Raw genomic sequence first — 128,560 nt, forward strand, 5'->3', positions numbered from 1 at the left:
GGTCACCTGCTCACTGTATACACTGCTCTTACAGTAGTGATCCCTCACCCCGGTCACCTGCTCACTGTATACACTGCTCTTACAGGAGAGATCCCTCACCCCGGTCACCTGCTCACTGTATACACTGCTCTTACAGGAGAGATCCCCCACCCCGGTCACCTGCTCACTGTATACACTGCTCTTACAGGAGAGATCCCCCACCCGGTCACCTGCTCACTGTATACACTGCTCTTACAGTAGTGATCCCTCACCCCGGTCACCTGCTCACTGTATACACTGCTCTTACAGGAGAGATCCCCCACCCCGGTCACCTGCTCACTGTATCCACTGCTCTTACAGGAGAGATCCCCCACCCCGGTCACCTGCTCACTGTATACACTGCTCTTACAGGAGAGATCCCTCACCCCGGTCACCTGCTCACTGTATACACTGCTCTTACAGGAGAGATCCCCCACCCCGGTCACCTGCTTACTGTATACACTGCTCTTACAGGAGAGATCCCCCACCCCGGTCACCTGCTCACTGTATACACTGCTCTTACAGTAGTGATCCCTCACCCCGGTCACCTGCTCACTGTATACACTGCTCTTACAGGAGAGATCCCCCACCCCGGTCACCTGCTCACTGTATCCACTGCTCTTACAGTAGTGATCCCTCACCCCGGTCACCTGCTCACTGTATACACTGCTCTTACAGGAGAGATCCCTCACCCCGGTCACCTGCTCACTGTATACACTGCTCTTACAGGAGAGATCCCCCACCCCGGTCACCTGCTCACTGTATACACTGCTCTTACAGGAGAGATCCCCCACCCCGGTCACCTGCTCACTGTATACACTGCTCTTACAGTAGTGATCCCTCATCCCGGTCACCTGCTCACTGTATACACTGCTCTTACAGGAGAGATCCCCCACCCCGGTCACCTGCTCACTGTATCCACTGCTCTTACAGGAGAGATCCCCCACCCCGGTCACCTGCTCACTGTATACACTGCTCTTACAGGAGAGATCCCTCACCCCGGTCACCTGCTCACTGTATACACTGCTCTTACCAGAGAGATCCCTCACCCCGGTCACCTGCTCACTGTATACACTGCTCTTACAGGAGAGATCCCTCACCCCGGTCACCTGGTCACTGTAAACACTGCTCTTACAGTAGTGATCCCTCACCCCGGTCACCTGCTCACTGTATACACTGCTCTTAATGGAGAGATCCCCCACCCCGGTCACCTGCCCACTGTATACACTGCTCTTACAGGAGAGATCCCTCACCAAGGTCACCTGCTCACTGTATACACTGCTCTTACCAGAGAGATCCCTCACCCCGGTCACCTGCACACTGTATACACTGCTCTTACAGGAGAGATCCCCCACCCCGGTCACCTGCTCACTGTATACACTGCTCTTACAGGAGAGATCCCTCACCCCGGTCACCTGCTCACTGTATACACTGCTCTTACAGGAGAGATCCCCCACCCCGGTCACCTGCTCACTGTATACACTGCTCTTACAGGAGAGATCCCCCACCCCGGTCACCTGCTCACTGTATACACTGCTCTTAAAGGAGAGATCCCCCACCCCGGTCACCTGCTCACTGTATACACTGCTCTTACAGGAGAGATCCCTCACCCCGGTCACCTGCTCACTGTATACACTGCTCTTACAGGAGAGATCCCCCACCCCGGTCACCTGTTCACTGTATCCACTGCTCTTACAGGAGAGATTCCCCACCCCGGTCACCTGCTCACTGTATCCACTGCTCTTACAGGAGAGATTCCCCACCCCGGTCACCTGCTCACTGTATCCACTGCTCTTACAGGAGAGATCCCTCACCCCGGTCTCCTGCTCACTGTATACACTGCTCTTACAGGATAGATCCCCCACCCCGGTCATCACTGTATACACTGCTCTTACAGGAGAGATCCTCCACCCCGGTCACCTGCTCACTGTATACACTGCTCTTACAGGAGAGATCCCCCACCCCGGTCACCTGCTCACTATATACACTGCTCTTACAGGAGAGATCCCCCACCCCGGTCACCTGCTCCCTGTATACACTGCTCTTACAGGAGAGATCCCTCACCCCGGTCACCTGCTCACTGTATACACTGCTCTTACAGGAGAGATCCCCCACTCCGGTCACCTACTCACTGTATACACTGCTCTTACAGGAGAGATCCCTCACCCCGGTCACCTGCTCACTGTCTACACTGCTCTTACCAGAGAGATCCCTCACCCCGGTCACCTGCTCACTGTATACACTGCTCTTACAGGAGAGATCCCCCACCCCGGTCACCTGCTCACTGTATACACTGCTCTTACAGGAGAGATCCCTCACCCCGGTCACCTGCTCACTGTATACACTGCTCTTACAGGAGAGATCCCCTCACCCCGGTCATCACTGTATACACTGCTCTTACAGGAGAGATCCCCCACCCCGGTCACCTGCTCACTGTATACACTGCTCTTACAGGAGAGATCCCCCACTCCGGTCACCTACTCACTGTATACACTGCTCTTACAGGAGAGATCCCCCTCCCCGGTCACCTGCTCACTGTATACACTGCTCTTACAGGAGAGATCCCTCACCCCGGTCACCTGCTCACTGTATACACTGCTCGTACAGGAGAGATTCCCCACCCCGGTCACCTGCTCACTGTATACACTGCTCTTACCAGAGAGATCCCTCACCCCGATCACCTGCTCACTATATACACTGCTCTTACAGGAGAGATCCCTCACCCCGGTCACCTGCTCACTGTATACACTGCTCTTACAGGAGAGATCCCCCACCCCGGTCACCTGCTTACTGTATACACTGCTCTTACAGGAGAGATCCCTCACCCCGGTCACCTGCTCACTGTATACACTGCTCTTACAGGAGAGATCCCCCACCCCGGTCACCACTGTATATACTGCTCTTACAGGAGAGATCCCTCACCCCGGTCACCTGCTCACTGTATACACTGCTCTTACAGGAGAGATTCCCCACCCCGGTCACCTGCTCACTGTATACACTGCTCTTACAGGAGAGATCCCCCACCCCGGTCACCTGCTCACTGTATACACTGCTCTTACAGGAGAGATTCCCCACCCCGGTCACCTGCTCACTGTATACACTTCTCTTACAGGAGAGATCCCCCACCCCGGTCACCTGCTCACTGTATACACTGCTCTTACAGGAGAGATTCCCCACCCCGGTTACCTGCTCACTGTATACACTGCTCTTTCCGGAGAGATCCCCCACCCCGGTCACCTGCTCACTGTATACACTGCTCTTAGAGGGGAGATCCCCCACCCCGGTCACCTTCTCACTGTATACACTGCTCTTACAGGAGAGATCCCTCTTCCGGTCATCACTGTATACACTGCTCTTACAGGAGAGATCCCTCACCCCGGTCACCTGCTCACTGTATACACTGCTCTTACAGGAGAGATCCCTCACCCCGGTCACCTGCTCACTGTATACACTGCTCTTACCAGAGAGATCCCTCACCCCGGTCACCTGCTCACTGTATACACTGCTCTTACAGGAGAGATCCCCCACCCCGGTCACCTGCTCACTGTATACACTGCTCTTACAGGAGAGATCCCTCACCCCGGTCACCTGCTCACTGTATACACTGCTCTTACAGGAGAGATCCCTCACCCCGGTCACCACTGTATACACTGCTCTTACAGGAGAGATCCCCCACCCCGGTCACCTGCTCACTGTATACACTGCTCTTTCAGGAGAGATCCCCCACCCCGGTCACCTGCTCACTGTATACACTGCTCTTACAGGAGAGATCCTTCACCCCGGTCACCTGCTCACTGTATACACTGCTCTTACAGGACAGATCCCCCACCCCGGTCACCTGCTCACTATATACACTGCTCTTACCAGAGAGATCCCTCACCCCGGTCACCTGTTCACTATATACACTGCTCTTACAGGACAGATCCCTCACCCCGGTCACCTGCTCACTGTATACACTGCTCTTACAGGAGAGATCCTTCACCCCGGTCATCTGCTCACTGTATACACTGCTCTTACAGGAGAGATCCCTCACCCCGGTCACCTGCTCACTGTATACACTGCTCATACAGGAGAGATTCCCCACCCCGGTCACCTGCTCACTGTATACACTGCTCTTACAGGAGAGATCCCTCACCCCGGTCACCTGCTCACTGTATACACTGCTCTTACAGGAGAGATCCCTCACCCCGGTCACCTGCTCACTGTATACACTGCTCTTACAGGAGAGATCCCCCACCCCGGTCACCTGCTCACTGTATACACTGCTCTTACAGGAGAGATCCCTCACCCCGATCACCTGGTCACTGTATACACTGCTCTTACATGAGAGATCCCCCACCCCGGTCACCTGCTCACTGTATACACTGCTCTTACAGGAGAGATCCCTCACCTCGGTCACCTGCTCACTGTATACACTGCTCTTACAGGAGAGATCCCTCACCCCGGTCACCTGCTCCCTGTATACACTGCTCTTACAGGAGTGATCCCTCACCCCGGTCACCTGCTCCCTGTATACACTGCTCTTACAGGAGAGATCCCCCACCCCGGTCACCTGCTCACTGTATACACTGCTCTTACAGGAGAGATCCCCTTCCCCGGTCACCTGCTCACTGTATACACTGCTCTTACAGAAGAGATCCCCCACCCCGGTCACCACTGTATACACTGCTTTTACAGGAGAGATCCCCCACCCCGGTCACCTGCTCACTGTATACACTGCTCTTACAGGAGAGATCCCTCACCCCGGTCACCTGCTCACTGTATACACTGCTCTTACAGGAGAGATCCCTCACCCCGGTCACCACTGTATACACTGCTTTTACAGGAGGGATCCCCCACCCCGGTCACCACTGTATACACTGCTCTTACAGGAGAGATCCCCCACCCCGGTCACCTGCTCACTATATACACTGCTCTTATAGGACAGATCCCCCACCCCGGTCACCTGCTCACTATATACATTGCTCTTCCAGGAGAGATCCCTCACCCCGGTCACCTGCTCACTGTATACACTGCTCTTACTGGAGAGATCCCCCACCCCGGTCACCTGGTCACTGTATACACTGCTCTTACAGGAGAGATCCCTCACCTAGGTCACCTGCTCACTGTATACACTGCTCTTACAGTAGAGATCCCTCACCCCGGTCACCTGCTCACTGTATACACTGCTCTTACAGGAGAGATCCCTCACCCCGGTCACCTGCTCACTGTATACACTGCTCTTACAGGAGAGATCCCTCACCCCGGTCACCTGCTCACTGTATACACTGCTCTTACAGGAGAGATCCCTCACCCCGGTCACCTGCTCACTGTATACACTGCTCTTACAGGAGAGATCCCTCACCCCGGTCACCTCCTCACTGTATACACTGCTCTTACAGGAGAGATCCCCCACCCCGGTCACCTGCTCACTGTATACACTGCTCTTACAGGAGAGATCCCCCACCCCGGTCACCTGCTCACTGTATACACTGCTCTTACAGGAGAGATCCCTCACCCCAGTCACCTGCTCACTGTATACACTGCTCTTACAGAAGAGATCCCCCACCCCGGTCACCACTGTATACACTGCTTTTACAGGAGAGATCCCCCACCCCGGTCACCTGCTCACTGTATACACTGCTCTTACAGGAGAGATCCCTCACCCCGGTCACCACTGTATACACTGCTTTTACAGGAGGGATCCCCCACCCCGGTCACCACTGTATACACTGCTCTTACAGGAGAGATTCCCCACCCGGTCACCTGCTCACTGTATACACTGCTCTTACAGGAGAGATCCCCCACCCCGGTCACCTGCTCACTGTATACACTGCTCTTACAGGAGAGATTCCCTACCATGGTCACCTGCTCACTATATACACTGCTCTTACAGGAGAGATCCCTCACCCCGGTCACCTGCTCACTGTATACACTGCTCTTACAGGTGAGATCCCTCACCCCGGTCACCTGCTCACTGTATACACTGCTCTTACAGGAGAGATCCCTCACCCCGGTCACCTGCTCACTGTATACACTGCTCTTACAGGAGAGATCCCCCACCCCGGTCACCTGCTCACTATATACACTGCTCTTACAGGAGAGATCCCTCACCCCGGTCACCTGCTCACTGTATACACTGCTCTTACAGGAGAGATCCCTCACCCCGGTCACCTGCTCACTGTATACACTGCTCTTACAGGAGAGATCCCTCACCCCGGTCACCTGCTCACTGTATACACTGCTCTTACAGGAGAGATCCCCCACCCCGGTCACCTGCTCCCTGTATACACTGCTCTTACAGGAGAGATCCCTCACCCCGGTCACCTGCTCACTGTATACACTGCTCTTACAGGAGAGATCCCTCACCCCGGACACCTGCTCACTGTATACACTGCTCTTACAGGAGAGATCCCCCACCCCGGTCACCTGCTCCCTGTATACACTGCTCTTACAGGAGAGATCCCCCACCCCGGTCACCTGCTCCCTGTATACACTGCTCTTACAGGAGAGATCCCTCACCCCGGTCACCTGCTCACTGTATGCACTGCTTTTACAGGAGAGATCCCCCACCCCGGTCACCTGCTCACTGTATACACTGCTCTTACAGGAGAGATCCCTCACCCCGGTCACCTGCTCACTGTATACACTGCTCTTACCAGAGAGATCCCTCACCCCGGTCACCTGCTCCCTGTATACACTGCTCTTACAGGAGAGATCCCCCACCCCGGTCACCTGCTCCCTGTATACACTGCTCTTACAGGAGAGATCCCCCACCCCGGTCACCTGCTCCCTATATACACTGCTCTTACAGGAGAGATCCCCCTCCCCGGTCACCTGCTCACTATATACACTGCTCTTACAGGAGAGATCCCTCACCCCGGTCACCTGCTCACTGTATACACTTCTCTTACAGGAGAGATCCCTCACCCCGGTCACCTGCTCACTGTATACACTGCTCTTACAGGAGAGATCCCCCACCCCGGTCACCTGCTCACTGTATACACTGCTCTTACAGGAGAGATCCCTCACCCCGGTCACCACTGTATACACTGCTCTTACAGGAGAGATCCCTCACCCCAGTCACCTGCTCACTGTATACACTGCTCTTACAGGAGAGATCCGCCACCCCGGTCACCTGCTCACTGTATATACTGCTCTTACAGGAGAGATCCGCCACCCCGGTCACCTGCTCACTGTATACACTGCTCTTACAGGAGAGATCCCTCACCCCGGTCACCTGCTCACTGTATACACTGCTCTTACAGGAGAGATCCCCCACCCCGGTCACCTGCTCACTATATACACTGCTCTTACAGGAGAGATCCCTCACCCCGGTCACCTGCTCACTGTATACACTGCTCTTACAGGAGAGATCCCTCACCCCGGTCACCTGCTCACTGTATACACTGCTCTTACCAGAGAGATCCCTCACCCCGGTCACCTGCTCACTGTATACACTGCTCTTACAGGAGAGATCCCCCACCCCGGTCACCTGCTCACTGTATACACTGCTCTTACAGGAGAGATCCCTCACCCCGGTCACCTGCTCACTGTATACACTGCTCTTACAGGAGAGATCCCTCACCCCGGTCACCACTGTATACACTGCTTTTACAGGAGGGATCCCCCACCCCGGTCACCTGCTCACTGTATACACTGCTCTTATAGGACAGATCCCCCACCCCGGTCACCTGCTCACTATATACACTGCTCTTACAGAAGAGATCCCTCACCCCGGTCACCTGCTCACTGTATACACTGCTCTTACTGGAGAGATCCCCCACCCCGGTCACCTGGTCACTGTATACACTGCTCTTACAGGAGAGATCCCCCACCCCGGTCACCTGCTCACTGTATACACTGCTCTTACAGGAGAGATCCCCCACCCCGGTCACCTGCTCACTATATACACTGCTCTTACAGGAGAGATCCCCCACCCCGGTCACCTGCTCACTGTATACACTGCTCTTACAGGAGAGATCCCCCACCCCAGTCACCTGCTCAATATATACACTGCTCTTACAGGAGAGATCCCTCATCCCGGTCACCTGCTCACTGTATACACTGCTCTTACAGGAGAGATACCTCACCCCGGTCACCTGCTCACTATATACACTGCTCTTACAGGAGAGATACCCCACCCCGGTCACCTGCTCACTGTATACACTGCTCTTACAGGAGAGATCCCCCACCCCGGTCACCTGCTCACTGTATACACTGCTCTTACAGGAGAGATCCCCCACCCCGGTCACCTGCTCACTGTATACACTGCTCTTACAGGAGAGATCCCTCACCCCGGTCACCTGCTCACTGTATACACTGCTCTTACAGGAGAGTTCCCCCACCCCGGTCACCTGCTCACTGTATACACTGCTCTTACAGGAGAGATCCCTCACCCCGGTCACCTGCTCACTGTATACACTGCTCTTACAGGAGAGATCCCCACCCCGGTCACCTGCTCACTGTGTACACTGCTCTTACAGGACAGATCCCCCACCCCGGTCACCTGCTCACTGTATACACTGCTCTTACCAGAGAGATCCCTCACCCCGGTCACCTGCTCACTGTATACACTGCTCTTACAGGAGAGATCCCTCTCCCCGGTCACCTGCTCACTGTATACACTGCTCTTACAGTAGAGATCCCTCACCCCGGTCACCTGCTCACTGTATACACTGCTCTTACAGGAGAGATCCCTCACCCCGGTCACCACTGTATGCACTGCTTTTACAGGAGAGATCCCCCACCCCGGTCACCTGCTCACTGTATACACTGCTCTTACAGGAGAGATCCCTCACCCCGGTCACCTGCTCACTGTATACACTGCTCTTACAGGAGAGATCCCTCACCCCGGTCACCTGCTCACTGTATACACTGCTCTTACAGGAGAGATCCCTCACCCCGGTCACCTGCTCACTGTATACACTGCTCTTACAGGAGAGATCCCTCACCCCGGTCACCTCCTCACTGTATACACTGCTCTTACAGGAGAGATCCCCCACCCCGGTCACCTGCTCACTGTATACACTGCTCTTACAGGAGAGATCCCGCACCCCGGTCACCTGCTCACTGTATACACTGCTCTTACAGGAGAGATCCCTCACCCCGGTCACCTGCTCACTGTATACACTGCTCTTACAGGAGAGATCCCTCACCCCGGTCACCTGCTCACTGTATACACTGCTCTTACAGGAGAGATCCCCCACCCCGGTCACCTGCTCACTATATACACTGCTCTTACAGGAGAGATCCCCCACCCCGGTCACCTGCTCACTGTATACACTGCTCTTACAGGAGAGATCCCCCACCCCAGTCACCTGCTCAATATATACACTGCTCTTACAGGAGAGATCCCTCATCCCGGTCACCTGCTCACTGTATACACTGCTCTTACAGGAGAGATACCTCACCCCGGTCACCTGCTCACTATATACACTGCTCTTACAGGAGAGATACCCCACCCCGGTCACCTGCTCACTGTATACACTGCTCTTACAGGAGAGATCCCCCACCCCGGTCACCTGCTCACTGTATACACTGCTCTTACAGGAGAGATCCCCCACCCCGGTCACCTGCTCACTGTATACACTGCTCTTACAGGAGAGATCCCTCACCCCGGTCACCTGCTCACTGTATACACTGCTCTTACAGGAGAGTTCCCCCACCCCGGTCACCTGCTCACTGTATACACTGCTCTTACAGGAGAGATCCCCCACCCCGGTCACCTGCTCACTGTATACACTGCTCTTACAGGAGAGATCCCCCACCCCGGTCACCTGCTCACTGTATACACTGCTCTTACAGGAGAGATCCCCCACCCCGGTCACCTGCTCACTGTATACACTGCTCTTACAGGAGAGATCCCTCACCCCGGTCACCTGCTCACTGTATACACTGCTCTTACAGGAGAGATCCCCCACCCCGGTCACCTGCTCACTGTATACACTGCTCTTACAGGAGAGATCCCCCACCCCGGTCACCTGCTCACTGTATACACTGCTCTTACAGGAGAGATCCCTCACCCCGGTCACCTGCTCACTGTATACACTGCTCTTACAGGAGAGATTCCCCACCCCGGTCACCTGCTCACTGTATACACTGCTCTTACAGGAGAGATCCCGCACCCCGGTCACCTGCTCACTGTATACACTGCTCTTACAGGAGAGATCCCCCACCCCGGTCACCTGCTCCCTGTATACACTGCTCTTACAGGAGATATCCCCCACCCCGGTCACCTGCTCACTATATACACTGCTCTTACAGGAGAGATCCCTCACCCCGGTCACCTGCTCACTGTATACACTGCTCTTACAGGAGAGATCCCCCACCCCGGTCATCACTGTATACACTGCTCTTACAGGAGAGATCCCCCACCCCGGTCACCTGCTCACTGTATACACTGCTCTTACCAGAGAGATCCCTCACCCCGGTCACCTGCTCACTGTATACACTGCTCTTACAGGAGAGATCCCTCACCCCGGTCACCTGCTCACTGTATACACTGCTCTTACAGGAGAGATCCCTCACCCCGGTCACCTGCTCACTGTATACACTGCTCTTACAGGAGAGATCCCTCACCCCGGTCACCTGCTCACTGTATACACTGCTCTTATAGGACAGATCCCCCACCCCGGTCACCTGCTCACTATATACACTGCTCTTACAGAAGAGATCCCTCACCCCGGTCACCTGCTCACTGTATACACTGCTCTTACTGGAGAGATCCCCCACCCCGGTCACCTGGTCACTGTATACACTGCTCTTACAGGAGAGATCCCCCACCCCGGTCACCTGCTCACTGTATACACTGCTCTTACAGGAGAGATCCCCCACCCCGGTCACCTGCTCACTATATACACTGCTCTTACAGGAGAGATCCCCCACCCCGGTCACCTGCTCACTGTATACACTGCTCTTACAGGAGAGATCCCCCACCCCAGTCACCTGCTCAATATATACACTGCTCTTACAGGAGAGATCCCTCATCCCGGTCACCTGCTCACTGTATACACTGCTCTTACAGGAGAGATACCTCACCCCGGTCACCTGCTCACTATATACACTGCTCTTACAGGAGAGATACCCCACCCCGGTCACCTGCTCACTGTATACACTGCTCTTACAGGAGAGATCCCCCACCCCGGTCACCTGCTCACTGTATACACTGCTCTTACAGGAGAGATCCCCCACCCCGGTCACCTGCTCACTGTATACACTGCTCTTACAGGAGAGATCCCTCACCCCGGTCACCTGCTCACTGTATACACTGCTCTTACAGGAGAGTTCCCCCACCCCGGTCACCTGCTCACTGTATACACTGCTCTTACAGGAGAGATCCCTCACCCCGGTCACCTGCTCACTGTATACACTGCTCTTACAGGAGAGATCCCCACCCCGGTCACCTGCTCACTGTGTACACTGCTCTTACAGGACAGATCCCCCACCCCGGTCACCTGCTCACTGTATACACTGCTCTTACCAGAGAGATCCCTCACCCCGGTCACCTGCTCACTGTATACACTGCTCTTACAGGAGAGATCCCTCTCCCCGGTCACCTGCTCACTGTATACACTGCTCTTACAGTAGAGATCCCTCACCCCGGTCACCTGCTCACTGTATACACTGCTCTTACAGGAGAGATCCCTCACCCCGGTCACCACTGTATGCACTGCTTTTACAGGAGAGATCCCCCACCCCGGTCACCTGCTCACTGTATACACTGCTCTTACAGGAGAGATCCCTCACCCCGGTCACCTGCTCACTGTATACACTGCTCTTACAGGAGAGATCCCTCACCCCGGTCACCTGCTCACTGTATACACTGCTCTTACAGGAGAGATCCCTCACCCCGGTCACCTGCTCACTGTATACACTGCTCTTACAGGAGAGATCCCTCACCCCGGTCACCTCCTCACTGTATACACTGCTCTTACAGGAGAGATCCCCCACCCCGGTCACCTGCTCACTGTATACACTGCTCTTACAGGAGAGATCCCGCACCCCGGTCACCTGCTCACTGTATACACTGCTCTTACAGGAGAGATCCCTCACCCCGGTCACCTGCTCACTGTATACACTGCTCTTACAGGAGAGATCCCTCACCCCGGTCACCTGCTCACTGTATACACTGCTCTTACAGGAGAGATCCCCCACCCCGGTCACCTGCTCACTATATACACTGCTCTTACAGGAGAGATCCCCCACCCCGGTCACCTGCTCACTGTATACACTGCTCTTACAGGAGAGATCCCCCACCCCAGTCACCTGCTCAATATATACACTGCTCTTACAGGAGAGATCCCTCATCCCGGTCACCTGCTCACTGTATACACTGCTCTTACAGGAGAGATACCTCACCCCGGTCACCTGCTCACTATATACACTGCTCTTACAGGAGAGATACCCCACCCCGGTCACCTGCTCACTGTATACACTGCTCTTACAGGAGAGATCCCCCACCCCGGTCACCTGCTCACTGTATACACTGCTCTTACAGGAGAGATCCCCCACCCCGGTCACCTGCTCACTGTATACACTGCTCTTACAGGAGAGATCCCTCACCCCGGTCACCTGCTCACTGTATACACTGCTCTTACAGGAGAGTTCCCCCACCCCGGTCACCTGCTCACTGTATACACTGCTCTTACAGGAGAGATCCCCCACCCCGGTCACCTGCTCACTGTATACACTGCTCTTACAGGAGAGATCCCCCACCCCGGTCACCTGCTCACTGTATACACTGCTCTTACAGGAGAGATCCCCCACCCCGGTCACCTGCTCACTGTATACACTGCTCTTACAGGAGAGATCCCTCACCCCGGTCACCTGCTCACTGTATACACTGCTCTTACAGGAGAGATCCCCCACCCCGGTCACCTGCTCACTGTATACACTGCTCTTACAGGAGAGATCCCCCACCCCGGTCACCTGCTCACTGTATACACTGCTCTTACAGGAGAGATCCCTCACCCCGGTCACCTGCTCACTGTATACACTGCTCTTACAGGAGAGATTCCCCACCCCGGTCACCTGCTCACTGTATACACTGCTCTTACAGGAGAGATCCCGCACCCCGGTCACCTGCTCACTGTATACACTGCTCTTACAGGAGAGATCCCCCACCCCGGTCACCTGCTCCCTGTATACACTGCTCTTACAGGAGATATCCCCCACCCCGGTCACCTGCTCACTATATACACTGCTCTTACAGGAGAGATCCCTCACCCCGGTCACCTGCTCACTGTATACACTGCTCTTACAGGAGAGATCCCCCACCCCGGTCATCACTGTATACACTGCTCTTACAGGAGAGATCCCCCACCCCGGTCACCTGCTCACTGTATACACTGCTCTTACCAGAGAGATCCCTCACCCCGGTCACCTGCTCACTGTATACACTGCTCTTACAGGAGAGATCCCTCACCCCGGTCACCTGCTCACTGTATACACTGCTCTTACAGGAGAGATCCCTCACCCCGGTCACCTGCTCACTGTATACACTGCTCTTACAGGAGAGATCCCTCACCCCGGTCACCTGCTCACTGTATACACTGCTCTTACAGGAGAGATCCCCCACCCCGGTCACCTGGTCACTGTTTACACTGCTCTTACAGGAGAGATCCCCCACCCCGGTCACCTGCTCACTGTATACACTGCTCTTACAGGAGAGATCCCCCACCCCGGTCACCTGCTCACTGTATACACTGCTCTTACAGGAGATATCACCCATCTTCTTACTGTATACACTGCTTCAAGAGGGGGTGTACTTTTATTTTGGAGAGCAGTGGGCACTGGGCATACAGGACATGTACTCATTTTTGATTAGCACTGTATATACAGGGGGTGTATTCATTTATACTGAGCACTGTATATACAGGGGTGTACTCCTTTATTCTGAGCATTGTATATACAGGGGGTGTTCTTATTTATGCTGGGCACAGTATATATACAGACGGTATACTAATTTATACTGAGCATTGTATATACAGGGGGTGTACTCATTTATGCTGAGCACTGTATATACAGGGGGTGTACTCATTTATGCTGAGCTCTGTATATACAGGGGTGTACTCATTTATACTGAGCACTGTATATACAGGGGTGTACTCATTTATTCTGAGCATTGTATATACAGGGGGTGTTCTTATTTATGCTGGGCACAGTATATATACAGACGGTATACTAATTTATACTGAGCATTGTATATACAGGGGGTGTACTCATTTATGCTGAGCACTGTATATACAGGGGGTGTACTCATTTATACTGAGAAAGTATAAATGAGTACATTACTGATGACATTGGAAGCTGAAACGTACGTCGGGCAGGTGGCATTCCTGGCGGTCTGCTCTCCATATCTCTGGGCTGTATGTATGTTACCTGGTGGGTTACATCTATAGTGACTCACGGACAGTATATACCGTACGCTCAGACGTCGGCTGTAGACCCCATTACAGGGGCTGTATCTGAGCTCAGCACTGCTCGGGTACCTGGTGTACTGATCACTATCCACTCTAATAAATGTGCAATATAGGCTAGTCACCGGGCGTCATATCGGGTGCAGGCGGGGTGTGTACCGTGGTGGCAGTTTTATTTATGTGCTAGATCTTGCGGTAGGGGTTAATCACTAGATGCTCATTATATACAGGTCTGGTGTATACCGTCTGTATTCCATATATTGCATTCTGTCACATGACTCCTCAGTACACGCGGGCAGTGGATAACACATTACACATACATAGGGGGAGGGGTCTGCTCATATATTGGCCGACCGGTACACCAACCTACTAATATGTGCAATATCTGATGATACGATTGGATAGGATCAGTGCAATATTATCTATCATGATTGTTACTATTATAGATTACCTGTGATGCTCGCAATCTGATTGTACAGTGATTGTACAGTGATTGTACAGTGATTGTACAGTGATTGTACAGTGATTGTACAGTGATTGTACAGAAATTGTACAATGTTTGTACAGTAATGGTACAGTATTTATACAGTGTACGGTGATTGTACAGTATACAGTGATTGTATGTACGGTGATTGTACAGAGATTGTACAATGATTGTACAGTAATGGTACAGTATTTATACAGTGTACGGTGATTGTACAGTATACAGTGATTGTATGTACAATGATTGTACAGTGATTGTACAGTGATTGTACAGAAATTGTACAATGTTTGTACAGTAATGGTACAGTATTTATACAGTGTACGGTGATTGTACAGTATACAGTGATTGTATGTACAATGATTGTACAGTGATTGTACAGTGATTGTACAGAAATTGTACAATGTTTGTACAGTAATGGTACAGTATTTATACAGTGTACGGTGATTGTACAGTATACAGTGATTGTATGTACGGTGATTGTACAGAGATTGTACAATGATTGTACAGTAATTGTACGGTGATTGTACAGTGTTTATACAGTGATTGTACGTACGGTGATTGTACAGAAATTGTACAATGATTGTACAGTAATGGTACAGTATTTATACAGTGTACGGTGATTGTACAGTGTTTATACAGTGATTGTACGTACGGTGATTGTACAGAGATTGTACAATGATTGTACAGTAATTGTACGGTGATTGTACAGTATACAGTGATTGTATGTACGATGATTGTACAGTGATTGTACAGTGATTGTACAGAAATTGTACAATGTTTGTACAGCAATGGTACAGTATTTATACAGTGTACGGTGATTGTACAGTATACAGTGATTGTATGTACGGTGATTGTACAGAGATTGTACAATGATTGTACAGTAATTGTACGGTGATTGTACAGTGTTTATACAGTGATTGTACGTACGGTGATTGTACAGTAATTGTACAGTAATTGTACAGTATTTAAACAGTGATTGTACAGTGTTTATGCAGTGATTGAACAGTATTTATACAGTGATTGTACAGTGTTTGTACAGTGATTGTACGGTGATTGTATAGTGTTTCTACAGTGATTGTACGTTGTTTGTATGGTGATTGTACGGTGTTTCTACAGTGATTATATGGTGTTTGTACAGTGATTGTACGGTGATTGTACAGTGTTTCTACAGTGATTATATGGTGATTGTACAGTGATTGTACAGTGATTGTATAGTGTTTCTACAGTGATTATACGCTGTTTTTATGGTGATTGTACAGTGTTTCTACAATGATTATATGGTGTTTGTACAGTGATTGTACATTGATTGTACAGTGTTCATATGGTGATTGTACAGTATTTATAAATTGATTGTACGGTGATTGTACAGTGTTCATACGGTGATTGCACAGTGTTTATGAATTGATTGTACAGTGATTGTACAGTGTTCATACGGTGATTGCACAGTGTTTATGAATTGATTGTACAGTGATTGTACAGTGTTCATACGGTGATTGCACAGTGTTTATGAATTGATTGTACAGTGATTGTACAGTGTTCATACGGTGATTGCACAGTGTTTATGAATTGATTGTACAGTGATTGTACAGTGTTCATACGGTGATTGCACGGTGTTTATGAATTGATTGTACAGTGATTGTATGGTGATTGTACATCTGTCATTGTATTGTTAATTTCGCAGTCACGCCAGGAGCTGCCTCTGTGTTCACTGCTTTGTGTTCCATGTTTACATCACGTGGCATGTTCACGCTTTCATCAATAAATCCACGTTTTCTCCTGCAGTCACCATGCCCGCTCGTTGTGTCACCCTCCTCCTCTTCTCTGTCCCGGTGCTGCTGTGTCACCCTCCTCCTCTTCTCTGTCCCGGTGCTGCTGTGTCACCCTCCTCCTCTTCTCTGTCCCGGTGCTGCTGTGTCACCCTCCTCCTCTTCTCTGTCCCGGTGCTGCTGTGTCACCCTCCTCCTCTTCTCTGTCCCAGTGCTGCTGTGTCACCCTCCTCCTCTTCTCTGTCCCGGTGCTGCTGTGTCACCCTCCTCCTCTTCTCTGTCCCGGGGCTGCTGTGTCACTCTCCTCCTCTTCTCTGTCCCGGTGCTGCTGTGTCACCCTCCTCCTCTTCTCTGTCCCGGTGCCACTGTGTCACCCTCCTCCTCTTCTCTGTCCCGGTGCTGCTGTGTCACTCTCCTCCTCTTCTCTGTCCCGGTGCTGCTGTGTCACCCTCCTCCTCTTCTCTGTCCCGGTGCTGCTGTGTCACCCTCCTCCTCTTCTCTGTCCCGGTGCCACTGTGTCACCCTCCTCCTCTTCTCTGTCCCGGTGCTGCTGTGTCACCCTCCTCCTCTTCTCTGTCCCGGTGCCACTGTGTCACCCTCCTCCTCTTCTCTGTCCCGGTGCTGCTGTGTCACCCTCCTCCTCTTCTCTGTCCCGGTGCCACTGTGTCACCCTCCTCCTCTTCTCTGTCCCGATGCTGCTGTCTCACCCTCCTCCTCTTCTCTGTCCCGGTGCTGTTGTGTCACCCTCCTCTTCTCTGTCCCGGTGCTGCTGTGTCACCCTCCTCCTCTTCTCTGTCCCGGTGCTGCTGTGTCACCCTCCTCCTCTTCTCTGTCCCGGTGCTGCTGTGTCACCCTCCTCTTCTCTGTCCCGGTGCTGCTGTCTCACCCTCCTCTTCTCTGTCCCGGTGCTGCTGTGTCACCCTCCTCTTCTCTGTCCCGGTGCTGCTGTCTCACCCTCCTCTTCTCTGTCCCGGTGCTGCTGTCTCACCCTCCTCTTCTCTGTCCCGGTGCTGCTGTGTCACCCTCCTCTTCTCTGTCCCGGTGCTGCTGTGTCACCCTCCTCCTCTTCTCTGTCCCGGTGCTGCTGTCTCACCCTCCTCTTCTCTGTCCCGGTGCTGCTGTGTCACCCTCCTCCTCTTCTCTGTCCCGGTGCTGCTGTGTCACCCTCCTCCTCTTCTCTGTCCCGGTGCTGTTGTGTCACCCTCCTCCTCTTCTCTGTCCCGGTGCTGCTGTGTCACCCTCCTCCTCTTCTCTGTCCCGGTGCTGCTGTGTCACCCTCCTCCTCTTCTCTGTCCCGGTGCTGCTGTGTCACCCTCCTCCTCTTCTCTGTCCCGGTGCTGCTGTGTCACCCTCCTCCTCTTCTCTGTCCCGGTGCTGCTGTGTCACCCTCCTCTTCTCTGTCCCGGTGCTGCTGTGTCACCCTCCTCTTCTCTGTCCCGGTGCTGCTGTGTCACCCTCCTCCTCTTCTCTGTCCCGGTGCCACTGTGTCACCCTCCTCCTCTTCTCTGTCCCGGTGCTGCTGTCTCACCCTCCTCTTCTCTGTCCCGATGCTGCTGTCTCACCCTCCTCCTCTTCTCTGTCCCGGTGCTGTTGTGTCACCCTCCTCTTCTCTGTCCCGGTGCTGCTGTGTCACCCTCCTCCTCTTCTCTGTCCCGGTGCTGCTGTGTCACCCTCCTCCTCTTCTCTGTCCCGGTGCTGCTGTGTCACCCTCCTCTTCTCTGTCCCGGTGCTGCTGTCTCACCCTCCTCTTCTCTGTCCCGGTGCTGCTGTGTCACCCTCCTCTTCTCTGTCCCGGTGCTGCTGTCTCACCCTCCTCTTCTCTGTCCCGGTGCTGCTGTCTCACCCTCCTCTTCTCTGTCCCGGTGCTGCTGTGTCACCCTCCTCTTCTCTGTCCCGGTGCTGCTGTGTCACCCTCCTCTCTTCTCTGTCCCGGTGCTGCTGTCTCACCCTCCTCTTCTCTGTCCCGGTGCTGCTGTGTCACCCTCCTCCTCTTCTCTGTCCCGGTGCTGCTGTCTCACCCTCCTCCTCTTCTCTGTCCCGGTGCTGCTGTGTCACCCTCCTCCTCTTCTCTGTCCCGGTGCTGCTGTCTCACCCTCCTCTTCTCTGTCCCGGTGCTGTTGTGTCACCCTCCTCTTCTCTGTCCCGGTGCTGCTGTCTCACCCTCCTCTTCTCTGTCCCGGTGCTGCTGTCTCACCCTCCTCTTCTCTGTCCCGGTGCTGCTGTGTCACCCTCCTCTTCTCTGTCCCGGTGCTGCTGTGTCACCCTCCTCTTCTCTGTCCCGGTGCTGCTGTCTCACCCTCCTCTTCTCTGTCCCGGTGCTGCTGTGTCACCCTCCTCCTCTTCTCTGTCCCGGTGCTGCTGTCTCACCCTCCTCCTCTTCTCTGTCCCGGTGCTGCTGTGTCACCCTCCTCCTCTTCTCTGTCCCGGTGCTGCTGTCTCACCCTCCTCTTCTCTGTCCCGGTGCTGCTGTGTCACCCTCCTCCTCTTCTCTGTCCCGGTGCTGCTGTCTCACCCTCCTCCTCTTCTCTGTCCCGGTGCTGCTGTGTCACCCTCCTCCTCTTCTCTGTCCCGGTGCTGCTGTCTCACCCTCCTCTTCTCTGTCCCGGTGCTGTTGTGTCACCCTCCTCTTCTCTGTCCCGGTGCTGCTGTCTCACCCTCCTCTTCTCTGTCCCGGTGCTGCTGTCTCACCCTCCTCTTCTCTGTCCCGGTGCTGCTGTCTCACCCTACTCTTCTTCTCTGTCTTGATGCTTCTGTGTCACCCTCCTCCTCTTCTCTGTCCCGGTGCTGCTGTGTCACCCTCCTCCTCTTCTCTGTCCCGGTACTGCTGTGTCACCCTCCTCGTCTTCTCTGTCCCGATGCTGCTGTTTCACCCTCCTCCTCTTCTCTGTCCCGGTGCTGCTGTGTCACTCTCCTCCTCTTTTCTGTCCCGGTGCTGCTGTCTTACCCTCCTCTTCTTCTCTGTCCCGATGCTGCTGTGTCACCCTCCTCTTCTCTGTCCCGGTGCTGCTGTGTCACCCTCCTCCTCTTCTCTGTCCCGGTGCTGCTGTGTCACCCTCCTCCTCTTCTCTGTCCCGGTGCTGCTGTGTCACTCTCCTCCTCTCTTCTGTCCCGGTGCTGCAGTCTCACCCTCCTCTTCTTCTCTGTCTTGATGCTGCTGTGTTACCCTCCTCCTCTTTTCTGTCCCGGTGCTGCTGTTTCACCCTTCTCCACTTCTCTGTCCCGGTGCTGCTGTGTCACTCTCCTCCTCTTCTCCGTCCCGGTGTTGCTGTGTCACCCTCCTCCTCTTTTCTGTCCCGGTGCTGCTGTGTCACTCTCCTCTTCTCTGTCCCGGTGCTGCTGTCTCACCCTCCTCCTCTTCTCTGTCCCAGTGCTGCTGTCTCACCCCCCTCCTCTTCTCTGTCCCAGTGCTGCTGTCTCACCCTCCTCTTCTTCTCTGTCCTGGTGCTGCTGTGTCACCCTCCTCATCTTCTCTGTCCCGGTGCTGCTGTGTCACCCTCCTCGTCTTCTCTGTCTCGGTGCTGCTGTGTCACTTTCCTCTTCTGTGTCCCAATGCTGCTGTGTCACCCTCCTCTTCTTCTCTGTCCCAATGCTGCTGTGTCACCCTCCTCTTCTTCTCTGTCCCGGTGCTGCTGTGTCACCCTCCTCTTCTTCTCTGTCCCGGTGCTGCTGTGTCACCCTCCTCCTCTTCTCTGTCCCGGTGCTGCTGTCTCACCCTCCTCTTCTTCTCTGTCCCGGTGCTGCTGTGTCACCCTCCTCGTCTTCTCTGTCCCGATGCTGCTGTTTCACCCTCCTCCTCTTCTCTGTCCCGGTGCTGCTGTGTCACTCTCCTCCTCTTCTCTGTCCCGGTGCTGCTGTCTCACCCTCCTCCTCTTCTCTGTCCCAGTGCTGCTGTCTCACCCCCCTCCTCTTCTCTGTCCCAGTGCTGCTGTCTCACCCTCCTCTTCTTCTCTGTCCTGGTGCTGCTGTGTCACCCTCCTCATCTTCTCTGTCCCGGTGCTGCTGTGTCACCCTCCTCGTCTTCTGTCTCGGTGCTGCTGTGTCACTTTCCTCTTCTGTGTCCCAATGCTGCTGTGTCACCCTCCTCTTCTTCTCTGTCCCAATGCTGCTGTGTCACCCTCCTCTTCTTCTCTGTCCCGGTGCTGCTGTGTCACCCTCCTCTTCTTCTCTGTCCCGGTGCTGCTGTGTCACCCTCCTCCTCTTCTCTGTCCCGGTGCTGCTGTCTCACCCTCCTCTTCTTCTCTGTCCCGGTGCTGCTGTGTCACCCTCCTCCTCTTCTCTGTCCCGGTGCTGCTGTGTCACCCTCCTCCTCTTCTCTGTCCCGGTGCTGCTGTGTCACCCTCCTCCTCTTCTCTGTCCCGGTGCTGCTGTGTCACTCTCCTCCTCTTCTCTGTCCCGGTGCTGCTGTGTCACCCTCCTCCTCTTCTCTGTCCCGGTGCTGTTGTGTCACCCTCCTCCTCTTCTCTGTCCCGGTGCTGCTGTCTCACCCTCCTCTTCTCTGTCCCGATGCTGCTTTCTCACCCTCCTCTTCTCTGTCTTGATGCTTCTGTGTCACCCTCCTCCTCTTCTCTGTCCCGGTGCTGCTGTGTCACCCTCCTCCTCTTCTCTGTCCCGGTACTGCTGTGTCACCCTCCTCGTCTTCTCTGTCCCGATGCTGCTGTTTCACCCTCCTCCTCTTCTCTGTCCCGGTGCTGCTGTGTCACTCTCCTCCTCTTCCCTGTCCCGGTGCTGCTGTGTCACTCTCCTCTTCTCTGTCCCGGTGCTGCTGTCTCACCCTCCTCTTCTCTGTCCCGGTGCTGCTGTCTCACCCTCCTCTTCTTCTCTGTCTTGATGCTTCTGTGTCACCCTCCTCCTCTTCTCTGTCCCGGTGCTGCTTTGTCACCCTCCTCCTCTTCTCTGTCCCGATGCTGCTGTGTCACCCTCCTCCTCTTCTCTGTCCCGGTGCTGCTGTGTCACCCTCCTCCTCTTCTCTGTCCCGGTGCTGCTATGTCACCCTCCTCCTCTTCTCTGTCCCGGTGCTGCTGTGTCACCCTCCTCTTCTTCTCTGTCCCGGTGCTGCTGTGTCACCCGCCTCCTCTTCTCTGTCCCGGTGCTGCTGTGTCACCCTCCTCTTCTTCTCTGTCCCGGTGCTGCTGTGTCACCCTCCTCCTCTTCTCTGTCCCGGTGCTGCTGTGTCACCCTCCTCCTCTTCTCTGTCCCGGTGCTGCTGTGTCACCCTCCTCCTCTTCTCTGTCCCGGTGCTGCTGTGTCACCCGCCTCCTCTTCTCTGTCCCGGTGCTGCTGTGTCACCCTCCTCCTCTTCTCTGTCCCGGTGCTGCTGTGTCACCCTCCTCTTCTCTGTCTTGATGCTGCTGTGTTACCCTCCTCCTCTTCTCTGTCCCGGTGCTGCTTTGTCACCCTCCTCCTCTTCTCTGTCCCGGTGCTGCTGTGTCACCCTCCTCCTCTTCTCTGTCCCGGTGCTGCTGTGTCACCCTCCTCCTCTTCTCTGTCCCGGTGCTGCTGTGTCACCCTCCTCCTCTTCTCTGTCCCGGTGCTGCTGTGTCACCCGCCTCCTCTTCTCTGTCCCGGTGCTGCTGTGTCACCCTCCTCCTCTTCTCTGTCCCGGTGCTGCTGTGTCACCCTCCTCCTCTTCTCTGTCCCGGTGCTGCTGTCTCACCCTCCTCTTCTCTGTCTTGATGCTGCTGTGTTACCCTCCTCCTCTTCTCTGTCCCGGTGCTGCTTTGTCACCCTCCTCCTCTTCTCTGTCCCGATGCTGCTGTGTCACCCGCCTCCTCTTCTCTGTCCCGGTGCCACTGTGTCACTCTCCTCCTCTTCTCTGTCCCGGTGCTGCTGTCTCACCCTCCTCTTCTTCTCTGTCTCGGTGCTGCTGTGTTACCCTCCTCCTCTTTTCTGTCCCGGTGCTGCTGTGTCACCCTCCTCTTCTCTGTCCCGGTGCTGCTGTGTCACCCTCCTCCTCTTCTCTGTCCCGGTGCTGCTGTCTCACCCTCCTCTTCTTCTCTGTCCCGGTGCTGCTGTGTCACCCTCCTCTTCTCTGTCCCGGTGCTGCTGTGTCACCCTCCTCCTCTTCTCTGTCCCGGTGCTGCTGTCTCACCCTCCTCTTCTTCTCTGTCCCGGTGCTGCTGTGTTACCCTCCTCCTCTTCTCTGTACCGATGCTGTTGTGTCACCCTCCTCCTCTTCTCTGTCCCGATGCTGCTGTGTCACCCTCCTCCTCTTCTCTGTCCCGGTGCTGCTGTGTCACCCTCCTCCTCTTCTCTGTCCCGGTGCTGCTGTGTCACCCTCCTCCTCTTCTCTGTCCCGGTGCTGCTTTGTCACTCTCCTCCTCTTCTCTATCCCGGTGCTGCTGTTTCACCCTCCTCCTCTTCTCTGTCCCGGTGCTGCTGTCTCACCCTCCTCTTCTTCTCTGTCCCGGTGCTGCTGTGTCACCCTCCTCCTCTTCTCTGTCCCGGTGCTGCTGTGTCACCCTCCTCCTCTTCTGTGTCCCGGTGCTGCTGTGTCACCCTCCTCCTGTTCTCTGTCCCGGTGCTGCTGTTTCACCCTCCGTCTCTTCTCTGTCCCGGTGCTGCTTTGTCACTCTCCTCCTTTTCTCTGTCCCGGTGCTGCTGTGTCACCCTGCTCCTCTTCTCTGTCCCGGTGCTGCTGTGTCACCCTCCTCCTCATCTGTGTCCCGGTGCTGCTGTGTCACCCTCCTCCTGTTCTCTGTCCCGGTGCTGCTGTTTCACCCTCCTCCTCTTCTCTGTCCCGGTGCTGCTGTGTCACTCTCTTCCTCTTCTCTCTCCCGGTGCTGCTGTGTCACCCTCCTCTTCTTCTGTGTCTTGATGCTGCTGTTTCACCCTCCTCCTCTTCTCTGTCCCGGTGCTGCTGTCTCACCCTCCTCTTCTTCTGTGTCTTGATGCTGCTGTGTTACCCTCCTCCTCTTCTCTGTCCCGGTGCTGCTGTCTTACCCTCCTCTTCTTCTCTGTCCCGATGCTGCTGTGTCACTTTCCTCTTCTCTGTCCCGGTGCTGCTGTGTCACCCTCCTCCTCTTCTGTGTCCCGGTGCTGCTGTGTCACCCTCCTCCTCTTCTCTGTTCCGGTGCTGCTGTGTCACCCTCCTCCTCTTCTGTGTCCCGGTGCTGCTGTATCACCCTCCGCCTCTTCTCTGTCCCGATGCTGCTGTGTCACCCTCCTCCTCTTCTCTGTCCCGGCGCTGCTGTGTCACCCTCCTCCTCTTCTCTGTCCCGGTGCTGCTGTGTCACCCTCCTCCTCTTCTCTGTCCCGGTGCTGCTGTGTCACCCTCCTCCTCTTCTCTGTCCCGTTGCTGCTGTGTCACCCTCCTCCTCTTCTGTGTCCCGGTGCTGCTGTGTCACCCTCCTCCTCTTCTCTGTCCCGGTGCTGCTGTCTTACCCTCCTCTTCTTCTCTGTCCCGATGCTGCTGTGTCACCCTCCTCTTCTCTGTCTTGGTGCTGCTGTGTCACCCTCCTCCTCTTCTCTGTCCCGGTGCTGCTGTGTCACCCTCCTCCTCTTCTCTGTCCCGGTGCTGCTGTGTCACTCTCCTCCTCTCTTCTGTCCCGGTGCTGCAGTCTCACCCTCCTCTTCTCTGTCTTGATGCTGCTGTGTTACCCTCCTCCTCTTCTCTGTCCCGGTGCTGCTGTTTCACCCTTCTCCTCTTCTCTGTCCCGGTGCTGCTGTGTCACTCTCCTCCTCTTCTCTGTCCCGGTGCTGCTGTGTCACCCTCCTCTTCTTCTCTGTCCCAATGCTGCTGTGTCACCCTCCTCTTCTTCTCTGTCCCAATGCTGCTGTGTCACCCTCCTCTTCTTCTCTGTCCCGGTGCTGCTGTGTCACCCTCCTCTTCTTCTCTGTCCCGGTGCTGCTGTGTCACCCTCCTCCTCTTCTCTGTCCCGCTGCTGCTGTCTCACCCTCCTCTTCTTCTCTGTCCCGGTGCTGCTGTGTCACCCTCCTCGTCTTCTCTGTCCCGATGCTGCTGTTTCACCCTCCTCCTCTTCTCTGTCCCGGTGCTGCTGTGTCACTCTCCTCCTCTTCTCTGTCCCGGTGCTGCTGTGTCACCCTCCTCCTCTTCTCTGTCCCGGTGCTGTTGTGTCACCCTCCTCCTCTTCTCTGTCCCGGTGCTGCTGTCTCACCCTCCTCTTCTCTGTCCCGGTGCTGCTGTCTCACCCTCCTCTTCTTCTCTGTCTTGATGCTTCTGTGTCACCCTCCTCCTCTTCTCTGTCCCGGTGCTGCTGTGTCACCCTCCTCCTCTTCTCTGTCCCGGTACTGCTGTGTCACCCTCCTCGTCTTCTCTGTCCCGATGCTGCTGTTTCACCCTCCTCCTCTTCTCTGTCCCGGTGCTGCTGTGTCTCTCTCCTCCTCTTCTCTGTCCCGGTGCTGCTGTCTTACCCTCCTCTTCTTCTCTGTCCCGATGCTGCTGTGTCACCCTCCTCTTCTCTGTCCCGGTGCTGCTGTGTCACCCTCCTCCTCTTCTCTGTCCCGGTGCTGCTGTGTCACCCTCCTCCTCTTCTCTGTCCCGGTGCTGCTGTGTCACTCTCCTCCTCTCTTCTGTCCCGGTGCTGCAGTCTCACCCTCCTCTTCTTCTCTGTCTTGATGCTGCTGTGTTACCCTCCTCCTCTTTTCTGTCCCGGTGCTGCTGTTTCACCCTTCTCCTCTTCTCTGTCCCGGTGCTGCTGTGTCACTCTCCTCCTCTTCTCCGTCCCGGTGCTGCTGTGTCACCCTCCTCCTCTTTTCTGTCCCGGTGCTGCTGTGTCACTCTCCTCTTCTCTGTCCCGGTGCTGCTGTCTCACCCTCCTCCTCTTCTCTGTCCCAGTGCTGCTGTCTCACCCTCCTCCTCTTCTCTGTCCCGGTGCTGCTGTCTCACCCTCCTCCTCTTCTCTGTCCCAGTGCTGCTGTCTCACCCCCCTCCTCTTCTCTGTCCCAGTGCTGCTGTCTCACCCTCCTCTTCTTCTCTGTCCTGGTGCTGCTGTGTCACCCTCCTCATCTTCTCTGTCCCGGTGCTGCTGTGTCACCCTCCTCGTCTTCTCTGTCTCGGTGCTGCTGTGTCACTTTCCTCTTCTGTGTCCCAATGCTGCTGTGTCACCCTCCTCTTCTTCTCTGTCCCAATGCTGCTGTGTCACCCTCCTCTTCTTCTCTGTCCCGGTGCTGCTGTGTCACCCTCCTCTTCTTCTCTGTCCCGGTGCTGCTGTGTCACCCTCCTCCTCTTCTCTGTCCCGGTGCTGCTGTCTCACCCTCCTCCTCTTCTCTGTCCCGGTGCTGCTGTGTCACCCTCCTCCTCTTCTCTGTCCCGGTGCTGCTGTCTCACCCTCCTCTTCTTCTCTGTCCCGGTGCTGCTGTGTCACCCTCCTCGTCTTCTCTGTCCCGATGCTGCTGTTTCACCCTCCTCCTCTTCTCTGTCCCGGTGCTGCTGTGTCACTCTCCTCCTCTTCTCTGTCCCGGTGCTGCTGTGTCACCCTCCTCCTCTTCTCTGTCCCGGTGCTGTTGTGTCACCCTCCTCCTCTTCTCTGTCCCGGTGCTGCTGTCTCACCCTCCTCTTCTCTGTCCCGATGCTGCTGTCTCACCCTCCTCTTCTTCTCTGTCTTGATGCTTCTGTGTCACCCTCCTCCTCTTCTCTGTCCCAGTGCTGCTGTGTCACCCTCCTCCTCTTCTCTGTCCCGGTACTGCTGTGTCACCCTCCTCGTCTTCTCTGTCCCGATGCTGCTGTTTCACCCTCCTCCTCTTCTCTGTCCCGGTGCTGCTGTGTCACTCTCCTCCTCTTCCCTGTCCCGGTGCTGCTGTGTCACTCTCCTCTTCTCTGTCCCGGTGCTGCTGTCTCACCCTCCTCTTCTCTGTCCCGGTGCTGCTGTCTCACCCTCCTCTTCTTCTCTGTCTTGATGCTTCTGTGTCACCCTCCTCCTCTTCTCTGTCCCGGTGCTGCTGTGTCACCCTCCTCCTCTTCTCTGTCCCGGTGCTGCTGTGTCACCCTCCTCCTCTTCTCTGTCCCGATGCTGCTGTGTCACTCTCCTCTTCTTCTCTGTCCCAATGCTGCTATGTCACCCTCCTCCTCTTCTCTGTCCCGGTGCTGCTGTGTCACCCTCCTCTTCTTCTCTGTCCCGGTGCTGCTGTGTTACCCTCCTCCTCTTCTCTGTCCCGGTGCTGCTGTGTCACCCTCCTCTTCTTCTCTGTCTTGATGCTGCTGTGTCACCCTCCTCCTCTTCTCTGTCCCGGTGCTGCTGTCTCACCCTCCTCTTCTTCTCTGTCCCGGTGCTGCTGTGTCACCCTCCTCCTCTTCTGTGTCCTGGTGCTGCTGTGTCACTCTCCTCCTCTTCTCTGTCCCGGTGCTGCTGTGTCACCCTCCTCCTCTTCTCTGTCCCGGTGCTGCTGTGTCATCCTCCTCCTCTTCTCTGTCCCGGTGCTGCTGTGTCACCCTCCTCCTCTTCTCTGTCCCGATGCTGCTGTGTCACGTGTCACCCTCCTTTTCTCTGTGCCGGTGCTGCTGTGTCACCCTCCTCCTCTTCTCTGTCCTGGTGCTGCTGTGTCACCCTTCTCCTCTTCTCTGTCCCGGTGCTGCTGTGTCACCCTCCTCGTCTTCTCTGTCCCGGTGCTGCTGTGTCACCCTCCTTTTCTCTGTCCCGGTGCTGCTGTGTCACCCTCCTCCTCTTCTCTGTCCCGGTGCTGCTGTGTCACCCTCCTCCTCTTCTCTGTCCCGGTGCTGCTGTGTCACCCTCCTCCTCTTCTCTGTCCCGGTGCTGCTGTGTCACCCTCCTCTTCTTCTCTGTCTTGATGCTGCTGTGTTACCCTCCTCCTCTTCTCTGTCCCGGTGCTGCTGTTTCACCCTTCTCCTCTTCTCTGTCCCGGTGCTGCTGTGTCACTCTCCTCCTCTTCTCCGTCCCGGTGCTGCTGTCTCACCCTCCTCTTCTTCTCTGTCCCAATGCTGCTGTGTCACCCTCCTCTTCTTCTCTGTCCCAATGCTGCTGTGTCACCCTCCTCTTTTTCTCTGTCCCGGTGCTGCTGTGTCACCCTCCTCTTCTTCTCTGTCCCGGTGCTGCTGTGTCACCCTCCTCCTCTTCTCTGTCCCGGTGCTGCTGTCTCACCCTCCTCTTCTTCTCTGTCCCGGTGCTGCTGTGTCACCCTCCTCGTCTTCTCTGTCCCGATGCTGCTGTTTCACCTTCACCCTCCTCCTCTTCTCTGTCCCGGTGCTGCTGTGTCACTCTCCTCCTCTTCTCTGTCCCGGTGCTGCTGTGTCACCCTCCTCCTCTTCTCTGTCCCGGTGCTGTTGTGTCACCCTCCTCCTCTTCTCTGTCCCGGTGCTGCTGTCTCACCCTCCTCTTCTCTGTCCCGGTGCTGCTGTGTCACCCTCCTCCTCTTCTCTGTCCCGGTACTGCTGTGTCACCCTCCTCGTCTTCTCTGTCCCGATGCTGCTGTTTCACCCTCCTCCTCTTCTCTGTCCCGGTGCTGCTGTGTCACTCTCCTCCTCTTCTCTGTCCCGGTGCTGCTGTCTTACCCTCCTCTTCTTCTCTGTCCCGATGCTGCTGTGTCACCCTCCTCTTCTCTGTCCCGGTGCTGCTGTGTCACCCTCCTCCTCTTCTCTGTCCCGGTGCTGCTGTGTCACCCTCCTCCTCTTCTCTGTCCCGGTGCTGCTGTGTCACTCTCCTCCTCTCTTCTGTCCCGGTGCTGCAGTCTCACCCTCCTCTTCTTCTCTGTCTTGATGCTGCTGTGTTACCCTCCTCCTCTTTTCTGTCCCGGTGCTGCTGTTTCACCCTTCTCCTCTTCTCTGTCCCGGTGCTGCTGTGTCACTCTCCTCCTCTTCTCCGTCCCGGTGCTGCTGTGTCACCCTCCTCCTCTTTTCTGTCCCGGTGCTGCTGTGTCACTCTCCTCTTCTCTGTCCCGGTGCTGCTGTCTCACCCTCCTCCTCTTCTCTGTCCCAGTGCTGCTGTCTCACCCTCCTCCTCTTCTCTGTCCCGGTGCTGCTGTCTCACCCTCCTCCTCTTCTCTGTCCCAGTGCTGCTGTCTCACCCCCCTCCTCTTCTCTGTCCCAGTGCTGCTGTCTCACCCTCCTCTTCTTCTCTGTCCTGGTGCTGCTGTGTCACCCTCCTCATCTTCTCTGTCCCGGTGCTGCTGTGTCACCCTCCTCGTCTTCTCTGTCTCGGTGCTGCTGTGTCACTTTCCTCTTCTGTGTCCCAATGCTGCTGTGTCACCCTCCTCGTCTTCTCTGTCTCGGTGCTGCTGTGTCACTTTCCTCTTCTCTGTCCCGGTGCTGCTGTGTCACCCTCCTCTTCTTCTCTGTCCCAATGCTGCTGTGTCACCCTCCTCTTCTTCTCTGTCCCGGTGCTGCTGTGTCACCCTCCTCTTCTTCTCTGTCCCGGTGCTGCTGTGTCACCCTCCTCCTCTTCTCTGTCCCGGTGCTGCTGTCTCACCCTCCTCTTCTTCTCTGTCCCGCTGCTGCTGTGTCACCCTCCTCGTCTTCTCTGTCCCGATGCTGCTGTTTCACCCTCCTCCTCTTCTCTGTCCCGGTGCTGCTGTGTCACTCTCTTCCTCTTCTCTGTCCCGGTGCTGCTGTGTCACCCTCCTCCTCTTCTCTGTCCCGGTGCTGTTGTGTCACCCTCCTCCTCTTCTCTGTCCCGGTGCTGCTGTCTCACCCTCCTCTTCTCTGTCCCGATGCTGCTGTCTCACCCTCCTCTTCTTCTCTGTCTTGATGCTTCTGTGTCACCCTCCTCCTCTTCTCTGTCCCAGTGCTGCTGTGTCACCCTCCTCCTCTTCTCTGTCCCGGTACTGCTGTGTCACCCTCCTCGTCTTCTCTGTCCCGATGCTGCTGTTTCACCCTCCTCCTCTTCTCTGTCCCGGTGCTGCTGTGTCACTCTCCTCCTCTTCCCTGTCCCGGTGCTGCTGTGTCACTCTCCTCTTCTCTGTCCCGGTGCTGCTGTCTCACCCTCCTCTTCTCTGTCCCGGTGCTGCTGTCTCACCCTCCTCTTCTTCTCTGTCTTGATGCTTCTGTGTCACCCTCCTCCTCTTCTCTGTCCCGGTGCTGCTGTGTCACCCTCCTCCTCTTCTCTGTCCCGGTGCTGCTGTGTCACCCTCCTCCTCTTCTCTGTCCTGGTGCTGCTGTGTCACCTTCCTCCTCTTCTCTGTCCCGGTGCTGCTGTGTCACCCTCCTCTTCTTCTCTGTCCCGGTGCTGCTGTGTTACCCTCCTCCTCTTCTCTGTCCCGGTGCTGCTGTGTCACCCTCCTCTTCTTCTCTGTCTTGATGCTGCTGTGTCACCCTCCTCTTCTTCTCTGTCCCGGTGCTGCTGTGTCACCCTCCTCCTCTTCTGTGTCCTGGTGCTGCTGTGTCACCCTCCTCCTCTTCTGTGTCCTGTTGCTGCTGTGTCACTCTCCTCCTCTTCTCTGTCCCGGTGCTGCTGTGTCACCCTCCTCCTCTTCTCTGTCCCGGTGCTGCTGTGTCACCCTCCTCCTCTTCTCTGTCCCGGTGCTGCTGTGTCACGTGTCACCCTCCTTTTCTCTGTGCCGGTGCTGCTGTGTCACCCTCCTCCTCTTCTCTGTCCTGGTGCTGCTGTGTCACCCTTCTCCTCTTCTCTGTCCCGGTGCTGCTGTGTCACACTCCTCCTCTTCTCTGTCCCGGTGCTGCTGTGTCACCCTCCTCCTCTTCTCTGTCCCGCTGCTGCTGTCTCACCCTCCTCTTCTCTGTCCCGGTGCTGCTGTGTCACCCTCCTCTTCTTCTCTGTCCCGATGCTGCTGTGTCACCCTCCTCCTCTTCTCTGTCCCGGTGCTGCTGTCTCACCCTCCTCTTCTTCTCTGTCCCAGTGCTGCTGTTTCACCCTCCTCCTCTTCTCTGTCCCAGTGCTGCTGTTTCACCCTCCTCCTTTTCTCTGTCCCGGTGCTGCTGTGTCACCCTCCTCCTCTTCTCTGTCCCGGTGCTGCTGTCTCACTCTCCTCCTCTTCTCTGTCCCAGTGCTGCTGTGTCACCCTCCTCCTCTTCTCTGTCCCGGTGCTGCTGTGTCACTCTCCTCTTCTCTGTCCCGGTGCTGCTGTCTCACCCTCCTCCTCTTCTCTGTCCCAGTGCTGCTGTCTCACCCTCCTCCTCTTCTCTGTCCCGGTGCTGCTGTCTCACCCTCCTCCTCTTCTCTGTCCCAGTGCTGCTGTCTCACCCTCCTCTTCTTCTCTGTCCTGGTGCTGCTGTGTCACCCTCCTCATCTTCTCTGTCCCAGTGCTGCTGTCTCACCCCCCTCCTCTTCTCTGTCCCAGTGCTGCTGTCTCACCCTCCTCTTCTTCTCTGTCCTGGTGCTGCTGTGTCACCCTCCTCATCTTCTCTGTCCCAGTGCTGCTGTCTCACCCCCCTCCTCTTCTCTGTCCCAGTGCTGCTGTCTCACCCTCCTCTTCTTCTCTGTCCTGGTGCTGCTGTGTCACCCTCCTCATCTTCTCTGTCCCAGTGCTGCTGTCTCACCCCCCTCCTCTTCTCTGTCCCAGTGCTGCTGTCTCACCCTCCTCCTCTTCTCTGTCCTGGTGCTGCTGTGTCACCCTCCTTCTCTTCTCTGTCCCGGTGCTGCTGTGTCACCCTCCTCGTCTTCTCTGTCTCGGTGCTGCTGTGTCACTTTCCTCTTCTGTGTCCCGATGCTGCTGTGTCACCCTCCTCCTCCTGTTCTGTGTCCCGGTGCTGCTGTGTCACCCTCCTCCTTGTCTCTGTCCCGGTGCTGCTGTGTCACTTTCCTCTTCTGTGTCCCGATGCTGCTGTGTCACCCTCCTCCTCCTTTTTTCTGTCCAGGTGCTGCTGTGTCACCCTCCTCCTTTTCTCTGTCCCGGTGCTGCTGTGTCACCCTCCTGTTCTGTGTCCCGGTGCTGCTGTGTCACCCCCCTCCTCTTCTCTGTCCCAGTGCTGCTGTCTCACCCTCCTCTTCTTCTCTGTCCTGGTGCTGCTGTGTCACCCTCCTCCTCTTCTCTGTCCCAGTGCTGCTGTCTCACCCTCCTCTTCTTCTCTGTCCTGGTGCTGCTGTGTCACCCTCCTCCTCTTCTCTGTCCTGGTGCTGCTGTGTCACCCTTCTCCTCTTCTCTGTCCCGGTGCTGCTGTGTCACCCTCCTCGTCTTCTCTGTCCCGGTGCTGCTGTGTCACCCTCCTTTTCTCTGTCCCGGTGCTGCTGTGTCACCCTCCTCCTCTTCTCTGTCCCGGTGCTGCTGTGTCACCCTCCTCCTCTTCTCTGTCCCGGTGCTGCTGTGTCACCCTCCTCCTCTTCTCTGTCCCGGTGCTGCTGTGTCACCCTCCTCTTCTTCTCTGTCTTGATGCTGCTGTGTTACCCTCCTCTTCTCTGTCCCGGTGCTGCTGTTTCACCCTTCTCCTCTTCTCTGTCCCGGTGCTGCTGTGTCACTCTCCTCCTCTTCTCCGTCCCGGTGCTGCTGTCTCACCCTCCTCTTCTTCTCTGTCCCAATGCTGCTGTGTCACCCTCCTCTTCTTCTCTGTCCCAATGCTGCTGTGTCACCCTCCTCTTTTTCTCTGTCCCGGTGCTGCTGTGTCACCCTCCTCTTCTTCTCTGTCCCGGTGCTGCTGTGTCACCCTCCTCCTCTTCTCTGTCCCGGTGCTGCTGTCTCACCCTCCTCTTCTTCTCTGTCCCGGTGCTGCTGTGTCACCCTCCTCGTCTTCTCTGTCCCGATGCTGCTGTTTCACCTTCACCCTCCTCCTCTTCTCTGTCCCGGTGCTGCTGTGTCACTCTCCTCCTCTTCTCTGTCCCGGTGCTGCTGTGTCACCCTCCTCCTCTTCTCTGTCCCGGTGCTGTTGTGTCACCCTCCTCCTCTTCTCTGTCCCGGTGCTGCTGTCTCACCCTCCTCTTCTCTGTCCCGGTGCTGCTGTGTCACCCTCCTCCTCTTCTCTGTCCCGGTACTGCTGTGTCACCCTCCTCGTCTTCTCTGTCCCGATGCTGCTGTTTCACCCTCCTCCTCTTCTCTGTCCCGGTGCTGCTGTGTCACTCTCCTCCTCTTCTCTGTCCCGGTGCTGCTGTCTTACCCTCCTCTTCTTCTCTGTCCCGATGCTGCTGTGTCACCCTCCTCTTCTCTGTCCCGGTGCTGCTGTGTCACCCTCCTCCTCTTCTCTGTCCCGGTGCTGCTGTGTCACCCTCCTCCTCTTCTCTGTCCCGGTGCTGCTGTGTCACTCTCCTCCTCTCTTCTGTCCCGGTGCTGCAGTCTCACCCTCCTCTTCTTCTCTGTCTTGATGCTGCTGTGTTACCCTCCTCCTCTTTTCTGTCCCGGTGCTGCTGTTTCACCCTTCTCCTCTTCTCTGTCCCGGTGCTGCTGTGTCACTCTCCTCCTCTTCTCCGTCCCGGTGCTGCTGTGTCACCCTCCTCCTCTTTTCTGTCCCGGTGCTGCTGTGTCACTCTCCTCTTCTCTGTCCCGGTGCTGCTGTCTCACCCTCCTCCTCTTCTCTGTCCCAGTGCTGCTGTCTCACCCTCCTCCTCTTCTCTGTCCCGGTGCTGCTGTCTCACCCTCCTCCTCTTCTCTGTCCCAGTGCTGCTGTCTCACCCCCCTCCTCTTCTCTGTCCCAGTGCTGCTGTCTCACCCTCCTCTTCTTCTCTGTCCTGGTGCTGCTGTGTCACCCTCCTCATCTTCTCTGTCCCGGTGCTGCTGTGTCACCCTCCTCGTCTTCTCTGTCTCGGTGCTGCTGTGTCACTTTCCTCTTCTGTGTCCCAATGCTGCTGTGTCACCCTCCTCGTCTTCTCTGTCTCGGTGCTGCTGTGTCACTTTCCTCTTCTCTGTCCCGGTGCTGCTGTGTCACCCTCCTCTTCTTCTCTGTCCCAATGCTGCTGTGTCACCCTCCTCTTCTTCTCTGTCCCGGTGCTGCTGTGTCACCCTCCTCTTCTTCTCTGTCCCGGTGCTGCTGTGTCACCCTCCTCCTCTTCTCTGTCCCGGTGCTGCTGTCTCACCCTCCTCTTCTTCTCTGTCCCGCTGCTGCTGTGTCACCCTCCTCGTCTTCTCTGTCCCGATGCTGCTGTTTCACCCTCCTCCTCTTCTCTGTCCCGGTGCTGCTGTGTCACTCTCCTCCTCTTCTCTGTCCCGGTGCTGCTGTGTCACCCTCCTCCTCTTCTCTGTCCCGGTGCTGTTGTGTCACCCTCCTCCTCTTCTCTGTCCCGGTGCTGCTGTCTCACCCTCCTCTTCTCTGTCCCGATGCTGCTGTCTCACCCTCCTCTTCTTCTCTGTCTTGATGCTTCTGTGTCACCCTCCTCCTCTTCTCTGTCCCAGTGCTGCTGTGTCACCCTCCTCCTCTTCTCTGTCCCGGTACTGCTGTGTCACCCTCCTCGTCTTCTCTGTCCCGATGCTGCTGTTTCACCCTCCTCCTCTTCTCTGTCCCGGTGCTGCTGTGTCACTCTCCTCCTCTTCCCTGTCCCGGTGCTGCTGTGTCACTCTCCTCTTCTCTGTCCCGGTGCTGCTGTCTCACCCTCCTCTTCTCTGTCCCGGTGCTGCTGTCTCACCCTCCTCTTCTTCTCTGTCTTGATGCTTCTGTGTCACCCTCCTCCTCTTCTCTGTCCCGGTGCTGCTGTGTCACCCTCCTCCTCTTCTCTGTCCCGGTGCTGCTGTGTCACCCTCCTCCTCTTCTCTGTCCTGGTGCTGCTGTGTCACCTTCCTCCTCTTCTCTGTCCCGGTGCTGCTGTGTCACCCTCCTCTTCTTCTCTGTCCCGGTGCTGCTGTGTTACCCTCCTCCTCTTCTCTGTCCCGGTGCTGCTGTGTCACCCTCCTCTTCTTCTCTGTCTTGATGCTGCTGTGTCACCCTCCTCTTCTTCTCTGTCCCGGTGCTGCTGTGTCACCCTCCTCCTCTTCTGTGTCCTGGTGCTGCTGTGTCACCCTCCTCCTCTTCTGTGTCCTGTTGCTGCTGTGTCACTCTCCTCCTCTTCTCTGTCCCGGTGCTGCTGTGTCACCCTCCTCCTCTTCTCTGTCCCGGTGCTGCTGTGTCACCCTCCTCCTCTTCTCTGTCCCGGTGCTGCTGTGTCACGTGTCACCCTCCTTTTCTCTGTGCCGGTGCTGCTGTGTCACCCTCCTCCTCTTCTCTGTCCTGGTGCTGCTGTGTCACCCTTCTCCTCTTCTCTGTCCCGGTGCTGCTGTGTCACACTCCTCCTCTTCTCTGTCCCGGTGCTGCTGTGTCACCCTCCTCCTCTTCTCTGTCCCGCTGCTGCTGTGTCACCCTCCTCTTCTTCGCTGTCCCGGTGCTGCTGTGTCACCCTCCTCCTCTTCTCTGTCCCGGTGCTGCTGTCTCACCCTCCTCTTCTCTGTCCCGGTGCTGCTGTGTCACCCTCCTCTTCTTCTCTGTCCCGATGCTGCTGTGTCACCCTCCTCCTCTTCTCTGTCCCGGTGCTGCTGTCTCACCCTCCTCTTCTTCTCTGTCCCAGTGCTGCTGTTTCACCCTCCTCCTCTTCTCTGTCCCAGTGCTGCTGTTTCACCCTCCTCCTTTTCTCTGTCCCGGTGCTGCTGTGTCACCCTCCTCCTCTTCTCTGTCCCGGTGCTGCTGTCTCACTCTCCTCCTCTTCTCTGTCCCAGTGCTGCTGTGTCACCCTCCTCCTCTTTTCTGTCCCGGTGCTGCTGTGTCACTCTCCTCTTCTCTGTCCCGGTGCTGCTGTCTCACCCTCCTCCTCTTCTCTGTCCCAGTGCTGCTGTCTCACCCTCCTCCTCTTCTCTGTCCCGGTGCTGCTGTCTCACCCTCCTCCTCTTCTCTGTCCCAGTGCTGCTGTCTCACCCTCCTCTTCTTCTCTGTCCTGGTGCTGCTGTGTCACCCTCCTCATCTTCTCTGTCCCAGTGCTGCTGTCTCACCCCCCTCCTCTTCTCTGTCCCAGTGCTGCTGTCTCACCCTCCTCTTCTTCTCTGTCCTGGTGCTGCTGTGTCACCCTCCTCATCTTCTCTGTCCCAGTGCTGCTGTCTCACCCCCCTCCTCTTCTCTGTCCTGGTGCTGCTGTGTCACCCTCCTCCTCTTCTCTGTCCCAGTGCTGCTGTCTCACCCTCCTCCTCTTCTCTGTCCTGGTGCTGCTGTGTCACCCTCCTTCTCTTCTCTGTCCCGGTGCTGCTGTGTCACCCTCCTCGTCTTCTCTGTCTCGGTGCTGCTGTGTCACTTTCCTCTTCTGTGTCCCGATGCTGCTGTGTCACCCTCCTCCTCCTGTTCTGTGTCCCGGTGCTGCTGTGTCACCCTCCTCCTTGTCTCTGTCCCGGTGCTGCTGTGTCACTTTCCTCTTCTGTGTCCCGATGCTGCTGTGTCACCCTCCTCCTCCTTTTTTCTGTCCAGGTGCTGCTGTGTCACCCTCCTCCTTTTCTCTGTCCCGGTGCTGCTGTGTCACCCTCCTGTTCTGTGTCCCGGTGCTGCTGTGTCACCCTCCTCCTCTTCTCTGTCCCAGTGCTGCTGTCTCACCCTCCTCTTCTTCTCTGTCCTGGTGCTGCTGTGTCACCCTCCTCCTCTTCTCTGTCCCAGTGCTGCTGTCTCACCCTCCTCTTCTTCTCTGTCCTGGTGCTGCTGTGTCACCCTCCTCATCTTCTCTGTCCCGGTGCTGCTGTGTCACCCTCCTCGTCTTCTCTGTCTCGGTGCTGCTGTGTCACCCTCCTGTTCTGTGTCCCGGTGCTGCTGTGTCACCCTCCTTTTGGTTTCTGGCAGGGATGGCACGCCGCTTTTCCGCTCCGGCCACAAGAAGCAGCTGCAGAGAGAGATGCATCGCAGCGTTAAGGCCAACGGCCAGGTGGCGCTCCCTCATTTCCCGGTGAGTACAGCTACATTTATATAAACTACAGAGCAGGGGCCTTGGAGATGGCTGCTGGGGGTCACGTTGTGCACACATAGTAATAAGGCGCCTAATGGCCATGTTTTGTGCACTCTGTTCCGTGCTCTCTGCTCCGTGCTCTCTGCTCCGTGCTCTCTGCTCTGTGCTCTCTGCTCCGTGCTCTCTGCTCCGTGCTCTCTGCTCCGTGCTCTCTGCTCCGTGCTCTTTGCTCCGTGCTCTTTGCTCCGTGCTCTTTGCTCCGTGCTCTTTGCTTCGTGCTCTCTGATCCGTGCTCTCTGATCCGTGCTCTCTGGTCCGTGCTCTCTGATCCGTGCTCTCTGATCCGTGCTCTCTGATCCGTGCTCTCTGATCCGTGCTCTCTGTTCCGTGCTCTCTGTTCCGTGCTCTCTGCTCCGTGCTCTCTGCTCCGTGCTCTCTGCTCCGTGCTCTCTGCTCCGTGCTCTCTGCTCCGTGCTCCTTGCTCTCTGCTCCATGCTCCCTACTCCACCTTCCCTTCTCCCTGCTCTCTCCTCCATCTTCTTTGCTCCATACTCTGTGCTGTCTGCTCTCTGCCCCGTGCTCTCTGCCCCGTAGTCTCTGCTCCGTGCTCTCTGCCCCGTGCTCTCTGCTCCACCTTCCCTTCTCCCTGCTCTCTCCTCCATCGTCTTTGCTCCATACTCTCTGCCCCGTGCTCTCTGCTCCCTGCTCCGCGCTCTCTGCTCCGTGCTCTCTGCTCCGTGCTCTCTGTTCCGTGCTCTCTGCCTTGTGCTCCTTGCTCTCTGCTCCATGCTCCCTACTCCACCTTCCCTTCTCCCTGGTCTCTCCTCCATCTTCTTTGCTCCATACTCTGTGCTGTCTGCTCTCTGCTCCGTGCTCTCTGCTCCGTGCTCTCTGCTCCATGCTCTCTGCTCCGTGCTCTCTGCTCCGTGCTCTCTGCTCCGTGCTCTCTGCTCCCTGCTCTCTGCTCCCTGCTCTCTGCTCCCTGCTCTCTGCTCTCTGCCCCGTGCTCTCTGCTCTCTTCTCCGTGCTCTCTGCTCTCTTCTCCGTGCTCTCTGCTCTCTTCTCCGTGCTCTCTGCTCTCTTCTCCGTGCTCTCTGCTCTCTTCTCCGTGCTCTCTGCTCTCTTCTCCGTGCTCTCTGCTCTCTTCGGTGTGCTCTCTGCTTTTTTCTCCGTGCTCTCTGCTCTCTTCTCCGTGCTCTCTGCTCTCTTCTCCGTGCTCTCTGCTCTCTTCTCCGTGCTCTCTGCTTTTTTCTCCGTGCTCTCTGCTCTCTTCTCCGTGCTCTCTGCTCTCTTCTCCGTGCTCTCTGCTCTCTTCTCCGTGCTCTCTGCTCTCTTCTCCGTGCTCTCTGCTCTCTTCTCCGTGCTCTCTGCTCTCTTCTCCGTGCTCTCTGCTCTCTTCTCCGTGCTCTCTGCTCTCTTCTCCGTGCTCTCTGCTCTCTTCTCCGTGCTCTCTGCTCTCTTCTCCGTGCTCTCTGCTCTCTTCTCCGTGCTCTCTGCTCTCTTCTCCGTGCTCTCTGCTCTCTGTTCCATGCACCTTGCTCTCTGCTCTGTTCTCCATGCTCCTTGCTCTCTGCTCCGTGCTCCTTGCTCTTTGCTCCCTCCTCCGTGCTTCTTGCTCTGTGCTTCCACATCTCTGTCTCTTCATCTGGCCGTCTCTTTCTCCGGTGTTTTTTTCCTCTGGCTGTCTGTTCCTCCGGCCGCCTCTTCCTTTGGCTTTCTGTTCCTCCGCCCGCCTCTTCCTCCTGCCGTCGCTATTTCTGGCCGTCACTTTCCCTGGCCGTCTCTTCCCCCGGCCGTCTCTTCCCCCGGCCGTCTCTTCCCCCGGCCTGGTGTGACGGGCTCCTTCTCCCATATCACACGATCAACAGAGCGAGAGATGGCGGTATAATCCAAAGAGCATTTATTCCAAGCAAATCAAACGGTCCATAACATAATCCACAAAACCCAGTGTAAAATTAGTAAAGAAACATGAAAATAGTCCAGAAAGCGATAAATAAATGTCCTTGTCTCTCTGAGAAGCCGCAGCTTTTCCCTCAGAGGTTCAATCTTCTTCCTTCCCTCTTCAAGTTCCCAATAGACTGACAAATCCCCTCAGGTAAGCAAAGAAGTTAGGTGGATCACACGCCCCCTCCCCGACACAACACAGGAACACAGAATGGACAGTGACCCACACAAAATATTCCACCATCACAGTCTGTTCCTGCTGCTGTCTCTTCCCCCGGCTGTCTCTTCCCCCAGCCGTCTCTTCCCCCGGCCGTCTCTTCCCCCGGCCGTCTCTTCCCCCGGCCGTCTCTTCCCCCGGCCGTCTCTTCCCCCGGCCGTCTCTTCCCCCGGCCGTCTCTTCCCCCGGCCGTCTCTTCCCCCGGCCGTCTCTTCCCCCGGCCGTCTCTTCCCCCGGCCGTCTCTTCCCCCGGCCGTCTCTTCCCCTGTATCCGTCTCTTCCTCTTTCTGCCTCTTCTTCCTGCTGTCTCTTCCTCTGTATCCGTCTCTTCCTCGGTCTCTCCCTCGGTCTCCTCCCCCGGTTGTCTCTTCCTCTGTATCTGTCTCTTCCTGCTGTCTCTTCCCCCGGCCGTCTCTTCCCCCGGCCGTCTCTTCCCCCGGCCGTCTCTTCCCCCGGCCGTCTCTTCCCCCGGCCGTCTCTTCCCCCGGCCGTCTCTTCCCCCGGCCGTCTCTTCCCCCGGCCGTCTCTTCCCCCGGCCGTCTCTTCCCCCGGCCGTCTCTTCCCCGGGCCGTCTCTTCCCCGGGCCGTCTCTTCCCCGGGCCGTCTCTTCCCCGGGCCGTCTCTTCCCCGGGCCGTCTCTTCCCCGGGCCGTCTCTTCCCCGGGCCGTCTCTTCCCCGGGCCGTCTCTTCCCCGGGCCGTCTCTTCCCCGGGCCGTCTCTTCCCCGGGCCGTCTCTTCCCCGGGCCGTCTCTTCCCCGGGCCGTCTCTTCCCCGGGCCGTCTCTTCCCCGGGCCGTCTCTTCCCCGGGCCGTCTCTTCCCCGGGCCGTCTCTTCCCCGGGCCGTCTCTTCCCCGGGCCGTCTCTTCCCCGGGCCGTCTCTTCCCCGGGCCGTCTCTTCCCCGGGCCGTCTCTTCCCCGGGCCGTCTCTTCCCCGGGCCGTCTCTTCCCCGGGCCGTCTCTTCCCCGGGCCGTCTCTTCCCCGGGCCGTCTCTTCCCCGGGCCGTCTCTTCCCCGGGCCGTCTCTTCCCCGGGCCGTCTCTTCCCCGGGCCGTCTCTTCCCCCGGTTTTCTCTTCCTCTACACGTCTTCTCCCCGGCCGTCTCTTCCTTTGGACGTCTCTTCCTCCTGCCATCTCTTCCCCCGGCTGTCTTTTTTCCTCTGTATCTGTCTCTTGCTCCTGCTGTCTTTACTTCCTGCTGTCTCTTCCTCCAGCTGTCTCTTCCTCGGTCTCTCCCCCCAGCTGTCTCTTCCTCGGTGTCTTCCTCCTGCTGTCTCTTCCTCGGTGTCTTCCTCGGGGTCCTCCTCCTGCTGTCTCTTCCTCGGTCTCTTCCTCGGTGTCTTCCTCCTGCTGTCTCTTCCTCTGCAGCTGTCTCTTCCTCGGTCTCTTCCTCCTGCTTTCTCTTCCTCGGTCTCTTCCTCGGTGTCTTCCTCCTGCTGTCTCTTCCTCTGTAGCTGTCTCTTCCTCGGTCTCTTCCTCCTGCTGTCTCTTCCTCGGTCTCTTCCTCGGTGTCTTCCTCCTGCTGTCTCTTCCTCTGTAGCTGTCTCTTCCTCGGTCTCTTCCTCCTGCTGTCTCTTCCTCTGTCTCTTCCTCGGTGTCTTCCTCCTGCTGTCTCTTCCTCTGTAGCTGTCTCTTCCTCGGTCTCTTCCTCCTGCTGTCTCTTCCTCTGTAGCTGTCTCGTCCTCGGTCTCTTCCTCCAGCTGTCTCTTCCTCCAGCTGTCTCTTCCTCGGTCTCCCCCCCCAGCTGTCTCTTCCTCGGTCTCTTCCTCCTGCTGTCTCTTCCTCGGTCTCTTCCTCCTGCTGTCTCTTCCTCGGTCTCTTCCTCCTGCTGTCTCTTCCTCGGTCTCTTCCTCGGTGTCTTCCTCCTGCTGTCTCTTCTTCTGTAGCTGTCTCTTCCTCGGTCTCTTCCTCCTGCTGTCTCTTCCTCGGTGTCTTCCTCCTGCTGTCTCTTCCTCTGTAGCTGTCTCTTCCTCGGTCTCTTCCTCCTGCTGTCTCTTCCTCGGTGTCTTCCTCCTGCTGTCTTTTCCTCCGTCTCTTCCTCGGTGTCTTCCTCCTGCTGTCTCTTCCTCGGTGTCTTCCTCCTGCTGTCTCTTCCTCTGTAGCTGTCTCTTCCTCGGTCTCTTCCTCCTGCTGTCTCTTCCTCTGTCTCTTCCTCTGTAGCTGTCTCTTCCTCGGTGTCTTCCTCCTGCTGTCTCTTCCTCGGTGTCTTCCTCCTGCTGTCTCTTCCTCTGTAGCTGTCTCTTCCTTGGTCTCTTCCTCCTGCTGTCTCTTCCTCGGTGTCTTCCTCCTGCTGTCTCTTCCTCTGTAGCTGTCTCTTCCTCGGTCTCTTCCTCCTGCTGTCTCTTCCTCGGTGTCTTCCTCCTACTGTCTCTTCCTCTGTAGCTGTCTCTTCCTCTGTCTCTTCCTCGGTGTCTTCCTCCTGTCTCTTCCTCGGTGTCTTCCTCCTGCTGTCTCTTCCTCTGTAGCTGTCTCTTCCTCGGTGTCTTCCTCCTGCTGTCTCTTCCTCGGTCTCTTCCTCCTGCTGTCTCTTCCTCGGTGTCTTCCTCCTGCTGTCTCTTCCTCTGTAGCTGTCTCTTCCTCGGTGTCTTCCTCCTGCTGTCTCTTCCTCGGTCTCTTCCTCCTGCTGTCTCTTCCTCTGTAGCTGTCTCTTCCTCTGTCTCTTCCTCGGTGTCTTCCTCCTGCTGTCTCTTCCTCGGTGTCTTCCTCCTGCTGTCTCTTCCTCTGTAGCTGTCTCTTCCTCGGTGTCTTCCTCCTGCTGTCTCTTCCTCGGTCTCTTCCTCCTGCTGTCTCTTCCTCGGTGTCTTCCTCCTGCTGTCTCTTCCTCTGTAGCTGTCTCTTCCTGGGTGTCTTCCTCCTGCTGTCTCTTCCTCGGTCTCTTCCTCCTGCTGTCTCTTCCTCTGTAGCTGTCTCTTCCTCTGTCTCTTCCTCGGTGTCTTCCTGCTGCTGTCTCTTCCTCGGTGTCTTCCTCCTGCTGTCTCTTCCTCTGTAGCTGTCTCTTCCTCGGTGTCTTCCTCCTGCTGTCTCTTCCTCGGTCTCTTCCTCCTGCTGTCTCTTCCTCTGTAGCTGTCTCTTCCTCTGTCTCTTCCTCGGTGTCTTCCTCCTGCTGTCTCTTCCTCGGTGTCTTCCTCCTGCTGTCTCTTCCTCTGTAGCTGTCTCTTCCTCGGTGTCTTCCTCCTGCTTTCTCTTCCTCGGTGTCTTCCTCCTGGTGTCTCTTCCTCTGTAGCTGTCTCTTCCTCGGTCTCTTCCTCCTGCTGTCTCTTTCTCTGTAGCTGTCTCTTCCTCGGTCTCTTCCTCCTGCTGTCTCTTCCTCTGTAGCTGTCTCTTCCTCGGTCTCTTCCTCCTGCTGTCTCTTCCTCTGTAGCTGTCTCTTCCTCGGTGTCTTCCTCCTGCTGTCTCTTCCTCGGTCTCTTCCTCCTGCTGTCTCTTCCTCGGTGTCTTCCTCCTGCTGTCTCTTCCTCTGTAGCTGTCTCTTCCTCGGTGTCTTCCTCCTGCTGTCTCTTCCTCGGTCTCTTCCTCCTGCTGTCTCTTCCTCTGTAGCTGTCTCTTCCTCTGTCTCTTCCTCGGTGTCTTCCTCCTGCTGTCTCTTCCTCGGTGTCTTCCTCCTGCTGTCTCTTCCTCGGTGTCTTCCTCCTGCTGTCTCTTCCTCTGTAGCTGTCTCTTCCTCGGTCTCTTCCTCCTGCTGTCTCTTCCTCTGTAGCTGTCTCTTCCTCCTGCTGTCTCTTCCTCGGTCTCTTCCTCCTGCTGTCTCTTCCTCTGTAGCTGTCTCGTCCTCGGTCTCTTCCTCCAGCTGTCTCTTCCTCCAGCTGTCTCTTCCTCGGTCTCCCCCCCCAGCTGTCTCTTCCTCGGTCTCTTCCTCCTGCTGTCTCTTCCTCGGTCTCTTCCTCCTGCTGTCTCTTCCTCGGTCTCTTCCTCGGTGTCTTCCTCCTGCTGTCTCTTCTTCTGTAGCTGTCTCTTCCTCGGTCTCTTCCTCCTGCTGTCTCTTCCTCGGTATCTTCCTCCTGCTGTCTCTTCCTCTGTAGCTGTCTCTTCCTCGGTGTCTTCCTCCTGCTTTCTCTTCCTCGGTCTCTTCCTCCTGCTGTCTCTTCCTCGGTGTCTTCCTCCTGCTGTCTCTTCCTCTGTAGCTGTCTCTTCCTCGGTCTCTTCCTCCTGCTGTCTCTTTCTCTGTAGCTGTCTCTTCCTCGGTCTCTTCCTCCTGCTGTCTCTTCCTCTGTAGCTGTCTCTTCCTCGGTCTCTTCCTCCTGCTGTCTCTTCCTCGGTGTCTTCCTCCTGCTGTCTCTTCCTCTGTAGCTGTCTCTTCCTCGGTGTCTTCCTCCTGCTGTCTCTTCCTCGGTCTCTTCCTCCTGCTGTCTCTTCCTCTGTAGCTGTCTCTTCCTCTGTCTCTTCCTCGGTGTCTTCCTCCTGCTGTCTCTTCCTCGGTGTCTTCCTCCTGCTGTCTCTTCCTCTGTAGCTGTCTCTTCCTCGGTGTCTTCCTCCTGCTGTCTCTTCCTCTGTAGCTGTCTCTTCCTCGGTGTCTTCCTCCTGCTGTCTCTTTCTCGGTCTCTTCCTCCTGCTGTCTCTTCCTCGGTGTCTTCCTCCTGCTGTCTCTTCCTCTGTAGCTGTCTCTTCCTCGGTCTCTTCCTCCTGCTGTCTCTTCCTCTGTAGCTGTCTCTTCCTCGGTCTCTTCCTCCTGCTGTCTCTTCCTCGGTCTCTTCCTCCTGCTGTCTCTTCCTCTGTAGCTGTCTCTTCCTCGGTCTCTTCCTCCTGCTGTCTCTTCCTCTGTAGCTGTCTCTTCCTCGGTCTCTTCCTCCTGCTGTCTCTTCCTCGGTCTCTTCCTCCTGCTGTCTCTTCCTCTGTAGCTGTCTCTTCCTCTGTCTCTTCCTCGGTGTCTTCCTCCTGCTGTCTCTTCCTCGGTGTCTTCCTCCTGCTGTCTCTTCCTCTGTAGCTGTCTCTTCCTCGGTGTCTTCCTCCTGCTTTCTCTTCCTCGGTCTCTTCCTCCTGCTGTCTCTTCCTCGGTGTCTTCCTCCTGCTGTCTCTTCCTCTGTAGCTGTCTCTTCCTCGGTCTCTTCCTCCTGCTGTCTCTTCCTCGGTGTCTTCCTCCTGCTGTCTCTTCCTCGGTGTCTTCCTCCTGCTTTCTCTTCCTCGGTCTCTTCCTCCTGCTGTCTCTTCCTCGGTGTCTTCCTCCTGCTTTCTCTTCCTCGGTCTCTTCCTCCTGCTGTCTCTTCCTCGGTGTCTTCCTCCTGCTGTCTCTTCCTCGGTGTCTTCCTCCTGCTGTCTCTTCCTCTGTAGCTGTCTCTTCCTCGGTCTCTTCCTCCTGCTGTCTCTTTCTCTGTAGCTGTCTCTTCCTCGGTCTCTTCCTCCTGCTGTCTCTTCCTCTGTAGCTGTCTCTTCCTCGGTCTCTTCCTCCTGCTGTCTCTTCCTCGGTGTCTTCCTCCTGCTGTCTCTTCCTCGGTGTCTTCCTCCTGCTGTCTCTTCCTCGGTCTCTTCCTCCTGCTGTCTCTTCCTCTGTAGCTGTCTCTTCCTCGGTCTCTTCCTCCTGCTGTCTCTTCCTCGGTGTCTTCCTCCTGCTGTCTCTTCCTCGGTCTCTTCCTCCTGCTGTCTCTTCCTCTGTAGCTGTCTCTTCCTCGGTCTCTTCCTCCTGCTGTCTCTTTCTCTGTAGCTGTCTCTTCCTCGGTCTCTTCCTCCTGCTGTCTCTTCCTCTGTAGCTGTCTCTTCCTCGGTCTCTTCCTCCTGCTGTCTCTTTCTCTGTAGCTGTCTCTTCCTCGGTCTCTTCCTCCTGCTGTCTCTTCCTCGGTGTCTTCCTCCTGCTGTCTCTTCCTCTGTAGCTGTCTCTTCCTCGGTGTCTTCCTCCTGCTGTCTCTTCCTCTGTAGCTGTCTCTTCCTCGGTCTCTTCCTCCTGCTGTCTCTTTCTCTGTAGCTGTCTCTTCCTCGGTGTCTTCCTCCTGCTGTCTCTTCCTCGGTCTCTTCCTCTGTAGCTGTCTCTTCCTCGGTCTCTTCCTCCTGCTGTCTCTTTCTCTGTAGCTGTCTCTTCCTCGGTCTCTTCCTCCTGCTGTCTCTTCCTCGGTGTCTTCCTCCTGCTGTCTCTTCCTCTGTAGCTGTCTCTTCCTCGGTGTCTTCCTCCTGCTGTCTCTTCCTCTGTAGCTGTCTCTTCCTCGGTCTCTTCCTCCTGCTGTCTCTTTCTCTGTAGCTGTCTCTTCCTCGGTGTCTTCCTCCTGCTGTCTCTTCCTCGGTCTCTTCCTCTGTAGCTGTCTCTTCCTCGGTCTCTTCCTCCTGCTGTCTCTTCCTCTGTCTCTTCCTCGGTCTCTTCCTCCTGCTGTCTCTTCCTCGGTGTCTTCCTCCTGCTGTCTCTTCCTCTGTAGCTGTCTCTTCCTCGGTGTCTTCCTCCTGCTGTCTCTTCCTCTGTAGCTGTCTCTTCCTCGGTCTCTTCCTCCTGCTGTCTCTTTCTCTGTAGCTGTCTCTTCCTCGGTGTCTTCCTCCTGCTGTCTCTTCCTCGGTCTCTTCCTCTGTAGCTGTCTCTTCCTCGGTCTCTTCCTCCTGCTGTCTCTTTCTCTGTAGCTGTCTCTTCCTCGGTCTCTTCCTCCTGCTGTCTCTTCCTCGGTGTCTTCCTCCTGCTGTCTCTTCCTCTGTAGCTGTCTCTTCCTCGGTGTCTTCCTCCTGCTGTCTCTTCCTCTGTAGCTGTCTCTTCCTCGGTCTCTTCCTCCTGCTGTCTCTTTCTCTGTAGCTGTCTCTTCCTCGGTGTCTTCCTCCTGCTGTCTCTTCCTCGGTCTCTTCCTCTGTAGCTGTCTCTTCCTCGGTCTCTTCCTCCTGCTGTCTCTTCCTCTGTCTCTTCCTCGGTCTCTTCCTCCTGCTGTCTCTTCCTCCTGCTGTCTCTGTCTCCGTCTCTTCCTCGGTCTCTTCCTCCTGCTGTCTCTTCCTCTGTAGCTGTCTCTTCCTCGGTCTCTTCCTCCTGCTGTCTCTTCCTCGGTCTCTTCCTCCTGCTGTCTCTTCCTCTGTAGCTGTCTCTTCCTCGGTCTCTTCCTCCTGCTGTCTCTTCCTCCTGCTGTCTCTTCCTCGGTCTCTTCCTCCTGCTGTCTCTTCCTCGGTGTCTTCCTCCTGCTGTCTCTTCCTCGGTGTCTTCCTCCTGCTGTCTCTTCCTCTGTAGCTGTCTCTTCCTCTGTCTCTTCCTCTGTCTCTTCCTCGGTCTCTTCCTCCTGCTGTGTCTTCCTCGGTCTCTCCCCCCAGCTGTCTCTTCCTCGGTCTCTTCCTCTGTCTCTTCCTCGGTGTCTTCCTCTGTCTCTTCCTCGGTGTCTTCCTCCTGCTGTCTCTTCCTCTGTAGCTGGCTCTTCCTCCTGCTGTCTCTTCCTCTGTAGCTGTCTCTTCCTCGGTCTCTTCCTCCTGCTGTCTCTTCCTCTGTCTCTTCCTCGGTCTCTTCCTCCTGCTGTGTCTTCCTCGGTCTCTCCCCCCAGCTGTCTCTTCCTCGGTCTCTTCCTCTGTCTCTTCCTCGGTCTCTTCCTCCTGCTGTCTCTTCCTCTGTCTCTTCCTCGGTCTCTTCCTCCTGCTGTCTCTTCCTCCTGCTGTCTCTGTCTCCGTCTCTTCCTCGGTCTCTTCCTCCTGCTGTCTCTTCCTCTGTAGCTGTCTCTTCCTCGGTCTCTTCCTCCTGCTGTCTCTTCCTCGGTCTCTTCCTCCTGCTGTCTCTTCCTCTGTAGCTGTCTCTTCCTCGGTCTCTTCCTCCTGCTGTCTCTTCCTCCTGCTGTCTCTTCCTCGGTCTCTTCCTCCTGCTGTCTCTTCCTCGGTGTCTTCCTCCTGCTGTCTCTTCCTCGGTGTCTTCCTCCTGCTGTCTCTTCCTCTGTAGCTGTCTCTTCCTCTGTCTCTTCCTCTGTCTCTTCCTCGGTCTCTTCCTCCTGCTGTGTCTTCCTCGGTCTCTCCCCCCAGCTGTCTCTTCCTCGGTCTCTTCCTCTGTCTCTTCCTCGGTGTCTTCCTCTGTCTCTTCCTCGGTGTCTTCCTCCTGCTGTCTCTTCCTCTGTAGCTGGCTCTTCCTCCTGCTGTCTCTTCCTCTGTAGCTGTCTCTTCCTCGGTCTCTTCCTCCTGCTGTCTCTTCCTCTGTCTCTTCCTCGGTCTCTTCCTCCTGCTGTGTCTTCCTCGGTCTCTCCCCCCAGCTGTCTCTTCCTCGGTCTCTTCCTCTGTCTCTTCCTCGGTCTCTTCCTCCTGCTGTCTCTTCCTCTGTCTCTTCCTCGGTCTCTTCCTCCTGCTGTCTCTTCCTCAGTCTCTTCCTCGGTCTCTTCCTCCTGCTGTCTCTTCCTCCTGCTGTCTCCGTCTCTCCTCGGTCTCTTTTGATGTGTGACAGGCGTCTTTGAAGATCTGCGGCGGCGGCGGTGCGGCTGCTGATTGGCTGCTGGCAGTACAGAGGAGCACGCGGGGTTCCAGCGAGTGTAGCCACCTGCTCGTGCCGTAGGCGAGGGCTGCCGGGCAGGATGCCGCTCCGTGAAGCCGCCGCTCCGGCTGATAAATATCCAGAGCAGTCACACCGCGGCTGCGCCTGTCTCTACCGCGCTCACAGAGGCCACGGATCGGACGCGGCTCCCGGTAAACCATGCCTGTCTCTTCTCCCTGCTCTCCATAGAGGACGCACCGGCTGCCCAGAGAGATGACGCCCGTAGAGCCGGCGGTGTTCGCGGCTGAGCTCATTGCCCGGCTGCAGAAAGTGAAGCAGCAGCAAGAGACGCAGGAGGAGAGACTGCAGCAGATCACAGAGGTACGAGGCGCAGAGAGCCTGCTTCACCGTCTGCTCCCGGGCGGCAGAGGCCCCCCCAGTGCTGTCTATTCCTCCGTCTCCCCAGTGCTGTCTATTCCTCCGTCTCCCCAGTGCTGTCTATTCCTCCGTCTCTCCAGTGCTGTCTATTCCTCAGTCTCTCCAGTGCTGTCTATTCCTCCGTCTCCCCAGTGCTGTCTATTCCTCCGTCTCTCCAGTGCTGTCTATTCCTCCGTCTCTCCAGTGCTGTCTATTCCTCCGTCTCTCCAGTGCTGTCTATTCCTCCGTCTCTCCAGTGCTGTCTATTCCTCCGTCTCCCCAGTGCTGTCTATTCCTCCGTCTCCCCAGTGCTGTCTATTCCTCCGTCTCTCCAGTGCTGTCTATTCCTCCGTCTCCCCAGTGCTGTCTATTCCTCCGTCTCCCCAGTGCTGTCTATTCCTCCGTCTCCCCAGTGCTGTCTATTCCTCCGTCTCCCCAGTGCTGTCTATTCCTCCGTCTCCCCAGTGCTGTCTATTCCTCCGTCTCTCCAGTGCTGTCTCCCCAGTGCTGTCTATTCCTCCGTCTCTCCAGTGCTGTCTATTCCTCCGTCTCCCCAGTGCTGTCTATTCCTCCGTCTCTCCAGTGCTGTCTATTCCTCCGTCTCTCCAGTGCTGTCTATTCCTCCGTCTCCCCAGTGCTGTCTATTCCTCCGTCTCTCCAGTGCTGTCTCCCCAGTGCTGTCTATTCCTCCGTCTCTCCAGTGCTGTCTATTCCTCCGTCTCTCCAGTGCTGTCTATTCCTCCGTCTCTCCAGTGCTGTCTATTCCTCCGTCTCTCCAGTGCTGTCTATTCCTCCGTCTCTCCAGTGCTGTCTATTCCTCCGTCTCCCCAGTGCTGTCTATTCCTCCGTCTCCCCAGTGCTGTCTATTCCTCCGTCTCCCCAGTGCTGTCTATTCCTCCGTCTCTCCAGTGCTGTCTATTCCTCCGTCTCCCCAGTGCTGTCTATTCCTCCGTCTCCCCAGTGCTGTCTATTCCTCCGTCTCCCCAGTGCTGTCTATTCCTCCGTCTCCCCAGTGCTGTCTATTCCTCCGTCTCCCCAGTGCTGTCTATTCCTCCGTCTCCCCAGTGCTGTCTATTCCTCCGTCTCCCCAGTGCTGTCTATTCCTCCGTCTCCCCAGTGCTGTCTATTCCTCCGTCTCCCCAGTGCTGTCTATTCCTCCATCTCCCCAGTGCTGTCTATTCCTCCATCTCTCCAGTGCTGTCTCTCCAGTGCTGTCTATTCCTCCGTCTCCCCAGTGCTGTCTATTCCTCCGTCTCCCCAGTGCTGTCTATTCCTCCGTCTCTCCAGTGCTGTCTATTCCTCCGTCTCCCCAGTGCTGTCTATTCCTCCGTCTCCCCAGTGCTGTCTATTCCTCCGTCTCCCCAGTGCTGTCTATTCCTCTGTCTCTCCAGTGCTGTCTATTCCTCCGTCTCCCCAGTGCTGTCTATTCCTCCGTCTCTCCAGTGCTGTCTATTCCTCCGTCTCTCCAGTGCTGTCTATTCCTCCGTCTCTCCAGTGCTGTCTATTCCTCCATCTCTCCAGTGCTGTCTATTCCTCCGTCTCTCCAGTGTTGTCTCCCCAGTGCTGTCTATTCCTCCGTCTCCCCAGTGCTGTCTATTCCTCCGTCTCCCCAGTGCTGTCTATTCCTCCGTCTCCCCAGTGCTGTCTATTCCTCCGTCTCCCCAGTGCTGTCTATTCCTCCGTCTCCCCAGTGCTGTCTATTCCTCCGTCTCCCCAGTGCTGTCTATTCCTCCGTCTCCCCAGTGCTGTCTATTCCTCCGTCTCTCCAGGGCTGTCTATTCCTCCGTCTCCCCAGTGCTGTCTATTCCTCCGTCTCTCCAGTGCTGTCTATTCCTCCGTTTCCCCAGGGCTGTCTATTCCTCCGTCTCCCCAGTGCTGTCTATTCCTCCGTCTCCCCAGTGCTGTCTATTCCTCCGTCTCTCCAGTGCTGTCTATTCCGCCGTCTCTCCAGTGCTGTCTATTCCTCCGTCTCTCCAGTGCTGTCTATTCCTCCGTCTCTCCAGTGCTGTCTCCCCAGTGCTGTCTATTCCTCCGTCTCTCCAGTGCTGTCTATTCCTCCGTCTCTCCAGTGCTGTCTATTCCTCCGTCTCTCCAGTGCTGTCTATTCCTCCGTCTCTCCAGTGCTGTCTATTCCTCCGTCTCTCCAGTGCTGTCTATTCCTCCGTCTCCCCAGTGCTGTCTATTCCTCCGTCTCTCCAGTGCTGTCTATTCCTCCGTCTCTCCAGTGCTGTCTATTCCTCTGTCTCTCCAGTGCTGTCTATTCCTCTGTCTCTCCAGTGCTGTCTATTCCTCTGTCTCTCCAGTGCTGTCTATTCCTCCGTCTCCCCAGTGCTGTCTATTCCTCCGTCTCTCCAGTGCTGTCTATTCCTCTGTCTCTCCAGTGCTGTCTATTCCTCCGTCTCTCCAGTGCTGTCTATTCCTCCGTCTCTCCAGTGCTGTCTCCCCAGTGCTGTCTATTCCTCCGTCTCTCCAGTGCTGTCTATTCCTCCGTCTCTCCAGTGCTGTCTATTCCTCTGTCTCTCCAGTGCTGTCTATTCCTCTGTCTCTCCAGTGCTGTCTATTCCTCCGTCTCCCCAGTGCTGTCTATTCCTCCGTCTCTCCAGTGCTGTCTATTCCTCTGTCTCTCCAGTGCTGTCTATTCCTCCGTCTCTCCAGTGCTGTCTATTCCTCCGTCTCTCCAGTGCTGTCTCCCCAGTGCTGTCTATTCCTCCGTCTCTCCAGTGCTGTCTATTCCTCCGTCTCTCCAGTGCTGTCTATTCCTCTGTCTCTCCAGTGCTGTCTATTCCTCCGTCTCTCCAGTGCTGTCTATTCCTCCGTCTCTCCAGTGCTGTCTCCCCAGTGCTGTCTATTCCTCCGTCTCCCCAGTGCTGTCTATTCCTCCGTCTCTCCAGTGCTGTCTATTCCTCCGTCTCTCCAGTGCTGTCTATTCCTCCGTCTCCCCAGTGCTGTCTATTCCTCCGTCTCTCCAGTGCTGTCTATTCCTCCGTCTCTCCAGTGCTGTCTCTCCAGTGCTGTCTATTCCTCCGTCTCTCCAGTGCTGTCTCTCCAGTGCTGTCTATTCCTCCGTCTCCCCAGTGCTGTCTATTCCTCCGTCTCTCCAGTGCTGTCTATTCCTCCGTCTCTCCAGTGCTGTCTCTCCAGTGCTGTCTATTCCTCCGTCTCTCCAGTGCTGTCTCTCCAGTGCTGTCTATTCCTCCGTCTCCCCAGTGCTGTCTATTCCTCCGTCTCCCCAGTGCTGTCTATTCCTCCGTCTCTCCAGTGCTGTCTCTCCAGTGCTGTCTATTCCTCCGTCTCCCCAGTGCTGTCTCCCCAGTGCTGTCTCCCCAGTGCTGTCTATTCCTCCGTCTCCCCAGTGCTGTCTATTCCTCCGTCTCCCCAGTGCTGTCTATTCCTCCGTCTCTCCAGTGCTGTCTATTCCTCCGTCTCCCCAGTGCTGTCTCCCCAGTGCTGTCTCCCCAGTGCTGTCTATTCCTCCGTCTCCCCAGTGCTGTCTCCCCAGTGCTGTCTCCCCAGTGCTGTCTCCCCAGTGCTGTCTCCCCAGTGCTGTCTATTCCTCCGTCTCCCCAGTGCTGTCTCCCCAGTGCTGTCTCCCCAGTGCTGTCTCCCCAGTGCTGTCTATTCCTCCATCTCCCCAGTGCTGTCTCTCCAGTGCTGTCTCCCCGGTGCTGTCTCCCCGGTGCTGTCTCCCCGGTGCTGTCTCCCCGGTGCTGTCTCCCTCTCCCTCTGTTTCCCCCCACTGATGCTCTTACTCTGGGGATCTCTGTCCCCTGATGCCGCTCTGATTCCGGGGTCTCTGTCCCCCGATGACGCTCTGACTCCGATGTCTCTGTCCCCGGATGCCGCTCTGACTCCGGAGGTCTCTGTCCCCCGATGACGCTCTGATGTGGAGGTCTTTGTCCCCCGATGCTGCTTTGACTCCGGAGGTCTCTGTCCCCCGATGTCGCTCTTACTCCGGAGGTCTTTGTCCCCCGATGCTGCTTTGACTCCAGAGGTCTTTGTCCCCCGATACCGCTCTGACTCCGGGGGTCTCTGTTCCCTGATGCCGCTCTGACTCCGGGGGTCTGTGTCCTCCGATGCCGCTCTGATTCCGGAGTCTCTGTCCCCCGATGCCGCTCTGACTCCGGGGGTCTCTGTCCCCCGATGCCGCTCTGACTCCGGGGGTCTCTGTCCCCCGATGCCGCTCTGACTCCGGGGGTCTCTGTCCCCCGATGCCGCTCTGACTCCGGGGGTCTGTGTCCCCCGATGCCGCTCTGACTCCGGGGGTCTGTGTCCCCCGATGCCGCTCTGACTCCGGGGGTCTGTGTCCCCCGATGCCGCTCTGACTCCGGGGGTCTCTGTCCCCCGATGCCGCTCTGACTCCGAGGTCTCTGTCCCCCGATGCCGCTCTGACTCCGGGGGTCTCTGTCCCCCGATGCCGCTCTGATTCCGGGGTCTCTGTCCCCCGATGTTGCTCTGACTCCGAGGTCTGTGTCCCCCGATGCTGCTCTGACTCCGGGGGTCTGTGTCCTCCGATGCCGCTCTGACTCCGGGTCTCTGTGCCCCGATGCCGCTCTGACTCCGGGGGTCTTGTCTGCATTAACCACTTGTTTGCCGGCCGCACATCTGGGTTTTGTCTTCATAGTTTCCCATTTCTTTTGCAGGAGGAGGAGCGGGAGGACTGTGAGACCCCCTTCTGCTTCCAGCCCCCCGGCGTCCTGTGAGGAGGACCCCCAGGCCATCCTGGACGAGCACTTGCTGCGAGTGCTGCAGACCCCCCGGCTGTCAGTCTCCGCCCGGGCGGTCCCGCTCCCCTGCCCGCTCCCGTGTGCTGCGGCGGCGGTGCCGGTGCTCCAGTCCGTGCCCTGCCCTCTGTTTACAAAGAACTTTGTCACCAAGCAGACGACCAAACACGTCCACCACCACTACATCCACCACCATGCCGTGCCCCAGGTGGAGGCGGTGCGCCGCGTGCAGTGTCAGTGCACCGCCCCTGCCGACCACTGCTGCTACCTGCCCACCCGGACTCGCTGCAGAGGCTCCGAGCCATCCCTGCTGCACACCGACACTGCAGGGTAAGCTCAGGTGCCCGGAGTGGGAGCTGCCAGCAAGGACTGGGGGGGACTGGGGAGGACTGGGGGGGACTGGGGAGGACTGGGGGGACTGGGGAGGACTGGGGAGGACTGGGGGGGACTGGGGGGGACTGGGGAGGACTGGGGGGGACTGGGGAGGACTGGGGGGGACTGGGGAGGACTGGGGGGGACCTGGGGGGGACTGGGGAGGACTGGGGGGGGACTGGGGAGGACTGGGGAGGACTGGGGGGGACTGGGGGGGACTGGGGGAGGACGGGGGGGGACTGGGGAGGACTGGGGAGGACTGGGGGGGACTGGGGAGGACTGGGGAGGACTGGGGGGGACTGGGGAGGACTGGGGAGGACTGGGGAGGACTGGGGGGGGACTGGGGAGGACTGGGGGGGACTGGGGAGGACTGGGGGGGACTGGGGAGGACTGGGGAGGACTGGGGGGGACTGGGGAGGACTGGGGAGGACTGGGGAGGACTGGGGGGGACTGGGGAGGACTGGGGAGGACTGGGGGGGACTGGGGGGGACTGGGGAGGACTGGGGGGGACTGGGGGGGGACTGGGGGTGGACTGGGGGGGGACTGGGGAGGACTGGGGAGGACTGGGTTCCTGACATTTCCCTCTGTCTCTGCAGCAGCCGCTCTGGCACCTTGTCCAGGAGGAAGGTGATATCTGAGCCCCCGGGGGACGGCGGAGGGAAGACCACCCTGTACCAGCTTCCTGGGGACGAGCTCCGACCCACCGCCTGGCAGAGGGTGGCAGAGTGCGAGAACGAGCGGCCGAGCAAGCGCAGATCACACAGGTGTGGGGGGATCGTGTGTGAGTGGGGGGCCGAGCAAGCGCAGAATCACACAGGTGTGGGGGGATCGTGTGTGAGTGGGGGGCCGAGCAAGCGCAGATTACACAGGTATGGGGGGATCGTGTGTGAGTGGGGGGCCGAGCAAGCGCAGATCACACAGGTGTGGGGGGGTTGTGTGTGAGTGGGGGGCCGAGCAAGCGCAGATCACACAGGTATGGGGGGGGTTGTGTGTGAGTGGGGGGCCGAGCAAGCACAGATCACACAGGAGTGGGGGGATCATGTGTGAGTGGGGGGCCGAGCAAGCGCAGATCACACAGGTATGGGGGGATCGTGTGTGAGTGGGGGTCCGAGCAAGCGCAGATCACACAGGTGTGGGGGGATCGTGTGTGAGGGGGGCCGAGCAAGCGCAGATCACACAGGTATGGGGGGGTTGTGTGTGAGTGGGGGGCCGAGCAAGCACAGATCACACAGGAGTGGGGGGATCATGTGTGAGTGGGGGGCCGAGCAAGCGCAGATCACACAGGTGTGGGGGGGGTTTGTGTGTGAGTGGGGGGGCCCGAGCAAAGCGCAGATCACACAGGTATGGGGGGATCGTGTGTGAGTGGGGGGCCGAGCAAGCGCAGATCACACAGGTGTGGGGGGATCGTGTGTGAGGGGGGCCGAGCAAGCGCAGATCACACAGGTGTGGGGGGATCGTGTGTGAGTGGGGGGCCGAGCAAGCGCAGATCACACAGGTATGGGGGGGTTGTGTGTGAGTGGGGGGCCGAGCAAGCACAGATCACACAGGAGTGGGGGGATCGTGTGAGTGGGGGGGCCGAGCAAGCGCAGATCACACAGGTATGGGGGGATCGTGTGTGAGTGGGGGGCCGAGCAAGCACAGATCACACAGGAGTGGGGGGATCATGTGTGAGTGGGGGGCCGAGCAAGCGCAGATCACACAGGTGTGGGGGGGGTTGTGTGTGAGTGGGGGGCCGAGCAAGTGCAGATCACACAGGTGTGGGGGGGTTGTGTGTGAGTGGGGGGCCGAGCAAGCGCAGATCACACAGGTGTGGGGGGGTTGTGTGTGAGTGGGGGGCCGAGCAAGCACAGATCACACAGGTGTGGGGGGGGTTGTGTGTGAGTGGGGGGCCGAGCAAGTGCAGATCACACAGGTGTGGGGGGGTTGTGTGTGAGTGGGGGGCCGAGCAAGCGCAGATCACACAGGTGTGGGGGGGTTGTGTGTGAGTGGGGGGCCGAGCAAGCTCAGATCACACGGGTGTGGGGGGGTTGTGTGTGAGCGGGGGCCGAGCAAGCTCAGATCACACGGGTATGGGGGGATCGTGTGTGAGTGGGGGGCCGAGCAAGCACAGATCACACAGGTGTGGGGGGGTCATGTGTGAGTGGGGGGCCGAGCAAGCACAGATCACACAGGAGTGGGGGGATCATGTGTGAGTGGGGGGCCGAGCAAGCGCAGATCACACAGGTGTGGGGGGGGTTGTGTGTGAGTGGGGGGGCCGAGCAAGCGCAGATCACACAGGTGTGGGGGGGGTTGTGTGTGAGTGGGGGGCCGAGCAAGCTCAGATCACACGGGTGTGGGGGGGTTGTGTGTGAGCGGGGGCCGAGCAAGCGCAGATCACACAGGTGTGGGGGGGTTGTGTGTGAGTGGGGGGCCGAGCAAGCGCAGATCACACAGGTATGGGGGGGTTGTGTGTGAGTGGGGGGCCGAGCAAGCGCAGATCACACAGGTGTGGGGGGGTTGTGTGTGAGTGGGGGGCCGAGCAAGCGCAGATCACACAGGTATGGGGGGATCGTGTGTGAGTGGGGGGCCGAGCAAGCGCAGATCACACAGGTGTGGGGGGATCGTGTGTGAGTGGGGGGCCGAGCAAGCGCAGATCACACAGGTATGGGGGGATCGTGTGTGAGTGGGGGGCCGAGCAAGCGCAGATCACACAGGTGTGGGGGGGGTTGTGTGTGAGTGGGGGGCCGAGCAAGCGCAGATCACACAGGTATGGGGGGGTTGTGTGTGAGTGGGGGGCCGAGCAAGCACAGATCACACAGGAGTGGGGGGATCATGTGTGAGTGGGGGGCCGAGCAAGCGCAGATCACACAGGTATGGGGGGATCGTGTGTGAGTGGGGGTCCGAGCAAGCGCAGATCACACAGGTGTGGGGGGATCGTGTGTGAGGGGGGGCCGAGCAAGCGCAGATCACACAGGTATGGGGGGGTTGTGTGTGAGTGGGGGGCCGAGCAAGCAACAGGAGTGGGGGGATCATGTGTGAGTGGGGGGCCGAGCAAGCGCAGATCACACAGGTGTGGGGGGGTTGTGTGTGAGTGGGGGGCCGAGCAAGCGCAGATCACACAGGTATGGGGGGATCGTGTGTGAGTGGGGGGCCGAGCAAGCGCAGATCACACAGGTGTGGGGGGATCGTGTGTGAGGGGGGCCGAGCAAGCGCAGATCACACAGGTGTGGGGGGATCGTGTGTGAGTGGGGGGCCGAGCAAGCGCAGATCACACAGGTATGGGGGGGTTGTGTGTGAGTGGGGGGGCCGAGCAAGCACAGATCACACAGGAGTGGGGGGATCGTGTGAGTGGGGGGCCGAGCAAGCGCAGATCACACAGGTATGGGGGGATCGTGTGTGAGTGGGGGGCCGAGCAAGCACAGATCACACAGGAGTGGGGGGATCATGTGTGAGTGGGGGGCCGAGCAAGCGCAGATCACACAGGTGTGGGGGGGGTTGTGTGTGAGTGGGGGGCCGAGCAAGTGCAGATCACACAGGTGTGGGGGGGTTGTGTGTGAGTGGGGGGCCGAGCAAGCGCAGATCACACAGGTGTGGGGGGGTTGTGTGTGAGTGGGGGGCCGAGCAAGCACAGATCACACAGGTGTGGGGGGGGGTTGTGTGTGAGTGGGGGGCCGAGCAAGTGCAGATCACACAGGTGTGGGGGGGTTGTGTGTGAGTGGGGGGCCGAGCAAGCGCAGATCACACAGGTGTGGGGGGGGTTGTGTGTGAGTGGGGGGCCGAGCAAGCTCAGATCACACGGGTGTGGGGGGGGTTGTGTGTGAGCGGGGGGCCGAGCAAGCTCAGATCACACGGGTATGGGGGGATCGTGTGTGAGTGGGGGGCCGAGCAAGCACAGATCACACAGGTGTGGGGGGGGTCATGTGTGAGTGGGGGGGCCGAGCAAGCACAGATCACACAGGAGTGGGGGGATCATGTGTGAGTGGGGGGCCGAGCAAGCGCAGATCACACAGGTGTGGGGGGGGGTTGTGTGTGAGTGGGGGGCCGAGCAAGCGCAGATCACACAGGTGTGGGGGGGTTGTGTGTGAGTGGGGGGCCGAGCAAGCTCAGATCACACGGGTGTGGGGGGGTTGTGTGTGAGCGGGGGGCCGAGCAAGCGCAGATCACACAGGTGTGGGGGGGTTGTGTGTGAGTGGGGGGGCCGAGCAAGCGCAGATCACACAGGTATGGGGGGGTTGTGTGTGAGTGGGGGGCCGAGCAAGCGCAGATCACACAGGTGTGGGGGGGTTGTGTGTGAGTGGGGGGCCGAGCAAGCGCAGATCACACAGGTATGGGGGGGATCGTGTGTGAGTGGGGGGCCGAGCAAGCGCAGATCACACAGGTGTGGGGGGATCGTGTGTGAGTGGGGGGCCGAGCAAGCACAGATCACACAGGTATGGGGGGATCGTGTCTGAGTGGGGGGGCCGAGCAAGCACAGATCACACAGGTATGGGGGGATCGTGTGTGAGTGGGGGGCCGAGCAAGCGCAGATCACACAGGTGTGGGGGGATCGTGTGTGAGTGGGGGGCCGAGCAAGCGCAGATCACACAGGTGTGGGGGGGTTGTGTGTGAGTGGGGGGCCGAGCAAGCGCAGATCACACAGGTGTGGGGGGATCGTGTGTGAGCGGGGGGCCGAGCAAGCGCAGATCACACAGGTATGGGGGGGATCGTGTGTGAGTGGGGGGCCGAGCAAGCGCAGATCACACAGGTATGGGGGGATCGTGTGTGAGTGGGGGGGCCGAGCAAGCGCAGATCACACAGGTGTGGGGGGATCGTGTGTGAGCGGGGGGGCCGAGCAAGTGCAGATCACACAGGTGTGGGGGGGATCGTGTGTGAGTGGGGGGCCGAGCAAGCGCAGATCACATAGGTGTGGGGGGATCGTGTGTGAGGGGGGGGCCGAGCAAGCGCAGATCACACAGGTATGGGGGGATCGTGTCTGAGTGGGGGGCTGAGCAAGCACAGATCACACAGGAGTGGGGGGATCATGTGTGAGTGGGGGGCCGAGCAAGCACAGATCACACAGGTATGGGGGGATCGTGTGTGAGCGGGGGGCCGAGCAAGCGCAGATCACACAGGTATGGGGGGGGTTGTGTGTGAGTGGGGGGCCGAGCAAGCGCAGATCACACAGGTATGGGTGGGGTTGTGTGTGAGTGGGGGGCCGAGCAACCGCAGATCACACAGGTGTGGGGGGATCATGTGTGAGTGGGGGGCCGAGCAAGCGCAGATCACACAGGTATGGGGGGATCGTGTGTGAGTGGGGGGCAGAGCAAGCGCAGATCACACAGGTATGGGGGGATCGTGTGTGAGTGGGGGGGCCGAGCAAGCGCATATCACACAGGTGTGGGGGGGTCGTGTGTGAGTGGGGGGCCGGCCGAGCAAGCGCATATCACACAGGAGTGGGGGGATCATGTGTGAGTGGGGGGCCGAGCAAGCACAGATCACACAGGTGTGGGGGGGTTGTGTGTGAGTGGGGGGCCGAGCAAGCGCAGATCACACAGGTGTGGGGGGGATCGTGTGTGAGTGGGGGGCCGAGCAAGCACAGATCACACAGGTATGGGGGGATCGTGTGTGAGTGGGGGGCCGAGCAAGCGCAGATCACACAGGTATGGGGGGATCGTGTGTGAGTGGGGGACCGAGCAAGCACAGATCACACAGGTATGGGGGGATCGTGTGTGAGCGGGGGGCCGAGCAAGTGCAGATCACACAGGTGTGGGGGGGATCGTGTGTGAGTGGGGGGCCGAGCAAGCGCAGATCACACAGGTATGGGGGGATCGTGTGTGAGCGGGGGGCCGAGCAAGCGCAGATCACACAGGTATGGGGGGATCGTGTGTGAGTGGGGGGCCGAGCAAGCGCAGATCACACAGGTATGGGGGGATCGTGTGTGAGTGGGGGGCCGAGCAAGCGCAGATCACACAGGTATGGGGGGATCGTGTGTGAGCGGGGGGCCGAGCAAGCGCAGATCACACAGGTATGGGGGGATCGTGTGTGAGCGGGGGGCCGAGCAAGCGCAGATCACACAGGTATGGGGGGATCGTGTGTGAGTGGGGGGCCGAGCAAGCGCAGATCACACAGGTATGGGGGGATCGTGTGTGAGTGGGGGGCCGAGCAAGCGCAGATCACACAGGTATGGGGGGATCGTGTGTGAGTGGGGGGCTGAGGAGCGATGAGAAGACCCCCGAACACAAGGTGCTACTGAAAACTGCGCCAAATGATTACCCAGGGTGGGGTGGGGTTGGACAGGAACGTCCCAGGTGGTCCAGAGCAGTGAAAGAGTTAAGGCCTGTATCTCTCTAACCCTCACCTTCCGCTCCCCCCGCATCTTTCTACCCCTCACCCTCCGCTCCCCCCGCATCTCTCTACCCCTCACCCTCCGCTCCACCAGCATCTCTCTACCCCTCACCCTCCGCTCCCCCCGCATCTCTCTAACCCTCACCCTCCGCTCCCCCCGCATCTCTCTACCCCTCACTCTCCGCTCCCCCCGCATCTTTCTACCCCTCACCCTCCGCTCCCCCCGCATCTTTCTACCCCTCACCCTCCGCTCCCCCAGCATCTCTCTACCCCTCACCCTCCGCTCCCCCCGCATCTCTCTACCCCTCACCCTCCGCTCCCCCCGCATCTCTCTACCCTTCACCCTCCGCTCCACCAGCATCTCTCTACCAGTCACCCTCCGCTCCCCCCGCATCTCTCTACCCCTCACCCTCCGCTCCCCCCGCATCTCTCTACCCCTCACCCTCCGCTCCCCCCCGCATCTCTCTACCCCTCACCCTCCGCTCCCCCCGCATCTCTCTACCCCTCACTCTCCGCTCCCCCCGCATCTTTCTACCCCTCACCCTCCGCTCCCCCCGCATCTTTCTACCCCTCACCCTCCGCTCCCCCAGCATCTCTCTACCCCTCACCCTCCGCTCCCCCCGCATCTCTCTACCCCTCACCCTCCGCTCCCCCCGCATCTCTCTACCCTTCACCCTCCGCTCCACCAGCATCTCTCTACCAGTCACCCTCCGCTCCCCCCGCATCTCTCTACCCCTCACCCTCCGCTCCCCCCGCATCTCTCTACCCCTCACCCTCCGCTCCCCCCGCATCTCTCTACCCCTCACCCTCCGCTCCCCCCGCATCCCTCTACCCCTCACCCTCCGCTCCCCCCGCATCTCTCTACCCCTCACCCTCCGCTCCCCCCGCATCTCTCTACCCCTCACCCTCCGCTCCCCCCGCATCTCTCTACCCCTCACACTCCGCTCCCCCCGCATCTCTCTACCCCTCACCCTCCGCTCCCCCCGCATCTCTCTACCCCTCACACTCCGCTCCCCCCGCATCTCTCTACCCCTCACCCTCCGCTCCCCCCGCATCTCTCTACCCCTCACCCTCCGCTCCCCCCGCATCTCTCTACCCCTCACCCTCCGCTCCCCCCGCATCTCTCTACCCCTCACCCTCCGCTCCCCCCGCATCTCTCTACCCCTCACCCTCCGCTCCCCCCGCATCTCTCTACCCCTCACCCTCCGCTCCCCCCGCATCTCTCTACCCCTCACCCTCCGCTCCCCCCGCATCTCTCTACCCCTCACCCTCCGCTCCCCCCGCATCTCTCTACCCCTCACCCTCCGCTCCCCCCGCATCTCTCTACCCCTCACTCTCCGCTCCCCCCGCATCTCTCTACCCCTCACTCTCCGCTCCCCCCGCATCTCTCTACCCCTCACCCTCCGCTCCCCCCGCATCTCTCTACCCCTCACCCTCCGCTCCCCCCGCATCTCTCTACCCCTCACTCTCCGCTCCCCCCGCATCTCTCTACCCCTCACTCTCCGCTCCCCCCGCATCTCTCTACCCCTCACCCTCCGCTCCCCCCGCATCTCTCTACCCCTCACCCTCCGCTCCCCCCGCATCTCTCTACCCCTCACCCTCCGCTCCCCCCGCATCTCTCTACCCCTCACTCTCCGCTCCCCCCGCATCTCTCTACCCCTCACCCTCCGCTCCCCCCGCATCTCTCTACCCCTCACCCTCCGCTCCCCCCGCATCTCTCTACCCCTCACTCTCCGCTCCCCCCGCATCTCTCTACCCCTCACCCTCCGCTCCCCCCCACATCTCTCTACCCCTCACCCTCCGCTCCCCCCGCATCTCTCTACCCCTCACCCTCCGCTCCCCCAGCATCTCTCTACCAGTCACCCTCCGCTCCCCCCGCATCTCTCTACCCCTCACCCTCCGCTCCCCCCGCATCTCTCTACCCCTCACCCTCCGCTCCCCCCGCATCTCTCTACCCCTCACCCTCCGCTCCCCCCGCATCTCTCTACCCCTCACCCTCCGCTCCCCCCGCATCTCTCTACCCCTCACCCTCCGCTCCCCCCGCATCTCTCTACCCCTCACTCTCCGCTCCCCCCGCATCTCTCTACCCCTCACCCTCCGCTCCCCCCGCATCTCTCTACCCCTCACCCTCCGCTCCCCCCGCATCTCTCTACCCCTCACCCTCCGCTCCCCCCGCATCTCTCTACCCCTCACCCTCCGCTCCCCCCGCATCTCTCTACCCCTCACTCTCCGCTCCCCCCGCATCTCTCTACCCCTCACCCTCCGCTCCCCCCGCATCTCTCTACCCCTCACCCTCCGCTCCCCCCGCATCTCTCTACCCCTCACCCTCCGCTCCCCCCGCATCTCTCTACCCCTCACCCTCCGCTCCCCCCGCATCTCTCTACCCCTCACTCTCCGCTCCCCCCGCATCTCTCTACCCCTCACCCTCCGCTCCCCCCGCATCTCTCTACCCCTCACCCTCCGCTCCCCCCGCATCTCTCTACCCCTCACTCTCCGCTCCCCCCGCATCTCTCTACCCCTCACCCTCCGCTCCCCCCGCATCTCTCTACCCCTCACCCTCCGCTCCCCCCGCATCTCTCTACCAGTCACCCTCCGCTCCCCCCGCATCTCTCTACCCCTCACCCTCCGCTCCCCCCGCATCTCTCTACCCCTCACCCTCCGCTCCCCCCGCATCTCTCTACCCCTCACCCTCCGCTCCCCCCGCATCTCTCTACCCCTCACCCTCCGCTCCCCCCGCATCTCTCTACCCCTCACCCTCCGCTCCCCCCGCATCTCTCTACCCCTCACTCTCCGCTCCCCCCGCATCTCTCTACCAGTCACCCTCCGCTCCCCCCGCATCTCTCTACCCCTCACCCTCCGCTCCCCCCGCATCTCTCTACCCCTCACCCTCCGCTCCCCCCGCATCTCTCTACCCCTCACCCTCCGCTCCCCCCGCATCTCTCTACCCCTCACCCTCCGCTCCCCCCGCATCTCTCTACCCCTCACCCTCCGCTCCCCCCGCATCTCTCTACCCCTCACTCTCCGCTCCCCCCGCATCTCTCTACCCCTCACCCTCCGCTCCCCCCGCATCTCTCTACCCCTCACCCTCCGCTCCCCCCGCATCTCTCTACCCCTCACCCTCCGCTCCCCCCGCATCTCTCTACCCCTCACTCTCCGCTCCCCCCGCATCTCTCTACCCCTCACCCTCCGCTCCCCCCGCATCTCTCTACCCCTCACCCTCCGCTCCCCCCGCATCTCTCTACCCCTCACCCTCCGCTCCCCCCGCATCTCTCTACCCCTCACCCTCCGCTCCCCCCGCATCTCTCTACCCCTCACTCTCCGCTCCCCCCGCATCTCTCTACCCCTCACCCTCCGCTCCCCCCGCATCTCTCTACCCCTCACCCTCCGCTCCCCCCGCATCTCTCTACCCCTCACTCTCCGCTCCCCCCGCATCTCTCTACCCCTCACCCTCCGCTCCCCCCGCATCTCTCTACCCCTCACTCTCCGCTCCCCCCGCATCTCTCTACCCCTCACTCTCCGCTCCCCCCGCATCTCTCTACCCCTCACTCTCCGCTCCCCCCGCATCTCTCTACCCCTCACTCTCCGCTCCCCCCGCATCTCTCTACCCCTCACCCTTCGCTTCCCCTGCACCGCTCTCTACCCCTCACCCTCCGCACCTCTCTACCCCTAAACCTCCGCTCCCCCTGCACCCCTCTTCCCCTCAGTCTTCGCACCCCCCCATCCCTCGCACACCGCAATGCTCAGGAGAGCGGGGGTCTGCCAGCTGCGGCTCCTCTGATAACTGCTCCACAATGTCCCACCCGACTGTTCATGGCCTGTTTCTTTCCTACAGTGCACAGAACATTAGGAGGAATGCGACTTGTGAGACCACCCGAGCCTCATCCGCGGAGCGCCCGGCACGACATTACCAGTGGAGCGCCCCCACAAGAAGCCACCAGCCCCCGCACCCTCCTGTCCTGGACATGTCCGTGGTGGCCATCAACACACTTGCTCAACTGGAGGAGGCCTGCAGAAGGCTGGCGGAGGTGTCCAGACCAAAGCAGAGGTGAGGCCCATCAGATTGGGGTCTGACGGCCGCTGCCCACCGGGGCACCGACATCCTCTGACAGGATGAGCAGGTGATGGGAGGCGTGAGGTCCGGATGCCTCTTTCCCAGCAGGTTCTGCCGAGGATGGGGGGCAGAATATGACGCGCAGGGGCGGCGTCCTGCCCTCCCCCCGCGGCGGCCCATCCTGCCCTTCCCCCCCCCGCGCGGCCCGTTCTGCCCTTCCCCCCCCCGCGCGCAGCCCGTTCTGCCCTCCCCCCCCCCCCCCCCCACGGCCCGTCCTGCCTCCTCCTCCCGCTCGGCCCGTCCTGCCTCCCCCACCCGCTCGGCCCGTCCTGCCTCCCACACCCGCTCGGCCCGTCCTGCCTCCCCCACCCGCTCGGCCCGTCCTGCTCGCTTCGTTTTTATGATGTTTTTTGATCTCTGACCAGTCTGGTGGGTTCCTTGGTTTTCATGATGTTAGTTTATCCCTGACCTCTCTGGTGGGTTCCTTGGTTTTCCTGATGCTGTTTTATCCATGACCTGTCTGGTGTGGTTTTAATGATGGGTGTTGTGAATTTTATCAGAGATGGTGCTGTTCCCGGCAGTGTTTTTGGACTCCCTCTAGTGGCTAGTGTTGGTAGTGAGTCTGATTCTGCATCTGTCGCTCACACAGGTGCAGGAGATGATTGCTGCTTCAGGGAGCCTATGGGGTCCAGCCTGGGGGGGGATATAGGAAGGCAGCTTTTGTCTAACCTTTGCCGGTGATAATTGTTTCTGCTCCATGTGAAGATGTCCTGAAGTTTGTCCTCCAGCCTTTAGGCTTTTGCCTTTCCCTGTAGCTTCTGTTTTTGCTTTTTTCTGCTCCTTTTTGGATTCTCCAGGAATGATTTCTAGAGCGGCTTTTTCGTTCCTTTTGCATCTTATTTTGCCTGATAAGTATTTTGCTCTCTTAGTCTGGGCTTGGTGAAAACCTGAATTTACACTGAAAGACATTTCTGCTTTATCTATGTCTTTTTCTAAATCAGTGTTTGAGAATATTCCCTTTTGTTTCTTGCAAGTGAATAAATGCTCTTCCTGCGCTATTTTTTGAGGGCGATTTATTCCTAGTAAGAAAGGGAATTTTTACTCCCTGTTTTGTTCAGGAGTTTTTGTATTTTGCTGTTTGATCTCTGACCTGTTTGGTGGGTTCCTTGGTTTTCATGCTGCTGTTTTATCCCTGACCTATCTGATGTGCTACTTGGTTTCCTGCTGCTATTTTTCCTTGACCTGTCTTTTGGATTCCTTGGTTTTCCTGATGCAGTTATATCCCTGACCTGTCTGCTGTGCTCCTTCATTTTCATGATGCTGTTTGATCTCTGACCTGTCTGGTGGGTTCCTTGGTTTTCATTATGCTGATTTATCACTGAACTGTCATCTGTGCTCCTTGGTTTTCATGATGCTGTTTTATCCCTGACCTGTCCGGTGGGTTCCTTGGTTTTCATGGTGCTGTTTGATCTCTGATCTGTCTGATGTGTTCCATTGTTTTATCCCTGACCTGTCTGGTGTGCTCCTTCGTTTTCATGATGTTGTTTTATCCCTGACTTCTCTGGTGGGCTCCTTGGTTTGACTGATGTTGTTTTATCTCTGACCTGTCTGATGGGTTCCCTGTTTTTTCTGATGGTGTTTTATACCTGATCTGTCTGGTGTACTCCTTGATCTTCATTATGCTGTTTTATCCCTGACCTGCCTGGTGTGCTCCTTGGTTTTCATGCTGCTGTTTTATACCTGACTGTTTGGTTCCTTGGTTTTCCTGATGCTCTTTTTTCCCCCTTACCTGCTTGGTATGCTCCTTGGTTTTCATGATGCTGTTTGATCTCTGACCTGTCTGGTGGGCTCCTTGGTATTCATGATGCTGTTTTATCCCTGACCTGCCTGGTGTGTTCCTTGGTTTTCATGGTGCTGTTTTATCCCTGACCTGTCTTTTGGTTCCTTGGTTTTCATGGTGCTGTTTTATCTCTGACCTGTCTGGTGGATTCCATGGTTTTCATGCTGTTGTTTTATCCCTGACCTGTCTGGTGGGCTCCTTGGTATTCATGATGCTGTTTTATCCCTGACCTGTCTAGTGGATTCCTTGGTTTTCATGCTGCTGTATTATCCCTGACCTGTCTTTTGGTTCCTTGGTTTTCATGATGCTGTTTTATCCCTGACCTGTCTGGTGTGTTCCTTGGTTTTCCTGTTGCTGGTTGATCCCTGACCTGTCTGGTGGGTTCTTTGGTTCTCCTGATGTTGGTTGATCCCTGATCTTCTCACACACACCTCTGAGGTTTTCACAGAGCAGCTGTAGTTATACTGAGGGGAGATCACCCAGGAGGAGGCCATGTACTGCTTATGTGACTTGTTGATGTCGGTTTTGTAACTGTCCTCCCTCTGCGCTTCCCAGGTGTCCATCGTCCTGTCACCAGCGCAGTCACTCCGTGCCGTGTCCAGTCACCGGGACGGCTGCACCAGAGTAAGTAGCATCGCTCCAGCTGACAATTCGTCCAACAGTCCGGGACATTTTGGGGCTTGTAACTAAACGTCACCGCAGCTTTTGGGTCCCATTCTCCCACGAGGCGCAGTGTTCAGACTGTGGTAGATCAACTTCCTAGAGTCCTATTACTCTCTGTTATCAGCCAGCTTATTATGAACATATCATAGTTACCCCTTTGTTTTCTTGTTAAAGACAAAAAGAAGTAAAGAGCCTGCAGAGCGCGCCCCCTCCGCCGTCCGCGGAGCTCACGGTCACTTACTTCTTCTGCGGGGAGGAGATCCCGTACCGGCGGATGCTGCGGGCGCACGGCCTGACCCTCGGACACTTCAAAGATCAGCTCAGCAAGAAAGGCAATTATAGGTACGAGGCCAGAACTATTCCCGTGTAAGGATGATACCGCCCTGACCCACCGCGAGAGTCTAAGCTTCACATGGCGCTGCACCTCACCCACCAGCACCGGCTCCACCCTCCATTGTCCATCATCATCCGCGGAGGGGAGGAGGGCGGTGGGAGTGACTGATGGCGGCTTCAGGCCCAATGTGACGTGTCCAAGGTGCAGTGAATGGGGGGGACAATTTCCTACCTCCTCTGGGTAAATTATCCATCATGGCTGACGTGGCCAGTCCTGGTGTTACACCCATCAGCCGTAGATAGATAATTATGGGGCTCCCCTCTGCCTCGTAGTGTAATGCATGGGGGGGATGGAGCCCAGGCTTTCCAGATGGGGGCTCCTGCCCATGAGCTCAGGGTAAAGAGGACATACCTGAATATTTGGGTGGAGGAGCAATTCATTTCTCTGACCCTCACGTGGCATCAACTGACCAGGACTGAAATATATGAAGACCCATCAGTCACCATGATCACTGCTGTGTATGAGCAGACATAGAGTAGACCTGACCAATCCATTCACCGATCCCTTCTGTCCATGAGCAGACGTAACCAATCCATTCACCGATCCCATCTATAATGAGCAGACGTAACCAATCCATTCACCGATCCCATCTATAACGAGCAGACCCGACCAATCCATTCACCGATCCCATCTATAACGAGCAGACCCGACCAATCCATTCACCGATCCCATCTATAACGAGCAGACGTGACCAATCCATTCACCGATCCCATCTATAACGAGCAGACGCGACCAATCCATTCACCGATCCCATCTATAACGAGCAGACGTGACCAATCCATTCACCGATCCCATCTATAACGAGCAGACGTGACCAATCCATTCACCGATCCCATCTATAACGAGCAGACACGACCAATCCATTCACCGATCCCATCTATAACGAGCAGACGTGACCAATCCATTCACCGATCCCATCTATAACGAGCAGACGTGACCGATCCCATCTATAATGAGCAGACCCGAGCAATCCATTTATCAATCCCATCTATACCGAGCAGACATGACCAATCCATTCACCGATCCCATCTGTCCATGAGCAGACGTGACCAATCCATTCACCGATCCCATCTATAATGAGCAGACGCGACCAATCCATTCACCGATCTCATCTATAATGAGCAGACCCGACCAATCCATTCACTGATCCCATCTATAATGAGCAGACCCGAGCAATCCATTTATCAATCCCATCTATACCGAGCAGACATGACCAATCCATTCACCGATCCCATCTGTCCATGAGCAGACGTGACCAATCCATTCACCGATCCCATCTATAACGAGCAGACCCGACCAATCCATTCACTGATCCCATCTATAATGAGCAGACCCGACCAATCCATTCACCGATCCCATCTATAATGAGCAGACACGACCAATCCATTCACCGATCCCATTTATAACGAGCAGATGTGACCAATCCATTCACCGATCCCATCTATAACGAGCAGACACGACCAATCCATTCAACGATCCCATCTATAACGAGCAGACGTGACCAATCCATTCACCGATCCCATCTATAATGAGCAGATGTGACCAATCCATTCACCGATCCCTTCTATAACGAGCAGACCCGACCAATCCATTCACTGATCCCATCTATAATGAGCAGACCCGACCAATCCATTCACCGATCCCATCTATAACGAGCAGACGCGACCAATCCATTCACCGATCCCATCTATAACGAGCAGACACGACCAATCCATTCACCGATCCCATCTATAACGAGCAGATGTGACCAATCCATTCACTGATCCCATCTATAACGAGCAGACGTGACCAATCCATTCACCGATCCCATCTATAACGAGCAGACACGACCAATCCATTCTCCGATCCCATCTATAACGAGCAGACACGACCAATCCATTCACCGATCCCATCTATAACGAGCAGACACGACCAATCCATTCAACGATCCCATCTATAACGAGCAGACGTGACCAATCCATTCACCGATCCCATCTATAACGAGCAGACACGACCAATCCATTCACCGATCCCATCTATAACGAGCAGACCCGACCAATCTATTCACTGATCCCATCTATAACGAGCAGACGCGATCAATCCATTCACCGATCCCATCTATAACGAGCAGACCCGACCAATCTATTCACTGATCCCATCTATAACGAGCAGACACGACCAATCCATTCACCGATCCCATCTATAACGAGCAGACACAACCAATCCATTCACCGATCCCATCTATAACGAGCAGACACGACCAATCCATTCACCGATCCCATCTATAACGAGCAGACATGACCAATCCATTCACTGATCCCATCTATAACGAGCAGACGTGACCAATCCATTCACCGATCCCATCTATAACGAGCAGACACGACCAATCCATTCACTGATCCCATCTATAACGAGCAGACACGACCAATCCATTCTCCGATCCCATCTATAACGAGCAGACGTGACCAATCTATTCACTGATCCCATCTATAACGAGCAGACACAACCAATCCATTCACCGATCCCATCTATAACGAGCAGACACGACCAATCCATTCACCGATCCCATCTATAACGAGCAGACATGACCAATCCATTCACTGATCCCATCTATAACGAGCAGATGTGACCAATCCATTCACCGATCCCATCTATAACGAGCAGACATGACCAATCCATTCACCGATCCCATCTATATCGAGCAGACATGACCAATCCATTCACCGATCCCATCTATAACGAGCAGACACGACCAATCCATTCACTGATCCCATCTATAACGAGCAGACGTGACCAATCCATTCACTGATCCCATCTATAACGAGCAGACGTGACCCATCCATTCACCGATCCCATCTATAACGAGCAGACGTGACCCATCCATTCACCGATCCCATCTATAACGAGCAGACGTGACCCATCCATTCACCGATCCCATCTATAACGAGCAGACGCGACCAATCCATTCACCGATCCCATCTATAACGAGCAGACACGACCAATCCATTCACTGATCCCATCTATAACGAGCAGACACGACCAATCCATTCTCCGATCCCATCTATAACGAGCAGACATGACCAATCCATTCACTGATCCCATCTATAACGAGCAGACGTGACCAATCCATTCACCGATCCCATCTATAACGAGCAGACACGACCAATCCATTCACTGATCCCATCTATAACGAGCAGACACGACCAATCCATTCTCCGATCCCATCTATAACGAGCAGACGTGACCAATCTATTCACTGATCCCATCTATAACGAGCAGACACAACCAATCCATTCACCGATCCCATCTATAACGAGCAGACACGACCAATCCATTCACCGATCCCATCTATAACGAGCAGACATGACCAATCCATTCACTGATCCCATCTATAACGAGCAGATGTGACCAATCCATTCACCGATCCCATCTATAACGAGCAGACATGACCAATCCATTCACCGATCCCATCTATATCGAGCAGACATGACCAATCCATTCACCGATCCCATCTATAACGAGCAGACACGACCAATCCATTCACTGATCCCATCTATAACGAGCAGACGTGACCAATCCATTCACTGATCCCATCTATAACGAGCAGACGTGACCAATCCATTCACTGATCCCATCTATAACGAGCAGACGTGACCCATCCATTCACCGATCCCATCTATAACGAGCAGACGTGACCCATCCATTCACCGATCCCATCTATAACGAGCAGACGTGACCCATCCATTCACCGATCCCATCTATAACGAGCAGACGCGACCAATCCATTCACCGATCCCATCTATAACGAGCAGACGCGACCAATCCATTCACCGATCCCATCTATAACGAGCAGACGTGACCAATCCATTCACCGATCCCATCTATAACGAGCAGACGCGACCAATCCATTCACCGATCCCATCTATAACGAGCAGACACGACCAATCCATTCACTGATCCCATCTATAACGAGCAGACACGACCAATCCATTCTCCGATCCCATCTATAACGAGCAGACGTGACCAATCCATTCTCCGATCCCATCTATAACGAGCAGACGTGACCAATCCATTCACCGATCCCATCTATAACGAGCAGACACGACCAATCCATTCACCGATCCCATCTATAACGAGCAGACCCGACCAATCCATTCACCGATCCCATCTATAATGAGCAGACGTGACCAATCCATTCACCGATCCCATCTATAACGAGCAGACGTGACCAATCCATTCACCGATCCCATCTATAATGAGCAGACGTGACCAATCCATTCACTGATTCCATCTATAACGAGCAGATGTGACCAATCCATTCACCGATCCCATCTATAACGAGCAGACGCGACCAATCCATTCACCGATCCCATCTATAATGAGCAGACCCGACTAATCCATTCACCGATCCCATCTATAATGAGCAGACACGACCAATCCATTCACCGATCCCATCTATAACGAGCAGACCCGACCAATCCATTCACCGATCCCATCTATAACGAGCAGACACGACCAATCCATCATCGATCCCATCTATAACAAGCAGACAAGACCAATCCATTCACCGATCCCATCTATAATGAGCAGACCCGACCAATCCATTCACCGATCCCATCTATAACGAGCAGACCCGACCAATCCATTCACCGATCCCATCTATAACGAGCAGACGTGACCAATCCATTCACCAATCCCATCTATAACGAGCAGACACGACCAATCCATTTGCCGATCCCATCTATAACGAGCAGACACGACCAATCCATTCACCGATCCCATCTATAACGAGCAGACGCGACCAATCCATTCACCGATCCCATCTATAACGAGCAGACGCGACCAATCCAATCACCGATCCCATCTATAACGAGCAGACGTGACCAATCCATTCACCGATCCCATCTATAACGAGCAGACCCGACCAATCCATTCACCGATCCCATCTATAACGAGCAGACGTGACCAATCCATTCACTGATCCCATCTATAACGAGCAGACCCGACCAATCCATTCACTGATCCCATCTATAATGAGCAGACATGACCAATCCATTCACCGATCCCATCTATAACGAGCAGACCCGACCAATCCATTCACCGATCCCATCTAAAACGAGCAGACGTGACTAATCCATTCACTGATCCCATCTATAATGAGCAGACACGACTAATCCATTCTCCGATCCCATCTATAACGAGCAGACACGACCAATCCATTCACCGATCCCATCTATAACGAGCAGACACGACCAATCCATTCACCGATCCCATCTATAACGAGCAGACACGACCAATCCATTCACCGATCCCATCTAAAACGAGCAGACACGACCAATCCATTCACCGATCCCATCTATAACGAGCAGACACGACCAATCTATTCACCGATCCCATCTATAACGAGCAGACACGACCAATCCATTCACCGATCCCATCTATAACGAGCAGACACGACCAATCCATTCACCGATCCCATCTATAACGAGCAGACACGACCAATCTATTCACTGATCCCATCTATAACGAGCAGACGTGACCAATCCATTCACCGATCCCATCTATAACGAGCAGACCCGACCAATCCATTCACTGATCCCATCTATAACGAGCAGACGTGACCAATCCATTCACCGATCCCATCTATAACGAGCAGACGCGACCAATCCATTCACCGATCCCATCTATAACGAGCAGACATGACTAATCCATTTATTGGTCCCATCTATAACGAGCAGACGTGACCAATCCATTCACCGATCCCATCTATAACGAGCAGACGCGACCAATCCATTCACCGATCCCATCTATAACGAGCAGACGCGACCAATCCATTCACCGATCCCATCTATAACGAGCAGACGTGACCAATCCATTCACCGATCCCATCTATAACGAGCAGATGTGACCAATCCATTCACCGATCCCATCTATATCGAGCAGACACGACCAATCCATTCACCGATCCCATCTATAACGAGCAGACGCGACCAATCCATCACCAATCCCATCTATAACGAGCAGACATGACCAATCCATTTATTGGTCCCATCTATAACGAGCAGACGTGACCAATCCATTCACCAATCCCATCTATAACAAGCAGACGCGACCAATCCATTCACCGATCCCATCTATAATGAGCAGATGTGACCAATCCATTCACCGATCCCATCTATAATGAGCAGACATGACCAATCCATTCACCGATCCCATCTATAACGAGCAGACGTGACCAATCCATTCACTGATCCCATCTATAACGAGCAGACGCGACCAATCCATTCACCAATCCCATCTATAACGACCAGACGCGACCAATCCATCACCGATCCCATCTATAACGAGAAGACGCGACTGTGTTGGATCAGCGTGTGGCCACTGTGAACTGCTCTTTATTGGCCAGACGTATGGGTCCTTTGTTAAATCAAGAGAAGTTAGCCATTGTTTTATGTCAGACTGATCGGAGCCCGATATTCTACAGGATCTCAGCTTAGGATCCACGGTTTCAGCTGGAGGATCACAGAATTGCTTCACTGCTCAACACTGAGCCCACAAATTTGCTTGGAGAACCCAGGTTGGGACTACTCGGATGCCTGGCTATGTTTGCTGCTGCGCTCAGTCAGCTTTGTAAGATTGCCGCTATCACTTCTCAGTGGGTGTCCGCCAAAAGTCGGGTGCTGCTGGCAGGGATAGTGGCCCTGGAATCTCCAAAGTCGTGAAGACTCTAGCTCCTGGCGGGCCGGAGGAAGGGTGAGACTCTGTTGCTTGTACCATCTTGTGTTCTTGCTGGGAATATACGATATGTTTTGCCTCTTGGGGATCCAATGGTCTTACCAATGTGTGGTTCCCGCACCCTGTGCTGTCTGAGTAGTGTTCTGCCCACGGGGAAGGAGTTTGGGCTTTCAGTGGGATGGGCCCTGGTCCGTGCGGTCTTTCTACAGACATCCAGACCAGTGGATGAGAGCCTCCACCGACCCTCCTGTCTCCACAACTGGTGGCACCGGTGGAAATACTACTCAGCCCAGCTGATCCGGTGGTACCTGCAGGGGACAGGTGTTCATAGACACAATCCAAGGGCTCCACAACCAAGGAGGCATATAGACATACCCAGAAGGCCATAGGTGAGCCATACAGGTCTGGGACGCCACCATGTCCAATCCCACCAGCTCGGCCTTGGGAAGAGGACCAGAGTGGTCAAACAGCGTCAGCAGTAAAGGGCTACTACAGGAGCTGTGTCAGTTTCTGAAGACTGAATACAGGGCCACCGACACCCAGTTGGATTTGATTCAGGAATTGATCCTTTGGAATGCCCAAACATCATGGAAGACAACGACGAAGACCCTGACGAGGATGACAGTAAGCTGTGCCAGATCAAGGATCCAATGGTAGTCTGGAAAAAACAACCCAGCCCCAAACAACCCAAATCCAGGAGTTGTTGGCCGCAATATGGCCCAATACTCAAGCAAGGAGAGGGCTTGTGTTCTGCAAACAGTTTTGGGAGTTCCAGTTCCCCTACTTCCAGCTTCTCCACCAGGACTATCCCACTACTCAGCAGAAGCCCCACCAGGACAAAGGCTTACAAACAGGGCCTGTGACTTTCCCAATCCATGGCTCTGTTAAACGCGCGGGCACCTGGAACATATGGACAAAGATTGTCTCCAAACTCGGACCCCATGCCATAAGTCTGCCGTCTCAGCTGGTTAACAATTGCCTAGACAAGCCATCGGGGTTTGAGGGATGCTACACCCCACCCCGGCCAACCTCCATCGACTCATCTCCTGGAGCCTGCCTGACAGTGCAGCCAGTTAATGTTTTCTGAGACGAGCCATCGGATGCTACCCCCGGGATACATCAGCCGCGGAGGAAGTGATATACCCGGTCAGACACCCTACCCCAGACAACTTCCATTGCCCCAACCAGCCTATCGGTGTTGGTGACATACTGGCTGAGGGACCTATAGCCACTGAGTCTTCCATCACCCTGGTCAGCCCAGATATTGTTTCCTTATGACACCCTTTACCAGACCACCAAGTGACCATCTCCCTGGCTGGAGGTCAGCGCACAGACATCCCTCTGGCATGTGTGCAGTTGGACAGGGAGAACAGCCAGGGTTAGGTTGAAGTGGGGCTCATGGTTGGCCTCCACACACCTGTTATTTTGGGGAACAACCTAGGACACAGACTATCCAGACAGTTTTTCACAGGTATCACCTGCAACCAAGCCAAGCTGCACCTTGATACGGATCCTTCTGCCACCTCTTCTGAGGATAACACACATTCCCAGCCTCCATCGTCCTCCGAGCCGACTGCAGTGAGTATGCCTAACCGGACTGCGGCTATTTACTGCGGCGAGATAAATCGTAAGAAGTCTGGGGAAGCCCAACTCATGGACCCACCTTAGAGCTTGTCCACAGTGCAGCTGCCCACCCTGGTGGAGGAAATCAAAGGGAGGTGTATAGATGGCAGCCTCTGTTGCTAACCAAAAGAGCAAAGATTATTGAAATGTCAGGCATACCATCCCAAGAAGAGGACAGGGCTGATTGGGGACCTATCATGTCTGGCCGTCCCATCAACAGTGACCCTTGCCAGGATCCAGCAGTTTTCCAGAGCTAATTTTGAAGGAGGAGAAATGTGATGACTTAGCGTCTGGCCACTTGTGTGGGGGGTAAACTGCTCTTAATTAGGCCAGACGTATAGGTCCTTTGTTTGTTAAATCAAGATAAGTTAACCATTGTCTCTTCCCTGACTGATCGGAGCCCTATTGTCTGTAAATGTAGATTCCCTTAGAGGTTCTGACTACAAAGTTCAGAGGAAATTTATGCAGTCGAATTGCACTAGCGACCAATGAGAGAGCAGCCATCTCCACCAATCCTGTAAGAAGCAATACCCTGAATTGAGACCTGAGTGGTATAAAAATGGCCTTGCTCCAGTCACCAGGATTAGACTCTACATGACCCTAGCTGAGGAACCACAGAACTGCTTCACTGTGGATATTTTACAGGATTTCAGCTTAGGATCCATGGTTCCAGCTGGAGGATCACAGAACTGCTTCACTGCTTAACACTGAGCCCACAAATTCACTTGGAGAACCCAGGTTGGACTACTCGGTCGCCTGGCTACATATCTTACTGTGCTCGGTCAGCTTCCTATCCTAAGCTTGCCACCATCTCCTCTCACTGTGTGCCCAACAAAAGCGTGGAGCTGCTGGACTGGGATTGTTGGTCCTTGAACCTCTGAAGTCACAAGATTCTAATCCTTGGCGGCCAACGGAAGGGTGAGACTCTGCCACTTGTACATTCCAGGCAAGAACACAAGATGGTACACTATGCTTCTGCCCGTTGGTGACCAATAAAGTCTTACCAATGTGTGATTCCCACACCCAGTGTTGTCTGAGTAGTGTCCTGCCCACAGGGAAGGAGTGTGGGCGTTCAGTGGGATGATCCCTGGCCCGTGTGGTCTTTCTGAAGACAGGTGAGTGGATGAGAGCACCCACTGATACCCGTGTCTCCACAGCGATCAATCCATTCACCGATTCCATCTATAATGAGTAGACACGACCAATCCATCACTGATCCCATCTATAATGAGCAGACGTGACCAATCCATTCACCAATCCCATCTGTAATGAGCAGACCCGACCAATCCATTCACCGATCCCATCTATAACGAGCAGACCTGACCAATCCATTCACCGATCCCATCTATAATGAGCAGACGTGACCAATCCATTCACCGATCCCATCTATAACGAGCAGACGTGACCAATCCATTCACCGATCCCATCTATAACGAGCAGACACGACCAATCCATTCACCGATCCCATCTATAATGAGCAGACACGACCAATCCATTCACCGATCCCATCTATAACGAGCAGACGCGACAAATCCATTCACCGATCCCATCTATAACGAGCAGACACGACCAATCCATTCACCGATCCCATCTATAACGAGCAGACACAACCAATCCATTCACCGATCCCATCTATAACGAGCAGACACGACCAATCCATTCACCGATCCCATCTATAACGAGCAGACACGACCAATCCGATCACCGATCCCATCTATAACGAGCAGACGTGACCAATCCATTCACCGATCCCATCTATAACGAGCAGACACAACCAATCCATTCACCGATCCCATCTATAACGAGCAGACACGACCAATCCATTCACCGATCCCATCTATAACGAGCAGACGTGACCAATCCATTCACTGATCCCATCTATAACGAGCAGACGCGACAAATCCATTCACCGATCCCATCTATAACGAGCAGACCTGACCAATCCATTCACCGATCCCATCTATAACGAGCAGATGTGACCAATCCATTCACCGATCCATCTATAATGAGCAGACACGACCGATCCATTCACCGATCCCATCTATAACGAGCAGACACAACCAATCCATTCACCGATCCCATCTATAACGAGCAGATGTGACCAATCCATTCACCGATCCCATCTATAACGAGCAGACGCGACAAATCCATTCACCGATCCCATCTATAACGAGCAGACACGACCAATCCATTCACCGATCCCATCTATAACGAGCAGACACAACCAATCCATTCACCGATCCCATCTATAACGAGCAGACACGACCAATCCATTCACCGATCCCATCTATAACGAGCAGACGTGACCAATCCATTCACTGATCCCATCTATAACGAGCAGACGCGACAAATCCATTCACCGATCCCATCTATAACGAGCAGACACGACCAATCCATTCACCGATCCCATCTATAACGAGCAGACACAACCAATCCATTCACCGATCCCATCTATAACGAGCAGACACGACCAATCCATTCACCGATCCCATCTATAACGAGCAGACACGACCAATCCGATCACCGATCCCATCTATAACGAGCAGACGTGACCAATCCATTCACCGATCCCATCTATAACGAGCAGACTCGACCAATCCATTCACCGATCCCATCTATAACGAGCAGACGTGACCAATCCATCACCGATCCCATCTATAACGAGCAGATGTGACCAATCCATTCACCGATCCCATCTATAACGAGAAGACGTGACCAATCCATTCACCGATCCCATCTATAACGAGCAGATGTGACCAATCCATTCACTGATCCCATCTATAACGAGCAGAGACGACCAATCTATTCACTGATCCTAAGATCCATAGATCGTAAGCAGACATGAGTAATCGATGTCTCATCCTATATGAAGTGGGGTTCCTAGCTGTGTTTTTCTGGGGTTCCCCTTTAAGGCGCTCACTCACCGCCTGATTTCTATATTTCAGGTATTATTTTAAGAAGGCCAGCCTGGAGTTTGATTGCGGTGCAGTATTTGAGGAGATCTGTGATGACGCCACCATTCTTCCTCTGTACGAGGGTCGGGTGCTTGGGAAGGTGGAGCGTATCGACGTATGAGCCCTCCGCCATCCTCCTGGCATACTCACGCCCGTCACACCCATGTGCGCCTGTCGCAGTGGAAGAAGCCAGCCGTGCCACCATCTTAGAAGGGAGTAGACCACCATGGACAGTAACATGACCCAGGGGACCGCGATGGGCACGGACACTGCCCCAGTCACAGACAATGACATGTCCTGCACTACACTGAATGCCGACTTAGCGAATGTCCCAGGACTCCGACCACGTGTGTGCTGACGTCTGAGCCCTCCATCTTCCTGGTGTACTCACGCCCGTCACACCCATGTGCGCCTGTTGCAGTGGAAGAAGCTAGCCGTGCCACTATATTAGAAGGGAGTAGACCACTAAAGACAGTAATATGACCCAGGGTACCACGATGGGCACGGACACTGCCCCAGTCAGAGACAATGACATGTCCTGCACTACACTGAATGCCGTCTGAGCACACGTCCCAGGACTCCGGCCGCATGTGTGCTGACGTCTAAGCCCTCCATCTTCCTGGTGTACTCACACCTGTCACACCCATGTGCACTTGTTGCAGTGGAAGAAGCCAGCCGTGCCACTATATTGGAAGAGAGTGGACCACTAAAGACAGAAACATGACCCAGGGGACCGCGATGGGCACGGACACTGCCCCAATCATAGACAATGACACATCCTGCACTACACTGAATGCCGACTCCGGCCACATGTGTGCTGACGTCTGAGCCCTCCTCCATCTTCCTGGTGTACTCACACCTGTCACACCCATGTGCACTTGTTGCAGTGGAAGAAGCCAGCCGTGCCACTATATTGGAAGAGAGTGGACCACTAAAGACAGAAACATGACCCAGGGGACCGCGATGGGCACGGACACTGCCCCAATCATAGACAATGACACATCCTGCACTACACTGAATGCCGTCTGAGCGCACGTCCCAGGACTCCAGCCGCACATGTGTCCTGCGGCCATCTTAATGCTGCTTGTACGACTTTGGCGCTTGCCATTGAGTCGCTCGGTGCCTTTATGTTGATTGTTATCTTTATAGACCCCTCCCATTTATTTATTATGATACAGACCCCGCCCCTCCCCCACTACATGCAAATGATTGAATATTAAATATTCTAATTTATTAATATTAGACAAACACGATGCCGTGAACATTTACCACAAAAGTCCCATCAGGCGCCAACTGCCGATCTATCATAGTCACCTGTGGCCCCGCCTCCAAGCAGTTATGGGCGGAGTCACCTGATCTGCACCTTTACAATATGCAAGTAAGCTCCACCCATCTGCTGTATCATTTCTATGTAACTCCCCGGTGCCCCGCCCCCACACACAGGGAGCGGCGAGAGCAATGTCTTCCATATAATGAGGCAGATCCATAGCTGCCGAGGAGGCGGTCGCCCCACATCACGTGACCGCCTGTATATGGACTCATCACTGGATATCACCCGCGTATCCTATCCCCGCCTTCATCGCGAACACCAAGCTCCGCCCCCTGTAAACTATATGGAGAAAAACAAAAAATGACCAAAAGGATTGTAACTTATGAGACCGCAAATTTATTAAAAGTTTATATTTTTCACATTCATGTGCAACCGCGAGTAATTGTGGGGCGGGAAGTGGTACTGTGCAGTATATATGTATACAGATACTGAGGAGCACACCCAGTATACAGGAGAAGTGGTACTGTGCAGTATATATGTATACAGATACTGAGGAGCACACCCAGTATACAGGAGAAGTGGTACTGTGCAGTATACATGTATACAGATACTGAGGAGCACACCCAGTATACAGGAGAAGTGGTACTGTGCAGTATATATGTATACAGATACTGAGGAGCACACCCAGTATACAGGAGAAGTGGTACTGTGCAGTGTATATACACAGAATAATACAGATACTGAGGACTACACCCAGTATACAGGACAGGAGAAGTGGTACTGTGCAGTGTATATACAGAATAATACAGATACTGAGGATTACAGCCAGTATACAGGACAAGAAAAGTGGTACTGTGCAGTGTATATATACAGAATAATACAGACACTGAGGATTACACCCAGTATACAGGACAGGAGAAGTGGTACTGTGCAGTGTATATATACAGAATAATACAGGTACTGAGGATTACACCCAGTATACAGGACAGGAGAAGTGGTACTGTGCAGTGTATATATACAGAATAATACAGATACTGAGGATTACACCCGGTATACAGGACAGGAGAAGTGGTACTGTGCAGTGTATATATACAGAATAATACAGATACTGAGGATTACACCCAGTATACAGGACAGGAGAAGTGGTACTGTGCAGTGTATATATACAGAATAATACAGACACTGAGGATTACACCCAGTATACAGGACAGGAGAAGTGGTACTGTGCAGTGTATATACAGAATAATACAGATACTGAGGATTACACCCAGTATACAGGACAGGAGAAGTGGTACTGTGCAGTGTATATATACAGAATAATACAGATACTGAGGATTACACCCAGTATACAGGACAGGAGGAGTGGTACTGTGCAGTGTATATATACAGAATAATACAGACACTGAGGAATACACCCAGTATACAGGACAGGAGAAGTGGTACTGTGCAGTGTATATATACAGAATAATACAGATACTGAGGATTACACCCAGTATACAGGACAGGAGAAGTGGTACTGTGCAGTGTATATATACAGAATAATACAGACACTGAGGAATACACCCAGTATACAGGACAGGAGAAGTGGTACTGTGCAGTGTATATATACAGAATAATACAGATACTGAGGATTACACCCAGTATACAGGACAGGAGAAGTGGTACTGTGCAGTGTATATATACAGAATAATACAGGTACTGAGGATTACACCCAGTATACAGGACAGGAGAAGTGGTACTGTGCAGTGTATATATAAAGAATAATACAGATACTGAGGATTACACCCAGTATACAGGACAGGAGAAGTGGTACTGTGCAGTGTATATATACAGAATAATACAGACACTGAGGAATACACCCAGTATACAGGACAGGAGAAGTGGTACTGTGCAGTGTATATATACAGAATAATACAGATACTGAGGATTACACCCAGTATACAGGACAGGAGAAGTGGTACTGTGCAGTGTATATATACAGAATAATACAGGTACTGAGGATTACACCCAGTATACAGGACAGGAGAAGTGGTACTGTGCAGTGTATATATACAGAATAATACAGATAGTGAGGATTACACCCAGTATACAGGACAGGAGAAGTGGTACTGTGCAGTGTATGTATACAGAATAATACAGATACTGAGGATTACACCCAGTATACAGGACAGGAGAAGTGGTACTGTGCAGTGTATATATACAGAATAATACAGATACTGAGGATTACACCCAGTATACAGGACAGGAGGAGTGGTACTGTGCAGTGTATATATACAGAATAATACAGACACTGAGGATTACACCCAGTATACAGGACAGGAGAAGTGGTACTGTGCAGTGTATATATACAGAATAATACAGATACAGAGGATTACACCCAGTATACAGGACAGGAGAAGTGGTACTGTGCAGTGTATATATACAGATACTGAGGACTACACCCAGTATACAGGACAGGAGAAGTGGTACTGTGCAGTGTATATATACAGAATAATACAGATACTGAGGATTACACCCAGTATACAGGACAGGAGAAGTGGTACTGTGCAGTGTATATATACAGAATAATACAGATACTGAGGATTACACCCAGTATACAGGACAGGAGAAGTGGTACTGTGCAGTGTATATATACAGAATAATACAGACACTGAGGATTACACCCAGTATACAGGACAGGAGAAGTGGTACTGTGCAGTGTATATATACAGAATAATACAGATACTGAGGATTATACCCAGTATACAGGACAGGAGAAGTGGTACTGTGCAGTGTATATATACAGAATAATACAGATACTGAGGATTACACCCAGTATACAGGACAGGAGAAGTGGTACTGTGCAGTGTATATACAGAATAATACAGGTACTGAGGATTACACCCAGTATACAGGACAGGAAGTGGTACTGTGCAGTGTATATATACAGAATAATACAGATACTGAGGATTACACCCAGTATACAGGACAGGAGAAGTGGTACTGTGCAGTGTATATATACAGAATAATACAGATACTGAGGATTACACCCAGTATACAGGACAGGAGGAGTGGTACTGTGCAGTGTATATATACAGAATAATACAGATACTGAGGATTACACCCAGTATACAGGACAGGAGAAGTGGTACTGTGCAGTGTATATATACAGAATAATACAGATACTGAGGATTACACCCAGTATACAGGACAGGAGAAGTGGTACTGTGCAGTGTATATATACAGAATAATACAGACACTGAGGATTACACCCAGTATACAGGACAGGAGAAGTGGTACTGTGCAGTGTATATATACAGAATAATACAGATACTGAGGATTACACCCAGTATACAGGACAAGAGAAGTGGTACTGTGCAGTGTATATATACAGAATAATACAGACACTGAGGATTACACCCAGTATACAGGACAGGAGAAGTGGTACTGTGCAGTGTATATATACAGAATAATACAGACACTGAGGATTACACCCAGTATACAGGACAGGAGAAGTGGTACTGTGCAGTGTATATATACAGAATAATACAGACACTGAGGATTACACCCAGTATACAGGACAGGAGAAGTGGTACTGTGCAGTGTATATATACAGAATAATACAGATACTGAGGATTACACCCAGTATACAGGACAGGAGAAGTGGTACTGTGCAGTGTATATACAGAATAATACAGATACTGAGGATTACACCCAGTATACAGGACAGGAGAAGTGGTACTGTGCAGTGTATATATACAGAATAATACAGATACTGAGGATTACACCCAGTATACAGGAGAAGTGGTACTGTGCAGTGTATATATACAGAATAATACAGATACTGAGGATTACACCCAGTATACAGGAGAAGTGGTACTGTGCAGTGTATATATACAGAATAATACAGGTACTGAGGATTACACCCAGTATACAGGACAGGAGAAGTGGTACTGTGCAGTGTATATATACAGAATAATACAGACACTGAGGATTACACCCGGTATACAGGACAGGAGAAGTGGTACTGTGCAGTGTATATATACAGAATAATACAGATACAGAGGATTACACCCAGTATACAGGACAGGAGAAGTGGTACTGTGCAGTGTATATATACAGAATAATACAGATACTGAGGATTACACCCAGTATACAGGACAGGAGAAGTGGTACTGTGCAGTGTATATATACAGAATAATACAGATACTGAGGACTACACCCAGTATACAGGACAGGAGAAGTGGTACTGTGCAGTGTATATATACAGAATAATACAGATACTGAGGATTATACCCAGTATACAGGACAGGAAAAGTGGTACTGTGCAGTGTATATACAGAATAATACAGATACTGAGGATTACACCCAGTATACAGGACAGGAGAAGTGGTACTGTGCAGTGTGTATATACAGAATAATACAGATACTGAGGATTACACCCAGTATACATGACTGATGGACTAGTGAATTGCGCTCCTGGTAACCTAATAAATAAGACACCACACACTGCGTGACATGGATTAAAATTTTGGCCACAGCAGCCCTTTATTTTTATAAGAAAAAACATCAACAAGAAAAAACAAGATTATCGGCCCAGAGATGTGGTTGTTATAAATCCCAGCCCCATATCCCCCTCCGCCGTGTACACCTAGCTCAAGGGGGATTCTGGGTATACCCCTTGATCATTTTCCTTGTGTCCGCTGAGCTCCTCCCCAGGGACCCATCTATTCCACTGTCCACTGAGCTCCTCCCCAGGGACCCATATTCCACTGTCCGCTGAGCTCTGGCCCAGGGACCCCATTAAAAACATAATTCTCCAACCAACAAAGAGGGGGTTTAAACAACCACATCCCGCCAAGACTCGCTCTTGTGACACCTTACAAGAGTGAGTTCCTCCACAACTTAATGGCTCGTTCTACTCCTTCTTGTATTCCCAACATCCATATATCAATGCCAATGTCATTAAGATGTACCTTATCATCTCTCCAAAAATGTTCCTTTGTATTTTCCAGCATCTGGTGACGTATGGCCACCCCTCCGTTTTCCAACACAAATTTTGTTATTTTTTTATTAACTTTTATCCTTGTATTATTGATGCGAGCCACTGATCGCGCTGTTCTCCACATTTGTCTAGCTACTATATCCGACCAGACCACCACTGTTTCTGGGTAAGACCTCCATAAATTCAACATATCAAGCTTTATGTTCCTAACTAAATGTCTTGATGTTCTTATTGCTAAATCATTACCACCTAAATGGATAAGTAAGACGTCCGGGGGGCGGTAGAACTCCACATGATACTGGATTTCTCTCAACAGCTGATGCCACTGCATTCCCCTCTTTCCTATCCATGTCACCCGTGCCAAGGAACTGGGCAACCCCAACTGTTTACCATTAGGCCTGACTGCTGCACGTAAGGCCCCCCAAAAAACAAATGAATGTCCCATGATCCAAACTAGGCATTGCTGTTCAGCTAAAACAAAAAACAAAAACACACTTATCACACAATTATCTAAATGAAGACACAACTACTATAAGATTACCACAATGTACACATATATATACATGTACGCCATTTATAATAAATGTACCCATATATATACATGTACGCCATTTATAATAAATGTACCCATATATATACATGTACGCCATTTATAATAAATGTAATCGAATGTAACTCTTAAATCTGCTCGATTCCCATCTCCCGATTTTTTTAACTATGTCAGGCTCTAAGCCCCATCTACAGCTTCTGTGGCTGCTCCTATCCTAAATGAGTGTGAAGTGAATGCATTTTGGAGACTCTCCCAATATTGTCAGGCATTTTTTAAGAACTGCTGTGAATTGAAATTGTGACAATGACTTACAATCCTCATGAATTGCTTAAAGGAAACAATGTGATCCATTTTCCTCTACCCTGTTGATCAGTTTTTGACTTTGCCAGAAAACATTCTAATCTGTCTGTGTACTGATGCACGTCCTCGGCTTGTAGACCCCCTCTGTCTGTGTACTGATGCATGTCCTCAGCTTGTAGACCCCCACTTCTGGTGGAGCTACTCGCCACCAACTCGCTGATTCTCAAAAGCGCCAAAAAAAGGCCAGTGTGAATGCACAACTAAAGAGAAACACTTCAAACGGACTGCTACAGACTCGGCCTAGTACACTCAGCATCTGCTGCAATAACTGGAAAGAAATCGGACGCCGTTTATCTCTGGTCTTCTTACAACTTTTCCTGTAACCCTTTAGAGCCTGCTTAACTAAAAAATGCTTTGTGTAATCAGTGAAGTCGTGCAACTTAAACCAAAAAGCTAATCCAGACATTTTACTATCAATAGTGGACAATGAAGTACCGTCCACAAAGGCCCTGCTAATGTAAAATAACAACAAGGAAACATTGTCATGTAACCTGGCATCATGTGCCACTAGAGCACACAAGTCTTCCCATTCCCTCCATGCTGACTGGTACCTCTGCCATGTGCTTACACCCACAGACCGTTCTATCAGAGCGTATGCGGTGTCACTGGCAGTGACCACAGAAAATCCGGACACTTCTTGCCTTGTACCTCTGCCATCGGGGCTAACGAACGGAATCTGTCCCACTGAAAACGAGACAGAGCATCAGCCACAGAATTGCACACACCGGGGACATGCACAGCTGTAATCTGACAATTTGACTTTACACAGCGCAGCACTAGATGACGCAGCAACGTAACAACAGGCAGGGAAGACGCTGATTGTTTGTTGATGACTTCTACAACTCCCAAGTTATCACAATGAAATCTCACTTTTCGGTTTTGGAAAATATTGTACCAAATTTCACAAGCAACCACTATGGGGAACAATTCAAGGAGTACTAAGTTTCGTGTTAACCCATTGTTTCTCCAACTCTCTGGCCACCTATCTGCACACCACTGTCCCGAACAATATGCACCAAAACCAGTTGACCCCGCTGCATCAGTGTGGATGTCTAGGTCAAAATTTGAAACCGGTGGTCTGATCCACAATGACCTCCCATTAAACTCTATTAAGAACTGTTCCCATACCGCCAGATCGTCCTTTAATGTTCTAGCCAGCCGCACAAAGTGATGTGGAAAGGTTATGCCTGAGGTAGCTGCAGCTAGGCGCCTACAAAAAACTCTACCCATTGGAATAATGCGACACGCAAAGTTCATTTTCCCTAACAGCGATTGTAGATCCTTTAATCTGATCTTACGGTGGGATCTAGCTTCTCTGACTGCCTCCAGCAGATCACTGACCTTGTCATCCGGTAATCTGCACTCCATTGCTTCACTGTCAATCAAAATTCCTAAAAACTTGATAAGTGTAGACGGGCCTTCTGTTTTATCTGATGCTAACGGTACTCCAAAACACTTAAAAAACCGACTGAATCGCTGCCAATAATGAAGCACAAACAAATGACTTTGGTGGACCAATACATAGGAAATCATCTAGATAATGCAGGACAGAACGCACGCCGGCTTCCTTCTTTACTACCCACTCCAAAAATGTGCTAAATGATTCAAACAAGGAGCATGAGATGGAGCAGCCCATCGGTAAACACAAGTCTACATAAAACCTTCCCTGCCACTGACAACCCAAGAGATGGAAGCTTTCTGGATGGACTGGTAAGAGTCTAAAGGCAGCTTCAATGTCTGTTTTTGCCATTAAAGCTCCTCTGCCGTACTTCTGAACCCATGCAATCGCTGTATCAAATGAAGTATACGAGACTGTGCAAAGTTCCTGATCGATTCCATCATTAACTGAGCTTCCATGAGGGAAGGACAGATGATGGATCAGCCTAAACTTATTGGGTTCCTTCTTTGGGACCACCCCCAATGGAGAGACCCTTAAGTTTTCTATTGGCATTTTGGGGAATGGGCCTGCCATGCGGCCCAGGTCAATTTCTTTGTTTCGTTTTGTGGAGACAATGTGAGAATATGTATAAGCTGAAGCAAGGTTACGAGAACAGGTTAATGGGCCTGAAGTAGATGGGATCTTAAAACCTTCTGAGAAACCCTCCCCCAGCAATTGTGCTGCTTTTCTATCTGGGTACCTGCTTAGATAGCCCACCATCTCCCCGAGTCTAATTGGGGTTTCCCCCTTTTTGGTTAATCTCTGCTGTTGGGGTTTTATTTCGTGTAAAGCATTTGGATAGGCTATGGTTTCCACTACAGAAGGTGCATTCATGTTTGTACCTGCATGTGTTTCCGAATCTGCACTGGCTATCATTGAACTGCCAGCAGCAACCTTTTCTGTTTGCTGCCGACAATCCGATTGCTGATGATCTGCCGACATAGCCCTGAAAGGGCTGATTAACCCCACGTGGCGCTGTCATGAGACGCATCCATAAACTAATATCTTTGTGATCCCAACGAATCCCTTGGCGACCAGCCTTTCGTTGGCGAAACTGCTCATCATAGCGCAGCCATGCTAAACCTCCATACACACGGTGCGCCTCCCAGATAGAATTCATGTAACAAAATAAGGCAGAGCAATGTTCAGGAGTTTTTTGGCCTATTACACTTGCTAATATGGCAAAGGCCTGGAACCAATTGCTAAATGTTTGGGGGATGAGACAATACCGTCTTTCTTGTTCCTCTCTTTTCCTCTCATCAAACCTTACTCTATCCAAGTTATATTTTTCTAAGGGCAATAATGAAAATATTTCCACATATTCGTCGGCCCAAATCTTCTCCCTAACCTCCTGTTTCAAATGAATTCCTAGAGGACCCTCAAAACATACATATAATTCTCCTTTTGCTGCATCAGATAATGGAACCCCTTGTGAAATTACTGCGTCCTCCTGTGTGTCTGGATCAGCACACGACTGACTTACCACCTCCGATGTCCGGCGACCATTCCCGCACCATGCAGCAATAGGAGAAGAAGTTATGGGTAAGCTAGACTGACTCAAAGCCTCCTTAACCCCGGACACTAATTGCTGTACTACTGAATTAAGATCCCATCCTACATTGCCGGGACCTGTACCCCTAACTGAGCCCACTGGATTCATTACGGGTGTTGTTACACTAGATATAGGACAAGAAAAAGTGTTCTCACCAATACCTGGCTGCGTCCTAGGTTGACCAGCCGTCCGTGACGTATTAGTTATAGTCTCTACAGCCCCTCCATTATTGAAGTGCTGCGTGCTGCTGCCCTCTAGTGGGCAGTCGTTATCTGTGTCATAGTCATTGTCTGGAATCTCTTCTGAGTCTTGTAGCTGTAGATTTATTGCCGGACTCACATCCTGAGCCGGCCGAAGAAGTCTTTGTCTGGTTAAAGTACTTTTGCGCAGTTGTCTTTTTGGATTCCTACCACTCCTCGTGTAATGAGAACCCGGATCCGGAAATGTTGTGTGTCCTAAGCCCATCCCCCCGTGTTGGTTTATTTCCTGGGGTGAGGCCGTATGATGTCCTCTGTAATGATGCAAAGTTTGTTGAGGAAGTTCTATGGATTCATGGTGGGCTGTGGTCACGTCAGTTGTAGCTTGTGTGGCTGCTTCTCTGGCTGGCACATCAGTAGAGCTGGACTTTCTCCTTGCACTTCTTGGTGTCTCTCTGGTTAGATGGTCGGGCTCTTTTCTCTGTCCCTTGTTATTCTGGTTCTGTAGTTTCCTTCCTGGTTTGTAAGCAGGATCAGAGGCCGTGCTGCGCTTTGCTCTTTTCCTAGAAGTAACGGAAGGACTTATGATCCTATTGTGAGTCCTATTGGCCATTTCAGAAGTTAGTCTCTCAGGAGGTCTTGATCTTCTTAGAGTTTGATGTTCAGAAAGTTCAGAAGGGACAGATGCTGTATCCCGGGCATTCTTCAGCAATTCGTCTAGCTGGGCCTGAATCCATTCGGGCCTACATGTCAAAGCCGCGGCCTGAACGCTCTTCAGCAAGGCATCCATACTGCTTGTTCAGTCTTTAAGTCCAGGACAAAGGAATGACACCTTAACATGGGACCTATTTCTTATATGGCCCCTGCCCCCATCTCTCCTCCTGCTCGCCCACCACCACATTCCTTAGGTAAAACCCCCATCCCTTACTCCTTAACCCTTTCCTGGATCTATCACTGCCTCAGTCATGTACGTTACGGCTATCTGCCTTCACTCTGCTGGACAGGAGAAGTGGTACTGTGCAGTGTATATATACAGAATAATACAGACACTGAGGATTACACCCAGTATACAGGACAGGAGAAGTGGTACTGTGCAGTGTATATATACAGAATAATACAGGTACTGAGGATTACACCCAGTATACAGGACAGGAGAAGTGGTACTGTGCAGTGTATATATACAGAATACTACAGATACCGAGGATTACACCCAGTATACAGGACAGGAGAAGTGGTACTGTGCAGTGTATATATACAGAATAATACAGATACTGAGGATTACACCCAGTATACAGGACAGGAGAAGTGGTACTGTGCAGTGTATATATACAGAATAATACAGATACTGAGGATTACACCCAGTATACAAGACAGGAGAAGTGGTACTGTGCAGTGTATATATACAGAATAATATAGATACTGAGGACTACACCCAGTATACAGGACAGGAGAAGTGGTACTGTGCAGTGTATATATACAGAATAATACAGGTACTGAGGATTACACCCAGTATACAGGACAGAAGAAGTGGTACTGTGCAGTGTATATATATACAGAATAATACAGATACTGAGGATTACACCCAGTATACAGGACAGGAGAAGTGGTACTGTGCAGTGTATATATACAGAATAATATAGATACTGAGGACTACACCCAGTATACAGGACAGGAGAAGTGGTACTGTGCAGTGTATATACAGAATAATACAGATACTGAGGATTACACCCAGTATACAGGACAGGAGAAGTGGTACTGTGCAGTGTATATATACAGAATAATACAGATACTGAGGATTACACCCAGTATACAAGACAGGAGAAGTGGTACTGTGCAGCGTATATATACAGAATAATACAGACACTGAGGATTACACCCAGTATACAGGACAGGAGAAGTGGTACTGTGCAGTGTATATATACAGAATAATACAGATACTGAAGAGTACACCCGGTATACAGGACAGGAGAAGTGGTACTGTGCAGTGTATATATACAGAATAATATAGATACTGAGGACTACACCCAGTATACAGGACAGGAGAAGTGGTACTGTGCAGTGTATATATACAGAATAATATAGATACTGAGGATTACACCCAGTATACAGGACAGGAGAAGTGGTACTGTGCAGTGTATATATACAGAATAATATAGATACTGAGGATTACACCCAGTATACAGGACAGGAGAAGTGGTACTGTGCAGTGTATATATACAGAATAATATAGATACTGAGGACTACACCCAGTATACAGGACAGGAGAAGTGGTACTGTGCAGAGTATATATACAGAATAATACAGATACTGAGGATTATACCCAGTATACAGGACAGGAGAAGTGGTACTGTGCAGTGTATATATTCAGAATAATACAGCTACTGAGGATTACACCCAGTATACAGGACAGGAGAAGTGGTACTGTGCAGAGTATATATACAGAATAATACAGATACTGAGGATTATACCCAGTATACAGGACAGGAGAAGTGGTACTGTGCAGTGTATATATACAGAATAATACAGATACTGAGGATTACACCCAGTATACAGGACAGGAGAAGCGGTACTGTGCAGTGTATATATACAGAATAATACAGACACTGAGGATTACACCCAGTATACAGGACAGGAGGAGTGGTACTGTGCAGTGTATATATACAGAATAATACAGATACTGAGGACTACACCCAGTATACAGGACAGGAGAAGTGGTACTGTGCAGAGTATATATACAGAATAATACAGATACTGAGGATTACACCCAGTATACAGGACAGGAGAAGTAGTACTGTGCAGTGTATATATACAAAATAATATAGATACTGAGGATTACACCCAGTATACAGGACAGGAGAAGTGGTACTGTGCAGTGTATATATACAGAATAATATAGATACTGAGGACTACACCCAGTATACAGGACAGGAGAAGTGGTACTGTGCAGAGTATATATACAGAATAATACAGATACTGAGGATTATACCCAGTATACAGGACAGGAGAAGTGGTACTGTGCAGTGTATATATTCAGAATAATACAGCTACTGAGGATTACACCCAGTATACAGGACAGGAGAAGTGGTACTGTGCAGAGTATATATACAGAATAATACAGATACTGAGGATTATACCCAGTATACAGGACAGGAGAAGTGGTACTGTGCAGTGTATATATACAGAATAATACAGATACTGAGGATTACACCCAGTATACAGGACAGGAGAAGCGGTACTGTGCAGTGTATATATACAGAATAATACAGATACTAAGGATTACACCCAGTATACAGGACAGGAGAAGTGGTACTGTGCAGTGTATATATTCAGAATAATACAGCTACTGAGGATTACACCCAGTATACAGGACAGGAGAAGTGGTACTGTGCAGAGTATATATACAGAATAATACAGATACTGAGGATTATACCCAGTATACAGGACAGGAGAAGTGGTACTGTGCAGTGTATATACACAGAATAATACAGATACTGAGGAATACACCCAGTATACAGGACAGGAGAAGTGGTACTGTGCAGTGTATATATACAGAATAATACAGGTACTGAGGATTACACCCAGGATACAGGACAGGAGAAGAGGTACTGTGCAGTGTATATACAGAATAATACAGATACTGAGGATTACACCCAGTATACAGGACAGGAGAAGTGGTACTGTGCAGTGTATATATACAGAATAATACAGGTACTGAGGATTACACCCAGTATACAGGACAGGAGAAGTGCTACTGTGCAGTGTATATATACAGAATAATACAGGTACTGAGGATTACACCCAGTATACAGGACAGGAGAAGTGGTACTGTGCAGTGTATATATACAGAATAATACAGATACTGAAGATTACACCCAGTATACAGGACAGGAGAAGTGGTACTGTGCAGTGTATATATACAGAATAATACAGATACTGAGGATTACACCCAGTATACAGGACAGGAGGAGTGGTACTGTGCAGTGTATATATACAGAATAATACAGATACTGAGGATTACACCCAGTATACAGGACAGGAGAAGTGGTACTGTGCAGTGTATATATACAGAATAATACAGGTACTGAGGATTACACCCAGTATACAGGACAGGAGAAGTGGTACTGTGCAGTGTATATATACAGAATAATACCGATACTGAGGATTACACCCAGTATACAGGACAGGAGAAGTGGTACTGTGCAGAGTATATATACAGAATAATACAGGTACTGAGGATTATACCCAGTATACAGGACAGGAGAAGTGGCACTGTGCAGTGTATATATACAGAATAATACAGATACTGAGGATTACACCCAGTATACAGGACAGGAGAAGTGGTACTGTGCAGTGTATATATACAGAATAATACAGATACTGAGGATTACACCCAGTATACAGGACAGGAGAAGTGGTACTGTGCAGTGTATATATACAGAATAATACAGGTACTGAGGATTACACCCAGTATACAGGACAGGAGAAGTGGTACTGTGCAGTGTATATACAGAATAATACAGATACTGAGGATTACACCCAGTATACAGGACAGGAGAAGTGGTACTGTGCAGTGTATATATACAGAATAATACAGATACTGAGGATTACACCCAGTATACAAGACAGGAGAAGTGGTACTGTGCAGTGTATATATACAGAATAATACAGACACTGAGGATTACACCCAGTATACAGGACAGGAGAAGTGGTACTGTGCAGTGTATATATACAGAATAATACAGATACTGAGGATTACACCCAGTATACAGGACAGGAGAAGTGGTACTGTGCAGTGTATATATACAGAATAATACAGATACTGAGGATTACACCCAGTATACAGGACAGGAGAAGTGGTACTGTGCAGTGTGTATATATACAGAATAATACAGATACTGAGGACTACACCCAGTATACAGGACAGGAGAAGTGGTACTGTGCAGTGTATATATACAGAATAATACAGACACTGAGGATTACACCCGGTATACAGGACAGGAGAAGTGGTACTGTGCAGTGTATATATACAGAATAATACAGATACTGAGGATTACACCCAGTATACAGGACAGGAGAAGTGGTACTGTGCAGTGTGTATATATACAGAATAATACAGATACTGAGGACTACACCCAGTATACAGGACAGGAGAAGTGGTACTGTGCAGTGTATATATACAGAATAATACAGACACTGAGGATTACACCCGGTATACAGGACAGGAGAAGTGGTACTGTGCAGTGTATATATACAGAATAATACAGATACTGAGGATTACACCCAGTATACAGGACAGGAGAAGTGGTACTGTGCAGTGTATATATACAGAATAATACAGATACTGAGGATTACACCCAGTATACAGGACAGGAGAAGTGGTACTGTGCAGTGTATATATACAGAATAATACAGATACTGAGGATTACACCCAGTATACAGGACAGGAGAAGTGGTACTGTGCAGTGTATATATACAGAATAATACAGGTAGTGAGGATTACACCCAGTATACAGGACAGGAGAAGTGGTACTGTGCAGTGTATATATACAGAATAATACAGATACTGAGGATTACACCCAGTATAAAGGACAGGAGAAGTGGTACTGTGCAGTGTATATATACAGAATAATACAGGTACTGAGGATTACACCCAGTATACAGGACAGGAGAAGTGGTACTGTGCAGTGTATATATACAGAATAATATAGATACTGAGGACTACACCCAGTATACAGGACAGGAGGAGTGGTGCTGTGCAGTGTATATATACAGAATAATACAGACACTGAGGATTACACCCAGTATACAGGACAGGAGAAGTGGTACTGTGCAGAGGATATATACCGAATAATACAGATACTGAGGATTACACCCAGTATACAGGACAGGAGAAGTGGTACTGTGCAGTGTATATATACAGAATAATACAGATACTGAGGATTACACCCAGTATACAGGACAGGAGAAGTGGTACTGTGCAGAGGATATATACCGAATAATACAGCTACTGAGGATTACACCCAGTATACAGGACAGGAGAAGTGGCACTGTGCAGTGTATATATACAGAATAATACAGATACTGAGGATTACACCCAGTATACAGGACAGGAGAAGTGGTACTGTGCAGAGGATATATACCGAATAATACAGATACTGAGGATTACACCCAGTATACAGGACAGGAGAAGCGGTACTGTGCAGTGTATATATACAGAATAATACAGATACTGAGGATTACACCCAGTATACAGGACAGGAGAAGTGGTACTGTGCAGTGTATATATACAGAATAATACAGATACTGAGGATTACACCCAGTATACAGGACAGGAGAAGTGGTACTGTGCAGTGTATATATACAGAATAATACAGATACTGAGGATTACACCCAGTATACAGGACAGGAGAAGTGGTACTGTGCAGTGTATATATACAGAATAATACAGATGCTGAGGATTACACCCAGTATACAGGACAGGAGAAGTGGTACTGTGCAGTGTATATATACAGAATAATACAGATACTGAGGATTACACCTAGTATACAGGACAGGAGAAGTGGTACTGTGCAGTGTATATATACAGAATAATACAGATACTGAGGATTACACCCAGTATACAGGACAGGAGAAGTGGTACTGTGCAGTGTATATATACAGAATAATACAGATACTGAGGATTATACCCAGTATACAGGACAGGAGAAGTGGTACTGTGCAGTGTATATATACAGAATAATACAGATACTGAGGATTACACCCAGTATACAGGACAGGAGAAGTGGTACTGTGCAGTGTATATATTCAGAATAATACAGATACTGAGGATTACACCCAGTATACAGGACAGGAGAAGTGGTACTGTGCAGTGTATATATACAGAATAATACAGATACTGAGGATTATACCCAGTATACAGGACAGGAGAAGTGGTACTGTGCAGTGTATATATACAGAATAATACAGATACTGAGGATTACACCCAGTATACAGGACAGGAGAAGTGGTACTGTGCAGTGTATATATACAGAATAATACAGATACTGAGGATTACACCTAGTATACAGGACAGGAGAAGTGGTACTGTGCAGTGTATATATACAGAATAATACAGATACTGAGGATTACACCCAGTATACAGGACAGGAGAAGTGGTACTGTGCAGTGTATATATACAGAATAATACAGATACTGAGGATTACACCCAGTATACAGGACAGGAGAAGTGGTACTGTGCAGTGTATATATACAGAATAATACAGATACTGAGGATTACACCCAGTATACAGGACAGGAGAAGTGGTACTGTGCAGTGTATATATACAGAATAATACAGATACTGAGGATTACACCCAGTATACAGGACAGGAGAAGTGGTACTGTGCAGTGTATATATACAGAATAATACAGGCACTAAGGATTACACCCAGTATACATGACAGGAGAAGTGGTACTGTGCAGTGTATATATACAGAATAATACAGGTACTGAGGATTACACCCGGTATACAGGACAGGAGAAGTGGTACTGTGCAGTGTATATATACAGAATAATACAGATACTGAGGATTACACCCAGTATACAGGACAGGAGAAGTGGTACTGTGCAGTGTATATATACAGAATAATACAGATACTGAGGATTACACCCAGTATACAGGACAGGAGAAGTGTTGCTGTGCAGTGTATATATACAGAATAATACAGATACTGAGGATTACACCCAGTATACAGGACAGGAGAAGTGGTACTGTGCAGTGTATATATACAGAATAATACAGATACTGAGGATTACACCCAGTATACAGGACAGGAGAAGCGGTACTGTGCAGTGTATATATACAGAATAATACAGATACTGAGGATTACACCCAATATACAGGACAGGAGAAGTGGTACTGTGCAGTGTATATATACAGAATAATACAGATACTGAGGATTACACCCAATATACAGGACAGGAGAAGTGGCACTGTGCAGTGTATATATACAGAATAATACAGACACTGAGGATTACTCCCAGTATACAGGACAGGAGAAGTGGTACTGTGCAGTGTATATACAGAATAATACAGATACTGAGGATTACACCCAGTATACAGGACAGGAGAAGTGGTACTGTGCAGTGTATCTATACAGAATAATACAGATACTGAGGATTACACCCAGTATACAGGACAGGAGAAGTGGTACTGTGCAGTGTATATATACAGAATAATACAGATACTGAGGATTACACCCAGTATACAGGACAGGAGGAGTGGTACTGTGCAGTGTATATATACAGAATAATACAGACACTGAGGATTACACCCAGTATACAGGACAGGAGAAGTGGTACTGTGCAGTGTATATATACAGAATAATACAGATACTGAGGATTACACCCAGTATACAGGACAGGGGAAGTGGTACTGTGCAGTGTATATATACAGAATAATACAGATACTGAGGATTACACCCAGTATACAGGACAGGAGAAGTGGTACTGTGCAGAGGATATATACAGAATAATACAGATACTGAGGACTACACCCAGTATACAGGACAGGAGAAGTGGCACTGTGCAGTGTATATATACAGAATAATACAGATACTGAGGATTACACCCAGTATACAGGACAGGAGAAGTGGTACTGTGCAGAGGATATATACCGAATAATACAGATACTGAGGATTACACCCAGTATACAGGACAGGAGAAGTGGTACTGTGCAGTGTATATATACAGAATAATACAGATACTGAGGATTACACCCAGTATACAGGACAGGAGAAGTGGTACTGTGCAGTGTATATATACAGAATAATACAGATACTGAGGATTACACCCAGTATACAGGACAGGAGAAGTGGTACTGTGCAGAGGATATATACAGAATAATACAGATACTGAGGACTACACCCAGTATACAGGACAGGAGAAGTGGCACTGTGCAGTGTATATATACAGAATAATACAGATACTGAGGATTACACCCAGTATACAGGACAGGAGAAGTGGTACTGTGCAGAGGATATATACCGAATAATACAGATACTGAGGATTACACCCAGTATACAGGACAGGAGAAGTGGTACTGTGCAGTGTATATATACAGAATAATACAGATACTGAGGATTACACCCAGTATACAGGACAGGAGAAGTGGTACTGTGCAGTGTATATATACAGAATAATACAGATACTGAGGATTACACCCAGTATACAGGACAGGAGAAGTGGTACTGTGCAGTGTATATATACAGAATAATACAGATACTGAGGATGACACCCAGTATACAGGACAGGAGAAGTGGTACTGTGCAGTGTATATATACAGAATAATACAGATACTGAGGATTACACCCAGTATACAGGACAGGAGAAGTGGTACTGTGCAGTGTATATATACAGAATAATACAGATACTGAGGATGACACCCAGTATACAGGACAGGAGAAGTGGTACTGTGCAGTGTATATATACAGAATAATACAGACACTGAGGATTACACCCAGTATACAGGACAGGAGAAGTGGTACTGTGCAGTGTATATATACAGAATAATACAGATACTGAGGATTACACCCAGTATACAGGACAGGAGAAGTGGTACTGTGCAGTGTATATATACAGAATAATACAGATACTGAGGATGACACCCAGTATACAGGACAGGAGAGGTGGTACTGTGCAGTGTATATATACAGAATAATACAGATACTGAGGATTACACCCAGTATACAGGACAGGAGGAGTGGTACTGTGCAGTGTATATATACAGAATAATACAGATACTGAGGATTACACCCAGTATACAGGACAGGAGAAGTGGTACTGTGCAGAGTATATATACAGAATAATACAGATACTGAGGATGACACCCAGTATACAGGACAGGAGAAGTGGTACTGTGCAGTGTATATATACAGAATAATACAGATACTGAGGATTACATCCAGTATACAGGACAGGAGGAGTGGTACTGTGCAGTGTATATATACAGAATAATACAGATACTGAGGATGACACCCAGTATACAGGACAGGAGAAGTGGTACTGTGCAGTGTATATATACAGAATAATACAGATACTGAGGATTACACCCAGTATACAGGACAGGAGGAGTGGTACTGTGCAGTGTATATATACAGAATAATACAGATACTGAGCATTACACCCAGTATACAGGACAGGAGAAGTGGTACTGTGCAGTGTATATATACAGAATAATACAGACACTGAGGATTACACCCAGTATACAGGACAGGAGAAGTGGTACTGTGCAGTGTATATATACAGAATAATACAGATACTGAGGATTACACCCAGTATACAGGACAGGAGAAGTGGTACTGTGCAGTGTATATATACAGAATAATACAGATACTGAGGATTACACCCAGTATACAGGACAGGAGAAGTGGTACTGTGCAGTGTATATATACAGAATAATACAGATACTGAGGATTACACCCAGTATACAGGACAGGAGAAGTGGTACTGTGCAGTGTATATATACAGAATAATACAGATACTGAGGATTACACCCGGTATACAGGACAGGTGAAGTGGTACTGTGCAGTGTATATATACAGGATAATACAGATACTGAGGATTACACCCAGTATACAGGACAGGAGGAGTGGTACTGTGCAGTGTATATATACAGAATAATACAGATACTGAGGATTACACCCAGTATACAGGACAGGAGAAGTGGTACTGTGCAGTGTATATATACAGAATAATACAGATACTGAGGATTACACCCAGTATACAGGACAGGAGAAGTGGTACTGTGCAGTGTATATATACAGAATAATACAGATACTGAGGATTACACCATGTATGCAGTAGAAATAGACGTCACCTCTACAGGAGACACTGTGCCCAGGACGTCCCTGTGATGACATGGACTCTTTCAGTGCCTAGCATGGGTTAAGTTTCTTAAACTATCATCATGTCTGGCTGAATTTTGTTTATAGACGGGGGATAAGCCCCTCCTTGTTTCTACAAGACTCCTAAGAGTCTAGTGTTACAGTTCTTGTTGACTCATGTAATTGCCTTGGCCAGTGAAGGTCAGACACCCAGACAAATCAATTATGTGAACCTCCATTGTATTACTATGTATATTGCTTGGTGCAAGATGGCTGGGCTGTCTCTCCCTCGTCTCTGCCAGAGACCATTACTACTAGGGATATTTTGTATACGGCTTGAAATCTAGCCAATAAGAGCTCAGTCTTATCCACCAAGTATGAAGACCCCAATGGTCTGAATGGAGAGCTCAGGGGTATAAGGACTGTCCATTGCCCGGGTAGACTCTTGCTACATGATACTGTCGCGGGCGGGGAGGAGGGTGTCAGCACACTACGCTCACCCCTTCTGCTCGGGTCCGGCGGCTGCTGCTCAGTGGTGGCTCGAGCGGTGGGCCGGATCCCGGGGGTTCTCGAGCGGCACTCCTCGCCCGTGAGTGAAAGGGGGTTTGTTGGGTGTGGGAATAGTTTATTGTCCGTGACGCCACCCACGGTTGTGGTGATTTCACCACCGCTGCTCAATATGGGGATCCCGGGGATGGTGATGCGGAGCAGCCAGGTGTTGTGTTGCCCCTCCGTAGGTAGGGGTTGGTGATCCCGGGGCCCGGTGATGGTGAGGTAGGTGCAGGGCCTGGTGGGCCCAGGGACGCGGGGGCAGCGCTGTGCCTTGCGGCACTGTGGTACTCACTCACCCTGAGACGTTGACACAGTTTTACGGTAAACCACACGGCTGGAAAGACGGTTCCCACGGACGGCTGCACTTGCTCTCCCAGTAGGTGACGGTGATGTCCCTTTTCTTTGCACCTTTGTTTCTGTGTTGGTAGCGATGGATTCCTCTTTGCCCGCAGGCGCTGGCCCTGAGAGACTGGTGCCCTGGCGGTGGCGGTGTCTCTCCTACTCTGGTTGAGCTGTTGCCTTCAATCGGGACTTGGTTGTTGGGGGATCTACGTCCCCTTCACTGACGGATTTGGCAAATTATGGCGACTCCTAGCCTTGCCAGGGTCCGAGAGGCCCCTGCCCTGGTGCTGACTGTCCTTCGGAACACTGCTCCAGACCACCGGGCCACTACCCGTCCGCGGTCCTTCCAGGAACTTCCACACGGTCCCCCTCCAGACAGTCACCGCCATTGCTGACCTTGCTGACCTGTCCTGCACACAGCTGAACTACTTCAGGCTTTCTTTCTGTCACCACTCTTACTTTCCTCCTTTACTACTTTACTTCTTTCTACTTTCACTTCCTTAGCTCATCTTAGCTGTTCACTCAAGCCCTGCCTGGGCTACTCTCTGTTGTTCACTCCTTCATGTCCCTCACTGGACTCCCTTACTCAAGCTCTTCCCTGAGCTGACTGCCTGGTTCTTCCCGCCTCCAGAGCTGTGAACTCCTCGGTGGGCGGAGCCAACCGCCTGGCCCACCCCCTGGTGTGAATCATCAGCCTCTGGAGGAAGGCAACAAGGATTTTTGGTTAGCTGTGGTGTTCCTAACTGGGATGTAGGGTGTGGTGGTGTGTGACCTGTGTCCCCTGGCTTGCCCAGGGCGACACAATACAATCTAGGATCTGCGGATCCGATTGGCAAGCCATAACTAAACCTGGATTATAATACTACATGGGCTTCAGCATTGAATGCAAGGATTCGGCTGAGAGACCAAAGACTACCTAAGGAAGGAATCCAGCTTGGGACAATCCAGTCACCTGACTACAGGTTTTGCAGACCTCAGCCAGCTTCCTAAATCTGGCATTATTCTTTTCTCGGTGGGTGCCCGCCGAAAGCGGGGTGCTGCTGGTTTGGAGTAAGTGTGGAGACACGGGGGTCAGTGGGTGCTCTCCTGTGGAGACACAGGGGTCAGTGGGTGCTCTCCTGTGGAGACACAGGGGTCAGTCGGTGCTCTCCTGTGGAGACGCGGGGGTCAGTGGGTGCTCTCCTGTGAGACACGGGGGTCGGTGGGTGCTTTCCTGTGGAGACATGGGGTCGGTGGGTGCTCTCTTGTGGAGACACGGGGGTCAGTGGGTGCTCACGTCCGTTGGCCGGTCGCCTTTAGAAAGACAGCGTGGTCCAGGGCTCATCCCAACTGAACGCCGACCTCCTTAACCGTGGGCGTAACACTACTCAGACAACACAGGGTGAGGGAACCACAATATTAAGACTTTATTGGATCCCCAAACAATTAACGGCACATAACACATAACCAGCAAAACACACAAATGTAACAGGCAACAGAGTCTCACCCTTCCGCTGCTCACCAGGGATTAGAATGTCCGTGCCTCAGAGCTTCCAGGGCTACTTACTCCAATCCAGCAGCACCCCGCTTTCACCAGGCACACACCGAGAATGGAATAACGCCAGATTTAGGAAGCTGGCTGAGGTCCGCAAAGCCTGTAGTCAGGTGACTGGACTGTCCCAAGCTGGGTTTCTTCCTTAAGTAGTCTCTGTATGATGATATAATCCTGGCAGCCAGAGTCCAAATCCCTAGACTGTGGTATGGTCTCCAATCGGAATCGGAGTCCCTGGATTGAAGCCATGTAGTCAAGTGATCCTCTAGTCGGAGCCAAAGTCCCTAGACCGAGTCCACAAGGCATCCTTGTTCTGATCCCCTAGCCAGCGCCTAAGAGCTTAGACTGGATCATGCAACATCCATCAACCCTGGTGACTCCAAGAAGTCCCCTTTCATAGCCTGAGCCTTCCCTTAGGATATACTGTCCCTTATCGGATTTTTTTGTACAAGGTTGCTTCTTTTATTGGATGAATTTCAAGCTGCATGGATAATGTTCATTTAAATGATGTGGACAGAAAGACTGAGGATATCTACAAAAAGTCTGCAATACACAAACTAGACAATGGCCAATGAGGTAATTTACATTAGATTAGCAATACACAACTACATTACAATGAATGCTCAGAAGGGTCTGGCAGAAACAATAGTTTAGCAAGTGAGTCGCCCACCACAGCGCTGCAGCGGTCGCCTGCGGGACACTGCGGGGACTTCTCTGTAGGGACCCTTCTGGCAACAGGTATGTCAGGTTTACTTTCATAGGAATCGTGACGCCACTTTCGGTTTTGCGGTCAGGTTAGGGATGACCGCCACTGCAGTTTAACGAGCGTCTGGGGCTGATGGGGTTTGCAGTTGGATGGTGTGGCCTCCCGAGAGTGAGGCTGATCCCAGGGGCTCGGGTGTATGTGTGTGGAACAACAGGTCGCAGAAGAACTCAGTCTCAGTCCAGAATTGTCTTTCAACTTGTTTACTCACGTTCCGCTGGTTTTGTGAGGTGCCCGGGCAATGCTGAGATAGACCAGAGGGAACCAGGTATCCTTCAGGCTGGTGTAGGGGTGACTGCTGGCTCGCCTTCCTAGCACTTCTTGTTTCGGACAACCCCTGACTTAAACTACCGTGGGATTCATCCAGGGAAGTCGCATCTGCCTTTTCTCCCCTTTCTGGCCCGTTTGCTGGCAGCATGGACCAAGGTGGATAGCTGCAGGCTCGATCCTCCTTATGGGCCCCCTCGCTCCTGCTGATGCTCGGACTTTGTGTTGGTTGGTGTGGAACCTCTAGTCCCACCACCTGCAGGATTTAGCAGACCACTAAATGGATGTCTGGCTCTAGGGACCTGTTCCCCGTGCGTGCTTCATTACCAGGAGTCCCCGTACTCAACTGCCTGTCCTTTCTCTTCTGCAGGAGTCTTTCAGGCTGACCGTGTGGCAATGTACTCCCCCGCCAGCAGCCACTACTCGTGCAGGGTCTCACTAGTGTGTTCGCTCTGCTGCGTCTGCACTTCAGACTCGGCTACCTCCAGCTCCTGTTCCCTTGACTGCCACTGCAACCTAGCTTCCAGCCTCTCTACCGCACCCCTTGATTGGATGTGGAGGCCACGCCCCCTCCTGGGTCTGCCCAGGGGTCCCCTCTAATGTGTGGGAGACCTGGTCACTATGTGTCTGTGCGTACACACCCTATTCCAGCCTTCAGGATTACCTGTTTGCACTCACCCAGCATGGGTGCAGTACTCAGTGGTGCCTGAGCAGGTCAGGGGCGCCACACAAGCATGAGGTATCACACAGAAGAACAATACGTCTGGCTAATGTATGAAATTTAACCCACGACACACATTGAAAAGGTCTGTGTCGTCACATTCCTCCCCCTTCTTAATTAGCCAGATGGGAAAATGGCTGAATCTTGACGAGGTTTGTTGTTGATGGGACGGTCAGACGTGGTAGGCCTCCGATCATCCTTCTCCTCTTGACGGCATTGTCCTTTTTAATGGTGAGGTCAGCAACAGAGGCTTGCATCTATACACCTCCCCCTGATTACCTCCCCCAAGTTGAGCAGCCATATTGCCGACAAGCACTAAGGTGGGGTCCATGAGTTGGGCCTGCACAAATCTGCCACTATCAATCCTCCCCCAGTCAATAGCCACAGTGTGGTTAGGCTTACTCACGGTTCTTGGCTCAGAAGTGGATGATGGAGACTGGGAATGTGAATTATCCTTGGAAAAGATGTTAGAAAGATCCACATCAGGGTCCTGCTTGGCTTGGAGGTGGGTGACGGCTGCTTCAATCTGACTGGATAGTCCTTGTCCTAGGTCATTCTCCAAAATGACTGATGTGAGCAGGTAATCCCCAAGCCCCACTTCCATCTGGATGGTATCCGAAACAGGCTTGGTGGGGCCATCCAAGAACCCCACTTCAACTTCCTCCTGGCTAGTTCCCGAAATAACAGGTGTGGGGAGACTGTCCATAAACTCCATATGGACCTCTTCCTGGTCAGACCCCAAAATAACAGGTATGATGAGGCTGTCCATAAGCTCCACATCAGCCTTGCTCTGGTCAGTCTCCACAATAACAGGTGTGGGGAGGCTGTTCACAAGTCTCACATCGATCGCTTCCTGGTTAGTTCCCAAAATACAAGGTGTGGGGAGGCTGTCCACAAGCTCCACATCAGCCTTGCTCTGGTCAGTCTCCACAATGACAGGTATGGGGAGACTCTTCACAAGTCCCACATCAACCTCTCCCTGGTCATTTCCCAAAATACCAGGTGTGGGGACAGTGTCCACAAGCTCCACCTCGACCTCTCCCTGGTCGGTCCTTAGGTCCAACTGCACACATGCCAGAGGGATCTCCGAGCGCTGGCCCTCAGCCAGGGAGATGGATAATTGGAAATCTGGTAAATGGTCTTCTGGGGAAACAATAACTGGGCTTACCAGGGTAATGGAGGAACCAGTGTCTCATAGTTCCTGGCTCTGTATGTCACAGACCTTGACCGGCTGAGCTGGCAGATGGGCTCCAAGCATGCGTCCTCGGTTTTGGAGACAATATTTATCGATATGTCCAAGGCGCCTGTGACGACATGGACTCTCATGGGTTAAAGTTTCTTAACATTCAGCCAGACGTATTGTTCTTTTGTGTGCTAATTCATGTTTGCTTAGCTATTGTTTCTCCAGACACTTCCAGTAATCATTGTATTGTAGTTGTGTATTGCTAATGTAATTACCTTAGTAGTCATTGTCTAGTCTGTGCATTCCAGACTACATGTATACCCTCAGTCTTTCTGTAGACATCATTTGGATGAACATTGTCCATGCAGCTTGAGATTCATCCAATGGGAGAGGCGATCTTGTCCAACCAATCGATGAGGACGCAGTGTATCCAAGTGGAAGGCTGTGGCTATAAAAGGGATTTCTTTAAGCCACCAGGTTGTTGTTGATGGATGCTGATGGATCCAGTCTAAGCTCTTAGGAGCTGACTAGAGGATCAGGATACCTTGTGGCTTCAATCTAGGGACTCCGGTTCCGGTTGGAGACCATATCCACAGTCTAGGGATTTCGAGTCCGGCTGCCAGGATTATATCAGACTTTGCAGACCTCAGCCAGCTTCCTAAATCTGGCGTTATTCCAGTCTCGATGGGTTCCCGCCGAAAGCGGGGTGCTGCTGGATTGGAGTAAGTAGCCCTGGAAGCTCTGAGGCACGGACATTCTAAATCCCTGGTGAGCAGCGGAAGGGTGAGACTCTGTTGCCTGTTACATTTGTGTGTTTTGCTGGTTATGTGTTATGTGCCGTTAATTGTTTGGGGATCCAATAAAGTCTTAATATTGTGGTTCCCTCACCCTGTGTTGTCTGAGTAGTGTTACGCCCACGGTTAAGGAGGCCGGCGTTCAATTGGGATGAGCCCTGGGCCACGCTGTCTTTCAAAAGGCAGCCGGATCAGTGGACGAGAGCACCCACTGAGCCCCGTGTCTCCACAGCGCCCACATGTATAACAGCGCCATAGATTGGGAGAGTCACAGGCCCTGTTTGTAGTCCTTTGTTTTGGTGCAGCTTCTGCTGGGTAGCGGGACCATCCTTCTCGACCGGCTGGTGTTAGCAGTACTGCAGCTGGAATCCCATAAACATATTCCAGAACATAAGCCCTCTCTTCTCTTGAGGATCTAGGCCCCAATGCATCCAACAACGCTGTGGCTTGGGCCATTTTGGACAAAGTTGATTCCCGATTGTCACTAGATCCATGATGTGGCACATAGTTTAAATCCTCTGGGTCAATATCGGCGGGATCCTCATCATCCTCTGCATCATTCTGGGCATCCCAACGGACTAATTTCCGGATCAAGTCTGACCGAGTCTCAGCGTTCCAGCAGACAATCTCTCGCCTCCGGCACAGATCCTGTAGCATCCATTTACTGCTGCGGTCGTAACTCCTCTCTGGTCCTCGTCCCATGGCTGAGCTGGTGGGGTTGGACATGGCAGCGTCCGAAACCTGAATGCCTCCCCTATGGCCTGCTGGGTATGCTTATGTGCCTCCCTGGTTGTTGAGCCCTGGACGGTGTCCATGAACACCAGTCCGCTGCAGCTCCCCTGGGTAAACCAGGCTGAGTAGTATCCCACCGCTGCCACCAATTGTGGAGACACGAGGTCAGTGGGTGCTCTCGTCCACTAAAACCCGCCGCCTTTAGAAAGACAGCATGGTCCAGGGCTCATCCCAACTGAACGCCGGCCTCCTTAACCGTGGGTGTAACACTACTCAGACAACACAGGGTGAGGGAACCACAATAATCGCAAAACACACAAATGTAACAGGCAACAGAGTCTCCCCCTTCCGCTAGCTCAACAGGGATTTTAATGTCCGTGCCTCAGAGCTCCCAGGGCCGCTTACTCCAATCCAGCAGCACCCCGCTTTCACCAGGCACCCACCGAGACTGGAATAACGCCAGGTTTAGGAAGCTGGCTGAGGTCTGCAAAGTCTGTAGCCAGGTGACCAAATTGTCCCAACCTGGGTTTCCTCCTTAAGTAGTCTCTGGTATGATGATATAATCCTGGCAGCCGGAGTCGAAATCCCCAGACTGTGGTTATGGTCTCCAATTGGAGTCAGAGTCCCTAGATTGAAGTCATGTAGCCAAGTGATCCTCTAGTCGGAGCCAAAGTCCCTAGACCGAGTCCACAAGGCATCCTGGTTCTGATCCCCTACCAGCTCCTAAGAGCTTAGACTGGATCATGCAACATCCATCAACCCTGGTGACTCCAAGAAGTCCCCTTTCATAGCCATAGCCTTCCCTTAGGATATACTGTGCCCTCATCGGATTGGTTGTACAAGGTTGCTTCTCTTATTGGATGAATTTCAAGCTGCATGGATAATGTTCATTTAAATGATGTGGATAGAAAGACTGAGGATATTTACATGTAGTCTGGAATGCACAAACTAGACAATGGCCACTGAGGTAATTTACATTAGATTAGCAATACACAACTGCATTACAATGAATGCTCAGAAGGGTCTGGCAGAAACAATAGTTTAGCAAACATGAGTTACACACAGAAGAACAATACGTCTGGCTAATGTAAGAAATTTAACCCACGACACACATTGAAAAAGTCTGTGTCGTCACAGTAAGTAGCCCTGGACTGGAAGCTCTGAGGCACGGACATTCTAAATCCCTGGTGAGCAGCGGAAGGGTGAGACTCTGTTGCCTGTTACATTCTGTGGTTTTGCTGGTTATGTGTTATGTGCCGTTAATTGTTTGGGGATCCAATAAAGTCTAATTATTGTGGTTCCCTCACCCTGTGTTGTCTGAGTAGTGTTCCGCCCATGGTTAAGGAGGTCGGTATTCAGTTGGGATGAGCCCTGGACCACGCTGTCTTTCTAAAGGCGGCCGGGCCAGCGGACGAGAGCACCCACTGACCCCCGTGTCTTCACATGAGAGCACCCACTGACCCCCATATCTCCACAGGAGAACACCCACTGACCCCCGTGTCTCCACAGAAGAGCACCCACTGACCCCCGTGTCTTCACAGTCACCTCTACAGGAGATATCATGCCCAGGACGTCACTTCTACAGGAGACACTTTGCCGAGGACATCACCTCTACAGGAGACACCATGCCGAGGACGTCACCTCTACAGGAGACACCATGCCGAGGACGTCACCTCTACAGGAGACACCATGTCCAGGACATCACATGTACAGGAGACACCATGCCGAGGACGTCACTGTGACGGGGTGTACAGCAGAGCAAGGAGAGACAACAGGCCGAGGAACGATCCAACAGATTTATTCACAAGAACACTGGAACAGCACACGATAAGTCCACGTTGTCATGATGTATGTAGTTTTCTCCATTCCATATTTTTGTATAAGATGCCATGTGATGTATTTTACCTTCTCACTGTATTTGCTGTAATACTATGTCTTGGGATGTAAGTGACTATACCTTCCCCCAGCCTGTATCATATTGCACTCAGGCTTCAGCAATAGCTATTGTCATTGATTTGGTGGGGGTTGCATATCTATTGTTCTTCTCAGCATGGGACTTCTCCAATCTACAACTTGGTAAACAGAACAGAGCCAGCAGTCTAAAGTCCATTCATGCATCAAATGGCCAGGGGGAGGTGTGCCCAACTAAGGGGCTGATCCCAGGAGAGAAGAACATGTTCGTTCAGTTAGTTGGAGCTCGGCTGGAGAAGGACTAGGATCCATAGCTGAGGCTGGATCCTGGGGTCTGTGTGTGTGGACTGTTACAGACTGGAGATCCGCGGCCACGTGGGATTGCGTTTTGTTGTTCACCTGTTGGACTCAAGGAACTCATATAAGGACCATTGCCCTAATTCCCCTGGCATCGGAATACCAGGCGGTGCCCCTGGATCTTTTGTTTTTCTGTTGTGGACTCCTTGCAGATTTGAAGGATTTATATTTATGTTTGCTGCTTATTCTTTGTGGTTCCAATAAAGCCCTTTGGATTGTTCCTTGGCCTGGCGTCCCTCACTGCTCTGTTGCATACCCCGTCACAAACTGGTTGGCAGCGCTGGGATCAGAGCAGAAGGAATGGAGGACAATGGCTCAACATCAGGAACCAGCACTGCAGAGTACAAGACCTGGACTTTGGGGAGCCTGCAATCAAAGGCCCGTGAAGTAGGAGTTCGTTTCAAAGGACTCTCCAAGGAGCAGCTGATTGAGGCGCTAGAAGGAGTCTGTTCGCAAAATGACGTGGAGGAAGGATCCTCACAGCAAACGGAAGAAAGACGGCAGCCGGAGGTGGATACCCAAAAAAGTCAATGGGTTGTGTGGTACAAGGAAAAGATGGCACTGCTTGGAGATGAGGCCACCATAGAAGATAAGAGGGAGGCCATGCGTGGAGCTAAAGAGAAGGAGCGCAGGATGGAGGAGATGGCACTGCTGGATAAGGAGCTCGCTGTGGAAGCCGCGAGAGGTTCCAGACAGACTGTAACCCCAGCACCCATCATGAGGGAACTTCCCAGGGTGTCCCGCAAAGACTTTAAGCCGTTTAATGAGGCTGCAGGCGACATTGAGGGCTTCTTCCAGGACTTTGAGCATCAGTGTCGATTAATGGAAGTCCCGGACAGGGAGCGTGTCCGGCATCTGGTTGGGCTCCTAGAGGGGGGAGCTGCTGAAGCCTATAGAGCTATGGACCCTCGGTGGAACTGTGAGTATGCGGATATTAAACAGACTATTCTGGAACATTATGCTGTGACCCCAGACACTTACAGGACTCAGTTCCGTGCTTTAGCCTGTGATGGGGAAGTGTCTTTTAAGATATATGCTCATAGACTCAAACAAATATGTAATCGCTGGCTGGAGGCAGAGGAGGCCTTATCTTGGGAGACCTTCCTGCAGGTCATCCTAAAAGAACAATTCTTTGCCCAGTGCCCCGCTGAGATCCGGGAATGGGTGCGTGAGAGAAAACCAGCGACAGTGGAGGAAGCTGCTGCTCTCACTGATGAGGCTCTCACCATCAAGCCTCAGTGGAGGGTTCTGTTGGAGGATGGAGAGACGCCTAACAGCTCCACAACACCGGATGCCCCCAGTTATTCTGTCCCCATTGTTCCCCGTTCCTCTAAGCCACCACATGTTGATACCCGTGTTAATGTGCCTCCAGTTGCTTCTACTGCACTTTCTGGAATACGCCGGGGAGAGGAAGTAACAGAGCGCAGGTGTTATGTTTGTAGGCATCCCGGGCATTTGCAGGCCTCATGCCCATCCAGGCCATGGAGGAATCATCCTCAAACCCCTACAGCACCTTCAGGTGGGAGCCGGCCTCCAAGTTCCCCTACCCCTTACCCAAGAGGACGCCTTGGATGGAGGGAGACCCAGCTCAGATGCTATCAATGTGGACAGCCAGGGCATCGGCAAGTCTCCTGCCCAGCTGTTCAAATGAGGACTGATCCTGCACCCAATCGGATTGTTAATTATTTACAGCCCAGTGCCATGGAGGAAGATGTGGCACCGTTATGTGAGGACTGGCCTAGTGACTCAGCCCCCCATGTTGCACCACCAGGAGTTTACGGGGTGCGACCCGCAGTTATGACGACTTCTGCTCATCGAGGTAAGCACTTGCAGGAGGTTGTGCTGGATGGACAGAGACTTGTTGGATTTTGTGACTCGGGTGCTTTCCTCACACTGGCTGATCCCCGAGTGGTTCGGCCTGAGGCAATCCATAGAGGACCTGGGATTGTCATTGAACTGGCGGGTGGACAATGGAGGACTATTCCCACAGCCACTGTGGATCTGAACTTTGGTTTTGGAGTCAGGCGATGTGTGGTTGGGGTGATGGGTGGTCTGCCTGCAGCTGTTCTCCTGGGCAATGATGTGGGAGAGCTACGATGCCAATTCGTGGCTGCATGAAGCCACATGTAAGTAACGCTCTGCCTGTGTGTACTTAACCAGTGACCTGTAGAGGTCCCTAGTACGTACACAAGTTGGGAGGGGAAGGAATTGTCATGATGTATGTAGTTTTCTCCATTCCATATTTTTGTATAAGATGCCATGTGATGTATTTTACCTTCTCACTGTATTTGCTGTAATACTATGTCTTGGGATGTAAGTGACCATACCTTCCCCCCAGCCTGTATCATATTGCACTCAGGCTTCAGCAATAGCTATTGTCATTGATTTGGTGGGGGTTGCATATCTATTGTTCTTCTCAGCATGGGACTTCTCCAATCTACAACTTGGTAAACAGAACAGAGCCAGCAGTCTAAAGTCCATTCATGCATCAAATGGCCAGGGGGAGGTATGCCCAACTAAGGGGCTGATCCCAGGAGAGAAGAACATGTTAGTTCAGTTAGTTGGAGCTCGGCTGGAGAAGGACTAGGATCCATAGCTGAGGCTGGATCCTGGGGTCTGTGTGTGTGGACTGTTACAGACTGGAGATCCGCGGCCACGTGGGATTGCGTTTTGTTGTTCACCTGTTGGACTCAAGGAACTCATATAAGGACCATTGCCCTAATTCCCCTGGCATCGGAATACCCAGGCGGTGCCCCTGGATCTTTTGTTTTTCTGTTGTGGACTCCTTGCAGATTTGAAGGATTTATATTTATGTTTGCTGCTTATTCTTTGTGGTTCCAATAAAGCCCTTTGGATTGTTCCTTGGCCTGGCGTCCCTCACTGCTCTGTTGCATACCCCGTCACACACGTAAAACAGATTCGGGGGCCCTTCCCGACAATCCTCGGACCGGATTACAAAGCAATCGTCCTTACAGTAGTCCAAAGAGTTCCACACAATCCCACGGGCCGCCACACAGGCCTAGCTCCGTCCGTGTCCACAGCCACACAGGCTGGAGCTCCTGCTCCCTTCAAGTTTCAGCTCACTCTGCCTGAATCTCCCAGGTAAGCAGAGTTTACACTAGTTGGACTCTAGGCCCACCTCCCCCTACTCCCAGGGATGGAAGTGCCTCAAGAGGATATAACCTTGCATTTTAGGGGGGTGATTACCTACAACAATAGAAATGTACACAGAAGTAGTTCAAATAAGACAATGAACCCAGCTTGAAATAGGAATCTGTACAGCATATACAGTGAGAGGGTAAATTACATCTTCACAATCCTTCCCCTCCCAACTTGTGTACGTACTAGGGACCTCTACAGGTCACTGGTTAAGTACACACAGGCAGAGCGTTACTTACATGTGGCTTCATGCAGCCACGAATTGGCATCGTAGCTCTCCCACATCATTGCCCAGGAGAACAGCTGCAGGCAGACCACCCATCACCCCAACCACACATCGCCTGACCCCAAAACCAAAGTTCAGATCCACAGTGGCTGTGGGAATAGTCCTCCATTGTCCACCAGCCAGTTCAATGACAATCCCAGGTCCTCTATGGATTGCCTCAGGCCGAACCACTCGGGGATCAGCCAGTGTGAGGAAAGCACCCGAGTCACAAAATCCAACAAGTCTCTGTCCATCCAGCACAACCTCCTGCAAGTGCTTACCTCGATGAGCAGAAGTCGTCATAACTGCGGGTCGCACCCCGTAAACTCCTGGTGGTGCAACATGGGCTGAGTCACTAGGCCAGTCCTCACATAGCGGTGCCACATCTTCCTCCATGGCGCTGGGCTGTAAATAATTAACAATCCGATTGGGCGCAGGATCAGTCCTCATTTGAACAGCTGGGCAGGAGACTTGCCGATGCCCTGGCTGTCCACATTGATAGCATCTGAGCTGGGTCTCCCTCCATCCAAGGCGTCCTCTTGGGTAAGGGGTAGGGGAACTTGGAGGCCGGCTCCCACCTGAAGGTGCTGTAGGGGTTTGAGGATGATTCCTCCATGGCCTGGCTGGGCATGAGGCCTGCAAATGCCCGGGATGCCTACAAACATAACACCTGCGCTCTGTTACTTCCTCTCCCCGGCGTATTCCAGAAAGTGCAGTAGAAGCAACTGGAGGCACATTAACACGGGTATCAACATGTGGTGGCTTAGAGGAACGGGGAACAATGGGGACAGAATAACTGGGGGCATCCGGTGTTGTGGAGCTGTTAGGCGTCTCTCCATCCTCCAACAGAACCCTCCACTGAGGCTTGATGGTGAGCACCTCATCAGCTAGAGCAGCAGCTTCCTCCACTGTCGCTGGTTTTCTCTCACGCACCCATTCCCGGATCTCAGCGGGGCACTTGAAGTAAAACTGCTCTTTTAGGAGGACCTGGAGGACGGTCTCCAAGGTTAAGGCCTCCTCTGCCTCCAACCAACGATGCCACAGATGTTTGAGTTTGTGGGCATACATCTTGAAGGACACTTCCTCATCACATGCTAGAGTACGGAACTGAGTCCTGTAAGTGTCTGGCGTTACAGCATAATGTTCTAGAATAGTCTGTTTAATATCCGCATACTCACAGTTCCACCGATGGTCCATAGCTCTATAGGCTGCAGCAGCTCCACCCTCTAAGAGCCCAACCAGATGCCGGACGCGCTCCCTTTCTGGGACTTCCATTAATCGACACTGATGCTCAAAGTCCTGGAAGAAGCCCTCAATGTCACCAGCAGCCTCATTAAACTGCTTGAAGTCTTTGCGGGACACTCTGGGAAGTTCCCTCATGATGGGTGCTGGGGTTACAGTCTGTCTGGAACCTCTCGCGGCTTCCACAGCGAGCTCCTTATCCAGCAATGCCATCTCCTCCATCCTGCGCTCCTTCTCTTCAGCTCCACGCATGGCCTCCCTCTTATCTTCTATGGTGGCCTCATCTCCAAGCAGTGCCATCTTTTCCTTGTACCACACAACCCATTGACTTTTTTGGGTATTCACCTCCGGCTCCCGTCTTTGCTCCCCTTGCTGTGGAAATTGTTCCTCGGTGCCATCTTGCAGGCAAGCGTGTTCCAATGCCTCAATTAGTTGCTCCTTAGAGAGTCCTTTGTAGCCGACACCTAATTCACGGGCCTTTGTTTGTAGACTCGCCACAGTCCAGTTCCTGTATCCTGAGGTTCTGGTTTCAGACGTCGATTGGCTGTTGTCCTCCATTTCTACTGCTCTGATCCCGCCGCTGCCAACCAGTTTGTGACGGGGTGTACAGCAGAGCAAGGAGAGACAACAGGCCGAGGAACGATCCAACAGATTTATTCACAAGAACACTGGAACAGCACACGATAAGTCCACGTAAAACAGATTCGGGGGCCCTTCCCGACAATCCTCGGACCGGATTACAAAGCAATCGTCCTTACAGTAGTCCAAAGAGTTCCACACAATCCCACGGGCCGCCACACAGGCCTAGCTCCGTCCGTGTCCACAGCCACACAGGCTGGAGCTCCTGCTCCCTTCAAGTTTCAGCTCACTCTGCCTGAATCTCCCAGGTAAGCAGAGTTTACACTAGTTGGACTCTAGGCCCACCTCCCCCTACTCCCAGGGATGGAAGTGCCTCAAGAGGATATAACCTTGCATTTTAGGGGGGTGATTACCTACAACAATAGAAATGTACACAGAAGTAGTTCAAATAAGACAATGAACCCAGCTTGAAATAGGAATCTGTACAGCATATACAGTGAGAGGGTAAATTACATCTTCACAGTCACCTCTACAGGAGACACCATGTCCAGGACGTCACCTCTACAGGAGACACCATGCCGAGGACGTCACCTCTACAGGAGACACCGTGCCGAGGACGTCACCTCTACAGGAGACACCGTGCGGAGGACGTCACCTCTACAGGAGACACTTTGCCGATAATGTCACTTCTACAGGAAACACTGTGGCCAGGACGTCACTTCTACAGGAGACACTTTGCCGATAATGTCACCTCTACAGGAGACACCGTGCCCAGGACGTCACCTCTACAGGAGACACCGTGCCCAGGACGTCACCTCTACAGGAGACACCGTGCCGAGGACGTCACTTCTACAGGAGACACCGTGCCCAGGACGTCACATGTACAGGAGACACCGTGCCCAGGACGTCACCTCTACAGGAGACACCATGCCGAGGACGTCACCTCTACAGGAGACACCGTGCCGAGGACGCCACCTCTACAGGAGACATCATGTCCAGGACGTCACATGTACAGGAGACACCATGCCCAGGACGTCCCCTCTACAGGAGACACCGTGCCGAGGACGTCACCTCTACAGGAGACACTGTGCCCAGGACGTCACATGTACAGGAGACACCGTGCCCAGGACATCACCTCTACAGGAGACACTTTGCCGATAATGTCACCTCTACAGGAGACACCGTGCCCAGGACATGACCTCTACAGGAGACACCGTGTCGAGGACGTCACCTCTACAGGAGACACCGTGCCCAGGACGTCACCTCTACAGGAGACACCGTGCCGAGGACGTCACCTCTACAGGAGACACCATGCCGAGGACGTCACCTCTACAGGAGACACCATGTCCAGGACATCACATGTACAGGAGACACCATGCCGAGGACGTCACCTCTACAGGAGACACCATGTCCAGGACGTCACCTCTACAGGAGACACCATGCCGAGGATGTCACCTCTACAGGAGACACCGTGCCGAGGACGTCACCTCTACAGGAGACACCGTGCCGAGGACGTCACCTCTACAGGAGACACTTTGCCGATAATGTCACTTCTACAGGAAACACTGTGGCCAGGACGTCACTTCTACAGGAGACACTTTGCCGATAATGTCACCTCTACAGGAGACACCGTGCCCAGGACGTCACCTCTACAGGAGACACCGTGCCCAGGACGTCACCTCTACAGGAGACACCGTGCCGAGGACGTCACTTCTACAGGAGACACCGTGCCCAGGACGTCACATGTACAGGAGACACCGTGCCCAGGACGTCACCTCTACAGGAGACACCATGCCGAGGACGTCACCTCTACAGGAGACACCGTGCCGAGGATGCCACCTCTACAGGAGACATCATGTCCAGGACGTCACATGTACAGGAGACACCGTGCCCAGGACGTCCCCTCTACAGGAGACACCGTGCCGAGGACGTCACCTCTACAGGAGACACTGTGCCCAGGACGTCACATGTACAGGAGACACCGTGCCCAGGACATCACCTCTACAGGAGACACTTTGCCGATAATGTCACCTCTACAGGAGACACCGTGCCCAGGACATGACCTCTACAGGAGACACCGTGTCGAGGACGTCACTTCTACAGGAGACACTTTGCCGATAATGTCACTTCTACAGGAAACACTGTGGCCAGGACGTCACTTCTACAGGAGACACTTTGCCGATAATGTCACCTCTACAGGAGACACCGTGCCCAGGCCAGGACGTCACCTCTACAGGAGACACTGTGCCCAGGACGTCACCTCTTCAGGAGACACTCTGCCCAGGACGTCACATGTACAGGAGACACCGTGCCCAGGACGTCACCTCTACAGGAGACACCATGCCGAGGACGTCACCTCTACAGGAGACACCGTGCCGAGGACGTCACCTCTACAGGAGACACCATATCCAGGACGTCACATGTACAGGAGACACCGTGCCCAGGATGTCAGCTCTACAGGAGACACCGTGCCGAGGACGTCACCTCTACAGGAGACACTGTGCCCAGGACGTCACATGTACAGGAGACACCGTGCCCAGGACATCACCTCTACAGTAGACACTTTGCCGATAATGTCACCTCTACAGGAGACACCGTGCCCAGGACGTCACCTCTACAGGAGACACCGTGCCGAGGACATGACCTCTACAGGAGACACCGTGCCCAGGACGTCACCTCTACAGGAGACACCGTGCCGAGGACGTCACCTCTACAGGAGACACCATGCCCAGGACGTCACCTCTACAGGAGACACCGTGCCGAGGACGTCACCTCTACAGGAGACACCATGCCAAGGACGTCACCTCTACAGGAGACACCGTGCCGAGGACGTCACCTCTACAGGAGACACCGTGCCGAGGACGTCACATGTACAGGAGACACCGTGCCCCGGACATCACCTCTACAGGAGACACCATGCCGATAATGTCACTTCTACAGGAAACACTGTGGCCAGGACGTCACTTCTACAGGAGACACTTTGCCGATAATGTCACCTCTACAGGAGACACCGTGCCCAGGACGTCACCTCTACAGGAGACACCGTGCCGAGGACGTCACCTCTACAGGAGACACTGTGCCCAGGACGTCACATGTACAGGAGACACCGTGCCCAGGACATCACCTCTACAGGAGACACCATGCCGAGGACGTCACCTCTACAGGAGACACCGTGCCCAGGACATCACCTCTACAGGAGACACCATGCCGAGGACGTCACCTCTACAGGAGACACCGTGCCGAGGACGTCGCCTCTACAGGAGACATCATGTCCAGGACGTCACATGTACAGGAGACACCGTGCCCAGGACGTCCCCTCTACAGGAGACACTGTGCCGAGGACGTCACCTCTACAGGAGACACTGTGCCCAGGACGTCACATGTACAGGAGACGCCGTGCCCAGGACATCACCTCTACAGGAGACACTTTGCCGATAATGTCACTTCTACAGGAAACACTGTGGCCAGGACGTCAATTCTACAGGAGACACTTTGCCGATAATGTCACCTCTACAGGAGACACCGTGCCCAGGACGTCACCTCTACAGGAGACACTGTGCCCAGGACGTCACATGTACAGGAGACACCGTGCCGAGGACGTCACCTCTACAGGAGACACCGTGCCGAGGACGTCACCTCTACAGGAGACACCATGTCCAGGACGTCACATGTACAGGAGACACCGTGCCCAGGACGTCACCTCTACAGGAGACACCGTGCCGAGGACGTCACCTCTACAGGAGACACCGTGCCGAGGACGTCACCTCTACAGGAGACACCGTGCCGAGGATGTCACCTCTACAGGAGACACCATGCCGAGGACGTCACCTCTACAGGAGACACTGTGCCCAGGACGTCACATGTACAGGAGACACCATGCCCAGGACGTCTCTTCTACAGGAGACACCATGCCGAGGACGTCACCTCTACAAGAGACACCGTGCCGAGGACATCACCTCTACAGGAGACACCATGTCCAGGACGTCACATGTACAGGAGACACCGTGCCCAGGACGTCCCCTCTACAGGAGACACCGTGCCGAGGACGTCACCTCTACAGGAGACACCGTGCCGAGGACGTCACCTCTACAGGAGACACCGTGCCGAGGACGTCACCTCTACAGGAGACACCGTGCCCAGGATGTCACCTCTACAGGAGACACCGTGCCCAGGATGTCACCTCTACAGGAGTCACCGTGCCCAGGACGTCACCTCTACAGGAGACACCGTGCCGAGGACGTCACCTCTACAGGAGACACTGTGCCCAGGACGTCACATGTACAGGAGACACCGTGCCCAGGACATCACCTCTACAGGAGACACTTTGCTGATAATGTCACCTCTACAGGAGACACAGTGCCCAGGACGTCACCTCTACAGGAGACACCGTGCCGAGGACGTCACCTCTACAGGAGACACTGTGCCCAGGACGTCACATGTACAGGAGACACCGTGCCCAGGACATCACCTCTACAGAAGACACTTTGCCGATAATGTCACCTCTACAGGAGACACCGTGCCCAGGACGTCACCTCTACAGGAGACACCGTGCCCAGGACGTCACCTCTACAGGAGACACTGTGCCCAGGACGTCACATGTACAGGAGACACCGTGCCCAGGGACATCACCTCTACAGGAGACACTTTGCCGATAATGTCACCTCTACAGGAGACACCGTGCCCAGGACGTCCCCTCTACAGGAGGACACCGTGCCGAGGACGTCACCTCTACAGGAGACACCGTGCCGAGGGACGTCACCTCTACAGGAGACACCGTGCCCAGGATGTCACCTCTACAGGAGTCACCGTGCCCAGGACGTCACCTCTACAGGAGACACCGTGCCGAGGACGTCACCTCTACAGGAGACACTGTGCCCAGGACGTCACATGTACAGGAGACACCGTGCCCAGGACATCACCTCTACAGGAGACACTTTGCTGATAATGTCACCTCTACAGGAGACACAGTGCCCAGGACGTCACCTCTACAGGAGACACCATGCCGAGGACGTCACCTCTACATGAGACACCATGTCCAGGACGTCACATGTACAGGAGACACTGTGCCCAGGACGTCACCTCTACAGGAGACACCGTGTCGAGGACGTCACCTCTACAGGAGACACTTTGCCGATAATGTCACCTCTACAGGAGACACCGTGCCGAGGACGTCACTTCTACAGGAGACATCGTGCCGAGGACGTCACTTCTACAGGAGACACCATGCCGAGGACGTCACCTCTACAGGAGACACCGTGCCGAGGACGTCACCTCTACAGGAGACACCGTGCCGAGGACGTCACCTCTACAGGAGACACCATGCCGAGGACGTCACCTCTACAGGAGACACCATGCCGAGGACGTCACCTCTACAGGAGACACCATGCCGAGGACGTCACCTCTATAAGAGACACCGTGCTGAGGGACGTCACCTCTACAGGAGACACCGTGCCGAGGACGTCACCTCTACAGGAGACACCGTGCCGAGGACGTCACCTCTACAGGAGACACTTTGCCGATAATGTCACCTCTACAGGAAACACTGTGGCCAGGACGTCACTTCTACAGGAGACACCGTGCCCAGGAGCCATTTATTTGCCATTTCTCATGGTGTAGTGGAAAGTGGCTGTCTTTTCGGACGTGGCTCCTTATTAGTCACATGTTTGCTCGCTACACGGGGCCACGGCTTGGAGGTGTGACCACAAGCTCCGTTCTTCCCGATAACCACATTTTTGGATGCACATGGTGGTCAGAAGGTCCAGCAGACTTGTTTGGTGCCATCGGGACCAATGAGGGGAGGGCAGTGTCACGTGATCCTTTGGACATTCCATCATGGCCGCCTTTCCGCATCCCGCGTACTTCGGAGACTTCGTGTCCTTTGATTTGCAGTAAAGTAGAGACTTTCTCCTACGATTTGGTAAGTAGATCAGCAAAACTTTCACTTTCCAGTGAAGGCGTCGACGTCACGTAGAGTTCACAAACCCCCAGCGCCGCGTCCTAGAGCCGAGGAAGCCGCGGGCGTCTGCGCCGCTCAAAGGAAGAGTTAAAATCCATAGATTCATTTAGAGTCTTCGCGTCTGATGCGGGGGGGGGGGGGGGCGTTAATTGAGTTTGATGAGGTCGGACTGTAATGGGTCAGTAAACGGACATCAACGGCGCGGCGGAATAAAAGGCGGGTTTGAAGTTTCGCCATCAAAGGCTTCCGCCGTAACGTGATGTTGCATATTATATTCCGGCTATTAAAATGAATCACACTGAGCGCGGGAGCTTCTCCCGGAAAGATGAATGTCTGCGGCAGCTTGAGGCCGTCGCCCGCTCGCGCCTCCTCGCATCGTTATCAGCCGTCCCGCCGTCTCTCGTATCTCGCGCGCTCTGACAGGCGCTGCTACAACTCCACATGAAAGGCGCGTCTGGATCTTCTGGAAAGTGGGAAAAAAAGCAAATATTTCCTCTCCACTTATAACGAGCTCGGCGGCGCAATCATAAGCCGACGCCCACCGGCCGCCATCATTAACGCCACGCAAGATCCGCGACTGAAGGCGAGAGAAGCGCTCAAGAGGCCAGGAATATCCGCCATCATTACCGCCACGCAAGGTCCGCGACCGAAGGCGAGAGAAGCGCTCACTCACGAATGGCCGCCATAATTACCGCCACACAAGGTCCGCGACCGAAGGCGAGAGAAACGCTCACTCAGGAATGGCCGCCATCATTAACGCCACGCAAGGTCCGCGACCGAAGGCGAGAGAAGCGCTCACTCAGGAATGGCCGCCATCATTAACGCCACGCAAGGTCCGCGAACCGAAGGCGAGAGAAGCGCTCACTCAGGAGTGGCCGCCATCATTACCGCCACGCAAGGTCCGCGACCGAAGGCGAGAGAAGCGCTCACTCACGAATGGCCGCCATCATTACCGCCACACAAGGTCCGCGACCGAAGGGCGAGAGAAACGCTCACTCAGGAATGGCCCGCCATCATTACCGCCACACAAGGTCCGCGACCCGAAGGCGAGAGAAGCGCTCACTCAGGAATGGCCGCCATCATTACCACCACGCAAGGTCCCGCGACCGAAGGCGAGAGAAGCGCTCACTCAGGAATGGCCGCCATCATTACCGCCACGCAAGGTCCGCGACCGAAGGCGAGAGAAGCGCTCAACTCAGGAATGGCCGCCATCATTACCGCCACGCAAGGTCCGCGCTACCGAAGGCGAGAGAAGCGCTCACTCAGGAATATCTGCCATCATTACCGCCACGCAAGGTCCGCGACCGAAGGCGAGAGAAACGCTCACTCAGGAATGGCCGCCATCATTAACGCCACGCAAGGTCCGCGACCGAAGGCGAGAGAAGCGCTCACTCAGGAATGGCAACCATCATTACCGCCACGCAAGGTCCGCGACCGAAGGCGAGAGAAGCGCTCACTCAGGAATATCTGCCATCATTACCGCCACACAAGGTCCGCGACCGAAGGCGAGAGAAGCGCTCACTCAGGAATGGCCGCCATCATTACCGCCACACAAGGTCCGCGACCGAAGGCGAGAGAAGCGCTCACTCAGGAATGGCCGCCATCATTACCACCACGCAAGGTCCGCGACCGAAGGCGAGAGAAGCGCTCACTCAGGAATGGCCGCCATCATTACCGCCACGCAAGGTCCGCGACCGAAGGCGAGAGAAGCGCTCACTCAGGAATGGCCGCCATCATTACCGCCACACAAGGTCCGCGACCGATAGGCGAGAGAAGCGCTCACTCAGGAATGGCCGCCATCATTACCGCCACGCAAGGTCCGCGACCGAAGGCGAGAGAAGCGCTCACTCAGGAATGGCCGCCATCATTACCGCCACGCAAGGTCCGCGACCGAAGGCGAGAGAAGCGCTCACTCAGGAATGGCCGCCATCATTACCGCCACGCAAGGTCCGCGACCGAAGGCGAGAGAAGCGCTCACTCAGGAATGGCCGCCATCATTACCGCCACGCAAGGTCCGCGACCGAATGCGAGAGAAGCGCTCACTCAGGAATGGCCGCCATCATTACCGCCACACAAGGTCCGCGACCGAAGGCGAGAGAAGCGCTCACTCAGGAATATCCGCCATCATTACCGCCACACAAGGTCCGCGACCGAAGGCGAGAGAAGCCCTCACTCAGGAATGGCCGCCATCATTACCGCCACGCAAGGTCCGCGACCGAAGGCGAGAGAAGCGCTCACTCAGGAATGGCCGCCATCATTACCGCCACGCAAGGTCCGCGACCGAAGGCGAGAGAAGCGCTCACTCAGGAATGGCCGCCATCATTACCGCCACGCAAGGTCCGCGACCGAAGGCGAGAGAAGCGCTCACTCAGGAATGGCCGCCATCATTACCCGCCACGCAAGGGTCCCGCGACCGAAGGCGAGAGAAGCGCTCACTCAGGAATGGCCGCCATCATTACCGCCACGCAAGGTCCGCGACCGAAGGCGAGAGAAGCGCTCACTCAGGAATGGCCGCCATCATTACCCGCCACGCAAGGTCCGCGACCGAAGGCGAGAGAAGCGCTCACTCAGGAATGGCCGCCATCATTACCGCCACGCAAGGTCCGGCGACCGAAGGCGAGAGAAGCGCTCACTCAGGAATGGCCGCCATCATTACCGCCACGCAAGGTCCGCGACCGAAGGCGAGAGAAGCGCTCACTCAGGAATGGCCGCCATCATTACCCGCCACGCAAGGTCCGCGACCGAAGGCGAGAGAAACGCTCACTCAGGAATGGCCGCCATCATTACCGCCACGCAAGGTCCGCGACCGAAGGCGAGAGAAGCGCTCACTCAGGAATGGCCGCCATCATTACCGCCACGCAAGGTCCCGCGACCGAAGGAGAGAGAAGCGCTCACTCAAGAATGGCCGCCATCATTACCGCCACGCAAGGTCCGCGACCGAAGGCGAGAGAAGCGCTCACTCAGGAATGGCCGCCATCATTACCGCCACGCAAGGTCCGCGACCGAAGGAGAGAGAAGCGCTCACTCAGGAATGGCCGCCATCATTACCGCCACGCAAGGTCCGCGACCGAAGGCGAGAGAAGCTCTCACTCAGGAATGGCCGCCATCATTACCGCCACGCAAGGTCCGCGACCGAAGGCGAGAGAAGCGCTCACTCAGGAATGGCCGCCATCATTACCGCCACGCAAGGTCCGCGACCGAAGGCGAGAGAAGCGCTCACTCAGGAATGGCCGCCCATCATTACCGCCACGCAAGGTCCGCGACCGAAGGCGAGAGAAACGCTCACTCAGGAATGGCCGCCATCATTACCGCCACGCAAGGTCCGCGACCGAAGGCGAGAGAAGCGCTCACTCAGGAATGGCCGCCATCATTACCGCCACGCAAGGTCCGCGACCGAAGGCGAGAGAAGCGCTCACTCAGGAATGGCCGCCATCATTACCGCCACGCAAGGTCCGCGACCGAAGGCGAGAGAAGCGCTCACTCAGGAATGGCCGCCATCATTACCGCCACGCAAGGTCCGCGACCGAAGGCGAGAGAAGCGCTCACTCAGGAATGGCCGCCATCATTACCGCCACGCAAGGTCCGCGACCGAAGGCGAGAGAAGCGCTCACTCACGAATGGCCGCCATAATTACCGCCACACAAGGTCCCGCGACCGAAGGCGAGAGAAACGCTCACTCAGGAATGGCCGCCATCCTTACCGCCACGCAAGGTCCGCGACCGAAGGCGAGAGAAGCGCTCACTCAGGAATGGCCGCCATCATTACAGCCACGCAAGGTCCGCGACCGAAGGCGAGAGAAGCGCTCACTCAGGAATATCTGCCATCATTACCGCCACGCAAGGTCCGCGACCGAAGGCGAGAGAAACGCTCACTCAGGAATGGCCGCCATCATTAACGCCACGCAAGGTCCGCGACCGAAGGTGAGAGAAACGCTCACTCAGGAATGGCCGCCATCATTACAGCCACGCAAGGTCCGCGACCGAAGGCGAGAGAAGCGCTCACTCAGGAATGGCCGCCATCATTACCGCCACGCAAGGTCCGCGACCGAGAGGCGAGAGAAGCGCTCACTCAGGAATGGCCGCCATCATTACCGCCACGCAAGGTCCGCGACCGAAGGCGAGAGAAGCGCTCACTCAGGAATGGCCGCCATCATTACCGCCACGCAAGGTCCGCGACCGAAGGCGAGAGAAGCGCTCACTCAGGAATGGCCGCCATCATTACCGCCACGCAAGGTCCGCGACCGAAGGCGAGAGAAACGCTCACTCAGGAATGGCCGCCATCATTACCGCCACGCAAGGTCCGCGACCGAAGGCGAGAGAAACGCTCACTCAGGAATAGCTGCCATCATTACCGCCACGCAAGGTCCGCGACCGAAGGCGAGAGAAGCGCTCACTCAGGAATATCCGCCATCATTACCCGCCACGCAAGGTCCGCGACCGAAGGCGAGAGAAACGCTCACTCAGGAATGGCCGCCATCATTACCGCCACACAATGTCCGCGACCGAAAGCGAGAGAAGCGCTCACTCAGGAATGGCTGCCATCATTACCGCCACGCAAGGTCCGCGACCGAAGGCGAGAGAAACGCTCACTCACGAATGGCCGCCATCATTACCGCCACGCAAGGTCCGCGACCGAAGGCGAGAGAAGCGCTCACTCAGTAATGGCCGCCATCATTACCGCCACGCAAGGGTCCGCGACCGAAGGCGAGAGAAACGCTCACTCAGGAATGGCCGCTATCATTACCGCCACACAAGGTTCGCGACCGAAGGCGAGAGAAGCGCTCACTCAGGAATGGCAACCATCATTACCGCCACGCAAGGTCCGCGACCGAAGGCGAGAGAAGCGCTCACTCAGGAATATCTGCCATCATTACCGCCACGCAAGGTCCGCGACCGAAGGCGAGAGAAGCGCTCACTCACGAATGGCCGCCATCATTACCGCCACGCAAGGTCCGCGACCGAAGGCGAGAGAAGCGCTCACTCAGGAATGGCCGCCATCATTACCCGCCACGCAAGGTCAGCGACCGAAGGCGAGAGAAGCGCTCACTCAGGAATATCCCGCCATCATTATTGCCACGCAAGGTCCGCGACCGAAGGCGAGAGAAGCGCTCACTCAGGAATGGCCGCCATCATTACCGCCACACAAGGTCAGCGACCGAAGGCGAGAGAAGCGCTCACTCAGGAATATCCGCCATCATTATTGCCACGCAAGGTCCGCGACCGAAGGCGAGAGAAGCGCTCACTCAGGAATGGCCGCCATCATTACCGCCACGCAAGGTCCGCGACCGAAGGCGAGAGAAGCGCTCACTCAGGAATGGCCGCCAGAATCACCGCCACGCAAGGGTCCGCGACCGAAGGCGAGAGAAACGCTCACTTCAGGAATATCCGCCATCATTACCGCCACGCAAGGTCCGCGACCGAAGGCGAGAGAAACGCTCACTCAGGAATGGCCGCCATCATTATTGCCTCGCAAGGTCCGCGACCGAAGGCGAGAGAAGCGCTCACTCAGGAATGGCCGCCATCATTACCACCACGCAAGGTCCGCGACCGAAAGCGAGAGAAACGCTCACTCAGGAATGGCCGCCATCATTACCCGCCACGCAAGGTCCGGCGACTGAAGGCGAGAGAAGCGCTCACTCAGGAATGGCCGCCAGAATTACCGCCACGCAAGGTCCGCGACCGAAGGCGAGAGAAACGCTCACTCACGAATGGCCGCCATCATTATTGCCTCGCAAGGTCCGCGACCGAAGGCGAGAGAAGCGCTCACTCAGGAATGGCCGCCATCATTACCGCCACGCAAGGTCCGCGACCGAAGGCGAGAGAAGCGCTCACTCAGGAATGGCCGCAATAATTACCGCCACGCAAGGTCCGCGACCGAAGGCGAGAGAAACGCTCACTCAGGAATGGCCGCCATCATTACCGCCACGCAAGGTCCGCGACCGAAGGCGAGAGAAGCGCTCACTCAGGAATATCCGCCATCATTACCGCCACGCAAGGTCCGCGACCGAAGGCGAGAGAAAACGCTCACTCAGGAATATCCGCCATCATTACCGCCACGCAAGGTCCGCGACCGAAGGCGAGAGAAGCGCTCACTCAGTAATGGCCGCCATCATTACCACCTCGCAAGGTCCGCGACCGAAGGCGAGAGAAGCGCTCACTCAGGAATGGCCGCCATCATTACCGCCACGCAAGGTCCGCGACCGATAGGCGAGAGAAGCGCTCACTCATGAATGGTCGCCATCATTACCGCCACGCAAGGTCCGCGACCGAAGGCGAGAGAAACGCTCACTCAGGAATGGCCGCCATCATTACCGCCACGCAAGGTCCGCGACCGAAGGCGAGAGAAAACGCTCACTCAGGAATGGCCGCCATCATTACCGCCCACGCAAGGTCCGCGACTGAAGGCGAGAGAAGCGCTCACTCAGGAATGGCCGCCATCATTACCGCCACGCAAGGTCCACGACCGAAGGCGAGAGAAGCGCTCACTCAGGAATATCCGCCATCATTACCGCCACGCAAGGTCCGCGACCGAAGGCGAGAGAAGCGCTCACTCAGGAATGGCCGCCATCATTACCGCCACGCAAGGTCCACGACCGAAGGCGAGAGAAGCGCTCACTCAGGAATGGCCGCCATCATTACCGCCACGCAAGGTCCGCGACCGAAGGCGAGAGAAGCGCTCACTCAGGAATATCCGCCATCATTACCCGCCACGCAAGGTCCGCGACCGAAGGCGAGAGAAGCGCTCACTCATGAATGGTCGCCATCATTACCGCCACGCAAGGTCCGCGACCGAAGGCGAGAGAAGCGCTCACTCAGGAATATCCGCCATCATTACCGCCACGCAAGGTCCGCGACCGAAGGCGAGAAAAGTGCTCACTCAGGAATGGCCGCCATCATTACCGCCACGCAAGGTCCGCGACCGAAGGCGAGAGAAGCGCTCACTCATGAATGGTCGCCATCATTACCGCCACGCAAGGTCCGCGACCGAAGGCGAGAGAAGCGCTCACTCAGGAATATCCGCCATCATTACCGCCACGCAAGGTCCGCGACCGAAGGCGAGAAAAGTGCTCACTCAGGAATGGCCGCCATCATTACCGCCACGCAAGGTCCGCGACCGAAGGCGAGAGAAGCGCTCACTCAGGAGTGGTCGCCATCATTACCTCGCCACGCAAGGTCCGCGACCGAAGGCGAGAGAAGCGCTCACTCAGGAATATCCGCCATCATTACCGCCACGCAAGGTCCGCGACCGAAAGCGAGAGAAGCGCTCACTCAGGAATGGCCGCCATCATTACCGCCACGCAAGGTCCGCGACCGAAGGTGAGAGAAGTGCTCACTCAGGAATGGCTGCCATCATTACCGCCACGCAAGGTCCGCGACCGAAGGCGAGAGAAACGCTCACTCACGAATGGCCGCCATCATTACCGCCACACAAGGTCCGCGACCGAAAGCGAGAGAAGCGCTCACTCAGGAATGGCCGCCATCATTACCACCACGCAAGGTCCGCGACCGAAGGCGAGAGAAGCGCTCACTCAGGAATGGCCGCCATCATTACCGCCACGCAAGGTCCGCGACCGAAGGCGAGAGAAGCGCTCACTCAGGAATATCCGCCATAATTACCGCCACGCAAGGTCCGCGACCGAAGGCGAGAGAAACGCTCACTCACGAATGGCCGCCATCATTACCGCCACACAAGGTCCGCGACCGAAAGCGAGAGAAGCGCTCACTCACGAATGGCCGCCATCATTACCGCCACGCAAGGTTCGCGACCGAAGGCGAGAGAAGCGCTCACTCAGGAATGGCCGCCATCATTACCGCCACGCAAGGTCCGCGACCGAAGGCGAGAGAAGCGCTCACGTCACGAATGGCCGCCATCATTACCACCACGCAAGGTCCGCGACCGAAGGCGAGATAAACGCTCACTCAGGAATGGCCGCCATCATTACCCGCCACGCAAGGGTCCGCGACCGAAGGCGAGAGAAGCGCTCACTCAGGAATGGCCGCCATCATTACCGCCACGCAAGGTCCGCGACGAAGGCGAGAAAAAGTGCTCACTCAGGAATGGCCACCATTATCACCGCTTCACGCAGGGATGACACGCGACAGGCCAGGAATGGCCGCCATTAGCACCGCTCCACACAGGGACGACACGCAACAGGCCAAGAATGGCCGCCATTAGCACCGCTCCATGCAGGGACGACACGCGACAGGCCAGGAATGGCTGCCATTAGCACCGCTCCATGCAGGGACGAAACGCATGATGGGGATATGTAGTTAGTCGTGGGGCTTGGACCCGAAGGCGGACGTATTTGAGGCACAGATATCAGACCGGATAGGCTCCATGCTCCTCCATCCTCTTCTCTCCTACTCTTAGGTCTGTGAATGGTTCCATGTGCTCCTCTATCCTCCTTCATTCTCCGTTCCCCTCCATCTCCTTCCATGCTCCTTGATCTCCCTCCGTCCTTCTCCTTGGAGTTTGAGCATTCCCTGTTCTCCTTTCTCCTCCATGCTTCTCCGTGTTCTCCATGCTCCTCAGTCATCCTTCATTCTCTTACTAGGAATGTGAGTGGTCTTTGTCCTCCTCCATGCTCTCCATCCTTCTCCATGCTCCTCTGTCCTTCTTCATACTCCCTTCTAGGAGAGTGAGCAGTCCCTGTAAGTCATGCTTCACCATGCTTTCTGTCCTCCTCCTAGGAGTGTGACAGGTCCCTGTCCTCCTCCATGCTCCTCTGTCCTCCTCCGAGTTCCTCCATTCTCCTCCATGTTCCTTCGTCCTCCTCATAGAAGTGTGAGTGGATCCTATCCTCCTCTATATTCCTCCATCCTAATCCATGTTCCTCCATGCTCCTCAGTCTCCCCTCCATCCTCCTTCTAAGATTGTGAGTGGTCCCTGTCCTCCTCCATTCTCCATCCTCCTCCAATCTTCTCCGTGTTCCTCTATCCTCCTTCATTCTCTTTTCCCCTCCTTCCCCTTCCATGCTCCTCCATCCGCCTCCCTCCTCCTACTAGGAGTGTGAGCTGTCGCTATCCCTCTCCGTCCTCTGTCCTCCTGCGTCCTCCTCCATTCTACTCCATCCTCTTCCTAGGAGTGTGAGTGGTCCCTGTCCTCCTCCATCCTCTGTCCTCCTCTGCTCCCCTATAGCCTCTTCCTAGGAGTGTGAGTGGTCCCTGTCCTCCTCCGTCCTCTGTCCTCCTCCGTTCCCCCTCCATCCTCCTCCTAGGAGTGTGAGCGGTCCCTATCCCTCTCCGTCCTCTGTGTTCTCCTCTGTTCCCCTCCATCCTCCTCCTAGGAGTGTGAGTGGTCCCTGTCCTCCCTCCGTCCTCTGTCCTCCTCTGTTCCCCTCCATCCTCCCCCTAGGAGTGTGAGCGGTCCCTATCCCCCTCCATTCTCTGTCCTCCTGCGTCCTCCTCCATTCCCCTCCATCCTCCTCCTAGGAGTGTGAGTGGCCCCTGTTCTCCTCCATCCTCTGTCATCCTCCATTCCCCTACATCCTCCTCCTAGGAGTGTGAGCGGTCCCTGTCCTCCTCCATCCTCTGTCCTCCTCCGTTCCTCTCCATCTTCCTCCTGGGAGTATGAGCGGTCCCTGTCCTCCTCCATCCTCTGTCCTCCTCCGTTCCTCTCCATCTTCCTCCTGGGAGTGTGAGCGGTCCCTGTCCTCCTCCATCCTCTGTCCTCCTCCGTTCCCTTCCATCCTCCTCCTAGGAGTGTGAGCGGTCCCTGTCCTCCTCCATCCTCCTCCTAGGTGTGAGCGGTCCCTGTCCTCCTCCATCCTCTGTCCTCCTCCGTTCCCCTCCATCCTCCTCCTAGGAGTGTGAGCAGTCCCTGTCCTCCTCCCTCCATCCTCCTCCTAGGTGTGTGAGCGGTCCCTGTCCTCCTCCATCCTCTGTCCTCCTCCGTTCCCCTCTATCCTCCTCCTAGGTGTGTGAGCGGTCCCTGTACTCCTCCATCCTCTGTCCTCCTCCGTCCATCCTCCTCCTAGGAGTGTGAGCGGTCCCTGTCCTCCTCCATCCTCCTCCTAGGAGTGTGAGTGGTCCCTGTCCTCCTCCATCCTCTGTCCTCCATCCTCTGTCCTCTTCCATCCTCCGTTCCCCCTCCATCCTCCTCCTAGGTGTGTGAGCGGTCC

At 53.9% G+C, this 128,560-nt stretch overlaps 1 protein-coding gene across 1 annotated transcript; it reads left to right on the top strand.

Annotated features, from left to right (window-relative positions):
- Positions 1-14,294: 14,294 nt before the first annotated feature.
- Positions 14,295-78,564, top strand: AXIN2 (axin 2). Its single transcript, XM_075352166.1, is given in 12 exon segments — positions 14,295-14,314; positions 36,055-36,337; positions 47,071-47,202; positions 51,879-51,919; positions 51,921-51,990; positions 51,992-52,051; positions 52,054-52,289; positions 52,928-53,095; positions 62,467-62,679; positions 65,081-65,149; positions 65,363-65,530; positions 76,865-78,564. Coding segments are annotated over 12 exon segments (1,590 nt in total). The 3' UTR covers positions 76,995-78,564.
- The last annotated feature ends 49,996 nt before the right edge of the window (positions 78,565-128,560 follow it).

Source organism: Anomaloglossus baeobatrachus, chromosome 5 (genome assembly GCF_048569485.1).
Source record: "Anomaloglossus baeobatrachus isolate aAnoBae1 chromosome 5, aAnoBae1.hap1, whole genome shotgun sequence".
NCBI lineage: Eukaryota > Metazoa > Chordata > Amphibia > Anura > Aromobatidae > Anomaloglossus > Anomaloglossus baeobatrachus.